Source organism: Lepisma saccharinum, chromosome 7 (genome assembly GCF_977018435.1).
Source record: "Lepisma saccharinum chromosome 7, izLepSacc3.1, whole genome shotgun sequence".
Lineage (NCBI taxonomy): Eukaryota > Metazoa > Arthropoda > Insecta > Zygentoma > Lepismatidae > Lepisma > Lepisma saccharinum.
This window is the reverse complement of record NC_139235.1, coordinates 8,042,368-8,154,968: the sequence shown is the minus strand read 5'-3', so window position 1 is coordinate 8,154,968 and position 112,601 is coordinate 8,042,368. Positions and strand designations below refer to the sequence as shown.

Genomic DNA, 112,601 nt, shown 5'->3' with positions numbered 1-112,601 from the left:
TTCTCCTTAAATTATAATCACAATTTATTTCACACACACAAGCCAAAACTCATCTTATCTAGTGTAAATTGAAAAATTTCGGAGGGCCCCCTGAGCCCCCCCCCCCCTGGATACGTGCCTGACCTGAGCCATTTCGTTACTAATAAAACGAAGACGTTCTTTGAATTGTTTGGGATCCATGACGTGATAGAATACTGCAGTGATTCTCTACGAAGCCATGTGAACGCTCTTAAGGTGGTCAATGATACCGCAGAAAGAGGAATTGCTCTGATAAAAAAGTTTAACGAATCTGTCAGGGACAAGAAAAACAATTCTTGTTGAGGGTAGTCGAGCATCACAGAAAAGTCGTCAACAAGCGAACAAAAGAAGGGATTGCATCGTTCAAAGTTGATTAATGTAACACATGTTTTGCCTATCATACTACCTATTAATCTTAGTGTCTAGTTTTAATATTATTTCAAGTTTGTGATTTCTAGTTTTCCCAATAAAAGTAATTAACATTGAAAAATCGTATTTTTTGCCTACTTTTACAAAACTGATCAAAGTGTGCAACCTCCAAATATTATCCAATCTTCTTGAAATTTGGTATATATATCTTTTACATCACTGAGACTCGGGGCGTAAGCAAAGTCTGCAAAAATTTGACATTTTAAACACCCTAGGTTACGGGTTCGCTATCCGATGAAAGCATATAGTGGTTGGGATCCCAATGCTGTAGACTTAGTCCCGATTAGCCTATCTGTGCCAAAGGCCTGCACGACACTCGGAAGAAACCCTTCTAGAAGTAGTCGCGTCTAATATAATATGCAACACGCATGGGCGTAGCCAGAAATTTTGGAAGAGGTCAGACAATTGACAAAACATGAATAGTAGTAAAAATAACAATTATTATTATTAATATGTGTATTATACCATAATAACTACGTATTATAAACAATTGAAAACAAACAAATATTGCCTCCCCGATGACGCAGCGCTGCCGACCTCGGTGGCGGAGTGGTCAGCGCAGGGATCCTGGGTTCGAATCCCGGCTCGGACATGGATTTTTGTGTTCGTCTGTCCTGAAAGAAATGAAATACTAAATTGAGTAAAAAGTGATATGAGTGAATGAAGTGTGATGGGGGAAGCTGCCGCTTATGTGCCTTCCTCTTCTTTGAAAATAAAAAAAAGTGGTTGCGTCGTCAATCAAGGTTCGATACTTGGTTAGTGCTTCAGATTTCACTTTAAATTGTAGGCCCATTCCCGATTAGCCTTACTGTGCATAAAGTGACTCAAAACACCAAATCAATCAATCGTCAACAAAACAAATATTATTCCAATTCTATTATTATTATTATTAATATTTCCTTGGGGAAACTTTTCTACTCGATCCACCAAATAGTGAATATCAAGCACAATTGTTTCTTTGTTATTATTTTTACACTTTACACAGTTCCTGTTCACACACTACGGACAGAGTAAATATAATTAGAATGGTGGAATTGTAGCGATATTTTATGACAAAAATTATTGTTTTCTGTGACTTACAAGCCGTAAGTTACAGAAACTATTATTATTATCGTTATTATTATTATTTTCAGTACCCTTCGGCATAGATTAGAGACAATAAGTTGCTGACCAAGGCAGTTTATTAAGATAAAAACACTTAACACGTAACGTTTCAACCCTGTATCAGGGTCTTCCTCAGACGAAGAACTAAACTAAAATGATGAAATAAACTACACACAGAAAGATTACATACACATAGCAGGATCACTAGCCACACAACAACAAATCAAGTTGACAGTCCTTATCTAGGAAGATTTCTCCAAAGGAATTAAACATATTACCTCCTGACAGTTGTTGACTAATGGGTCTACTACACTGACAGGTGATTGACAGGTCAAGATTAGCAAGAGTCTAGAACCACCTGCTTACCACTCCCCCCACCACCTCCTGCCTCTTTGGTTATGGATGAATACCACCTCCTCTGGTCTTCTTCTTTTCTCTTCTTTCTTCCTTGTTCATACTTCTTTTTTCTTCATTCCTTTTCTTCATCCTTTCAACTTTCTCTAACACACTCTTCCATTCCTTGTTTATCTTGAGTCCTCCATTCCAATTCATGATGTCTTCTCCTTTCTTTTCTATTTCTTTGGCCTCCTTCCATTTTCTCACTAGTTCTCTCTTTTCTTTTCCTATTCGCCTAGCCGAATCCCATTCAACTTCATGTCCTGTTTCTCTAGTGTGTTTGAATATGGCATTCCTGTTTCTCTTCAATCTCACATCATCCATGTATTGCTTTAACCTGTCTTTAAGTCTCTTCTTCCTTTCCCCTATATATACACTTTCACATCCTCTGCACTTCACCTCGTAGATAACCACTTCCTCTTCTTCCTCTCTCTTTTCTTCCTTCTTCTTGCTGGCTATACTTAAAATAGTGCGTCCTCCCTTCCTGTAAGTTCTTATACCCCCTTTCCTCAGCACTTTGCATATCTTCTCTGTGGCATCGCCCATACTTCTTATACCAAACCATCTCTCTTTTTCTTTTCCTTCCTTCTCTTCCAGTCCTCTCTCTTTTATCTCTTTCCTTCTTCTGTTGATGTTGTGTCTGTCTTTCTTTTCATAGCCATTCTCTTCTAGTTGTTCCCACAGGCTATTAATCTTGGTTTCTTCTTCCCCTTTCTCTGTGCATATCTTCTTTATTCGGTCTTCCATGTTCCTTATAAAATTACATTTAGTTCCATCACCCACATCACTTCTTTTGTGGCAGAGATTAAGTGGTCGATGTCTGATTGACATCTGTGCATTGTGAAAAAGTACAAAAAGATAAAAAGACTGTTCATTCATCAACAAAATGATAGGCTAGATCAGGGGTTCCCAAACTTTTTCGTTTCACGGCGCCCTTAGTGTGTCAAGATTTCCCGCGGCGCCCAAGTCAGAATGTAGGCCTACCTAACGCAACGTTCAGTTAGTGTGGTTAGGTTGCTTGCCTTAAGTTAAAAAATGAACACGTATTTCAAATTCAGAAACATTTTATGTGTAAAAAGTACTAAATAAGTACATATTTGAACAATCATATCATTTCAGTGAAAATATTGGAACATTTCGCGGAACCCTGTAAGCTAGCCAGGGCTCCCCAAGTCTGACACCTATTGAAAATGCACTTTTCTTCCCTGCTACATACCAGATCCAGGATCCCTGCATAACCCGCACTTTCTCTTCATCTGGCTCTGCACTGGCACCATGGGCGCCGAAAGGACGACTCAAACAGGAAGATTTAGCTGCGGGTGGCTAGAACTTTCTGGGTTTATTATTTTATGGTTCAGAAAAGATATCCCACAGAATTCTATTGCTTGTCCATTTTTCGGCGCGGGAATGAATGACATAGCGGTTCTTCTCACATGCACTCAACACTCCTGTTAATGACCTGCTCTGCAAAGGAGGGAAAGGCCACTTTCTGAAAATTCGGAGAAACGTCGAAGCGGTCGGTTCATCTGTTGATTTGGTTGACAATTTATGTCTGTCAGATAGTTTGAAGTAGGGTTTGTGGTCCGAGCGGTGGTTAACTTCTGTAAACGCGAGAAGATAGAATCACGAAGTGCTTGTGATCTCGTTTTCCTACATGGCGAGTGAAGTGTCGAATGATAAGCTGCCAGATTGTCTTCCTCTGGAAACAATGGATCAGGATCGACTGATCGACCAAATGTCCAACATATTGACGTTCTAAAAAAGATCTACCACACAAGATCCTGGGTTCGACTCCCAGGATGGTTGATCTCATGTATAATGAAGAATAAACCACGTTTCAATTAAGGAAGAAAACTAGGTATGTAGCAATTTGTTTTACAGCCGTCTGCATGCTCTATAAATATTATGTTTCAAAATTTGTATATCTTTCTGACTTTCTGTAATTTTTCTTTATTTAGCCTCCACCTGCAAATGCAGACGCTGTTGCTGCTTAGGTGGCAAGGTTGACTAGACATACAAATATAATTACTCCCTAGTCATACAGCGAATAATAGTTATATAATGTAAACATGAGTTATGGAGAAGCAAATTACTTATGAAGCATTTTCTGTTTCTATTTGTTGTGCTGTGGTTAACAAGGTGCACTACGATGCCAAGGGTCCTGGCTTCGAATCCCGGATTGGGCGTTTGTGTTCTTTATGATGGTCCTCTCATCAATTTCACATCACTCATTTTCATCTTATTCTTCACGATTATCCAAAAAGTGTCTGAAAAGCGAAGTAAAATAAACCAAATCAATCATTTATATATTTCTATATTTCGCCGGTTTTCTACCTTTTGGGTTAAATACAACGATGAGGATGAATGATGAGCCGAAGGAATGGCGATGGGACAGACATGATACAACCATACCTGTCCAAGGTCCGAACCTTGGACCTCTGGTTTCGTAGCGTGTTATACTCAGTGGGATTCTTAGGAAGAAAAACTGTAAAAGTAGGGTGAAAAGAAGTACAAGTAAAATTGTACGATGCATAAAAAGTCATGTTTAGTTCTTCTAAAACCATCCAATTATCGAGTTCGTGTCTTAAGTCCTCTGTATGCACAGTAAGGCTAATCGGGGATCCGAACCACTATGTGCCTCCACCGGGTATCGAACCCGGGACCCCTTGATTACAAGGCGGCGACGCTACCAATGCGTCATCGAGGAGGCCCAGAAAAACTTACAATTAGTCAGTAAAATTAATATTGAGGCACAAGGCCTGCAGAGAGTTCTTTCATTCGGTTGCGCGTGGTCATCACATCGAGTCCCATAGTTTCGAGAGCAGAATTTGCTTCCATATCGCCTTTAAGTATTTCCCAAATTGTCCTCACGATGTTGGAACAGCACAGAAATTTTGGAACTAATATATGCAGGCACATACCCAGGGAAGGGGCTCGGGGACTGCAGTCCTTTCCCGAAACCCTACAAATATCTGATTTTAATAATGTGTAGTAGTAATTAAATTTACTTCATTTACAGGATTAAACATCTTGTATATAGTTAGTTGCAATATACCAAGAAATTCATCTTCAGCGCATTTACCCCTCCCCCATCTTTTTTTGTCTTTAGATGGCGGCTGCCGATAAGGGATAAGTCCATTCCGAAATCAAATTCTGGCTACCGGCCTGACCACCAGGGATCGAACCTTGAACCTTACCATTGACTGATTAATTGAACTGGTGTTTTAAGTCCACTTTGTGCACAGTAAGGCAAATCGGGACTGGACCTACAGTTTAAAGTGAGATCCGAATCACCATGTACCTCCATCGGGAATCGAACCCGGGACCCCTTGTTGAACCTGCCGAACCAAAGACGAGAGTAATTATTTGAGCGTGTGGGAACTTTGTTTTATCCAGTGCCATCATATATTCAATTTTTCCACAAACAAATAAGATTAAATTTAAGAAATTAGACGTGTGCATAAAATTTCTTATCGTCATCATTTCCCAAGTGAACAATGGGAAATAGAATAATGCTTAACGCGGTCGCCTTGAACTAAGAGATACCGGGTTCGATTCCGGTATGAATTGTATACATGAGATGCCTAGCTTGAACTCATTACGCACACATTTCATATTTGCATTGTTGTCAATACATGTAAACCTGGTTCCAGCACTTTATATCTAAAACCACGGAAAAGGGTTTTATCTACTTCTTAATTTTCTTCGAGCAAATTTACAAATCTAAAGACTAATAACATTGTTCTTTGTGTATCAGTCATTAAGTTAATGAGTTCATTCTGCATTTAGTTTCCCGAACAATGGCTGTGGATTTCGCGACTCTATATCCGTAGACTGTTGGGGGCTACAAAAGAAAATGATGTTCCTTTCCAATTTATTGATTGATGAGTTGGTGTTTTAAGTCCACTTTATACACAGTAAGGTTAATCGGGACTGGTTCTACAGTGTAAAGTGGGATCCGAACCACTATGAGCATCCACCGGGTATCGAACCCCGAACCCCTTGATTACAAGGCGACGATGCTACCATGCGCCACCGAGGAGGCCCTTGCTTTTTTCCTTTCTAAGACTATATATACAGGTATAATGTATGTATACAGTATAGGCCTATATGGTGTATAAATAGTTTAGTAATTTATAATCGTTTGATACAAAAAACTTACGTTTGGGCCTTCCCCCCCCAAACTGATCAACCTAGCTACGTCCCTGTTGAAGGCATTAAGCTATGGCTACAAAACCATGAAATATCAGAAAGTCAAATTGAATGCCTTAAAAATGGACCGAATGTGAATTTAGACTGCAGAAAAACAACTATTGACGAGCAACAGGGACTGTTGATTTCACAGGAAAAGCAGGACTAGTGTGAGGTCTTCAAACGAATACTGTATGTCCTTAAGTATTTGGCAGAGCATAATCTTGCATTACGGGGCCTGGGGCATAAAATATTTGCGGGAAGTATAATTAATTTCTTTCTTTCAATATTTGTTCCTATTACGTGTATATTCATTTCGTTTTCATTCTGATGTACGTCGTTGCCTTATAATCAACAAATAATGGGTTTGATACCAGGTGGAGGCAAATGGCCAAGTGATTCGGATCCCACTTTAAACTGTAGGTCCAGACCCGATTTGCCTATCTGGGCATAAAGTGCAATTAAAACAACAAATCGATCAATGAATCAATCTCATGTACCCATAGTACATATTTAATTGCAAAACCGGGAATATTCAATATCAATTTGTTACTTTAACTGAAAAAGTAGCAATATTTAATCATATCCAATAACATAATGGTTTTCTTTACTTTTCATTGAATTTTGACACTGTAGTGAAATTACATTGTTTCCATAAAATAATATTTTCATATATTTCATTCTATAATATATGTTAGGTATTTTTAATACAAATATTTGGAACACTATCTTTATATATAGTAGCTACTTTGTTTATGATTTCAGTAATTTTGGATATGTTTAAGTATGTCTAAATAAGATACGAATGCAGGCTATATCAGATTAGTTACTCAATTAGAAGCACCAGCATCCTATACACTCGTAAAAAAACTCACACAAACTATTATTTTTATCTAGCGCGGTGTTCCCTTGAGCGCGTGGCCTCGGGTGAGCGCCCGAGTTGCCACCCCCTGGGACCGACTCTTGCTGTCATGATCCCCTTTCCGCATTTAGTGCGTTTTCTGGCAGATAAAATACATATGAACAAAGAGGGTAAATTTACAATACATTTCTGCGAACACACAGGATAACATATTTTTTTCTAGGGCTTGTATCGCTAAAACAAGGTCTCAATCAGCAGTCATTAAGAAAAGCTGGTTGTCAAATTTTAAATTTTATTAGTGCTAAACGGCGATACAGCGAACGCGCGCTCGTGCTTAGCAATAGGTTATAATTACACAATTCTAATAACCAGGTTGGCGCTAGAGCAGAATTTGACGAGAAACAGATGTTATCGATATTTTAACATTACATAACACAAAGGCCTCGCGTTCCCTAACGCAGCCCTGCCTCATCCACTCTACAATTGAAGAATGTGAACATGTATAAAGTACATTACATTTACATTAATTAATCATGAAATCAGTGAAATGAAGAACATGTTTAGTATCAATTTGAACGTTCATACACATACATATTACAATAAAAGTGATTATACCTTAGAAAAATTGTTGTCAAGAACTAACCTTTGGATATGTGTACGTACACATTATTTCTCTCATTTTGGAATATGTAGTTACAATAAATCAGTTAAACAATTATTTTGAAGCATGATAGATTACTCAACTTTGTAACCTTACAGGGAAAATTCTTCAATGGAGATCATGTTACAGTCAACAATACTGCATACGGAATGGAATGAAATCAAGTTCGCAGATTTCTGTATCAGAATTAATTTGAATCATTTAAGTTGACATTTTCTCGAATCAAAATAGTCAGCCTTCCGTGTGGAATTTTTCCAACAGATAGGAAATTTCCTGAACTTTGAACCTCATCAAATGTGACAGATGCCGGATGCACCTGTCCACAAAACGTGGACTTTTGTCCAGAAGCATTTTCAAAAATAAGTTCATATTTATAGTTTACGTCACCATCAACATGAGCAATTTGACACCAACATACAATCAGATATTGAGAAATCTGCACCTGCCGATAAAGAATAGTTGATGCACCACAAATACACTGATCCAGGAGTAACATATAATCTTTCAGAGTATGGTTTGGGAAATCAAACATGATATCACCATTATCAGGGTTCGAACGCCAATCAGACACTTTGCAAGGCACATTGTGCTTCTTCTGGAGGTGATCTTCAAACTCCATGCAAGCTGTCACCATTTCTGTGCATCCTGAAAGAGGGCATTCAAATGGTTTATACTGGCAGTGCTCCATGTGTTTCTCTCTTTCACGAAGTAATGTGCTTTCCCAACATCCATGGGTCCTGTATGAACATGGCAGAGAAATGGCTTCCACAACGGATTCCAATGTAAGGTTTCTGGTAGAAATTATCTCAGCTCTACAAACAGGACAACGTAAACAATCCCGTGTGCATGCATTGCAAATATGGTGGCCTGATTTGCACATGGAAATAGGCGGTGTTACCACTTCATAGCAGACAGGACATTCCAGTATCTTCCAAATCTTTTCCCTTTCTTTCATTGCCTCATCCATGCTCACGTAAGTTTGAATTGTCTCTGAAATAAAAAAAATAAAACTGAGTAGTCTATAATTAGATATTTTTCTGAATTTTAGAGTTTATAAAGGTAGTTAGTTATATTCGGGAGATTATGTGTTATTGTGAATAGAATCTCTCTCTCCTCTCTCTCTCTCTCTCTCTCTCTCTCTCTCTCTCTCTCTCTCTCTCTCTCTCTCTCTCTCTCTCTCTCTCTCTATCTTTATTTCCCTCTCTCTCTCTCTGTGTATGTGTGTCTGTATCTGTCTGTCACTCACTCACATACACACACACACACACACACACACACACACACACACACACACACACACACACAGACACACACACCCCCCCACACACACACATTCTCCCTACTCTTTGTGCCTTTCTTTCCCCTTTGGTAATCATTTCTTAGTCATATGTATAATAATCATGTATTAGAGGATATCAGGACTATAATGCATTAACGACGAGAGGAAGAATAAACAGGGAAGGAGATGGCGGAGAGGATCCACCTATCAAGAACAGTGATATCCAGCCGGCTCAGTGGTCGAGAGAGTTACGTGGTAGACTTTGTGAGTTTCCCTTCATAACCATCACTCATCTAATCATCACTCATCTTATTATTGCAATTAGCCAAAAGTGCAAGGTTATTAGAATTATATAAGATTGGGGCGTAAGCTTGTTTACTCAAAATGCATACGATCTGATGAATCGTGGGATCCAGTAAATTTAACCCCCGAAAGTACACGTAGAAGTGTTGCATTATCCACATATCAAGAAAGAGCACAAAGTGAAAACTTGAAATGGAACACAGAAATTCTTATATCTTGATGTGACAGTTCATTTGTGGTTCGTAATTAAATTCACTTTAAGGAGGTTGAAATTGCTTATTTTCAGATAGATATGCAAGCTATCTAATGTGCAATCCGAGGCCACGCTTCAGCATTATAGATGTTCTGAATTAATGTTTTGAGCAATAGTTTTACATAATTAGTATCACACATTAAACAAAATAACGTGCAAAGGCAAGTTTCGTAATTGAAATCAAATGTAAGTTGTATAATCAGTGTATTTTGATTCCCAGTTCAAACCTAAAAACAATAGAAAATACATGTATCATTCATAACACACATGCTTTGTTGCGGCAAATTAGCCCAGTGGCAGGGCCGGATTAAGGTGGGTGCTATTGACGCTTCAGCATTAGGCCCATTCCTGAAATAGGTCCAGATGAAAACAGACGAGAATTTTCCGAAAGCTGAACAGTTTTCTTTTGCTATATTAACCTGAAAATAAATCTTAGAATGGTATGCAGCATCAGGCCCAATTTTGTCTTAATCCGGCCCTGCCCAGTGGTATCGTTTTTGCTTTATAATTTCAAGGTTGTAAGTTCAAATCCAGTAGCGGAAACATTTTCTTTTCATATTTGTATTTTGCTGATTCTGATTATCTCCGTCACTTTAATTGTATGTCGTAACATGATATTGACATGAAACATAGTATGATTAACTTAATTCGAAAAAAATAAATATATGTATATTTTAGTGAAAACTGGTAGAAATAATTACGTGATAATTTATGAATAATTTGTAACATGATTAGTTATTGAATCGTGAAAAAATACATAATATTACATAATTGTGAAATTAATACCTTATTTCTAAAAAGGAATGGCCATAGAACTCAATTTTTCAACTGCGGAAAAATACATTACTGATGTTTTACTTATTTCTGTTATATCATAAAATAGCGCTTAATTGTTTTCTCTGAATATATAAGACTTTCAAAATTGTGATTTACCTGTACCCAGATTACATTATGAAATTTGATGTGACTTTTTCAGCATTCAAGCAGTATTCCATATCAACAATTCATAACCAGTTTTTACACATGGGAAAAGTTGTATTGTGCTTATAAATACACTAAGCTGTTTTGTTAATATGCAAATGGTCAAGTTATAATACTACTAGCTTCTGCTGTTGCTGACAGTCGTATGTTCAAAGATACAAACATTTCTTACAATTATTTTCCAAAGGTTTGATTGATTGATTTGATTTATTTTACTTCGCTTTTTGTGCCACTTTTGGCTAATTTGCGAAGATTTGCTAACCACTCTGCCACAGGGACAGGCTATTTTCCAAAGGATTCGTCGCTTTGTGACCAGAGGATTCGTGCGTGCAAACATAAAGATGTCAATATACGACATCTTTATGTCGTAAAACATACAAAATGTGTGTGGTTTATATTTCAATGCAGAAGACTACATGCGGAATCTACTAGGATACGCAGGATTTTTTGGAGGGGTTGGATTTATAAAGGTGTGATTTTAGGGAACATGGTTTCATTTTAAGAGTTATTCAAAGACGAGAATGGTTATCTGGTGTCATTTTAAGAGAAGTTTGCATTTATCACTTTCGTTTATTCGAATTAAGTAGGATATTTACTACTTTCACGTAACAATTTGGTTTTCTCAAAATTTTCACTCTGCGTACACCAATGGCGGAATCTAAAGGTTCTAGCGCTTAAGCTTATTTTAAAATATAATGCAGAGTCAATAAACACCTTCTTCAAATAAGACTTGTATACCTAACACTTTCTCTTCCGTTATGTCCGTAAACGTGTGTTTACAGGAAATGTGAACAGCATTGACTTCACGTAGCTACGAATTAGGGATATTAATTATTTGAATTATTAATCCTTAGATTTTCTTAGAGAAAGAGAGAGTGGCTCTCGTCGATCTCGTCTCAAAAAGTGTCGAAATGTTTGGACTCATTGTCCTCTCAAGTTTTAAAAGACGCAACTCTTCTCAAAATTCGAGACGGGACTGAGTTAAATAAGAGTTTACTCTTCTCCTCACAATCTCCAATTCTAACAAAATCTCCATAGGCCTAGGTTTTTCTTTCGGACACCTTTTGACAAAGTTCATAACTAAGTTATGGAAAAAAATGGGTGATAATTTAGAGAAGTACTTAAGACTAAGCCGGAGCATTTGCCGACGCCAACAAAGCCGTTTTCGAAGTTTCCTTTTCTTTTATAAAGCGCTATGATATCCGAAAATGTGAGAAATTATATTTGCTTGGAATTCCTTCCAGAGCATTCACGTGAGTCCTCGTGTGGTTTACTTTTGTTGTTGTCTAGATATTTGCAATAGTTTCGTGGCTATGTAAGCCTCTAGACACCAGGGAAATCAAACCACACAAAGATTCGCCTGAATGTTCTAGTAGGAATTCTAAGCTGATTTATTTTTTACCGAATTTTTTAGGTCTTCGAAAGTAAAGAAATTTCAAAGACTGCTTTGTTGTCGGGGGGCAAAGGCTCATCCAAACCTTAATGGCACATGTCGTTCATGTCAACATTTACAATTGGCGTTGCCTTTATTCCAAGTCAGAAATAATGTATTCTGTGTAGGATGGATCATAGAAATATCTGGAAAAAAATTATCAGTAATTGAAGTGTTTTCTTTGTGTTATGTATGATGAGTATATTCGCAAATTATTAACAAGATCATAGTGTATGAAATAAATTTTAGATAAACCTATTCACTTCCCAGTTGTACGTAATTTTGAATAACCTTTCTTCCCTTTTAAGTTCGTCTTTATATTCGATATTCGACCTACAGTTGAAATTAGGATATGAACCTCTGAATCGAATTCAGAACACCTTCATTCAAAGTAATAACATATCTAAGTCCCCGAAACTTTTCATTCTAATACAATACATCCATTTGGATTAATGTCTTAAAATCAACTACTGTATATTAGCTTCCGAGCAAGTCACGCCCAATAATAAATGTCAGGATAGTTTTAATACCTCTTGAATGCACAACTGCTTCAATGTAATAGATGAACAAATAATATTATACCTAAATAAAAAGATTCGTTTTGTACAAGCTCTAAATTATTTAATTAACTAATATCTCCATCTTCAAGAACTAAGAATACATTGCAATCTAATGTTACAAAATATAAATCTTCAAAGATTTGAGTAACAGATCAGACAGGGAATAACACAATCACCCGACCCAAAAGAGGAACATTTTTATTCTTCAAATTACTTTGAATGTCTGTCATTCACGCTATAATAATCCATTTGTCAGTATAAGTATAATACAGCAACATTAATTCCATTCTGAATCTGTAAAAATGTAGCAGGTCTGGTAAAAATATTACTACTTTAGGTTAGCATTAGGTATGTGCATAAACTCTTTTCTATTTCTCTGTTCCTCACAGTTGTTTCGAGTATTTGTGTTCGTTGTTCTTTATATATGCATATTGCAACACTGTTCTTTCACATCTTGTTGATAGGTTCACAGGCATGTAGAAATGCATGCTTCAATGTAAAAGCGTGATCCTACATTTCGTATCAAATAATTGTCTGGTGTTAGAAACAACAAAAGTGTGGATTTTTTATGAAGTAGAGTGCACGACAGATCAGTCATTGTGCATTTTTCTTCTGTCTGTGTTTGATTAATCCATACCTGCTGTGAAATAAGTTACGACATGTTCCCACAAATATCATGTTCCACATCACTACAAATATTCACAATTTCCAGTATCCAATACCAAGCAAAATAATCATGCGAAGGAAAATATGTCATATTTCAACTTTGATTACAATGTTCGTTACGAACAATGAACACAGAACGAACTTTTTCATTCATGAATCTTGGTTTAAGCAGAGCATTACACACTTCTCATATGTGAGATTTGAAAATTGGTTCCCACGATATCACGAGCAAGGAAAGAAAAACAATTGAAGCACTCCTTAGCTACCGACCGGGGTTGCAAAAGTGTCAGCATATAAACACAAATATAAACATCAATAGGCATGCGCACGGGGGGGTCAATTCCCCCCCCCTGATCATGGACGTCTGCAGATTCTTTTTCCCAGAGAGGGACAAGCAAGGTATTTTCCCATGGGGCATATTACTCCTATAATAGTGTTGCCCCCTCAAAAAACACCACTTGAATTTGAAATTATCGCATTAATGTAAATTAATATGACTGAAATTAAATTAAACGTGTGAAATATATACTTTTAGGTTGACATTTGATTTGTGAGGAGGAGGTGTGACCATTCTTGACCCCCCCCCCTTTCCAGACGTGTATGTCCCTACATTATTATACTTTCACATAGAAATTTAGTGTAGAGGAATCTTATCACCGTTATTAAACGATATTATACTTATTGCCCCTCCTCAACCTTGGATGGAAATCAATTGTAGGGGGACAAGGGGGGCAAACATTGAGGTAAAAGAAAGCAAGGCTAGTAGAATCTAAGAGTAGCAGGACAAAAATATACTCAAGATGGAATTCGTTTTCACGTCTTTCTTGCGATGTGTACCTCACGCCACCCAGATTCGAACCCCGCACCAAGAGGTGGTGCTTTACGCTTGCATTATTTGTTCCAGACGGTAAATAGCACCTGCAGGGGCACATAGGGGCAATTGCCCCCTTGATATCAAATTTTGTACAAATAAAAAGATATTCCGTAAAATTTTCTTGCTCGCTTCGCTCGCAATTTAGCTTTTCTTACAGTCTTCTCAAGTTCAGAGCCGGAGCTAGGGGCGGCGGGAGATGGTCCTGGGCGCCGAAATGAAAAAAAAATGTAAAAGAATGACATGGCGGCCCATGAATTTTTTTGTGCCATATTAAATCAATACATATTGTATTCAGTTTGCAAAAATTTGGGTCTAAAAATTTTCTTCTCCGCTTCGCTCGCAGTTTTTGTCATCTTCTTTAATGCATTGTAAATTACCACAGAGAGAGAGAGAGAGAGAGAGAGCAGTTATAACTACCAAGAACTTCAGGCTCTTGCTGCTAAACAGTCTTAAATGCATGAACACAATTGTTTGGTGGAAAAGGAGCGCAGCACATTTCAGAGACAATTTATTTATTCATTATGGTGCCTGTATGTTGCTACATTGGACCATATATATAATATATGTACAGTGAGAAAAAATGAGGTTTTTCTTTCCAGACTGAACTTTCATCGAGGCCTTGTCCCCCCCCCCCCCCTCCTAATCAGAGGGTCTGCACACGCCTATGCAAACATCTATATCCTGGTAGGCACTCAAATACGGGAAATTATGTAGCAAGATTGGAAGTCGGCAACTTGACGATCTACTAAATGAATAGAGGTTTTGGGGAAAGAAAGCACGCCAAGATATACCAGGTGGTTATAATTAGGGAACGGAACTTTATGTGCTAAAAAACTCAGAAATATTTATTTTTTATGTGTCATAAATGTTGAAAATATGTGATAAAAACAGGAAAATATGTGACAAAAATAAAAACATTTGTTAACAAAAACAAACTATAACATGCATTTTAAACACCTGAAATTAGTTTCTAAATGATTACCTCTTAGCGAGCTATTTTTTGGAAGAGTTACAGTGGATCACCATAGTTTTTTCCAAATTCTCCATTGTAAATCTGTGACGATTATCTCTAAAAAGCATCTTATATTGTGAGAAAGATCGCTCCACGTCACAAGAAACAATTCTTGCATATTTGAATCACGAAATGTCACTAACGCTTAAGTTTTCCAAAGCTTCGTCTTCCTCTACTTCACTTTCCAAAACACATGCAATTTGGCACAAAGTTTGAAAACCTTGGTTTTTCCCAAAAAATTCTGTACATTTAGACATTTAGATACAGTGAGTTCTTGCAGTTTCGTTTCTACTATACGGACTTTACCAATGGAAGCTGCCAAAGTGTTCGCGGACGATTCAAGCTTTCATATGGAATTAGAGAGAATGGACAGGTTTTGTTGAGATGTATGCCAATTCGACTTTTAAGGAGGGCTCCATCAACAGTTCTTGCAGAATTCTTCTTTGTCGAGATCATTTACAACAGATGCAATTTTTTCAAAGTTCTGGGCATAACATCTGCATTCAACCAAGTGCCCCATCGCGTAACTACAGGTGTAGGGGGAAGGGGAACCTCAGAACATTTTTGTTTAAAAATGTCTATTCTTCTAGGCGACTTCATAAAAACTTTCTTCCCATTTGAAACCAGTTTATCGACATTGGGATAAAGAGCTCTTATCTTTTCACATATTCTATGCAACGCATGAGCCACACATTTAACGTGCGCCATTTTGGGGTAGCTAACGGCAAGGCCTACTGCAGCTTTTTTCATGTAAGCTGCAGCATCTGTCACGAGGAGAAGAACATTGTCAAATTTTATGCCTTCCGGCCACGATAGCTGCATTGCTTCATTAAAAAGCCTTGCTATCGTTACGTGTAGCCAGCCCCAGCTACTTACAGCTATTTTCTCCCAATAGGATCGTAGGCGAGGTGCCAGAAGTCTGGCAGCGAGGGTGTTCAAAGACAAAACAAACCTAGCACTCTCGATATGAAAGAGGTGCAGAGTATAAACATTTTTCCTTCGAAGATTTCGAGGTAGATGAAGTGAATGAGCGATTTTATGTATTTAAAATGAAAATACGCAAAATATGTATTTACATACGGAAAACTGGAAAATATGTGTTTTTATGTAAAATAAAATTTGCTGTGTTGACATATAAGGCTATGATCAGAATTTTGGCAAAAATGAGGGTCTGTATCTTATCGCAGAAAAAACATTTATTTACCTAAAGTTCCTTTCCCTAGTTATAATTAAAGTGACCGTGCTCAGAGTGGTACAGCACGGGCTGTAATGAGAGTAGCAGTCTGAAACTTCGTAGATATGCTAATGAAGCAATGCGCTCGCGAATTATGCAAAAAATAATTAGTTCCAATTCTCGCCACCAGGGTAAAAAATGGCGCTGTAAGCAGTCAAAACTTGGTATAGTTACAGGAAAAACACTATAAATCGCAGAAAATAATGCTCTTTGTAATAAAATATCGCTACAATTTCACTATTCGAATTACATTAACATTACTAAAGGAAAAAGCAACAAGCGTCACCAACAACAACCAGGGAGCTCACACAATGGTTAGGCAATGTCACCGACTTTGACTTCAGAGTTACGGAAAATTCCACGTTTTGACTGCTTACAGCGCCATTTTTAACCCTGGTGGCGAGAATTGGAACTATTTTTTTGCATAATTCGCGAGCACATTGCTTCATTAGCATATCTACGAAGTTTGAGACTGCTACTCTCATTACAGCCCGTGCTGTACCATTCTGAACACCGTCACTTTAATTATAACCACCTGGTACTTATAGTATGTGCATATTTCTGTATATTAATCTAAAATAATATTTATGAGAAAATTAAAAATAAGGTAATAGAGCAATACATTTCCACCCGTTATTGTTTCGCCACCCCTCCAAAGGCGATGTCTTATGATTTGTGAAAAGTTTGAATATTCTATGGTAGTATCTTGCTCATGAAGTTTTCGAAGCAAATCGAGTCTTTAGGTGCCATTCTGGACAAGATAAATCAAAACTTTACCATCTGCCACCTTCCTTCAGGTTCATCTTAACATTGTTCGTCCACTAGTCTTTCTTGAAATGTCTTACGATTGAGTTTTCTAACAAAGATCCTGTAAGCGTTCTTACCCCTTTCTATGTGCTCCACGCAATTCATCAATTACTATGTTGATTTAATTATTCTAATAATGTGGGTGCATGCCTGGGCGCAGTTTTAAATTGTTCATTTTACAAAACGATCTGTACATTGAACCGCTCAAGAATACAAGAGTTATCGAGTTACAAGAATCTGCGGCACAATGGCGAAGCGTGACATTTTTACGTAGTCATCGCAAGACTTGCCAAACGTCAGGGTCAATCTTTCAACCCGGGAGGGGGAAGGGGAGGGGAGGGGAGGGGGCATTCCTACATTGATAATGATGATAACAGTGTTCGTACATGACGTGTGAAGTAGAGATGGCTAAATCTATTCTTAAAAAATAAAAAAAATAAAAATGGAAAAATTGTTAAACTTCTCTCTCCGAAATTCGAATTGCTTCCGAAATCCGGGTAGTAGAATTTTTGAATCGAGATTTTTAGATTTTCCGGAATCCTGATATTTTTGGCCATCCCTGGTGTGAAAGTAAGATATGTTAGGGAAAAGGTTCTGTTTGAGTAAGTATGTCTATCACCTCGAGAACAAAAATCTTGATCAATCTTGTCATTTGTAAGCATAGTAACCACAAACAGCAGGAAGTATTTCGCGTTTTGTAAACCAAGAACATTTTTTTCCCCAAAAATCGATATTTGAACCGCAGGATCCAAAAAAATTAAAAGAAGAAATAATATGAAGAAAATATAATGGATCCAGAACTGCTTTTTTCAGTTCTTTCTAGCTCTAACCGCGGGGAAATTTATGCTTTTGCTTACTTGTATTTTTTTCTATGCACCATTACTTTCATGTATTCTGTGAAAGTTGCGTTGCGATGCTCTTCAATATGCTTTTTTCTCTCTAAAAAAACAAGAGCGTTGCATGCTTTACAGTGCTGGACATTCTGAGAAGTTTCATCTTGATGTCACAGAAACCCTGCAGTGTTTGTAAACAAGGAGGCTGAAAAAAAAGGTCTCTTATGACCAGACCTTCAAAAGCGGGGGAAAAGCGGTCGAAGAACCTTGGATTCGCAGACCTGCTGCGATGGGCTGGCCCGCCTGACACCATTGCACTAAACGGAAACGCAGCTGGATGGTTGGGCACGGGGGGACGGGGGTGTAGAACTGGGCTCCCCTTTTGATGCGCTAAACTTAGCGAATCTCTTGCGTATTTCTAGCTGTTTAATGGTGTTACTTGACTAATTTCGCTCAAATATGCGAATATTCTGATTTATTTTTTCTTCTTCCCTAAAATATTTAAAAAGCAATATTTGTATTATTTTGCTTTGTCATCGCCGCATCTCTCGATGACCGGATGCCACGCCTCTGGCGGCAGAGATCTTTGACTTCACCATATCACCGCTCAATGCACTTGCAGACAACAATTAGTAATAATGTTTTTATTTTCTTCTCCTTGCAGTAATATTCTATTGTATTTTGCCAGTGTATAGTAAGCTGCTTACTGTAAGTAGTGCACGGATGCCTATCTCTCTGTTCAGTTCTCGGTTTTCAAAAAAGTTTCGACATTGTGAGATAGCAGCTTAGTTCAGTGTGTCAATGAAAAGGAATTGTAAGTTTCATCTTAGGCTTCAAAGTGAATTTCCATTTATTAAGAATTTTAAAGAAAATTATAATGAGACAGCCCATAATAATTATGGTGTAAATCACTGGTGAGGATTGAGTGCCAAACTGGGGGGAGGGGGTGGCAAGGACCGTTTACTTTCTCTTGGTAGACAAGGCTTAGAATTAAGGGGTAGAAGGACAATTTCCCCTGGGTCCTTCTCTCCGAAACAGCCGAGAGCACTGTTGTCAACTTAGCTCTCTTGGGGCCAGATCTGCCTCTTTCGTGCACTCGTTTGGCTGTGAACTGTGGCACCGCCCCCTGCCTCAGTATGATGCCATCACTAGCCCTGGCCCACATAGACCAACTTTTGCCATGCATATCCATTTTGCACGTGACGTGATATTATTATATTGACTGCGTTGTCCCACCCCCTCTTAGTTCCCCAGCTACTTTTATATAGCGTCTTGACTGAGGTGAAGATGACAATATTGTTATCCGGTCATATCTTATTTTCGATTCATACAACCATCGGAGGATTATTGAGATGGGTGATGCCGTCAGATCTAAACTGTGAAAACTAAGAATAGATTGTCATCACTTTAATGTTACCGGTAATAGCAGCGCCCCCACCCCCTTGACAACTAAAATTACCAGGGGAGGGTCTTTATCCAGCCTTCGTAAATCTAGCTCCTTGAAAGTTAACTTTAGCTCAATTTAAGGTGAAATTTAGCTCTTTTATGCGCATCGGGTTTGGCAACACTGGCAGGATGGCAAGGAGAAATGCATTATGTATATGGGAGAATTCTTTTATTCGTTTTATTGGGAATATCAAACTTATGATGACAGAAAAAAAGATATGATCGGGTAGAGGATTCATTGAAGATTATATTTGCGCTAGAAAGAGTAGAAACTCCCATTTGTTTAGCCATAACTTGAATTTGATGTTGTCTCTCCATAAGGAATACATGGGATTCTGTAAATACTTATTCATCATATTTTTCAAACACGGTATCTAGCTTAATAATCAACCGCTTCCACTGGCAACATGGGGAGAAATTCATACTCTCAAATTATGCGTGGATTTTCTTTAGTAGCAGTGCCCATTCCGACGATATTTAAATAAATGCCTGCCTGGTGCGAAAAAGTCACACCTCACCTTAAGAGGTCTTAGTGCAGGGCAAAAAATGGGGGCATCTGTTCCCACGCCCCCCATAGTGTACATACTGGTGTACATACATACTACATTATCGTGTCCAGCCACCCACCCCCCTTCCCAACAGGCTTCTGGTACACGGTGTCCCGGATTTTCACTTATGAAATATAGCAACCCTAGCCTTACCTAGCAAGTAGAAACGTAGCTGTGCACTCCAGCTCAACTCTATAACCTGACCACTTTATGAAGGGAGGAGACACTGTCGCAAGTCCACAGCCAGGAAGCTCCTTAGCAGAATCGTCTTCTTACTTTACTTCTTCCATGTTGAAGAGCAACCAACCTCAAAATTAATGTTGTAGAGTGATCAATATAGTAACACCACACTGAATAATGAATGCTTTCTTGGTTCTTGAGGTTGAGAATGTAAAGATAAAAATTATCACCTTTTATGATATTATCAACATATTGTATCAGTTAACCAAAGCTATTACTTATCTCTGCAAAGAAGTGTCCTTTAATTAATATGTGCAGCTTTGATATGCTCATGGTTGCCATTGTATACGAAACAAAAGAATTCAGCACATACTTGTCTAGGGAGCGGAAGTTGATGACCTAAAAACATAGGTATATGACCTATAGAATGTCCTAATTCTCGCATCTTTGCCTGGTGATGTAGTGTGGTGTGTTTCTGTGGCACTGTAAAGAAAAAGAAATCCTGCGAGATATATAGGCCCAGTGGCGGCACGTGCCTTTCCAGGCAGGCAGGGCACATTTTTCTTTTGGGTGGGGAGGGGCAGATAACTTCCAAATTTTTCTTTAAGATTTTTGAGAAGAGTTCCTTGACATAGAGTAAGTAATTGTTCGAACAATAGGTCACTATTTGGAATGAAATGTAACAATCAATAACTAACTAGGAAGATGATGCACCGCGTTAAGTTCAGTTACAACACTTTTCATTGTCCATGTACCCCAAAAAAAAGTTAGTTTATACTTACGAAGATAATCTGCATGTCAAGTTGTCTGGAACACAGACACAACCACACAAATAAATACACACGTACAGTAACTATAAACTCTTTCACTCGCGAAAAAAACTAATTATTTCATAAGCGATCAATACGCACACAGATGGAACGCAACGCAAACTCACACACTAACTCAAATCCAAATCCGTATACAGGAAAGGAAGGAGGATCTTTTTGAAAAACACCGAGGGACTAGTTTGGGCAATAAAAAGTGTTGTCAACTTTTCAGGTCACCGGAACAAGCGCGAAGAAAAGCATTCGAGGGATTTTTTTCTAGCTTATTGCTGCATCTTACTGAGGAAGGTGAAAGTACGAATGCTGGAAGAACGAATGAAGTGCCTGCCAAGAGTTGGAAACACTGAATGAATCAAACATGAATGGGCAGGGCACCTCGTCCACTGCCCAAAGATGGCTACGAATTTTGCACTTTTCCATTGTGAGGGAGAGGGGGTACCATCCCTTGCCTATGCTGTAAAACTTTGGATCAGTCAGTGACGTCAGGTCTCAGGGCAGAGCTGAGATCTGACTCTCTCCAACAGGACGCAGAAAATATTAACCTCGCACAGGATGCACACCCTGTACGTCTGGTTGCAGCAACGTAGGAGTGGAGGGAAAAATAGTTATATACCGATCGTCTCTTCAGATGAACTTTTTATGTTAAAATTGTGGTGGGGCAGTGCCCTAGTTGCCCTTTATCTAGCATCGCCACTGTATAGGCCTATGTTCACCTTGGTGAAAAGACTCAAGAATATTACCAAAATAAAAGAAGTGACAAAATATGACGAAACAATACACCGAATATTGCGAAAAATGACTGGAAAATGCCGAAAATCGGGGAAAATGACCTAAAACCTGAAAATTGGCAAAAAATGCACTTTAAAACTTTAAAATTGCCTTTTTTGGGTTCTAGACGAATTGTAATATTGTGTATATTTAATGGGTATCGTGTCCGAGATGTCATAAAAAAGACATTTCATCAACTTCCGCTCCCTACTTGTCACCTGTGCTTTGAACTTATTCGTTCATTTTTTAAAAATTGCAAGAAGTGCATGTAATGGTTTCCCTATTGTTACATAAGAGTTTACCAGTGGCGGGCATGGGAAGGATGGGGGGGGGGGGTAACACTTGAATTGATATATTGAATTTGAAATTTTGGGTGCGTCAGCACTTAGGCTTTTTGCACACGTCACATTATACGGCATCCAGCCCCTTACCTGAACTAAAATATAACTACTATAACATACCTGTTATGTCGAGGGACTAAAATATTCTGACTTCAGTTAAAAGTTGAGGCTGTAAAGAGGCACTCAGCACACACAAGGATGAAACACAGGACAACACACACACAGCCCTACAGAGGGATTATACTGACTGTAGGTCCAGACGCCAGAGCCTCGTTAGTATGTAAAATGCAGTCCAGAGTGTAGTGTACTACGTGAAAGGGCCACCCCCACGGGCGGCGCGAGGGGTGCTTGCACACCCCTTAATTTTCTTCCGCACCCGCTATCCAAAACCTATAGTCTGCCGAAAACATTGCCTCGTACAGTGTCATATTATGTCATGTCGTTGTCATATTGAGGGCCGAATGTTATGTACTGGTATGAGACTGCTGTTATTATTATCAGCAGGCTAGCATTGAGCCTACTCTCAAAGAGATTCTGCATTTATTTTCCTGTACTGTCGGCAGTGTATAAAGATCAGCGGCCCTTGTCTTTATTTCTTCAGAATTGTTGTTAAGAATTGTTTCTTCTTGCGTTTCAAGTAGTCTGTGTTTTTCGATGAATGTATGGCCGCGTCCGAATCGGCAGCAGATGTCACCTAGAGCACCGTTCCATCCGGGGACTCAGCCAACCTCCGTTGTCCGAATTCGCGGCAGACGTGGAGTCGGAGGGGAGAGCAGAGAGGCGCGACAGATGCACGCTTGAACTCGCTGTGACCCTGCGCTTGGCAGCCATATTCTAACTTTCACTTTGTACAGACAACATTTTCTGATTAGACGATGTAAAACTCAGTGATACTTTAACATTTTATCGATAATACTGAATGTAGAAAAATTATAAATGATGAAATAGCATGTTACATTTTTAATATGAGTAGTAAATAGGTGGAAATCATTGTGATGTTTGTTTGGCGTCAGCCTTCTGCTTCCGTGCGGTGCGCCTGCGCCCCAGAGCGCGGTGGGTGAAGTTAGGGCTGACACCTGGCGGAAAAAGTGACAACCATACTACAAGGGGACATGCAGATTCGGACGACTTGGACGTGACTTCGACGGCACGCGAGAACAACGGGAGAGAACGGTACGGAACGCTTGCCAATCCGGACACGGCCTATGTAGCTCAGTGGGTGCGTTCCGAAAGTCTTCACGAAATGAACGCATTCAACGAAAATAACTGGGCTCGTGAATCTGGTGAAACCAGTTATTTTACAGACTTATGGGACACACTAGGTGAAAGTGCAGGCGCAGCGTTTCGTTTAGAGAAAGTTTCCACATGGTGTCTAGCCGAAGAAATGTCCTTATGGTAAAAATAAACTCTACTGGGGACACTGTTACTCATTTTAGTCACATTCTAAGAACAGTTAAGGCATACTCATCTTGCACATGTTGCTTCATATCGCTCTCTGTTAAAATTATAATACATTTTCCGAACTAGAGCAGTTTGAATCCATCAAGCACGCGTAGCACACGTGTTGTCTCCAACTAGCAGACGATTCTCACCGAATAAACCAGCCTTCTGGCCGTGCGTTTGGTGAATCTCGTTCTTGCACGAAAAGCACGAAATTCAACTTTTGGGACTCCATAATGAACCTTACGAAACGCACGGAAGCATTTATCGGACAGCCAGTTACCATAAGTCGTTTAACGCGTTAAACTCTTGCGACTTCATGAAACGGGCCCTGGGTCAGTTATTGTATGTTTTCCTTTGCACTGTTGATACACAGTTTTATTGTTCGCCTACGTGTTCTTCCTGTTTTCTTCAAGTCGCATTGGAACAAAACTTTCAGTTGCTTTCGAGTATCATCAGGTCGTTCTCGGGAAATTATTTAACGCGAGTTGAATCGGTGACGATAGTGTCACGGTATCCAGTGACGTGTGAAAAACACAGTTCGATATTAATCATTTTTTGTTTATTGATTCATATTATGTTTAAATGTAAAGTGTGAGGTTTAGTTTATTTTGTGGAAAAATTGGTATCCGAGCCAGGCATCGGGAGTTGGGAGACGGGTTTTTCTGAGTGACAGCCGAACTGTCAATACGGCAAAGTACATGACATATTTGCACCAAAACGGGATGTCACGGAGAAAGGGAAGACTTATTTTCGTCGGGACCAACGGAGAATTCGCCGCGGGAGGACGAAACTATTTTTCACGGATGACCAGGATAATCAGCTGGAGCCCAAGCTAGCAAGAACCGAGGACGCGCCTTGTGACCGCATTTCGAGACACTGGACCAGAGGTAATTTCCATCTCTTCGGAAACCCAAGCCAAGCCACTCTAGCGTGTTTTCAACGGACAATTTTGAGTCCGGTATAAATCTACAGGACTTCGAGTTCAACACACAGTTTTATCCAGATCTTGTAGAGAGAGCATCTCCGCGCTACACTCTCGCGTGACTATTGTTTTGTCTCCGTGGACTTTGTTTTTCTTGCGTTCGTTCATTCGAACGAAAAGTTTAACTACGCCGACCCAATTGTTTTAGATAACTGCTTTCCGAGGGCTGGCGCATATTTAATTTAGAAAAGCACAGGAGCTGGCAGACTAATGACCTAAATTCATGTAAAGGTTCAAACAAAAAAAAAAAATGGTATGTTGATTTGATCCATGATTTGTATGTATATTCACATGTAAAATTCCTCAGAAGTAAGCATGAGAGAGAGTGATTGAGGAGGCGATGTAAACAGTTTGTTTATTCCAATATTTTTTTCTTGACACAATATATTCATATTTTTACCGTTCGTCAGTGTTATTATTTGATGTTTTTCAGGTATCTGGTATAATGCTATTAATGTGTTATTATTGTTCGAGTCTACATATCTAAGGTAAACCAAAAAAGTGTAACATTTCTAGGTATTTATCTCCGCCTCGCACTAGTACGACAATAAATGACCGTCTCAGTACCGAACTAAAAAACCTGGACCGTAAGTAAAAGTCACGAACGGTTTCCAGTACCCATACTGACGTCTGGCCCCGTGCCGGGGTATGAATGATACGTCATTTCGGGGACCGCGAGTGCACTTATTACATTAGTTTCCTTGTTAATTCGTTCTATTTGTTCTATGTAGACGTACCATTTCAGACATTTTCAAAGACTGTTACGAAGAGGCAAAAATTCGTGCAGAAATGTTATGGTTCATTGTTGGAGAGACAGTGCGGCCCAAGGAATTTTCAACTATGAAGTTGCAGTACACTTAGCGTTTTGTCCTGACACCACAGCATCTGGGCAGACGAAATGTAGGCTATGCATTATGTAAAACGATGCATATAAATAGAGTAGTAACAAAGAAACGGAACATTTTCAGAAAAGTGAAGCAGTCCAAAAACAGTGAGTTTATAATTATATGAAAGTGACTACATGATTTTGTATTTATTGTGTTATTTTCTTTTTAAAATTGCAGAACTTTAGGTTGCACAGTAGCTATTTCTTTCTTTTACCCAACCCACACAAATTGAACACTCAGCAGTTGTTGTCATCTATACAACGTATTTGACATTTGATTAATAAGTGAATTTTGTACCTCAATTGGTTGTAATCAAATGGATACTGGGTTCGATACCTGGTGGAGGCACATAGTGGTTCGGATCCCACTTTAAACTGTAGGTCCAGTCCCGATTAGCCTATATGTGCATAAAGTGGACTTAAAACAATGGATGTCAATCTGAAATTGCACATTTCAGTCACGGTCATTTACATTAATTATTATAAGAGCATTGCAGGAACATGGTAACTTCAAACTGAAGGATTTCTTTAGAGGGAGTGAGCAACACTATTAGATGGGTGCAAATATATCGACCCCTCTCCGTGGAAAAATGTCTTGCCTTGCTTGCATCTCCATGGAAAAAATCTTCCAGTCATTGGCCTCCCTTGACTGCTTATTTTCAAATTTACAAAAGTCGTCCTTCGGCTAAAATGAAGGAAACCGCTCGTATTCTTCACTTTCATTAGCATATTATGATAGATGCCTACTAAAAGTTGATTGATATATGATTTAGGGACTAAAACATACATGTACATTTCATGTTTTCTTTATTTTCAACATCGCACCCCCTAAATTTCATCCCACACCCCCTCAACTTCCCTAGATGATAAATCCTGGTGCCGCCGCTGGCCACCCCTTGCACCACAAGTGTGATATTTGGAGTTAAGCAAGTTTGAATATAAAGTATTAAATGAAAGTATTCAAAATCACTTAAAAACCACTATGAGAAGTGAGTGATTATCTATTTAAAGTTCAATATTTCCTTTACAAACTGTAGGCAGCAGCCGATCAACAGAGTATGAAAAGCAGTGTTCAAAGTTAGGGATGTCATCCTCCCCAAGTTAGATAATTTGCACAAAGAATTCCACCCATGGATGTTCGGAATGAGGAAACCCCCTGGAAAATGAATGTCAACCTCAAAGTTTGTACTTCACACAAAAAAAAATCATTTGTCACAGAAATTTTTGTTAATTATTATATGGATATTGCAGGATCATGATAACTTGAAATTGAAGGAGTGTTATTTCAGGGTCCAAAGCTATTATGGGAGAAAATATGTCTACTTTGCCTCTTCTTCCCTGGAAAAATAGTACCTTGCTTGCCCCCTCCCTGGAAAAAATCATAGGGATGCCCATGCCCGCACCTAATAGAAAGGGAACCAAAGGATAGGGTAATTTGAGTTTTGTTTTGAGCCCACTTTTATGCACAGACAGGCTAATTGGGACTGAACCTACAACTTTAAGTGGAATCCGAACCACTATGTGCCTCCACCGAGTATCGAACCTGGGACCCATTTATTACAAGATGGCAACGTTGCCACTACGCCATCAGGGAGGCACTCCAAAGAAGTGACTGATGGGGGGTACTTAATACTAACAAGTTCGAAAGTTAATATAGAAGTCTATGTGGTAATATTTATTCCATTAAATTGATAGTCTAAAGATTTTTCTTAAAACTGGGGAGGCTTCGGTGGGTTCAGCATCTTTTCTGACTAACCATTTACCCCGCTCTGAGATCTACCACTGCACCTACCTATTCCAAAGGCTCACCAGCACTCTTTGAATGAACATTTTTAGAATGAACGCTATTAAGAATTCAAGTGCCGAAATATGTGTCGTAGATGCATTTACGGATTCTTCGCTTCTGGCATTTTATTTGAAGAAAATATTTTATTTATTCGAGGAAAATTGTAGGTTTATAACATAATTTCACAAGGAAAATTTCTGTGCCTGAGCATCAATCAGAGATGAACATTGAAATATTTCATGTCAAACTTTAATTATTTTATGGTACAGTACCACTGCAAATAGTGGTGCTTCATATATATCCGTTGTACTTGTTTGGTTAGACTTGAGTCTTAAGTCCGCTGTATGCACAGAAAGCTAATCGGGACTGGACCTATAGTTAAAAGTGGGATACGAAGCACTATTTGCATCCACGAACATGGGACCTCTTGATTACAAGTCAGCTGTATTTGTCTAAGATGTCGCAAATAGTAGTGTAATATTTGAAAATGATGGAAATGGGAAATATAAGTAGATTGATTGAGTTGGTGTTTTAAGTCCACTTTATGCACAGTATGACTAATCGGGACTGGACCTACAGTTTAAAGTGGGATCCGAACCACTATGTGCCTCCACCGGGAATTGAACCTGGGACCCTTTGATTACAAGGCGACGACGCTACCACTGTGCCATTGGGAAGGCCCAGAAATATAAGTAGAAACCATTACAGACCTCACCCAGTCTTCCTTAACCTACTACAGTGTTGCATAATCTAAGTCAGGGGTTTCAAAACTTTTTCATTTCACGGCACCCTTATTGTTTCAAGATTGTTCCGCAGCATCCAAGTTGGAATGTATGCATATTTAAAACTTGCAATGCTCAGTGTGGTTAGGTTGCTTGCTTGAAGTTAAAAAATAAGCACATATTTCAAATTCATAAACATTTTATATGTAAAAAGTACTAAAACCAAGTGTAGACTAACAAGTAATTGTCATTTCAGTGAAAATATTGGAACATTTTGCTGTGCCCCTTTAAGCTGGCTACGGCACCCCAGGGTGCACACTTTGGGAACCACTGCTCTTAAAAGTCATTGTCACTGGAATTAAACAACCAGTATTCATGATTGATTTAGTTTATTTTATTTCGCTTTTTGTGCCACCTCTGGCTAATTTTGCGAAGATCGGGATGAGTGATGATATTATGAAATTGATGAATGATACACTCGCAAACACCTATGCCCAGGCCGGGATTCAAACCAGGGACTCCTGGCACCATAGCACGATGTGCTAACCACTCCGCCACGAAGGTTGGCATCTAGAGACATTTGAGAACAACCTGTATTGTTGCTAGTTGAAATACACTGCTGGACAAAATAAACCGGACACTTACATTTTTTGTGATAACACAATGGGTCGATAAAAGCTCGTGATTCGAAGTCTAACTAAATGTTGCAGAAACTGAATTAAGAACGAATGCATAAACAAAGTCCGAGCCTATGAATGGTGCATATGGTACTACATGATCTGCCAAACATTCTGTAATATACCTGCGAGCTGTCATTGCAATTCAGATGTCAAATATTAAGGTGTCCGGTTTTCTTTGTCCAGCAGTATATATTTTTTTTAAATATTGTCAGTGAACTCTGGTAGTGTGAATTGAAGAGCCAGTTCCGTAGGTTTTTTTATTAGAAACTCCTATGGCCTGCTTCTGGATGGAATGTCTTCTGTCTCTTAGCCGATAGTTTATAGTGGATGGTTACAGGAAATGTAGGGGACTGTGGGGAGGAGTCACATTTTGCGTTGAGGGTGTGAGTGTGAGGGATTATTGAGGGGACTTGGGGTGCTTGATGTTTATAGACATTGTGATGGAGACTGTTTGGGGCAGAGGGGGTGGTACTAATGGTTGTGATAACAAAGGCAAAGGTGCACTTATTGCCGGAATTTCGTAGTTGTCAACCTTTTGAATGGGTTTTCTACACGTTTTGAGTCTGTAATACAAGGATTATACTTACTGATTTGAAAAAATTAAGAATATGGCAATGGATATATATGACACAATGGGATTTGGCGATTGAAGGAGGACGTAGGGTTACAATGCATGGGCTTTATTTGGACATAAGAATAATGGAATTAAATGAAATATTTAATGCTGGTGCAGTGTGAAAGGGAAGAGAATTTTGTTTCCGAAGTGTTCTGCAAAGATGGTAAAACATGCATGTTGGTTTAGCTAGCGTGAGTTGTTGCAGAATATTTAATTTTCACTGCTGTATTTTCAGAGTTCTTACTTGTTTGTTACTGAATTACTTATTGATTTGTTACATTCAATGAGCGAGCAGCACTAAAACATAAGTTCATGCACTATTGACATATGTGCTTATTGTTAGAGTTGTTATCATTATTGTTATTATTTCGAACTTTTGATTTATTATTGTTGCTATATAATAGTTTGAAACGAGAAGAATTGTGTATTCCTGAGCGGGCAATTCTAGCTTCCTGACATTGATGCGCATCTTTGTTTATACTTTCTCTCTCTCTCTCTTCTTTTTCTGCCAAAACTGTGTCACACACACAGTACTTCGAGGCTGTCAGCAGAATTGGCTGACTCTGTGAAGTACTGACCTCCACTCGACTGATGCGCTTGCTTAATTCTATGCTTTTCCATACGCGGTTCCCGTGAACGCACAAATTCTGTGTTGTAAGCATATGCGCGATGAATGTTGTTTGCAAACTGATTTGTTTGAATAGCGCCGTCATTTCAGATCACGCAGAGGGAACTTTTCCAATGGGAACCAGCCATCCTTGGACCTCTGTAGGCACTGTGGGCTATGCAATCAGAGACCTTACGTTTGTACGACTTGCATTTTGTTGCAAGCATGTGAATCGTTTCTCTGTGTATCATGTTGTGGTGAGAAGCACGTCTCTAATGAATTTTAAGACCTCTTAGGTTTACCTCTCAGACCAATGTGACACTTGATGGTTCACCTCGAAGTGACAAGCTACGAAGATCCCTTCAATCTAAAGTATAAGCAAGCAATAACCGTGCATTTTGAGAAGCAAACTGAGGCGACACAATGCATGCCAGAGGTATTTGTGAGCGACACATGCAGCTTGTCATGTTGCTTTGGTTCGAAAGGTTACATAGATTACTGAGGGTTCGTTATCAAGCAACATGAAGATTTCATACCGAAGTGACAAGCAACACAGGCCCTTTATTATAAGGCAAACCCTTCACCACACATGCGAGAACAACAGACTGAGGCAACACAATGTATGGTATTGAGGAAACAGCCCAGTCCAAGCAACGCGGCCAGCTTGTCGTGTCAATTAAGTTTGTATGGAAGCTTTCAAACTGAAGCGACAGGCAGCATGTGTGTCTTGGAAACCAACTTTAAGAAATAAAACCATCCTAACCAAAGTGCCATAATAAGTTCCACATCTACTTGTCGCTTGTGTGTCACTCAGATTGGGTCATTTTAGCAATACCGTACATCTGTCGCCTAGCTCTGTTGTTTGTGCATGAGTGGTGATTGGTGAATGGTTTGCTTTAGATTGAATGCCTCTGTGTTACTTTCCGCTTCAGAGTGAAATCCCGTGTCACTTGTTGTTTTGGTCTGAAAGCTTCCTTACTGTTTGAAGTTAATTCGCGCAAGTAAAAATGACGTGCCTTATCACAGGTTGCACAACTGATGAAAACAAGTGCTCATTTCTTACTTCACATGTCAGTGAATCTTTAGTGGAAACAAAAGGAACTTGCCTTAACCGGAATGTCTGGAGGAGCCAGGCAAAACGTCACCAATGCTTATGTTTACATTTTTACCGCAGTCTATATGAGATATGGCACATAGATGGAAGATAATCATTTAACACAGAAGTCTAGTACTGAGTTGCAGACCTAAAAGTTTATTCCAGCTTGCAAAATAAACAAGTGACAAACAATAGAAAATTGCTAACCACTGTGAATAATGGTTTTTAACTATTACATTCTAGGTTCATTGGTGGCTTATTGTTAGCTTTAGTAGTCATCTTAATTCATCCAAAATGAATTAATATCACAGTGTGGAATAATCATCATTTACTCTACATCACGTGACAATTTATTGTTTTAGATATCCACGAAATTGATGACCCCTCTGTAACTTTGTAAAGTAAGGTTCCAAATTTCAGTGTGTTTCACATTCTAGATTCACTGAATATCTTTTCTAATAAAAGAAACAGGATCTACCAAATACAGATAGCGCTTGTTCAAACTCTGCTATCAGTGTCAATTTACTCTATTAAATATAAACGATTTATATAAATGATTTAAGAACATTTCTTTCTCTCTTATTTGAGCAATTAATGAACAGATACAGTGAAATCTCGATTTTACATTTTTCAGAGGACCTAGCTAAAAAAACTTAAAATCTAAAAATGGAGGAAAATTTGTAAGATTTTGCTGTGGTAAGACCATCAAGATTGAGTGTATAATGCGGGAAAATTTAAAATCTGGGAACATGAAATTGGGGTTCCACTGTATAACCAAATTACAAGAAAATATAAGCACATCACAAATTCAAAATGTTTTATCCTCTCATATTTTTATCAAACAATTCAAGTCTTAGGACTCCGAAACAAGAGTAATGCATAAATTAACATAACTTACTTGAGAACTAATGCACGGCCGTGAAATTAGGCAGGTGGCAGAAGTTCATACTGTTGCCACGTTGAAGCACAACTCTGTGTGTTCAGAGGTTTATAAGAATGAAATATCTCATTGTAGAGTTGGTCTTTGTAATCCATGTGATACAAACTACTAGTATTTGCTGGAAAGGTCAGGAATGACAACTCTAGCCCCAGAGAGAGGTTGGTCTGATGTTCAAACTAGGCAACAGTGCACGGGAACCGACGACTTTTGTCCTGATCTTGCTTTGCTTTTCTCATATGTGGCACCAGCGCAATTCTGCCTAGCTGTCTATTTTCATGGCTGTGCGCTTAGTAAATTACCTTTACTATGATTTTAAATATATTATGTATAAGAGTGCAAGTTAAATAGTGAGTACTTCAAAATAATGGAATGCAAAAGAAATGGGTCCTCTTTAACTAACAGAAGATACAATTATATGAATTTAGAAGAAGTGTACATCCATAAAATAATTAAGAAGTTAACTGATTAGAAACGAATATAATTGGAGACCCAAATCAATTACACCCAATTACAATCAATTACATATCATTTGTCAGTTGGGACCAAATGTAGGGAGCACTGTCTGGATTAAAAACCTGGGCTATTTTTAAAAAAATGTAGTCTTTGAATGGACAGGAATTTGTTGGAGGGGGGTGAGGGGCTCTTTCCTATTCATTTTTTTAGATTTTGAAAAGATTTGATTAAAATACATACCTCACAAAATGTGATATATTTATGTAAGCCTACAGCAAGTTTAAAATGTACAATAAACTTCTTACCTGGAATACTTCTTTTGAACAGGAACTCCATTCCTCTCTTTTTTTGGATAAATTTCACGGTCATGTATTCATAAAATGTTTCTTCTGACCACTTTTTCATTTTCAGAGAAGGCCAAATTGCTCAAACTAACTTGCCCTTGCACTAGTTTACTAATAATGTCACTCATTTTAATTCTCTACACAACACAGCACATATCATTCACAAAAATATAATTCACTGATGTATTACACAACATATCACCTACATTAAAAAAAAAAATCTGTTCACTAAGGAAACGGATTTTCTTAGAATGTTTCACCTCCCCCTATCCCCTTCATCATCATTCAGACTTATTTTCTGTAACAACCACCAGATGGTGCAAATTACTACTTTATTTATTGCTTGTATTATATCCATGCACTTCATTATTATTACAGTATTATTATTGTTATTGTAAGACAACACTCACAAAGACACTCATGCCCAGGCAAGGATTCAAACATGGGACCCCCTGACATCGTAGCATGTTGTGATAACCACTCAGCTACTGAGGTTGGTACAATGGTGCTGGGGTCCACACCGTGAATGTCACCGTTACTCTTCTGGAAAGATTCAAGTGGGAAGTTTAGGACCATCCACAGTATAGTCCTGGTCTCGCTCATGGCAACTTTCACTTGTTCCTTCCCTCACGAAACATCTCAGTGATGATGATGATGGCGAGGTCAAAGAAGGAATCACGAATTGGTTCAACAGGCAGGCAGCACACTTCTATGATCAGAAGCTGGTTCCCAGACATAATAAGTGTTTGCATAACTGCAGCAGCAATGTTGAAAAGTAAAGTGAATGCACAGGCAATTCATTTGTAGTGGTCTTGTAAAGTTCTGTAAATGCAATTTGACCCTTGTATCTTTACTTTCCGGACATGCCTCGTATTTACCATATCAGTTTTTCACTTTTTTAATCAAAATCACCAACTTCACTTTCAAGTTTTTGCTAATAGCTAGAAAATTTCCTCTGGATTTTATCTCCTCAAATGTAGTAGATGGAGGTTGTATCTGTCCGGTATATTTAAATTTTTGGCCAGCAGTGTCCTCAAAAATGAGTGTGTATTCATACTGCGTATTTTTCGTATGATTAACAACTTGACACCAACAAAAAAGCAACTGGGAGGAAAATTCTCTCTGCTGATAAAGTATTTCTAACCCACCTTCTAACAAACACATGGAATTTTTGAGAGTGTGATTTTGAAACTTCCAGCTTAAGGTATTGGAATGGGTAAAGTTATTCAGTTGACACAGCAGAAAAGGTATCTTGTGTATTTTCTTCAGATGATTATACAGTATTAGATGAGCGTTCACCATTTTCTGACACCCATCAATTGGACACTTGAAAGATCTAAAAGCACACTGTTCCATGTGCTGCTTTCTCTGAAGCAGCGAAGTGTTTTCTTCGCATCCATATATTCTAAATGGGCAGGGCATGGATAAGGTTTCTAGCAGCGACTCCAATGCTATGTTCCTGGTGGTGGTTAATTCCTCTCTGCAAACGGGGCAGTTCTGGCAACCTGGTCTGCAGGAATTGCAAACATGGTGGCCCGATTTGCACATGTAAATAGGTGGCGTCACCATCTCCAAGCAAACAGGGCAGTCCAGAATCTCCAACGTTTTCTCTCTGCTTTCTACATCCATGCTGAGTCACATTAGTGTTGCTGTCTCTGAAATAGTAATACTCTGTTGTTTTTCCCTTTGAGTTAAGATCTCTTACTAATAACATAAAATAACACTGGACAACAAATATCAACTTTTTCTCTGTTAACTGTAAAACAAATGGTGATACTTATAGTATTTTTTCAGCTCGTTTCAAATCTGTTTTTCTCTATCATGCATAATTTTTTTGCAATACACATTTTTTGTTGTAATCAAATAACTTTGTTTTATTGAAATTAATACCGGTATATGTTACATATTTTGTATACTGACCTCAAATGTACTTCTTAAGGATTTCCTGCTGTATTTAGCTTGAGAACATTTATCTATCTTGAGAGTGTAGCAGTAGTTGACTGACATTCGTGGTAACAGTTTTCCATGGTATATAGTTCCTGAAGGAAGCATTCTCCATGTTTGTCACTTACACTGCCATTGTTGGAGGAGATAATGTTAGAGCAAAATATGGATTTTTGAAAATGCTTTTTAATCAAAGAAAAATCACTTTGATTCATCAGTGTTTGAACTCATAATTCTATCCTTTTGCTACTATAATAGAGCTTAATGATAAAAACGGGCTACAAGGAAAGAAAAAAGCGTAAACACGTTACAAAAAAAAAATGGAGCCCGATAGAGAAATTCTGACTTCATATTGAGAATCAGCATACCAAAAAATATAAGAACCAGTGAAAATTATTCATTTAACAAAATCATTGTTGACCAGTGTAAGTTAACAAAATTATTCTAGATGTTGTTAATACTTCTTTCGTATCTTTTCATTACCAAATGATTACGGCTTTCTGGATGTGCTTTGTAATTAATAATTAGAAAGTACAATACAGTGCATAAATATTATCAAACAAAACTGTTCATCACGCACATATCTAGAAATATATTTCAGAAGGGATTTTTCAGACCACATGTCTTCAATGAGGAGATAAAAAGATGTTGTAAAACAGAACAACATAATTTCCACCAGATCACATGCCCTGCTACACTGCTCTCTTCTAGGATAACAACTGCACCCATAGTTAAACAGAACCAATCAATGCCACCTTCACACTGAGCAGGTATCACTGATATATAATCCTCTCTCAACAAGTAACCTTCCACCTTGTCTATAAACACTCCCATTCAAACTTTTATTCCAACTAACTCCTTATTTTAAAAATTCATTCCCCCTTTTCATCAATCTTGTCATAATGAAGTTGTATGCTTTTCCCTGGACAGTCACAAGCAGGAATTCCAGACTATATTGCATATTATATTTGTGTAAACGTGAAACTTCCCAGGTTCAGTAATATTATTTTGTTCAATTTTGGAATGTTGAAGCAAGCCCATGGGCAAACTTATGGGAACTAGATGTCTACTTTCATAATTGCCAAAAGTGGTTTTCCAAATGAGGGCAAGTTTGTAAATAATTTTGAAAAATATATGGCTACATTGATGACTAGAGAAAAGAGTTCATACTTTGGATCTTGAATCTGGTGGTCGAACTCAAGTCTCGGGCATACTATGCCATTGCTCTGTTACATCCACAAAGAGAAAACAGCTGATGTGAAAAATCAGGTAAAACTAGATAAGATCCGTTGGCACAGTAGGCCAGTGACCTTGGTTTGAGTTCTGATCAATCCTGCATATTTTTGCTTAAATTTCTAAATAGTACATCTGTATGTGCCAAATTATAAAGTAATAAAGCTTTATTTAGTAGGAAATAACACTACTTTTCTAATCGAACTAATGGATGAAAAAACTAGCCCATATGCACCCTTATGTTAATACATTACATGTCATTGAAAGTTAACATAGCTATTTGTATCAGCTCTGCATAAATCTAAACTCATACTCTCAGTAGCATACCAATATGCCCAAAAATATTATATATTCTGTAAAAGCAAAAATAACAACATACATAAACATTTTTCATTGGTGCTTTCTCAATATAAGACAGGAAGAATAACATAACTACATCTATATATTTAATCTCAAAATTTAGTCATTACATGATGACTAGAGCTGGGCCGATACTACTGCCAGTACTTTTACCAATCTCCACCAATACCGACACTTGAAAATTGTAACACTTCAAAGTATAGGGTGGTGTATATTGTATCTACCAATAATAAGTTGGCAACCCTGTCAGAAAGCAGGTGCGCATGCACAGAAGTTTCCCATGCTTAGGCAGCTGCAAGTCTCGCAATTAGTCTACCATGCAATGTTGGCCGGTTCAGACACGAATCGTGGCAGTAGAGGCGTTCATCAGAACGGTCCCATTCAGGAGACTCGGGAGACACTGCGACGAAGGCCCAATGAGGGTCGCCATCAACCAGTCAGTGCCAGAGCGTCACAACATAATACGACGAGTCACACAAGATAGAGCCAATGGCAGCGTGCAGATACAGAAGTCTTCAGGTCGAAGGAGGCGGATTCTCTGGTGCCCTGATGCTTCCCAGTGCAGTACCTACTGTGTCTCCTAAATGGGACCCTTTTGAATGAACGCCCCTAGTGCCACGATGTGTGTCTGAACCGGCCAACGTTCCATGCTAGACTAATTGCGAGACTTGCAGCTGCCTAAGCATGGGAAACTTCTGCACATGCGCACCTGCGGTTCTGACAGAGTTGCCAACTTCTATTGGTAGATACAATATGCACCACCCTGTAGTTCAATGTATTCATAAATTTTCCATTGGGACTATAACATATCAACCTAACAGAGTTCTTCTTTAAAATATTATAAGTAATAATTCCACATGAGATAACCATTTAACAAAATCCACTTCTCCCCTGCTGTTGCCAAAATAATGACAATCATTTTGCATAATTCAAAGGATATTGGGACTTCACATAGGCATCGCATGGCATTTCTCTGGAATCCCCATGACACTTGTACTTCAGATTAGTATTGGTCAGTATCGGTGAATAAATTCCAGTCAATACAGATTGTTTGAGTTTATTTTGCAAAGTCTACTGTAGCACAGAAAGGCTAATTGGGACTGGACCCACAGTTTAAAGTGGAATCCAAACCACTATGTGCCTCAACCAGGTATTGAACATGGGACTGTTTGATTATACGGTGAAGATGTTATCATGATGCCATCGAGAAGGCCCCAACCAATACCAATAGTAATTCATTGGTATTAGCTCAGTCCTAGTATATAGCAAACCACTGTGTACAAAGGAATATGTACACTTATATATTTAACTTACCTTGGAGAACAAATGTTTTATCCAATATTGAGGCTACTAGACACGCAAGGAAACATTCCGATGGAAATCGTCAGTCATGTTACCTTAAAGTAAATACATTTACGTGTAGCTTAGTTGATAAGAAAAATGATAACATGGTTAACAACTTTGGAAATGACGTAGTATTTCCTGCATTATTAGCACAATGAATCCAAACGATACAATTTTAGATAAGCAAGATACGTATTTCTTGTTGTGCCTACCATTTATCTTCTCAACTGATAACAAAATCAAGATAAGCTTCCAATGATTCAATTAAAGAAGAGCAAATAACAGCTTGTTGTTTTATCACTTAAGAGCTAAGTGATAAATTAATTCTACTGAAATCGAATCATGCACAATGGAATAAATATACATGCAAACCAATGAGGTGCAGTGGTCCAGTAGGGTATCTGTCACACAGGAGCCCTGCGTTCAATTCCCAGGGCAGTTATTTGCAGGTGGAAAGGTTTCACCTGTGTCCCTGCTTGAAGAACCTCTGGGGTTCACCCAGCCTCTAATAAATAGGTACTTGGGGGGGGGTAAAGGTTACCAAACCATGGTGCCGATCACATCACCTACAAAAATTGACGAAGATCATGAATGAATGGAGCCTTACCTCCACATTTCCCTTTGCACCTTCATGGTATGGTGCAATGAGCACAGTGAACATTCACTTTACGTACCTTATCTAAACTTGGAGTAAAACAAGGAAAAGTATTTAACCTTGTATTCTGTTTTTCCTACCAGATGCAACTGTTTAAAAGGCATGAAAGGAACTTCCTGATGTAGTGGCAATGCAGTCGCCTTGTAATAAGGGGCTCCTGGTTTTAATACCTGATGGGGGCACACTGCACAGTGGTTCAGTCCCTCCTTAAATTGTGTGCCCAATCCTGATCAGCACAAAGTGGACATAAAATTTGATAATTTTTTTGATCAGGGATAGACTGATATGAACATTTTACTCATACCAATAAAGTATATTGGGTCATCAGACTTAATGGAATTGGAAGAAAAACACTTGTATTGTGCATAAAACAGTTTGTTGAATAGATTTCAAGATGATCAACTCCTCATTGTCAAAATACACAATGTCACAGTTGTTTTTTGCTATGTCCAATTTTTAGTAATCTAATAATCTATTTTCTTCTTTCTTGTCTTTTAATCTCTGCTCTTTTTCTGCTTCTTTCTCTTTCTTCAAATCAGTCATAAAGGAGATCATCATTTCCCTCCAACTATCATCTGTTGGGGTTGGCGTAACTTGTTTTTCCACGCACTGTCTACATTTAACTTCTACCTCTGCTGCTACGTCAGATCCTGGGTTTTTATGCGCGCAACTTTCATGAACGTATCTGTTGCAGCTGGAGCATGGTAATAAGGTTTCCTCCTTCTTTTCTTCGTTAGTACAGCAAACGAGCCTCTCCTTTTGCTGCCTGGTCAAAGGTCTCTGGGAACCTATCATCTTTGCTTCTTCTGTTTCTGGAACAGGCTTCTTCTTCTGTTTCTGGAACAGGCTTCTTCTTCTTCTGCTGGGCCACGAAGATCCACAGGTGGTTGCTTCGATGGTCCTGGTCACGGTCGCCAAAAATCACTGACACGCACCTTCTGCCTTTAGGGCTTTTAGTTTAGTCTGGTTATAACCCTTTTATCGGACTTCTCAAAGGCTTCTAAGGGTTAGCAGGACCAAGCCCTTGCGAGGTCTGTGGTGTAGGATTTAATTTTAATTATCACCTATGCAGGTTGAAATGAAAGATCCTTAAGATCTTTTACTCGAAGATTTATTTAAACTTTCGATGTTATACAAACACTTTTCCAAACAGACAATTCACCCGGTATAACTTGTAGGCCTAAACCTATTAGATATACCGAAGTTTATAACCCTGGTCTTTTGATGATGCAGGAGAACACCTTATTCAGAGTTGGGTTTGTGAATATCCGCCAAAATGGAGTACAAGTACTCCAGCCAATCCGAAGATTGAAGCAAGATATTCCCCAACGTCCCCTGAACCATCAACCTTTCGGCAACCAGGAGAATGTCCCGTAGACTCACAAAAGTCTAGCTCTTTTATATCATATTGTTGTTTACAATTTACCATGGTTATTACATAGTTGTTTAATATTTCTATAGTTTCAACATTTAAGTTAAACAATTCATTACCCATTGTAACATTAACAATAACACATTTTTAAAGAAAAGATTCCAACATAGATTAATATAATACAGATTGAATAGTTTTTTGCTTGAAAAATCATGTGTTGACAGGGGCGACACATAGCATTCCCCCACAAGAAAATAAAATTAAATATAAGTGAACGTTATTTAATTTTGTTTTATAACTTTTTCTCCCTTTTTTGTATATTTTCATTTTTCTTTCACTTCTTCTTCATGATGTGAGGCGATGTTTCATTTGGGATCGTCTTCTTGCACTTCATTCTTCATTTGCATGTAGCTTCTGGAGAAAACAGGAAATGGTTACATCTTGTTCAACACACTCCTTCGTAAAACTTCTTGACGTCCATTAGCCAGGTCTTCCATCCATTTAGGTCTTCTAGATTCTTCTCTTTTGGAATGGGAGATGGATTTTGTAAAGGAAATACAGGTTGTTCTGCAATTATCTTGCAGATTGAAGTATTTACAAGTCCCTGTTTGTCAGAAAATAGAGGGCAGTGTAGTTTCTCCTCATCTTCTTGATTTGGCAACCCTGGAGCGAAAACCTTCTTTCTTATATCTTCCTCGGCAGCGGACCTATTGTCTGAATGCGATTCCCTTTCAGCCATCGATAGTTTAACACACGAAGTCTTACCATTAATTGCTTCAAAACTATCTTCTCGGTCATCTGGAATCAAACTTTCTTCAACGACTTGTCCCTTCACCGTTAAATATAATTTGTTGGCACCTGCATCCAAATTGACTCTATATCTCTTGAAGAAGGGATATCCAAATAACAAATCTGCCTCTAAATTCTTCACTACGTAGACTTGATCTTCAAAAGTGTGTCCTGCAATTTCAAATATAATGGTTCGGCATCCTACAATACGGGACCTCTCATGTCCAACAAAATCCTTTAACCTTATTCCTGGACATCTTTGCAGTTTCAAGCCTGGTAATCTCTCTCGGAGCTTTACCCAAACATTATAATGCATTACTGTGCATTCACTTCCTGTATCCAAAGTACATCTTATTTTTAATCCCAAAACTTCTATTTGAATTTCTGGCTTCTTGCTGCAATTCCCAGTTACTTCAAAAACATTAAACAATTTCTCTTCTTCAGAATTTGGACAAGAATTTAGATCTAGATACAAAACATCTAAATTCTCATTGGTAATAAATTTGTCTTCTTCGCTCTCACAAACATCAAGATTGTGTCGCGTTGTAGAAAGGAGAGCTTCATCTACAACGACCTCTGGTTTAAATTTGCTCGACTGGTAGAGGGAATTTCCCAAGAAGGTGCTTTAATGGCAGAAGGAATTTCCCATACAGGTGCTCTAGGGTTCAAAGCACAGTCTTCTGGACTTTCGTCAGTCTGTATTCCGCATTCTTTTTTACGAGACTGGTTCCCGTTTCTTTGATTCTGGTTCTTATTCCAGGATGTCCTTCTATCGGCATCCTTCCTTTGGAACCTTAGATTTCCATTAAACCTTTGGTTGATCGGTGTGGGCCTCTTATCTTCTTCTCCTCCATTCCTCCGGGATAGCTCTAGATTCCTGATTCGAGGTTGAGGATTTCTCCGTTCATCAGTTCGTTGGTGATTGGCTTTCCATCCTTCCATTTGTTCAGACGCTTCGAACTTTCCCAGGAAATTCGTGAGTTGGTCTATGTTGGCGGGATCTCGAGTTAGTACCAGTTGTCGCACTCGTGAAGGTAATTGGCCAATGATTAAGTTCAGCACTTCTGATTGGTTGATGGTTTCCGTCAGATTGCAGTATGCTGCATATACCTCCCAGCAATATTCTTCCAATGATAACCCTGCACCTTTGCTATAATGTTTATTCCTCAGGGTATTCATTTCCCTTTGTTTTGCTTCAGGTGATGCGTATTGCTTCCTAAATGCAGAGCGGAAATGTTCAAAAGTTGTCCATCTCTTTTCGTTTGCCATAAACCAAGCCTTGGCTTTACCCACCATCAGCGAAGGGAGGACCTTTAGTCGATACATCATGGGCATTTTCATTAAATCCATATAAGTATTTATCTCCTCCAGGTACCTTTCAGCAGACACTGAATTGATTTCTCCATTAAACTTGGTGAGGGAATTGACGTCAGACATTCGGAGAATCCGATTGGATGAATGGTTTAAGTAGGAATTATCTTCTACCATTTTTTCCGTAGCGTAGTCTCTAGTTCGTCTCATTCTGCCACTCCTTTTTCGTTTCTTTCTTTGGCATGGTTCAGAATGTTCGGGAGATTCGGAAGTGGAAGAATACGAGGAGCAAGAGGTTCTTACACATATCTTCTTTGGCAGAGTTTCCATCTCTTCATTCCTATTCTCCTTGCCTAGTTGTAAGGTTTCCAACTTTGAGGTTAACGTTTTTATAATTTCAACTTGTTGTGTTTGGGCCTCTTTTGTCACTCTTATTTCACCCTCCAAATTTACGGACATTTCCTTTTGACTTTCCTTCAGCTCAGTCATTTCTTGGTTCAAGCTTTCTTGTAGCTGTTTAAAACGGTCATCATCTATCTGCCGATCTTCTCTCCTTCTTTCCACTAGTTCTTCATATTTTTCGTCTCTCTCTTTTCTGATTTCAGCTATCGCTTCGGATATTTCTTTTCCTAGATTTATTTTAAAATCTTCAAACATTTTCTTACTCATTTCTCGTTCCCTTTCTCTTTCTGCTTTCTGTTCAGCATCTCTTTCACCCAAAGTTTCAATCAAACGTGCGAACTTTTGGTCACTCATTTCTCGTTCTCTTTCTCTTTCTGCTTTCTGTTCAGCATCTCTTTCACCCAAGGTTTCAACCAAACGTGCGAACTTTTGGTCACTCATTTCTCGTTCTGCTTTCTGTTCAGCATCTCTTTCACCCAAGGTTTCAACCAAACGTGCAAACTTTTGGTCATTTTCTTCCTTGTCCTTTAATCTTTGCTCTTTTTCTTCTTCCTTTTCTTTTAATCTTTGCTCTTTTTCTGCTTCCTTTTCTTTTAATCTTTGCTCTTTCTCTGCTTCCTTTTCTTTTAATCTTTGCTCTTTCTCTGCTTCCTTTTCTTTTAATCTTTGCTCTTTCTCTGCTTCTTTCTCCATCTGTCTTCGCATCCCCTGTTCAGCTTCACGTTCTTCTAGCTTCTCGATCAAACGTGCGAATTTCTGATCATCTTCTTTCTTGTCTTTTAATCTCTGCTCTTTTTCTGCTTCTTTCTCTTTCTTCAAATCAGTCATAAAGGAGATCATCATTTCCCTCCAACTATCATCTGTTGGGGTTGGCGTAACTTGTTTTTCCACGCACTGTCTACATTTAACTTCTACCTCTGCTGCTACGTCAGATCCTGGGTTTTTATGCGCGCAACTTTCATGAACGTATCTGTTGCAGCTGGAGCATGGTAATAAGGTTTCCTCCTTCTTTTCTTCGTTAGTACAGCAAACGAGCCTCTCCTTTTGCTGCCTGGTCAAAGGTCTCTGGGAACCTATCATCTTTGCTTCTTCTGTTTCTGGAACAGGCTTCTTCTTCTGTTTCTGGAACAGGCTTCTTCTTCTTCTGCTGGGCCACGAAGATCCACAGGTGGTTGCTTCGATGGTCCTGGTCACGGTCGCCAAAAATCACTGACACGCACCTTCTGCCTTTAGGGCTTTTAGTTTAGTCTGGTTATAACCCTTTTATCGGACTTCTCAAAGGCTTCTAAGGGTTAGCAGGACCAAGCCCTTGCGAGGTCTGTGGTGTAGGATTTAATTTTAATTATCACCTATGCAGGTTGAAATGAAAGATCCTTAAGATCTTTTACTCGAAGATTTATTTAAACTTTCGATGTTATACAAACACTTTTCCAAACAGACAATTCACCCGGTATAACTTGTAGGCCTAAACCTATTAGATATACCGAAGTTTATAACCCTGGTCTTTTGATGATGCAGGAGAACACCTTATTCAGAGTTGGGTTTGTGAATATCCGCCAAAATGGAGTACAAGTACTCCAGCCAATCTGAAGATTGAAGCAAGATATTCCCCAACGTCCCCTGAACCATCAACCTTTCGGCAACCAGGAGAATGTCCCGTAGACTCACAAAAGTCTAGCTCTTTTATATCATATTGTTGTTTACACTTTACCATGGTTATTACATAGTTGTTTAATATTTCTATAGTTTCAACATTTAAGTTAAACAATTCATTACCCATTGTAACATTAACAATAACACATTTTTAAAGAAAAGATTCCAACATAGATTAATATAATACAGATTGAATAGTTTTTTGCTTGAAAAATCATGTGTTGACAGGGGCGACACACATGTCATTTGATGCTGGGTGGGCACCGGGGCCGCTTACAATGGTAGAAAAGTTCCCGGATTTGAACCGGCCAGGGATCGAACTCTGGACCTTTAGCATGGTAGTCAGATGCGTAACTGAGTCACCACGGCCACTTTTGTTATAAGTACATTTCGATTTAGTGTGGCTACATTTTACTTTCTGAACCAAAATTAAGGTTCATTGTGGAGAATTTTAAAGCTTCCATGATTTCCCTTATGCCATTCCTGGAATGTTTAGGAATTCAGTGGTGATTTGTTTTGTGATTAAACCTGGTGCTGCGAAAGATGCGTTCAATGCGTTTTATGTCAAGCATAGTATAGAGTAGGCAAGGAACTGGGTATTCGTATTTAACGTAGATATCTCATTACAAAACTTTCACATGCGTTGTTTACCTTCTATATTCATTAAATACCATCCTCTTAGAAGTCTCAAAGCGCACAGGTTGAGTTTGATCGTTCTAAGCAAAGTTAGAAACTCTACATATTTTATGTGTGTGTGTGTAATTTAAATTCGTGTAGAATTAAATTTAAGTTAGTTGGAAAATAAATCTTTCTTGTATCCTACAAATGAGTTTTGGCTGCATTCGTGAATAGTTATGGTTTTAAAGGAAAACCTAGACAAATTTACAACATTTTGGAATAGTAAATGATTTTTAATTAATGCCAGTAAGAAGAAGACAATGTGCAAGTTCAATGTTGACGAATCAAATAAAAAGAATGTATACAGTCAATGTTACAAATTCTTACAGTTTGACATTATGTGGCTAGTTCTTCCTCTATATTTGCATATAATGAATTTTCATTGTAACTCCACAGTACAATATTTATTTTTGCACTGTGTTACGGGTAGTTTGTTATTTTAGTGCAAGGGGGAGATATTTCGGTTCTATTATTGTTCATCTCATTGCATATCACGTGGATTGCAATCATTAAACTCCAAGGTAAATAATAGAAAAATCCTGAAATCAATTACAATAATGAAGCACCAAGTAAGATTTTTAGTGTAAGAATTAAAATGTTGTTCCTTGTCTTCAACTTTACGAAAACCAGAATATGACCCAATATCATATATGTTTAGTAAATGTATAAGAAATTAGAATATTTTTCTAGATATTTCCTTTGAACAATCCAAGACTAGACTCCATAATTTTAATTATTCCTTTTTTAAATTTATTACATTCCAATGAAAAAGTCTATTTGCGTTCCAAGTATCGAGCTCAAACATCGATATGCGTATTAATCGATAGTTCCTCACTGTTCGAATATGTTGTCTTCCCCTGCCAGATGGCTCTGCTTGTACTGGGTATGAATAGTCTGTGGTTTATAAGGCCTTAGAAAAGTGTTCGCACAAGTCAATGGACAATATGCTCAGTGTCCCAGCCTGTAATAGATAATCCTTGCTACAAGTGTTTCTTCATTTAATGTGTTTTGCTAGGCTGGTGGTGGATTTTACCATCCACCACTGGCTATCAAAACACATCAAATTAAGCATGTTTCTACCAGACACATAGCACACTAGAGTACTGCATGGAACCAGTATCACTCGATCGTACTCGTTCGAGCATTTATAATGGAATATCATTTTAATGTGGCAATAATCGTAGACACATACAGGGTGGGCACAAAGTTGCTTTCCCCAAAATAATGATTTCTTAATTTATTGGGGAAAGCAACTTTGTGCCCACCCTGTATATGTAAAATATTCTTTCTGAAAGTTTCAGCCCACAATCATCCACTTTATTTTCATATATCATTGCAAAACTAAACTACATTTTAACATGAACATAATTACATGTTTACTTAAGTTTCAATTTCGCTGCGTCTTTAACTTCACAATCCATATTTGAGAACCCAATACCACAGACAAATTATGGTTAGACATGTACTACTGGGCTTTGAGTGTATACCGTTTGTTTTGCCTCCGAATGCTGCACTCTAATTGACACGAAAATCAAGGAAAAGCACACCAACATGCATTTCCCACATGAACTAAATATTGAAGGTGGACAATCCACCACATCTGGCTTCCGCTACCTGAGCAAGTAAAACCAAGCTGTGGCAGGTGACACAGCAGACAATCCAGCAACAGCAGCCATGAGCGTAACAGTGCAAACCACCACAAGTTCCGATGTGGAAGGTGACAGCGGTCACAGAAATTAATTGAATTCAATTAACCGGTACGCAGATACATAAGCGTATAAATTTCCATAACACGAGTTAAGAACGTTTATTCCTACGTGTTGATTAAGAGTACAGTAGGAAGAAAATCTGGTTTAAAGTTTGATTCGTCTCACTGAAAGGTGACCCACTAGAAAATGAACCTAGAAACACTTGATTAAGGTGCTTTTGAAGGGGACTCCAGCAAAAACTGACATTCTGAATCAGAGAAATGAAAACATACACACCGTAATAAAAAATATAATGTATATTTACATTTAAAATACACGTCTAAGTACAGTATATATATAATATGCTGGTATTCATATTCATATAATTGGAAGTCTCTCTATATACACAACAACAATTTCTATCATCATCCATTAACAACAAGTTTTCTTGTAAAACCAAGACACTGTGTAGTAATTAGCACCTTCTATTGTACGATACGTCCATTATTCAAAACAAAGGGGGATGGAAGAGAATGGCAGAATGGGGCTTGTGGTTTCGACTTCCAGAGCAGTTGCCATACAGTCGCTTGCCGAGTCAAATTCACCCAAGGATTCGAGCACCTTGCCTAAATTGTACCTGCAGAAATAATTCAAAGTGAACATACACACTTATGACAGTGTAAAAGAGCTACAAATAATAATAATAATCTGTAAAGACTGTCTAACACAAAACATCAAATATAAAACAGGCGCACACCTTAGCAAGTCAAAAAATTACTCCAAAATATCACCAAGCTCATTTGGCTTCTACAGGGATATAAAACCAGGAACACCCACATGTGGAGAAGACTGCATTAAAAAGTATAAACAAGTTATCCATATAATAATAATAATAATAATAATAATAATAATAATAATAATAACAACCATGGTGCAACAGCCCATGAGGGCCAGGGTCTACTTACTGACTGCTAGCCTCGCTCCCACCGGCCAACCAGTTACAGAATGGAAATGTGGTCGGTGATGAACCACCAGTCCTTGTTGTAGGATTCCGTGTATGGGTTACACTACTCACATGTAGCTCCCCAATTTCCTCACGATGGTGGGTGGCCACTGGTCCCATGCACAGGCCGAAATCTCAGGAGTAAAGTTGTTACGCTTGCCCCAGGAGACTCAAACTTGTGCCCTTCCCATAATCAGAGCCCAAAGCATGATGCCTTAGACCATAAGACCACGGTGCAGGACAACAATCAGGTATTGATTCAAGGGTAAAAGGTTGGACAACTACATAGTAAAAATGAATATTAAAAATGAATCCCACAGAAATGAGGCTCATTGAAGGAGGCAAGAGATCTTGGTGAAATATTAGATTTATAATCTTACTTTATGATGTTCATGTTGGTGTGAGCTACGCTTTATTAAAACACCAAGTTACAATAAAGTAGATGTCTGTGTGTTACTGATTCTCCCTGCCTTCTAAATAGAACAAAGAGTAAATTTTCAGTTATATTGTCACTAAGGAGGAACAAGTATAGGGACCCAAGTTTCCAATAATGTTGGTCCAACATGAAAATTTTGTTGATAATATAGGACCAATGTAAAATTTGCCAGATTTTTTTGCAATGATGTGATGAATGAGCATTGTGTGCAAGAGTGGTCTCGAAGATTCAAGGATGGTGATGAATCCTTCAAAAGTACACCATGGGCTGGAAGACCAACAGCTGTAGATTGATTGACTTGCTATATTTTACTTTGCTTTTTGTGCCACTTTTCGCTAATTTGCGAAGGTGGGGATGGGTGATATGATGAAATTGATGAATGGACACTCACAAACATCCATGCCTAGGCCAGGATTTGAACCCGGGACCCCTGGTGTCATAGCACGGTGTGCTAACCACTCGGCCACATGGGCTGTAGACAATAACACACTGCAGCTGGCTGCTGAGGTGAACAGTGGTTGAACAGCCCTGATTATGACTCCGAGATGGAGTCGAAAGTTTAGACAGACTTTTAAAGTGTCTTATTTCATGCTGTTATTTGTTTTGTATGGTTTTTAAGCTATCTAATGTTTGACAAAAGCCATTTTAACTAAAGCTTTCTTTACTAAAAGATGAATTCTCATGACTACACTGCATAATAAGAACTTGTAACACCTGAAAACCAATCTCAATCATCAAAAATCTTACCAAGTTTGATGTGAATCCGGATCTATCCTTGCTGCATCACGCAATGTTTTTTCAGCAAGACGTTCGCTACCCAGATAATGGTATATACGCCCCTGGAATGAAAATATAATGCCATATTTTTATTTATAAAAATGCAACTTGATGCAATATGAAACTAATTGTGCATAAAATAATAATTCTGATAAGCAAAACAAGTCTGAAAGGATGATGTCCATTCAACACTGCATGCCAGGCATGATGTCTCCAATAAATTAATTCTGTATTACCTTACGGTAGTTCTCAAAGAGAGAAAAAAAACTACAAAAAATTAATTTGTTAGTTAGAATGAATTCTTCGAGCATTAAAAAGTATAAACAAAAGAACGAACAAAATGAAATTCCAGAATAATTCCTGGAATTCATCCATGATAATCCCAAAACGAGATAAGAAAGAATATCATGATAGAAGAAAATAAAGTACATTACTTACCAAATGTTGAAGACTTTTAACATGAGTAGGATTAATGGCAATTGCATTCTGGAAGCAGATCTTTGCTTCAGCAAACTCATGTTTGTACTCATGAATTAAACCTCTCTGAAAATATATGAAACACACATGTTTTTAAAGTATACAGCGATATTATTCTCATTCTAAACAAACTGCAAAGTAGGAATGCATTCATATTCAGAGTTCCCATTCTATCTGATCAAACACTTTCCTTTACTTTTCCAGAATTTCTGGGTAGGGGGAAGTTAAAAATATTTAGGATCTGTAGAATTAATGAAAATTTTATCCATAAATTAATATTTTTTTATTCGTCAATACTAGAATTGCACCAATAATGATGCCAATGTAATACTATCAGCCAATGCCAGTGGTATCAGCATCAGAAAATATCGGTTGTTATTTATTTACTGATATCGGCTGATACTTTTCTGCCATTTTGTCTTTCACTGTGTCTATGGAGTCTACTTATCCCAGAAATTATGAAAAATTATTTTTATTCTGTACCAGTTTTGTCTGGGAAAACTGGATTTTGTGATCATATAACATGCACTTTAAGATTTTGATGTAATTCTTGTATGTTTTAAAGCAAAAAACTTGATAAATTGATGCGGTGAAATCTTTGCAAACTAATATTAATCAATATTTAGAACAATTTTTAATTATTACAATTTTCATGCATTGGTATCACTATTGGTGGGAATCAATATATACTATATCAACAGGGTGACCAAAATATTTTGACCCAAAAAATGAGACATCCCAAGGATGTCAGTTTACCCTCTCCTGAAAACTCTTTTAGGTCTAATTATACATCATAAACAATAAGTGAAATATGATCTCCCTTTGTCAAGAGGTATTAATTATTATAATCTCGCTGTGACTTCCATAATGTTTTTGGTCCCTTCTGATTAATCTTTGCTGGTAGTCCTATGCTGAAGTTGAGCAATGCCTGTAGTATTTATCAGAAGAACCAATCCTCTTCAGAACAGTTTTTTCTTCTTCACCAACCATTCATAAAGCTCACCGAAAAACTTACTCCACATATCTGACACACAATGCACGATTTGTCTTTTGAGTGTGTGTGTCAAGATGCAGGAATTTATGTTCTTGTTACAGGTTTAAAAATTCCATCACTTTCTTTAGCATGAACTGTCTCTCAAATTTAGACTTGGTTTTCAAGCTAACTCCTAGTCTTTTATAAAACGGGACAAATTGTATTTTTTAATAATATCGTTGGGACAACCGGGACATGCCTCTGAAACGGAATTGGTCACCCTATATATCAATCATCAGAGTTTTGCTACAAAACAATCCATAATTTCATATTATATAGTTATTAAATTTCAAAATTAATTTCTTCCTACAATGTTGTTACATAATAATAAATATTATTTATTTTGCATAATTTTTCAGGATATTTGTGTGGACTCTGCAAAGCACCCAGACTAGCGAAAGTATCAGTGATTAAATTTGAACTAATACAGTGGAACCTCGATTTTATGCTTCTTGATTTTACATTTTTCTGCATTATGCATTCAATCTTGATGCTTCCAACATAGCAATCTGCCATACAATTTTCCTCGATTTTTCATTTTCCTGCATTTTAAGTTTCTTCAGGTTGGTTCCCTGACAAATGTAAAATCGAGGTTCCACTGTGACACATTGAGAAAAATTTTATACATTAACACATCTATCATATGCTTTGAATATAAGCTGCCCTAATTTGTTCCCATGTTCAAGAAACTGTACAAATGCGGCTTTGACAGTTTCTGATTAGAACCTGTGGGCATAGTGACAATTGGTAAAAGAAATTCCAACTTGTTTACATTAATATTTACCCTTGCGTTTGATAACACATAAAAAACAATGCTGCTACTCACCATGTACATGATGTGATGGGAGAGAGGGAATATGGAAGCGGCCTCCTGGATGCAGGCGACGGCAGATGCTGTCTGCTCCAGGGAAAGGTAGATTTCTGCCAGCAGAATCCAGATCTGCAGCTGGAGCAGCCACGCCCTCTGAGGTCCTGGCCGAGGCTGGAAGGAGCTCAGGGAGGAGGCCACTTCGGACAGAGCCTGCTCGACACGGGATACCACCAGGGAGTGAGCGTGAAGCGAGCCTAGAAATGTAATTCATAATTAATTGGAAGGTAAGTGTAGCTGTAAGTAAACATTGTGTATTTCAATGCATCAGGTGCCAACTTCACGTAGATCTAATTTGAAATTGAACAAATTAAAAATCCAAGCATGCACATATTTTTGGTTAAAAAAAAAGTCAAATTTCGGTACAAAAACAGGCAATTTCGAGTTCAAAAGTGATAAAATAAAATTTCGGTGTTATAGCGGTGAAAATTTTGATCAAAATCGGTATGTAAAAATGAGATTTTGGTTTGAAAAGTGGGAATATGATTCTTAAAAACTGCACTTATTACACAAACTTTTCTGCAGGGAAAGAGGGATGGGGGGGGGGGGGGCAAATAAATGTAGAAGATGAGAGATAAAAGTGTTCTCTGAAACATAGTGCTTGAAGAAGTACAGGTAGTTAAGCGCACTAGGCAAAGGATATGTTCAAGTAAGATTGCATGCTAATGTAGAACCATTCTTAATAATATTCAGAGAATTGTTACATTAAAATGCATATAAAATAAATGAGAATGATTCTTACTTGAATCTTTGTCTGACATTTCTGATGAATACAACTGAAACACGCTTCTGCTGTCACTTTTCTTCTCCGATTGCTCTTGAATTTCTATGTTTGTTTGATCTTCATACAACTTCTTCCATAAGAGAAGCATATGCTTGGCTGTAAATAATGCTACCTACAATAAAATATTTTAAAAATCAGTAACTTCATAGATATACATACGAACAGAGAGTAAAAATTTGTGAAACAGAATCCTCATTTAGTGTTGTGGTACTACACAACATACCATTTTTTGCAGTGAGGATGAAGCCAGAGGACATAGGTTCAAATCCTCGGTAATGAAGTTTCATCAATTCAATATTCATTCTCACCTCCTGGTGGTAGAACAGAAAATGAAAAATAACAAAAAATACAAACACTAACAAGGTTAAAAGGTAGCACTAAAATTATTTAAAGTACCTTATGCAGAAGTAAGTCAGAAGCCTGGCTTCTACTAGCCTGGAAATGATGAAGGAAGATGAAATGTGTGAAAAATCCTTATTCACTGCAATAGAACAACCATTTTCAATATTCTCTATTTTTCCAGGTTTTAAATATTTTTTTAGAAAATTCCATTTTCCAGGTTTTCAACGGTTCCCAGGTTAGCGAATTGATTGATTTGGTGTTTCTGAAGTCCACTTTATGCACAGTAAGGCTAATAGAGACTGGACCTACAGTTTAAACTGGGATCCGAACCACTATGTGCCTCCACCGGGCATCGAACCCGGGGCCCTTTGATTACAAGGCAACGGCACTACCACTATGCCCTCCAGGTTAGTGGAAAACCTTCTATCAGTAAAGAGTGCTAAATCGTTTGTAAAAATACAACATGAAGTATATAGCTGCAAGCCACGATTCCTTACCTCACCACCACTGCAATTCTGTTCCAGATGTGCTTTCACGTAATAGAGATTCAGGTTGTCCGGGTACTCGTCGAGTGCCGCTTCCACCAGGTGCAGGGCCTCTTGATCTTGCTTCTGCGCAGACAACAGGAGAACCAACAGATGCAAGGAAGGAACGTGCTCGGGTCGTAAATTCAGAGCCACTTTCACGTGACTCATGGCCTCGCCTATTTGCCTCCCATACGCGTGCTGCAGTGCTAAGTAGTACTCAGACAGATGGTCATTTGGGTCACACTGCTGGGCTCTGCAAGAGAGAAATCAAAATATGAGAACTGCAGTTATTAAAAAATTAAGGATCAGTCAATAAAGATAGTCAGCATAGAACAGATTTATATGTAAATACATATATTCCGTATGAATCTGAAATCAGTTATACTTTATTACTCTTATAGTCTATGGTTATTACAAGCATAAAAACACAGTTTTTTGTTGTGACGTTTCAGGAGAACACACACTCCCTTCATCAGACATTTATTTTTAGTTTGACTAAGATACAGTTATAACAATGGTTAAAAAATATTAAATAAAAAAGAGAATCCATTATACAATGGATGTTGTCAATGTTACATTGTTGTAATATAGTAACATAACTGTGAAAAAAACAAGCATTCTGTTTAATTTTATTTCAGATAAAAAATTTTGATCACATTATTTTTATAAAAAATATTATGAATCCCAAATATCATCAGGCAATTCAAAATCATCATTGCTTTCACAGAGTTTCTGTTACATTAAATTTCAAAGATGGTGGCTTACTCCACTTATGAAAAGAAAACTCCATAGTGGGTATATGTTATCATTTTCATTATTTAATTTATTCCAGTGTTCTTCTGCAATGAACGAAGCTTCCCAGACATTCATATCTATGTTTCCCATTACTCTTTTTAAAAACCTTCTCTTTTTAACCAAATGCTTCTCTTCGATGATGTGAGCTGACAAACCTGTTCTTGGGTTTAGATTTATAATGTGTAAATAGTGTTCATGCCATCTTACTGCCATTTTCCTTGCTGTTTGTATTATCTTTGTGCATCATGGCATGTAGACTTGAAAAATGAAGTTTTTATTTTCCATATTTTTACATAATTAGGTTTTGGCTCATATTTTATATATTTTAGTTATTTTTACATATTATTTCCATATTTCAGAACATTTCTCAACATATACTCTAAATTCGCCCAATAATTACGTCCCCGTGTGACCAAAAGAGTTGGGTGAATTTCTTGCGAATAATTGAGAAATTTTAAATACACTCCCATCACTTCTTGCAATATTGAAAGCAGTTTTAGTCAATATAAATCAATTTTAAGAGACAACAGAAGAAAATTCACGTTCGAACACTTACAATAAAATTTTGTTATTCATTGTTTTGGAAACAGAAAATGAAAAAAAAAACACCATTTTGTTTTGTTTTACAATTAATGCCAAAGTAAGCATACAGCATTTTATGTAGCTCATGTAGTGACTTATATTATTATACAAGTAATTTCTTTTTATAATTTTAAGTCCATATTTAACTCCATATTTTAGTGAAAATAACTAAATATGTATTTACACATTTAGCACATCTTTACTACATATAAATCGGTTCTCTGGATGTCAGTTTCTATTTATCAAAATTGCTATTAATTTTAGCAATCCAACATGGTCGAGTTCTATAATTCAAAGTGAACGTGACCAAGAGACTGGCTGGAATAACATAAATCTCTGACACTTCGGAATAACATAGGGGAAATCGGAAGAGGTAAAGAAAAAAACTAGAACCAATATCAATGTATTGGTATCAGCCACTCCAGTGGTAGTACTATCACAAAGTATTGGTTGGTTTTTTATGTACCTATACCAGCTTATACTTTTGTGGCATTGTGATCGTTCGCGACATCTGCAAAAATGTCGTGGGACAATTTCACAGAGTATAATTATTCTGGAAGTTACACAAAATTTGACGTTCCCATTTATTTTGATTACATAACAGGTATTTTTTTAATATTCTGATGTAATTTTTTAATATTTTAAAGCAATTGGAATGGTATACTTACTTAAAATTTATCAATATTTTGGAAAACTTATAATTGTTACAAATTTCGAGAATCAGTATCAGTGGGAATCCGTACGAGTAACGATATGCGTATGAGTTCGTACTGGTATCGGCTCACTCCTAGAAACCACAATTTAACAAAAAACTACAGTATGTGCTTCCATCTGGGGCAAAACAAGAAAAATGCCCACACCAGTGAAACTGAATGAGACAAGAGTAATGTCTACTAGTGCCACAAAATCACAAACAGGAGAAAAAAGAACCACAGTGCCTGCAGAGTATATACCTGAAGAAGCTGCCAGAAAGGTGATGATATGATATCTATCGCTCTTTATATTTTCCATGGAACAATGAGTAAGTTGTGTGGAATATATTATCTTCCACATACCCAAGAAACCAATATAGCTATTTACTCTGGATATAAAATTAATACCTTCTACCACAAATCTGCATATCATGTAACACTATCTATCTATATATGTAAAAATGGATGTACGTGGGCCAGTCAAAAAATTAGTTGCACACCCCCGTCAAAAATTTTGGTACAGGGATATTTTCTTGCAACAGGTTGGCAACACTGCAGACATATTTCTGTGGTGCATGACGTACCAGCATTGACGTGGCAGTTGGAGGTTGCTTGCTAACCAGTCGTGAACATGCAGCTGCAGGTGGCATCCAAATTGTAAGTGCGTGCAGTGATTCAGTTTTTGTGGGCAAGAGGGTGTAACTGCACACAAACCTTATTGTGAAACCTTAAAAAGATTGCAAAAAGCACTTATAGATCGATGGCAAGGTAAACTTTCGAAAGGCATTGTGCTCCTGCATGACAATGCGAGACCGAATGCGGCAAGACTAACGTCGGATCTTCTGCGCAAGTTTCGGTGGGAAGTGTGGGATCACCCCCTTATAGCCCAGAACTTGCAAATTGTGATTTTCATGTTTTCGGACCCATGAAAGAAGGACTTGCAAAGCGATAATATCACTTGGATGACGAGGTGCAAGCTGCAACAAGTCAATGGTTATCTGACATTGGACGTGACTTCTTCGTAACAGGCACATTGATTGATTGATTGATTTAGTTTATTTTACTTCGCGTTTTGTGCCTCTTGGCTAATTTGCGAAGATGGGGATGAGTGATGAAATGATGAAATTGATGAATGGACATTCACAAACAACCAAGCCCGACCAGGATTCGAACCCGGGACCCTTGGCGTCGCAGCGCGATGTGCTAACCACTCGGCCACAGGGTCGGGCTCGTAACAGGCATAGACAAACTTGTGACACTCCTCGACAAATGTTTAAATAAAGGAGGTGATTACGTCGAAAAGTAACTTCTGTATGAAACTTTTATGTGCAAATAAAAGTTTTGTGAAAGTTTGCTCCTGGTTTGTTTTCTCATGCTGTGCAACTAACTTTTTGACTGACCCACGTATGTGAGTATATGGGTGCGTTTGTTTGTTCCGGCATAATTCTCGAACGCCTGGAGCGATTTCGACCAAACTTGCTACATGTGAGATTTGCAATCTGGAAAGAAATACTGTGGGGGTAAAACACCCCTGGCACCCCTAGGGGTGGGGGTAGGAGGGGGTGCCATGTAAAAATAATCTAAAACGACTGATATTAGCATGGACTAAATAGTTTTCGGGGTCGCTAAGATGAATAGTGACACTCCCAATGACTTTCATCTCCAAGACACCCCTGGCACCCCTAGGGGTGGGGGTGGGAAGGGGTGACATGTAAAACGACCGATATTAGGGTGGAATCCACAGTTTTCAGGGCCGCTGAGATGAATAATGACACTCCCAATGCCGTTCGCCTCCAAGTTCATATACACTATATTTAGAACTCATTATATTCCTGTGTAATTGAAGATTGGGATAAATAAATGCCCGGGCAATGCCAGGCAATCAGCAACTAGTTAATAAAATGAGTGAAATAAGTGTCCCTGTACAAACTGGTGATTACACAATGCAGTGATGAATATTGAAAACTTATGCCACGAAAGTGCAAAATTGGTAGTGGGATTGCATTAAATAATATTTAGTCTCCTCCGAAACTTAAGTGTGTGTGGCTTATTTGAGGGCATCGCTATTACAGTAACTAAAGCAGACTGTAGCAAGAATATGTCAGGTTAGTATCCATACAATAGTAAAAAGAAAATAGAAGTTTTATTTGTTAAGGGCTTAAAGAAGTTCCACTGTTGTTTCCAAAATAAGTGTTTATTAAACCCTGAGATATTGTCTCAGTGTTTTAAAATTGTATCCATAGAGGGTGGGAGGGAGGGAGAGAGAGAGAGAGAAAATATAACAGTTCTACTACAGAAGCAACATCATTTAGATGTAAATAAAAGTTCACAAAACGACCATTATTGTAACACAAAAATTGCAGGAGTGTCGGTAAGCAATTTTGATATTTAATTAGCAATAAACACTTCACAATGCTGTAATTTATTAGTTACATAACAATAGTGAATAAAATAAAGATCTATTAAGATATGAATTTCACCCAGCTTCAAGAAAAAGAAGACTTATGAAATTCTTACTTTTGGAATGACTCTAAAGCCGAGGTAATCAGTATCTGTTTCTCCTGCTTCAAGTTCACGGTGGTGGTAGCTTGCAAGTTGTGGCCAATTCCCACATACAGGTGGCAGCGTGACTGCAGAGCCTGAGGACTTGAAACTTCACGAGATAAAGCCTTGGTGCTCCACTCAAGGCCTTCTGTAACCTGGAACAAGATGGAGATAAATTGTTACATGAAAACTAAGTTTTTATAATTGGGAAAAGAGAGACGCGGTAGTATATAAATATGGAGAAACTAGTACTCACTTTATCCGCGAAACTGTTTTTTCTTCTTCGTTCTATTAATTTCAGTGGCTGCTGCCACCATCTTCGTTGGAACTTGCTGTACTGCTGCTTGGTGTGAGTCTTTTGTTTGTAGTTCTCCGGCTGCCATTAGGTGCGCTGCTGTTAACTGTGCATCTGGGTCCATATTGTCTGCTATTTCCGGGCGATAACTGCGAGCACGAGCTAAACATCGATAGCGGACAAGCGCACCACACTTGGATTCCCCTACTACAACAGTTATCGCCCGGAAATAGCAGACGACATGGACCCAGACGCACAGTTAACAACAGCGCACCTAACGGCAGCTGGAGAACTACAAACAAAAGATGCATGCCAAGCAACAGTACAGCAAGTTCCAACAAGGACAGTAACAGCAGCCACTGAAATTAATAGAATGAAGAAGAAAAAACAGTTTCGCGGATAAAGTGAGTACTAGTTTCTCCGTATTTAAAACTAAGTTGATCAAAATGTCTTGCAAACAAATCACAATCTGCGATCATTAATTGTAATAAAATAAATATATGAATACTCCCATGCGTTTTATTTATCAGGGTGGCCACTCTAAGACCATGATAACATTCATGTATAATCCCCAGTTTTTAAGGTGAACGTTCAAAAAAATTCACAGGTACAAGCTTATGTTCTCTCTATTTCAACCTTGCATATTACTGTCTCTCACCACCCACACACACACACACACAAATACTGGGTGATCCATTTGAGATGTCAGACGGTTTACTGACTTCAGCTGTGCGGCGGCAGTAGCATGCATGTAATACTCGAAAATTTTACATATCGTACGACATACTGTGTGTGCTGTTGTGCCGTGATCAGCATCTTTGTTACCATGCACATTAGCACCACCACGTGGCTGAAGTCTGTAAACCTCCACTCATTCGAAATTTACATCCTTTCTGCTTATATTACAACAAGCTGCTCAGAGATACGTACATTAATCTCTTGTGTATAAAGGTTTACTTTTCTGACATCTCAAACGGATTACCCAGTACATTAACAATATAAAGGGTCTGTGTGATTCCAATGTACTCAAAAATTCTAATTCAATTCAATTAAATGGTATCTATATGTAAAATATTTTATTTATGGTCCATAGTTTACATTTGCCATTCCACATACTCAGACACAAACACAAGACAAGATACATCTACAAACACAAGTCACAAATGTTACGGGATATATTAACCTATCCACACACTTGCTTTTTCCTTCCTCAATTAAAATAAAAGCTAAACTATGAAAAACTTGCATCATGGCATTTATAAACATGTACAATTTAATGGGACTTGGATTAATAAAATTTGCAATTTTACACGTCTACAGAAAACATTCATGCAGAATTCCCGATAATTCTATATAGTATAAGCCTATAATTCACACGTAATTCCGCAAATTCAAGAATTCTCAATGTGTAGCCAGCTTATTTATGTTTCTGGTACATAATTTTATATATGTATATATATATCATTTATTTATATTATTACAACAAATAAAATGATGGAACAAGGAGTCAGTTTTGCTGGAATGATTTTAATTCGAAAAATAGTTTGTATGCCAGAGTCACGGTACTTTGAATGTGGTGGCATCAATTCCACTTGCACCTGTTTCTTTCTCTTCCATTCCAAGTTCAACAAGATCCATTCCCTTGAGAAACACTTCTTGCTAGATCAATTACCATGTAACAAATGAATGTAGCAATCTGTTACATTCCACCTGAGCAATCCACCCACAATACCAAAAGATGACACACAATAGGAACTGATGAATTGTAATAATGCGTGGATGCTCTAAATTTGGTGTACAATGTACTTTTGATGTAAAGACTATAAAGATATTCCTAAAATAAATTTCTGATGTGTTTCTTGAAAAACTACCCAATTTTCTTACAGTACTTCTTCACTAACCCCTTATCTGTGAAGAATGAGTAAAATTTCCAGGTATTCTGGAGAATCTGTAAGATACACATCTTTTTGTTTCCGAAATGCTGAAATGAAAAGCCACACCTTCACCATCATTTTGCAATGCTGAACCATAGGGGCTTCACTGCATGAAAGTTTGTTTGGAAACATAAATCCAGGACACTAGCTCTGTTGCCGTCATGCTTAGACAGTCCATTAAGCCGGGGATGAAAAAATGGAATACAATAAAAATATAACATCATACGAATTTGAACCACAGTTGTTACGAATATAATGTAAAGTATATACAAACCAGGTTCAGTTGTTCATAACAAATGCGAGCTGCCATAAGGCAGGGAACGACTTTGGTTGGCAGGAGTCTAGCAACTTCCTTCAGCACTTTCAATGCGTGGCTGTGCTGACCCAGACCCATAAGACACATGGCATGCTGCATCCATACGTGAGGCTCCTCGAAAGAGAACTTCATGGCTCTTTCAAACGACTGCAAAAAAAGATCTCATTAATAACAGATGCACAAATAGGGTGATTGTTCTAGCATGAAGATAAAATTCACAATTTCCCGCTGATATTGATGATTAAAAAATTGCAACAATTAAAAGTTGTTCATAATATTAACATGTAAGTGTTCCACATTAATTTAACATAGTTTTACTTTAAAATGTCCACGATCTGCATCAGAATATTAATTGCTTGATTGATTGAGTTGGTGTTTTAAGTCCACTTTATGCACAGTAAGGCTAATCGGGACTGGACCTACACTTTAAAGTGGGATCCGAACCACTATGTGCGTCCACCAGGAATCGAACCCTTGATTACAAGGCGACGATGCTACCACTGCATCAGAATATTAAAATAGCTGTCATTTAATGAAAAAAATCCATTTTTTCAGTCAATATCAATGCATAATAAATGAAAACTTCAAATTCTGCATCATTTCCACAATAATTAGATCCCATGAAAGTGTCACGCAGCATTACTGCAGACCATGCAAAATAGTCAGACTTTGGAAAAGTATTGGTAAGTATCTGTGAATAAATTTCTAATGGAGCTATTGTGGTATAGTCAATACAGTGCCTGGATTCCACATCGGAGACCTGGGTTTAACTCCCAGGGTGGATGATCTGAGAATGGAATTTTTCTGGCTTTGTACCTGCATAAAGTGGCTCTGGGGTTCACCCAGTCTCATATAAATGGGTACCTGGAGAGGAGGGAGATATGGAGCTGATCATATCTCCTCCAAAATGGCCGACATTGAGAATGCAAGGGGCTCTACCCCAACATCCCCTACATGGGATGGTGCAATATGCATGAAGAGATTTACCTTGCCTTAATACTTCCTAACATCACTGATGTATCCATTTTGGCTGTGCCATAATCCTAGTGCTTTGGAACAATGTGTCTGATCTGAGTACTATCAACAAGATAGTTGGTTTCTTATGTCAATACAGTGCCTAGGTCCTAATATGTGTGTTAACATAACGTCCATTTATGTCCTAATCTTTATGACTAACAGAATTACACATCTCAAGAGTGGAACTTCATAAATACTATATTTTAAACGATAACAAGGTGGATTTACATCTTAACACTCAAAACATACATAAGAGACATACACAAGGTGCATAATAATTGCTATGTACAGACTATACAATTGGCCATAGCTGCCAGTTCATCATGCACAATAATGCATGTTATGGTATATAAGAATCTTCTCCCCTTCCAGAGAAAACAGAAACGTATGAGGGATAAAATACTCTTGGCCTTTTTACTCTTTGAGATTTCCTTCTTCCCATCGAACTACGTCCTAGACCAAAACTATTCCCTTGCTTGTTAGAAGAACTGGTTCCTGGACCAAGATCACTTCCTTACTTCGAAGGTGAACTTCATCATGCACAATAATGCATATTATGGTATATAACATGGTTCCTGCTTCATATTAGTGCACCATGACCAGGAAATTCTAACCTCAAAACAGGTGTGCATGTGTCGCATCAACCTCCTTCCCCCTCATGTTATCCAGAATCCCTATGACATTTCCTGTTCTTGAAAGTGTAGTTGCTGCAGAAAGGAAGTACTTTTGACGTTCTAGAGAACATCCAACAACACGTCATGGTGAATGTCTATAACTAGGGACATTGAATTTTCGCGATGCGCGAAATCGCAAAATGTGGAAAAAAAGATGAAATTTTGAACATTCTGCACGTAACTACACCCCCAATGATGAAATATGCATAAGTTTTATTCGCGAAGTAATGCAAAATGTATCCTTTCCCATGAAATGAACGCTTTTTCGCGAAATTACTGCAGACCATGCAAAATAGTCAGACTTTGGAAAAGTATTGGTAAGTATCTGTGAATAAATTTCTAATGGAGCTATTGTGGTATAGTCAATACAGTGCCTGGATTCCACATCGGAGACCTGGGTTTAACTCCCAGGGTGGATGATCTGAGAATGGAATTTTTCTGGCTTTGTACCTGCATAAAGTGGCTCTGGGGTTCACCCAGTCTCATATAAATGGGTACCTGGAGAGGAGGGAGATATGGAGCTGATCATATCTCCTCCAAAATGGCCGACATTGAGAATGCAAGGGGCTCTACCCCAACATCCCCTACATGGGATGGTGCAATATGCATGAAGAGATTTACCTTGCCTTAATACTTCCTAACATCACTGATGTATCCATTTTGGCTGTGCCATAATCCTAGTGCTTTGGAACAATGTGTCTGATCTGAGTACTATCAACAAGATAGTTGGTTTCTTATGTCAATACAGTGCCTAGGTCCTAATATGTGTGTTAACATAACGTCCATTTATGTCCTAATCTTTATGACTAACAGAATTACACATCTCAAGAGTGGAACTTCATAAATACTATATTTTAAACGATAACAAGGTGGATTTACATCTTAACACTCAAAACATACATAAGAGACATACACAAGGTGCATAATAATTGCTATGTACAGACTATACAATTGGCCATAGCTGCCAGTTCATCATGCACAATAATGCATGTTATGGTATATAAGAATCTTCTCCCCTTCCAGAGAAAACAGAAACGTATGAGGGATAAAATACTCTTGGCCTTTTTACTCTTTGAGATTTCCTTCTTCCCATCGAACTACGTCCTAGACCAAAACTATTCCCTTGCTTGTTAGAAGAACTGGTTCCTGGACCAAGATCACTTCCTTACTTCGAAGGTGAACTTCATCATGCACAATAATGCATATTATGGTATATAACATGGTTCCTGCTTCATATTAGTGCACCATGACCAGGAAATTCTAACCTCAAAACAGGTGTGCATGTGTCGCATCAACCTCCTTCCCCCTCATGTTATCCAGAATCCCTATGACATTTCCTGTTCTTGAAAGTGTAGTTGCTGCAGAAAGGAAGTACTTTTGACGTTCTAGAGAACATCCAACAACACGTCATGGTGAATGTCTATAACTAGGGACATTGAATTTTCGCGATGCGCGAAATCGCAAAATGTGGAAAAAAAGATGAAATTTTGAACATTCTGCACGTAACTACACCCCCAATGATGAAATATGCATAAGTTTTATTCGCGAAGTAATGCAAAATGTATCCTTTCCCATGAAATGAACGCTTTTTCGCGAAATTACTGCAGACCATGCAAAATAGTCAGACTTTGGAAAAGTATTGGTAAGTATCTGTGAATAAATTTCTAATGGAGCTATTGTGGTATAGTCAATACAGTGCCTGGATTCCACATCGGAGACCTGGGTTTAACTCCCAGGGTGGATGATCTGAGAATGGAATTTTTCTGGCTTTGTACCTGCATAAAGTGGCTCTGGGGTTCACCCAGTCTCATATAAATGGGTACCTGGAGAGGAGGGAGATATGGAGCTGATCATATCTCCTCCAAAATGGCCGACATTGAGAATGCAAGGGGCTCTACCCCAACATCCCCTACATGGGATGGTGCAATATGCATGAAGAGATTTACCTTGCCTTAATACTTCCTAACATCACTGATGTATCCATTTTGGCTGTGCCATAATCCTAGTGCTTTGGAACAATGTGTCTGATCTGAGTACTATCAACAAGATAGTTGGTTTCTTATGTCAATACAGTGCCTAGGTCCTAATATGTGTGTTAACATAACGTCCATTTATGTCCTAATCTTTATGACTAACAGAATTACACATCTCAAGAGTGGAACTTCATAAATACTATATTTTAAACGATAACAAGGTGGATTTACATCTTAACACTCAAAACATACATAAGAGACATACACAAGGTGCATAATAATTGCTATGTACAGACTATACAATTGGCCATAGCTGCCAGTTCATCATGCACAATAATGCATGTTATGGTATATAAGAATCTTCTCCCCTTCCAGAGAAAACAGAAACGTATGAGGGATAAAATACTCTTGGCCTTTTTACTCTTTGAGATTTCCTTCTTCCCATCGAACTACGTCCTAGACCAAAACTATTCCCTTGCTTGTTAGAAGAACTGGTTCCTGGACCAAGATCACTTCCTTACTTCGAAGGTGAACTTCATCATGCACAATAATGCATATTATGGTATATAACATGGTTCCTGCTTCATATTAGTGCACCATGACCAGGAAATTCTAACCTCAAAACAGGTGTGCATGTGTCGCATCAACCTCCTTCCCCCTCATGTTATCCAGAATCCCTATGACATTTCCTGTTCTTGAAAGTGTAGTTGCTGCAGAAAGGAAGTACTTTTGACGTTCTAGAGAACATCCAACAACACGTCATGGTGAATGTCTATAACTAGGGACATTGAATTTTCGCGATGCGCGAAATCGCAAAATGTGGAAAAAAAGATGAAATTTTGAACATTCTGCACGTAACTACACCCCCAATGATGAAATATGCATAAGTTTTATTCGCGAAGTAATGCAAAATGTATCCTTTCCCATGAAATGAACGCTTTTTCGCGAAATTACTGCAGACCATGCAAAATAGTCAGACTTTGGAAAAGTATTGGTAAGTATCTGTGAATAAATTTCTAATGGAGCTATTGTGGTATAGTCAATACAGTGCCTGGATTCCACATCGGAGACCTGGGTTTAACTCCCAGGGTGGATGATCTGAGAATGGAATTTTTCTGGCTTTGTACCTGCATAAACTGGCTCTGGGGTTCACCCAGTCTCATATAAATGGGTACCTGGAGAGGAGGGAGATATGGAGCTGATCATATCTCCTCCAAAATGGCCGACATTGAGAATGCAAGGGGCTCTACCCCAACATCCCCTACATGGGATGGTGCAATATGCATGAAGAGATTTACCTTGCCTTAATACTTCCTAACATCACTGATGTATCCATTTTGGCTGTGCCATAATCCTAGTGCTTTGGAACAATGTGTCTGATCTGAGTACTATCAACAAGATAGTTGGTTTCTTATGTCAATACAGTGCCTAGGTCCTAATATGTGTGTTAACATAACGTCCATTTATGTCCTAATCTTTATGACTAACAGAATTACACATCTCAAGAGTGGAACTTCATAAATACTATATTTTAAACGATAACAAGGTGGATTTACATCTTAACACTCAAAACATACATAAGAGACATACACAAGGTGCATAATAATTGCTATGTACAGACTATACAATTGGCCATAGCTGCCAGTTCATCATGCACAATAATGCATGTTATGGTATATAAGAATCTTCTCCCCTTCCAGAGAAAACAGAAACGTATGAGGGATAAAATACTCTTGGCCTTTTTACTCTTTGAGATTTCCTTCTTCCCATCGAACTACGTCCTAGACCAAAACTATTCCCTTGCTTGTTAGAAGAACTGGTTCCTGGACCAAGATCACTTCCTTACTTCGAAGGTGAACTTCATCATGCACAATAATGCATATTATGGTATATAACATGGTTCCTGCTTCATATTAGTGCACCATGACCAGGAAATTCTAACCTCAAAACAGGTGTGCATGTGTCGCATCAACCTCCTTCCCCCTCATGTTATCCAGAATCCCTATGACATTTCCTGTTCTTGAAAGTGTAGTTGCTGCAGAAAGGAAGTACTTTTGACGTTCTAGAGAACATCCAACAACACGTCATGGTGAATGTCTATAACTAGGGACAATGAATTTTCGCGATGCGCGAAATCGCAAAATGTGGAAAAAAAGATGAAATTTTGAACATTCTGCACGTAACTACACCCCCAATGATGAAATATGCATAAGTTTTATTCGCGAAGTAATGCAAAATGTATCCTTTCCCATGAAATGAACGCTTTTTCGCGAAATTACTGCAGACCATGCAAAATAGTCAGACTTTGGAAAAGTATTGGTAAGTATCTGTGAATAAATTTCTAATGGAGCTATTGTGGTATAGTCAATACAGTGCCTGGATTCCACATCGGAGACCTGGGTTTAACTCCCAGGGTGGATGATCTGAGAATGGAATTTTTCTGGCTTTGTACCTGCATAAACTGGCTCTGGGGTTCACCCAGTCTCATATAAATGGGTACCTGGAGAGGAGGGAGATATGGAGCTGATCATATCTCCTCCAAAATGGCCGACATTGAGAATGCAAGGGGCTCTACCCCAACATCCCCTACATGGGATGGTGCAATATGCATGAAGAGATTTACCTTGCCTTAATACTTCCTAACATCACTGATGTATCCATTTTGGCTGTGCCATAATCCTAGTGCTTTGGAACAATGTGTCTGATCTGAGTACTATCAACAAGATAGTTGGTTTCTTATGTCAATACAGTGCCTAGGTCCTAATATGTGTGTTAACATAACGTCCATTTATGTCCTAATCTTTATGACTAACAGAATTACACATCTCAAGAGTGGAACTTCATAAATACTATATTTTAAACGATAACAAGGTGGATTTACATCTTAACACTCAAAACATACATAAGAGACATACACAAGGTGCATAATAATTGCTATGTACAGACTATACAATTGGCCATAGCTGCCAGTTCATCATGCACAATAATGCATGTTATGGTATATAAGAATCTTCTCCCCTTCCAGAGAAAACAGAAACGTATGAGGGATAAAATACTCTTGGCCTTTTTACTCTTTGAGATTTCCTTCTTCCCATCGAACTACGTCCTAGACCAAAACTATTCCCTTGCTTGTTAGAAGAACTGGTTCCTGGACCAAGATCACTTCCTTACTTCGAAGGTGAACTTCATCATGCACAATAATGCATATTATGGTATATAACATGGTTCCTGCTTCATATTAGTGCACCATGACCAGGAAATTCTAACCTCAAAACAGGTGTGCATGTGTCGCATCAACCTCCTTCCCCCTCATGTTATCCAGAATCCCTATGACATTTCCTGTTCTTGAAAGTGTAGTTGCTGCAGAAAGGAAGTACTTTTGACGTTCTAGAGAACATCCAACAACACGTCATGGTGAATGTCTATAACTAGGGACATTGAATTTTCGCGATGCGCGAAATCGCAAAATGTGGAAAAAAAGATGAAATTTTGAACATTCTGCACGTAACTACACCCCCAATGATGAAATATGCATAAGTTTTATTCGCGAAGTAATGCAAAATGTATCCTTTCCCATGAAATGAACGCTTTTTCGCGAAATTACTGCAGACCATGCAAAATAGTCAGACTTTGGAAAAGTATTGGTAAGTATCTGTGAATAAATTTCTAATGGAGCTATTGTGGTATAGTCAATACAGTGCCTGGATTCCACATCGGAGACCTGGGTTTAACTCCCAGGGTGGATGATCTGAGAATGGAATTTTTCTGGCTTTGTACCTGCATAAACTGGCTCTGGGGTTCACCCAGTCTCATATAAATGGGTACCTGGAGAGGAGGGAGATATGGAGCTGATCATATCTCCTCCAAAATGGCCGACATTGAGAATGCAAGGGGCTCTACCCCAACATCCCCTACATGGGATGGTGCAATATGCATGAAGAGATTTACCTTGCCTTAATACTTCCTAACATCACTGATGTATCCATTTTGGCTGTGCCATAATCCTAGTGCTTTGGAACAATGTGTCTGATCTGAGTACTATCAACAAGATAGTTGGTTTCTTATGTCAATACAGTGCCTAGGTCCTAATATGTGTGTTAACATAACGTCCATTTATGTCCTAATCTTTATGACTAACAGAATTACACATCTCAAGAGTGGAACTTCATAAATACTATATTTTAAACGATAACAAGGTGGATTTACATCTTAACACTCAAAACATACATAAGAGACATACACAAGGTGCATAATAATTGCTATGTACAGACTATACAATTGGCCATAGCTGCCAGTTCATCATGCACAATAATGCATGTTATGGTATATAAGAATCTTCTCCCCTTCCAGAGAAAACAGAAACGTATGAGGGATAAAATACTCTTGGCCTTTTTACTCTTTGAGATTTCCTTCTTCCCATCGAACTACGTCCTAGACCAAAACTATTCCCTTGCTTGTTAGAAGAACTGGTTCCTGGACCAAGATCACTTCCTTACTTCGAAGGTGAACTTCATCATGCACAATAATGCATATTATGGTATATAACATGGTTCCTGCTTCATATTAGTGCACCATGACCAGGAAATTCTAACCTCAAAACAGGTGTGCATGTGTCGCATCAACCTCCTTCCCCCTCATGTTATCCAGAATCCCTATGACATTTCCTGTTCTTGAAAGTGTAGTTGCTGCAGAAAGGAAGTACTTTTGACGTTCTAGAGAACATCCAACAACACGTCATGGTGAATGTCTATAACTAGGGACATTGAATTTTCGCGATGCGCGAAATCGCAAAATGTGGAAAAAAAGATGAAATTTTGAACATTCTGCACGTAACTACACCCCCAATGATGAAATATGCATAAGTTTTATTCGCGAAGTAATGCAAAATGTATCCTTTCCCATGAAATGAACGCTTTTTCGCGAAATTACTGCAGACCATGCAAAATAGTCAGACTTTGGAAAAGTATTGGTAAGTATCTGTGAATAAATTTCTAATGGAGCTATTGTGGTATAGTCAATACAGTGCCTGGATTCCACATCGGAGACCTGGGTTTAACTCCCAGGGTGGATGATCTGAGAATGGAATTTTTCTGGCTTTGTACCTGCATAAAGTGGCTCTGGGGTTCACCCAGTCTCATATAAATGGGTACCTGGAGAGGAGGGAGATATGGAGCTGATCATATCTCCTCCAAAATGGCCGACATTGAGAATGCAAGGGGCTCTACCCCAACATCCCCTACATGGGATGGTGCAATATGCATGAAGAGATTTACCTTGCCTTAATACTTCCTAACATCACTGATGTATCCATTTTGGCTGTGCCATAATCCTAGTGCTTTGGAACAATGTGTCTGATCTGAGTACTATCAACAAGATAGTTGGTTTCTTATGTCAATACAGTGCCTAGGTCCTAATATGTGTGTTAACATAACGTCCATTTATGTCCTAATCTTTATGACTAACAGAATTACACATCTCAAGAGTGGAACTTCATAAATACTATATTTTAAACGATAACAAGGTGGATTTACATCTTAACACTCAAAACATACATAAGAGACATACACAAGGTGCATAATAATTGCTATGTACAGACTATACAATTGGCCATAGCTGCCAGTTCATCATGCACAATAATGCATGTTATGGTATATAAGAATCTTCTCCCCTTCCAGAGAAAACAGAAACGTATGAGGGATAAAATACTCTTGGCCTTTTTACTCTTTGAGATTTCCTTCTTCCCATCGAACTACGTCCTAGACCAAAACTATTCCCTTGCTTGTTAGAAGAACTGGTTCCTGGACCAAGATCACTTCCTTACTTCGAAGGTGAACTTCATCATGCACAATAATGCATATTATGGTATATAACATGGTTCCTGCTTCATATTAGTGCACCATGACCAGGAAATTCTAACCTCAAAACAGGTGTGCATGTGTCGCATCAACCTCCTTCCCCCTCATGTTATCCAGAATCCCTATGACATTTCCTGTTCTTGAAAGTGTAGTTGCTGCAGAAAGGAAGTACTTTTGACGTTCTAGAGAACATCCAACAACACGTCATGGTGAATGTCTATAACTAGGGACATTGAATTTTCGCGATGCGCGAAATCGCAAAATGTGGAAAAAAAGATGAAATTTTGAACATTCTGCACGTAACTACACCCCCAATGATGAAATATGCATAAGTTTTATTCGCGAAGTAATGCAAAATGTATCCTTTCCCATGAAATGAACGCTTTTTCGCGAAATTACTGCAGACCATGCAAAATAGTCAGACTTTGGAAAAGTATTGGTAAGTATCTGTGAATAAATTTCTAATGGAGCTATTGTGGTATAGTCAATACAGTGCCTGGATTCCACATCGGAGACCTGGGTTTAACTCCCAGGGTGGATGATCTGAGAATGGAATTTTTCTGGCTTTGTACCTGCATAAAGTGGCTCTGGGGTTCACCCAGTCTCATATAAATGGGTACCTGGAGAGGAGGGAGATATGGAGCTGATCATATCTCCTCCAAAATGGCCGACATTGAGAATGCAAGGGGCTCTACCCCAACATCCCCTACATGGGATGGTGCAATATGCATGAAGAGATTTACCTTGCCTTAATACTTCCTAACATCACTGATGTATCCATTTTGGCTGTGCCATAATCCTAGTGCTTTGGAACAATGTGTCTGATCTGAGTACTATCAACAAGATAGTTGGTTTCTTATGTCAATACAGTGCCTAGGTCCTAATATGTGTGTTAACGTAACGTCCATTTATGTCCTAATCTTTATGACTAACAGAATTACACATCTCAAGAGTGGAACTTCATAAATACTATATTTTAAACGATAACAAGGTGGATTTACATCTTAACACTCAAAACATACATAAGAGACATACACAAGGTGCATAATAATTGCTATGTACAGACTATACAATTGGCCATAGCTGCCAGTTCATCATGCACAATAATGCATGTTATGGTATATAAGAATCTTCTCCCCTTCCAGAGAAAACAGAAACGTATGAGGGATAAAATACTCTTGGCCTTTTTACTCTTTGAGATTTCCTTCTTCCCATTGAACTACGTCCTAGACCAAAACTATTCCCTTGCTTGTTAGAAGAACTGGTTCCTGGACCAAGATCACTTCCTTACTTCGAAGGTGAACTTCATCATGCACAATAATGCATATTATGGTATATAACATGGTTCCTGCTTCATATTAGTGCACCATGACCAGGAAATTCTAACCTCAAAACAGGTGTGCATGTGTCGCATCAACCTCCTTCCCCCTCATGTTATCCAGAATCCCTATGACATTTCCTGTTCTTGAAAGTGTAGTTGCTGCAGAAAGGAAGTACTTTTGACGTTCTAGAGAACATCCAACAACACGTCATGGTGAATGTCTATAACTAGGGACATTGAATTTTCGCGATGCGCGAAATCGCGAAATGTGGAAAAAAAGATGAAATTTTGAACATTCTGCACGTAACTACACCCCCAATGATGAAATATGCATAAGTTTTATTCGCGAAGTAATGCAAAATGTATCCTTTCCCATGAAATGAACGCTTTTTCGCGAAATAACCGTGAAATATCATCAAATTAAGTAGAAAACATGCAAAAAACGGCATTCGAGGTTGTGCGTGCAAACTGTCGATTTGTAACGAAACATTTGCCTAAAGTTTCCTATCACTTGTAGCTGAAGAACATTTTATCTTCCATCACATCAGGAGATGCTGCAAATTGGGATTTCCCATGCACATAATCTCATTTCGAAAACTTCGCTCCCTGTCAAGCTGCATTCCATTCTTCACCCGAATGTCTACTCAACTTCCAGTTTCATTGAATTTGCTAGCTGTAGCAGCGATAAGATTAGTCTGTTCCCGCACATCAAGGAAAACAATGGTGTCATTTGTGTTCAGTCATGAATGGATTTTGTTTGTCATCATGTGATTTTCAGCATGTGTTTGTGTATGTGCAGTAGTGATTATTTTATTTGTTGGACAGCAAGGATATCCTTTAAATACATACAATGATAAATCACTTGAGATATGCAATTTAGAAATGAAGTGATTTTGTGTTGATGTTTTCTTTTTGGTTGGACAGCTAAGTACTTGTGTATGTGTACAGTATATAAAAAAAGAAGTAGTTTATCAATTTATAGCTCTTTGGTATGTTGTTTCCTCTCATGATGAAAAAGTGTGTGCCAATTTTTTTTTTTCCACCGCTGGTATATACTGCTGATCTAACATTTTATTTACCGCTCTCCTCAGTTTTTATTTACCATAAATTTGTCACCCCATCTATAACATATCACACAAAGCTTTGTAAGGAGGTTTTGCCTGGCCCTTCCAATCACTATTTTCATGCAGCTGCAGTACTATAAGTAATAAACAGTACAGTACAGATATTTTAGTCCTTGATAACAACTGTCTCATAACTTGTTGTCCGAGTATGTACATAATGTAGAATCTCAGAGAAAAATGCAGGCTTGACCAGGACTCAAACCTGGGTCTGTGGCATGCCATGACATTTCTCTACCAACTGAGCTACCAAGCCAGCTTCGCTTCGCCTGATTTTCGCTGCCGCTGTTTTACCTGTGCAAGCTCAGTAACTCAGTTCGTAAGCAACGGCATGGCATTCCAGAGACCCGGGATCGAGTCCTGGTCGAGCCTGCATATTTCTCTGAAATTCTCTTGTGCCAAATCTTAATGTATGTAGAAAATTGCAAGAAATTCCTTAGCCAAAACTAACACTCTGTAAGACTCTTTCAAAAACATTTCATATGTGCATACCTCTTGCAGCACCTTCAGTTGGCCCCATCTAACCAAGGCTATTGTCAACAGATCATAAATGGCTGTAGCATTGTCATATGCATGGATTCTTGCCTCTTTAAATTCTGGAGACTGACTCAGCACAGCATCTCGCACAGCCATTGCTTCACTGGAAAGGAACACACACGCAATTATTGGCAAATAAAAACCAAAATTAACAAGTCATGGTATTAGCTATGGTACATTCTCAACATTCAAATTCCAAATACTCAAAGCAATTTATGCTTGAGTTAAATATAAAGTAGTAGTGGGAAAGTACCTATTACCAGCTCAGGAAAGTATGAACCCCCCTCAAGCAGAATTGTCTACACTTAAACCTAGCTCAACATGCCCATATGAGCTTTTTGCTCAAGTGTAGTACTCCCTCTAATCCAAGATTTTTGTAAAAAAGCCCTCATGGATTCCATGAGAAAGTATGACCCCCCTCACTTACAAAAGGTACTTCTGTGAGATTGTTGTCCATAAACTTGTCAAAAATATGCCCCTCTTGATATTTTTTTTGGCCACACTTAAAACTAGGCCACACACACACACATACATATTTACTTCCGGTTTTTTTGTGGGGGTTCTGTATTTGTCTGGGTCACAAATCTTTTGGTGCTTGGCCCAACTGGGGCTGGATATATTCTTATTACACTGATTGCAATATTTTTGACTTGGCATTTTTGTTGTTGTTTATTATATACAATTTCCTGGGATTCAATTCAAAACTCTATACTGGATAAAAATATCAGTTGGGTTCAGCACTGTGTTTTGTATACCTAGTGTGTATACCTAGTGCATGTGTATGTATGTTTGGCTATGGAATTTTTGTTGTTGTTTATTATATACAATTTCCTGGGATTCAATTCAAAATTCTATACTGGATAAAAATATCAGTTGGGTTCAGCACTGTGTTTTGTATACCTAGTGCATGTATGTATGTATGTATGTATGTATGTATGTATGTATGTATGTGTGTGTGTGTGTGTGTGTGTGTGTGTGTGTGTGTGTGTGTGTGTGTGTGTGTGTGTGTGTGTGTGTGTGTGTGTGTGTGTGTGTGTGTGTGTGTGTGTGTGTGTGTGTGTGTGTGTGTGTGTGTGTGTGTGTGTGTGTGTGTGTGTGTGTGTGTGTGTGTGTGTGTGTGTGTGTGTGTGTGTGTGTGTGTGTGTGTGTGTGTGTGTGTGTGTGTGTGTGTGTGTGTGTGTGTGTGTGTGTGTGTGTGTGTGTGTGTGTGTGTGTGTGTGTGTGTGTGTGTGTGTGTGTGTGTGTGTGTGTGTGTGTGTGTGTGTGTGTGTGTGTGTGTGTGTGTGTGTGTGTGTGTGTGTGTGTGTGTGTGTGTGTGTGTGTGTGTGTGTGTGTGTGTGTGTGTGTGTGTGTGTGTGTGTGTGTGTGTGTGTGTGTGTGTGTGTGTGTGTGTGTGTGTGTGTGTGTGTGTGTGTATTAATATTTTTGGCTTTGGTATTTATATAAAATTTCTTGGGGTTCAAATCAAAACTCTATGCTGGATAATAATTTGTTGCAAAACATGATGCAATATAAATAAACCAGAAATATGCCACAACTTGGCCACAAGTGGACCGGAAGTAGGCAAACCGGAAGTGGACCGGAAGTAGGCAAACCGGAAGTGGACCGGAAGTGGACCGGAAGTAGACCGGAAGTAAATATGTGTGTGTGGGTGGGTGTGGGTGGGTGTGGGTGGGTGATATACAAGTTAAGCCTGGTGCCCAATTGAACTTAAACCGGAAGTAAATATGTATGTGTGTGTGTGTGGCCTAGTTTTAAGTGTGGCCAAAAAAAATATCAAGAGGGGCATATTTTTGACAAGTTTATGGACAACAATCTCACAGAAGTACCTTTTGTAAGTATGGGCAAATCAATCTGAGGGGGGTCATACTTTCTCATGGAATCCATGAGGGCTTTTTTACAAAAATCTTGGATTAGAGGGAGTACTACACTTGAGCAAAAAGCTCATATGGGCATGTTGAGCTAGGTTTAAGTGTAGACAATTCTGCTTGAGGGGGGTTCATACTTTCCTGAGCTGGTAATAGGTACTTTCCCACTACTGAGATTGACTATCTTATTTCTTCTTGAAGTCATGTTGACCTTTCCAGATATTTCCAGGATTGTATTAGCACATAAGGAGTAATAGCTAGACTGGTCTTTCCACAATTCCTGCAGGAGCTTCATCAACTGACCTTCTGAACAACAAACACTCACAACCCTCACTGTATGCTTGATGAAGCATTTGGAAAATTTTGGTAGTTTTTACAGTTTGATCTTTCATTTTACACACATGTAACTTGTAACTAATGCAGTCCGAATGATGTAGCTTAGTATTAAAATATTCTGTATTTTTTTTAAATGTATCTCACATGACTAATATAGTATACCTTCCACTATGCAAATCTCCAAGCAATTTAAACGTACCTAATCAAGAGTAGGAGAATTATTTCCTCATTCTCATTTTTTGGAATAAAGAGATTCAATCCAGTGTATTTACGAGGTTTCCAGGGGCTCTCGGTTCCTCCTCAGGCTGGGCCATATCTTGATAAACATCTTCTGTTTGAATATCAAGAACAAAACTATCCGTGTCCATGTATATCAGTTTTACTCTATCACCATAAAAAGGTTTGAACACATCATAATACAATGTTAACATATGTAATTTGGACAATTCCAATATTGCAGCCCCTACATAAATAGGTTTATCAAACTTAATCTTTGTTTTTTTCATGTTGAAAAGTGCCATATTTTCATCATAAATTCTTCTGTAATTGAAATTAGGCTTTGCAACCAATTTTTTGCTCAGACTGGGGTCAGTAATTATTTTAACATCGGTATGTTTTCTGACATTTTCAATTGTTTTGCCATATACAGAATTAACCATCAATTTAAACAAGCTCTTATCAAATTGGCTCTTTGCAGATGTTCGAAGCTCTGTATTTGTATTAATGTATGGTTTCAACCATTCTGAGTGCCTGAACCTCAAAACTTTTCCAACTTTGGTCACTTGGACACCATGTTTCATCAGGAACTGGAGGTTCTTGTAATATATGACATAGCCCTGTTTTGACTCCAGTGTCATCATGAGCTTCTTCTGTTTAGAGCCAGGTGAGCACTGAACCTCAGGAATTGGGGGCAAATCAGAAAATTTGTTGTGTAAATGATCTGGAATTGCCAGATCAACCTCTAAGATTAGGCCATGTTCACGGTCATCAAACTTCTGAAAATCCTCAATATTGAAATCTTCAACCCATTCAAGCCCTGCATATGGCAGTTTTTGCATCATGGCATGACCATAGAGGCTGTTGGCATCTACATACTGTATATAATTTGATGGCAATGCTGGATTATAATCAGGCATATATTTGTTATTAGCTCTAGCATATCTCTGAGAACATTGCACCATGCCTCCTCTTATACCTTGCTCCATAAACAAGTACATATCTTGATCTGGGATCAGATCCAATTGCTTTTTGGTGTTTAAAAACATTGCAGCCCATGCTAGGCCCGGGGCACTGTAAAAATACACTGGGTCCAGTCCATAATTTTGCATTGAAGATTTTCTGAATGTCTGCATTATATCTGCTAAGAGGGTCACATCAAGTTTCAAATATGCCATGTGATAATCACCAAATGTCCGGCATTTTAAATTGTTCCACATCAATTGGGCATGGTGATAATCCTCATCAGTGATTCCAGATCCTCTGATTTTGCTGTAAAACTGTTCTTGTGGTGGCAGAGAACACTGTGATCTTCATGTCTTGTATGGCCAAAAATATCATTAGGCATTTTGTTTAGTAGTTATTTATTATAGAGTATCTGATTCTTAATTCTATAAAAAAAGGTATAAGCTTATCATAAGATCCAGGGACCTCAATATATAAGCAGTCACCAGCAGAAACAGTATATACAGCGCCAGAAACCATGTTTGAGTGCTTAATTCTGTAAATATTTCTCCCTACTGAAATTTTAACATCACCCTCAGGGGTTGTAATAAATTGCAATTGCCCACCCACAGGTAATTGGTAATGATTTAAATTATTGTTAAATATGTACAATATTTTGCCTGTTTCATCATCAACATCTGTAAATATGCTGTTCAGATGAATAATTAACAAGCCACTCAGTTTAGATATGATATCAGAAGAGGGTTGTGGTGTTGGCAGCTCCATAATAGCCTGTTTTTTGAACCCAAATAAGTTCATAGGCATGTTTATTTATTTCAAATCATGCTCTGTGCTTGTGCATTGATTCCCATTTTTCAAATCACAATGACCCCATGGTAAAGTATGTATGCCACATGATAAAATGCATCTCTTATCATCATGTGGGTCCAGAGCCACTTTTCTTACAACATTTGAAGTCAATAAGTGATCTTCACTCTGAATTCTGGATTCTGATGTTCTGATTAAATTCTGGGATTTGAGGCAATTTTCATAATCTTCAAATTGGAGCTCTTTTTCAACAGTCACTCTGCCAATACCCTTGGCTTTTTTGACAACAGCACTACATGTTTTAAAACTATACATCTTGGCACTTAACCCAGCAAATTTCACAATAACATCACCAAGCGTCTCATCTTTTAACTTGCCGGGCACCTTTTTGTTGTGGGGTTGAATATTCAAATAGCCTGGCAATTCACTGGTATCAAAATATTTAAACAATTCAGGCTGGGCCATATCTTGATAAACATCTTCTGTTTGAATATCAAGAACAAAACTATCCGTGTCCATGTATATCAGTTTTACTCTATCACCATAAAAAGGTTTGAACACATCATAATACAATGTTAACATATGTAATTTGGACAATTCCAATATTGCAGCCCCTACATAAATAGGTTTATCAAACTTAATCTTTGTTTTTTTCATGTTGAAAAGTGCCATATTTTCATCATAAATTCTTCTGTAATTGAAATTAGGCTTTGCAACCAATTTTTTGCTCAGACTGGGGTCAGTAATTATTTTAACATCGGTATGTTTTCTGACATTTTCAATTGTTTTGCCATATACAGAATTAACCATCAATTTAAACAAGCTCTTATCAAATTGGCTCTTTGCAGATGTTCGAAGCTCTGTATTTGTATTAATGTATGGTTTCAACCATTCTGAGTGCCTGAACCTCAAAACTTTTCCAACTTTGGTCACTTGGACACCATGTTTCATCAGGAACTGGAGGTTCTTGTAATATATGACATAGCCCTGTTTTGACTCCAGTGTCATCATGAGCTTCTTCTGTTTAGAGCCAGGTGAGCACTGAACCTCAGGAATTGGGGGCAAATCAGAAAATTTGTTGTGTAAATGATCTGGAATTGCCAGATCAACCTCTAAGATTAGGCCATGTTCACGGTCATCAAACTTCTGAAAATCCTCAATATTGAAATCTTCAACCCATTCAAGCCCTGCATATGGCAGTTTTTGCATCATGGCATGACCATAGAGGCTGTTGGCATCTACATACTGTATATAATTTGATGGCAATGCTGGATTATAATCAGGCATATATTTGTTATTAGCTCTAGCATATCTCTGAGAACATTGCACCATGCCTCCTCTTATACCTTGCTCCATAAACAAGTACATATCTTGATCTGGGATCAGATCCAATTGCTTTTTGGTGTTTAAAAACATTGCAGCCCATGCTAGGCCCGGGGCACTGTAAAAATACACTGGGTCCAGTCCATAATTTTGCATTGAAGATTTTCTGAATGTCTGCATTATATCTAAGAGGGTCACATCAAGTTTCAAATATGCCATGTGATAATCACCAAATGTCCGGCATTTTAAATTGTTCCACATCAATTGGGCATGGTGATAATCCTCATCAGTGATTCCAGATCCTCTGATTTTGCTGTAAAACTGTTCTTGTGGTGGCAGAGAACACTCATCAAATTTAGAAAAATCTGTAACATAATCATATGGATATACACCCTTCCGCCTAATTAATTTCAGGTCCTGATTTGGAAACAATGCACGTGTGTTTTTGAATTGATCATCAGATAATTGAGTGGCCAGTGTAGCCAGGCTAGCCGATAAAATTCTGTAAGAATCAAGAAATCTCATGTGAATAGGAACACCATTAACTTTAATTATTTTGCTAATAGCAATATATTTCTCATCATTTTCAGCTAAAATATTTAAATTCTGCTTCTCAAACCCCTCGTACCTGATTAGATGATGGAAATCATAATTGGATGCTCCATGGCAAAATATGGGGACAAATTTTGGTGTCTTGATTTTAATATTACAGCTATTACACAGGGCCATTAAGAATTTACCATCTGTATGAGAATGGTGTTTCACCTTGATATTTGTATCTGAAAATTCAGAATCACATACCGGGCATTTTTCTGCATTGTTGAAATCTTCAATCTGTTTCTCTGTTAAAGGCAACATGGGCTTTGATTTTAATAAGATGTTAGATGCTATGTCACGGCACTCATTTTCTATTCTATGTGCAAATATTTTGATGGCATCTGGCCCCATGTATGAATATTCTTTAGTAACAACACCATCCTGTACAACCACATAACAAAAGCTGGAAGGTTCATGTAGCTGGTATGGTGTAATTGAAGATTCTTCAGGATCTGGATTGCAGGATGCAAGAGATTTGAGATTTGATTCAGAATCCCAGACAATATATGCTGGGTGTTCCAACAGGGCTTCAAACTTTTTGAATTTGCAATTCTCACTTGGCATTGGCATCACCATATGAACAGGTTTATGATTTTTACAGTATTTCAGATGCTCAATTAACTTGTTTTTTGCAATTTCTGCATTCTTTTTACAAACACCATTTATTATTTTTTTACCATCAAATACACATAAACATCTTCTGCACAACTTGAATATTGTATTGGATTTGTCTAGTTGTGTTCTCACTAAAGCTTCAAGATTATGTATCAGAGTGTAATGATTTGTGCCATCTTCTTCAATTAAGAGCAAATCAATTGGAATAGCAAAGTCATCATCAATTGTACTGATTCTGAGAGGTTCTATCAAGCAATTGCCACGGCCAGTGGAACAAATAAATACATTAATAGATAATTGTTTGCCATTGATATCCCTGGCCTTTTTTTCAAATTTATCAATATTCTGAAGAGACATTGGATATTCCAAACCCTCCATTGCATCGTCAAAATCATGTTCATGTTGTTTGTAATAACTTATTCTCTGAGAATTTCTTGAAACTGGATACAAAGCAGCTAAAATACACCACAAAAAGCATTTCTCATCATTATTTTCAATATTAACCACGGCTTGTTTGTTTTTAATATTGGCAGGTAATGGCAGATATGTAGATCCTTGTAATGGGCTGAATTCAGAAATATTAACATATAACTTGTGTGGAGAGCCGCATAGGCTCCATCCAGACTCTTTTGCTGCAAATTCAGAGTGTTTAATATTTAATTGTTCTATCAAACTGCTTATTATTGTGTCTGAATTTGCATTTGAATATACCGGTACAGTTTCTGTTATGTGGGGCTGTGTAAATTTTGTGCCATTTGGTTTCTTATATTGAGTATACAATTTGAGGGAGAGCTTATAAGAGCCATTTTGTGCATTTAGAATTGCCTGTACATCAGGATTTATATTGTTCAAAAAATTCTCAATACCACATCTTGGCTCTGATACAAACCGATAATCCCTAAGTTGGGCATTAAAACTGCTATGGATAGGTGCAAAGCATGGCTGCTTTGCTGCTCTGGCATTAAGAGGTACTTCATGCTTTCTTTTCAGACCAGATGTGGATGGTTGTGGGGGCAATATTGATGACTGTGCAGAACAAGTATCTTTATGTGTATATGTGAAGTATTGCATGCTGTATTTTCTATGGCATTTGGGGCATATTTTTGTGGGGGTTCTGTATTTGTCTGGGTCACAAATCTTTTGGTGCTTGGCCCAATTGGGGCTGGATATATTCTTATTACACTGATTGCAATATTTTTGACTTGGCATTTTTGTTGTTGTTTATTATATACAATTTCCTGGGATTCAATTCAAAATTCTATACTGGATAAAAATATCAGTTGGGTTCAGCACTGTGTTTTGTATACCTAGTGTGTATACCTAGTGCATGTGTATGTATGTTTGGCTATGGAATTTTTGTTGTTGTTTATTATATACAATTTCCTGGGATTCAATTCAAAATTCTATACTGGATAAAAATATCAGTTGGGTTCAGCACTGTGTTTTGTATACCTAGTGTGTATACCTAGTGCATGTATATGTATGTATGTATGTATGTATGTATGTGTGTGTGTGTGTGTGTGTGAGTGTGAGTGTGTGTGTGTGTGTGTGTGTGTGTGTGTGTGTGTGTATATTAATATTTTTGGCTTTGGTATTTATATAAAATTTCTTGGGGTTCAAATCAAAACTCTATGCTGGATAATAATTTGTTGCAAAACATGATGCAATATAAATAAACCAAAAATATGCCACAACTTGGCCACAAGTGGACCGGAAGTAGGCAAACCGGAAGTGGACCGGAAGTAGGCAAACCGGAAGTGGACCGGAAGTAGGCAAACCGGAAGTGGACCGGAAGTAAACCGGAAGTGGACCGGAAGTAAACCGGAAGTGGACCGGAAGTGGACCGGAAGTAGACCGGAAGTGGACCGGAAGTAAATATGTGTGTGTGGGTGGGTGTGGGTGGGTGATATACAAGTTAAGCCTGGTGCCCAATTGAACTTAAACCGGAAGTAAATATGTATGTGTGTGTGTGTGGCCTAGTTTTAAGTGTGGCCAAAAAAAATATCAAGAGGGGCATATTTTTGACAAGTTTATGGACAACAATCTCACAGAAGTACCTTTTGTAAGTATGGGCAAATCAATCTGAGGGGGGTCATACTTTCTCATGGAATCCATGAGGGCTTTTTTACAAAAATCTTGGATTAGAGGGAGTACTACACTTGAGCAAAAAGCTCATATGGGCATGTTGAGCTAGGTTTAAGTGTAGACAATTCTGCTTGAGGGGGGTTCATACTTTCCTGAGCTGGTAATAGGTACTTTCCCACTACTGAGATTGACTATCTTATTTCTTCTTGAAGTCATGTTGACCTTTCCAGATATTTCCAGGATTGTATTAGCACATAAGGAGTAATAGCTAGACTGGTCTTTCCACAATTCCTGCAGGAGCTTCATCAACTGACCTTCTGAACAACAAACACTCACAACCCTCACTGTATGCTTGATGAAGCATTTGGAAAATTTTGGTAGTTTTTACAGTTTGATCTTTCATTTTACACACATGTAACTTGTAACTAATGCAGTCCGAATGATGTAGCTTAGTATTAAAATATTCTGTATTTTTTTTAAATGTATCTCACATGACTAATATAGTATACCTTCCACTATGCAAATCTCCAAGCAATTTAAACGTACCTAATCAAGAGTAGGAGAATTATTTCCTCATTCTCATTTTTTGGAATAAAGAGATTCAATCCAGTGTATTTACGAGGTTTCCAGGGGCTCTCGGTTCCTCCTCAGGCTGGGCCATATCTTGATAAACATCTTCTGTTTGAATATCAAGAACAAAACTATCCGTGTCCATGTATATCAGTTTTACTCTATCACCATAAAAAGGTTTGAACACATCATAATACAATGTTAACATATGTAATTTGGACAATTCCAATATTGCAGCCCCTACATAAATAGGTTTATCAAACTTAATCTTTGTTTTTTTCATGTTGAAAAGTGCCATATTTTCATCATAAATTCTTCTGTAATTGAAATTAGGCTTTGCAACCAATTTTTTGCTCAGACTGGGGTCAGTAATTATTTTAACATCGGTATGTTTTCTGACATTTTCAATTGTTTTGCCATATACAGAATTAACCATCAATTTAAACAAGCTCTTATCAAATTGGCTCTTTGCAGATGTTCGAAGCTCTGTATTTGTATTAATGTATGGTTTCAACCATTCTGAGTGCCTGAACCTCAAAACTTTTCCAACTTTGGTCACTTGGACACCATGTTTCATCAGGAACTGGAGGTTCTTGTAATATATGACATAGCCCTGTTTTGACTCCAGTGTCATCATGAGCTTCTTCTGTTTAGAGCCAGGTGAGCACTGAACCTCAGGAATTGGGGGCAAATCAGAAAATTTGTTGTGTAAATGATCTGGAATTGCCAGATCAACCTCTAAGATTAGGCCATGTTCACGGTCATCAAACTTCTGAAAATCCTCAATATTGAAATCTTCAACCCATTCAAGCCCTGCATATGGCAGTTTTTGCATCATGGCATGACCATAGAGGCTGTTGGCATCTACATACTGTATATAATTTGATGGCAATGCTGGATTATAATCAGGCATATATTTGTTATTAGCTCTAGCATATCTCTGAGAACATTGCACCATGCCTCCTCTTATACCTTGCTCCATAAACAAGTACATATCTTGATCTGGGATCAGATCCAATTGCTTTTTGGTGTTTAAAAACATTGCAGCCCATGCTAGGCCCGGGGCACTGTAAAAATACACTGGGTCCAGTCCATAATTTTGCATTGAAGATTTTCTGAATGTCTGCATTATATCTGCTAAGAGGGTCACATCAAGTTTCAAATATGCCATGTGATAATCACCAAATGTCCGGCATTTTAAATTGTTCCACATCAATTGGGCATGGTGATAATCCTCATCAGTGATTCCAGATCCTCTGATTTTGCTGTAAAACTGTTCTTGTGGTGGCAGAGAACACTGTGATCTTCATGTCTTGTATGGCCAAAAATATCATTAGGCATTTTGTTTAGTAGTTATTTATTATAGAGTATCTGATTCTTAATTCTATAAAAAAAGGTATAAGCTTATCATAAGATCCAGGGACCTCAATATATAAGCAGTCACCAGCAGAAACAGTATATACAGCGCCAGAAACCATGTTTGAGTGCTTAATTCTGTAAATATTTCTCCCTACTGAAATTTTAACATCACCCTCAGGGGTTGTAATAAATTGCAATTGCCCACCCACAGGTAATTGGTAATGATTTAAATTATTGTTAAATATGTACAATATTTTGCCTGTTTCATCATCAACATCTGTAAATATGCTGTTCAGATGAATAATTAACAAGCCACTCAGTTTAGATATGATATCAGAAGAGGGTTGTGGTGTTGGCAGCTCCATAATAGCCTGTTTTTTGAACCCAAATAAGTTCATAGGCATGTTTATTTATTTCAAATCATGCTCTGTGCTTGTGCATTGATTCCCATTTTTCAAATCACAATGACCCCATGGTAAAGTATGTATGCCACATGATAAAATGCATCTCTTATCATCATGTGGGTCCAGAGCCACTTTTCTTACAACATTTGAAGTCAATAAGTGATCTTCACTCTGAATTCTGGATTCTGATGTTCTGATTAAATTCTGGGATTTGAGGCAATTTTCATAATCTTCAAATTGGAGCTCTTTTTCAACAGTCACTCTGCCAATACCCTTGGCTTTTTTGACAACAGCACTACATGTTTTAAAACTATACATCTTGGCACTTAACCCAGCAAATTTCACAATAACATCACCAAGCGTCTCATCTTTTAACTTGCCGGGCACCTTTTTGTTGTGGGGTTGAATATTCAAATAGCCTGGCAATTCACTGGTATCAAAATATTTAAACAATTCAGGCTGGGCCATATCTTGATAAACATCTTCTGTTTGAATATCAAGAACAAAACTATCCGTGTCCATGTATATCAGTTTTACTCTATCACCATAAAAAGGTTTGAACACATCATAATACAATGTTAACATATGTAATTTGGACAATTCCAATATTGCAGCCCCTACATAAATAGGTTTATCAAACTTAATCTTTGTTTTTTTCATGTTGAAAAGTGCCATATTTTCATCATAAATTCTTCTGTAATTGAAATTAGGCTTTGCAACCAATTTTTTGCTCAGACTGGGGTCAGTAATTATTTTAACATCGGTATGTTTTCTGACATTTTCAATTGTTTTGCCATATACAGAATTAACCATCAATTTAAACAAGCTCTTATCAAATTGGCTCTTTGCAGATGTTCGAAGCTCTGTATTTGTATTAATGTATGGTTTCAACCATTCTGAGTGCCTGAACCTCAAAACTTTTCCAACTTTGGTCACTTGGACACCATGTTTCATCAGGAACTGGAGGTTCTTGTAATATATGACATAGCCCTGTTTTGACTCCAGTGTCATCATGAGCTTCTTCTGTTTAGAGCCAGGTGAGCACTGAACCTCAGGAATTGGGGGCAAATCAGAAAATTTGTTGTGTAAATGATCTGGAATTGCCAGATCAACCTCTAAGATTAGGCCATGTTCACGGTCATCAAACTTCTGAAAATCCTCAATATTGAAATCTTCAACCCATTCAAGCCCTGCATATGGCAGTTTTTGCATCATGGCATGACCATAGAGGCTGTTGGCATCTACATACTGTATATAATTTGATGGCAATGCTGGATTATAATCAGGCATATATTTGTTATTAGCTCTAGCATATCTCTGAGAACATTGCACCATGCCTCCTCTTATACCTTGCTCCATAAACAAGTACATATCTTGATCTGGGATCAGATCCAATTGCTTTTTGGTGTTTAAAAACATTGCAGCCCATGCTAGGCCCGGGGCACTGTAAAAATACACTGGGTCCAGTCCATAATTTTGCATTGAAGATTTTCTGAATGTCTGCATTATATCTAAGAGGGTCACATCAAGTTTCAAATATGCCATGTGATAATCACCAAATGTCCGGCATTTTAAATTGTTCCACATCAATTGGGCATGGTGATAATCCTCATCAGTGATTCCAGATCCTCTGATTTTGCTGTAAAACTGTTCTTGTGGTGGCAGAGAACACTCATCAAATTTAGAAAAATCTGTAACATAATCATATGGATATACACCCTTCCGCCTAATTAATTTCAGGTCCTGATTTGGAAACAATGCACGTGTGTTTTTGAATTGATCATCAGATAATTGAGTGGCCAGTGTAGCCAGGCTAGCCGATAAAATTCTGTAAGAATCAAGAAATCTCATGTGAATAGGAACACCATTAACTTTAATTATTTTGCTAATAGCAATATATTTCTCATCATTTTCAGCTAAAATATTTAAATTCTGCTTCTCAAACCCCTCGTACCTGATTAGATGATGGAAATCATAATTGGATGCTCCATGGCAAAATATGGGGACAAATTTTGGTGTCTTGATTTTAATATTACAGCTATTACACAGGGCCATTAAGAATTTACCATCTGTATGAGAATGGTGTTTCACCTTGATATTTGTATCTGAAAATTCAGAATCACATACCGGGCATTTTTCTGCATTGTTGAAATCTTCAATCTGTTTCTCTGTTAAAGGCAACATGGGCTTTGATTTTAATAAGATGTTAGATGCTATGTCACGGCACTCATTTTCTATTCTATGTGCAAATATTTTGATGGCATCTGGCCCCATGTATGAATATTCTTTAGTAACAACACCATCCTGTACAACCACATAACAAAAGCTGGAAGGTTCATGTAGCTGGTATGGTGTAATTGAAGATTCTTCAGGATCTGGATTGCAGGATGCAAGAGATTTGAGATTTGATTCAGAATCCCAGACAATATATGCTGGGTGTTCCAACAGGGCTTCAAACTTTTTGAATTTGCAATTCTCACTTGGCATTGGCATCACCATATGAACAGGTTTATGATTTTTACAGTATTTCAGATGCTCAATTAACTTGTTTTTTGCAATTTCTGCATTCTTTTTACAAACACCATTTATTATTTTTTTACCATCAAATACACATAAACATCTTCTGCACAACTTGAATATTGTATTGGATTTGTCTAGTTGTGTTCTCACTAAAGCTTCAAGATTATGTATCAGAGTGTAATGATTTGTGCCATCTTCTTCAATTAAGAGCAAATCAATTGGAATAGCAAAGTCATCATCAATTGTACTGATTCTGAGAGGTTCTATCAAGCAATTGCCACGGCCAGTGGAACAAATAAATACATTAATAGATAATTGTTTGCCATTGATATCCCTGGCCTTTTTTTCAAATTTATCAATATTCTGAAGAGACATTGGATATTCCAAACCCTCCATTGCATCGTCAAAATCATGTTCATGTTGTTTGTAATAACTTATTCTCTGAGAATTTCTTGAAACTGGATACAAAGCAGCTAAAATACACCACAAAAAGCATTTCTCATCATTATTTTCAATATTAACCACGGCTTGTTTGTTTTTAATATTGGCAGGTAATGGCAGATATGTAGATCCTTGTAATGGGCTGAATTCAGAAATATTAACATATAACTTGTGTGGAGAGCCGCATAGGCTCCATCCAGACTCTTTTGCTGCAAATTCAGAGTGTTTAATATTTAATTGTTCTATCAAACTGCTTATTATTGTGTCTGAATTTGCATTTGAATATACCGGTACAGTTTCTGTTATGTGGGGCTGTGTAAATTTTGTGCCATTTGGTTTCTTATATTGAGTATACAATTTGAGGGAGAGCTTATAAGAGCCATTTTGTGCATTTAGAATTGCCTGTACATCAGGATTTATATTGTTCAAAAAATTCTCAATACCACATCTTGGCTCTGATACAAACCGATAATCCCTAAGTTGGGCATTAAAACTGCTATGGATAGGTGCAAAGCATGGCTGCTTTGCTGCTCTGGCATTAAGAGGTACTTCATGCTTTCTTTTCAGACCAGATGTGGATGGTTGTGGGGGCAATATTGATGACTGTGCAGAACAAGTATCTTTATGTGTATATGTGAAGTATTGCATGCTGTATTTTCTATGGCATTTGGGGCATATTTTTGTGGGGGTTCTGTATTTGTCTGGGTCACAAATCTTTTGGTGCTTGGCCCAATTGGGGCTGGATATATTCTTATTACACTGATTGCAATATTTTTGACTTGGCATTTTTGTTGTTGTTTATTATATACAATTTCCTGGGATTCAATTCAAAATTCTATACTGGATAAAAATATCAGTTGGGTTCAGCACTGTGTTTTGTATACCTAGTGTGTATACCTAGTGCATGTGTATGTATGTTTGGCTATGGAATTTTTGTTGTTGTTTATTATATACAATTTCCTGGGATTCAATTCAAAATTCTATACTGGATAAAAATATCAGTTGGGTTCAGCACTGTGTTTTGTATACCTAGTGTGTATACCTAGTGCATGTATATGTATGTATGTATGTATGTATGTATGTGTGTGTGTGTGTGTGTGTGAGTGTGAGTGTGTGTGTGTGTGTGTGTGTGTGTGTGTGTGTGTGTATATTAATATTTTTGGCTTTGGTATTTATATAAAATTTCTTGGGGTTCAAATCAAAACTCTATGCTGGATAATAATTTGTTGCAAAACATGATGCAATATAAATAAACCAAAAATATGCCACAACTTGGCCACAAGTGGACCGGAAGTAGGCAAACCGGAAGTGGACCGGAAGTAGGCAAACCGGAAGTGGACCGGAAGTAGGCAAACCGGAAGTGGACCGGAAGTGGACCGGAAGTAAACCGGAAGTGGACCGGAAGTAAACCGGAAGTGGACCGGAAGTGGACCGGAAGTAGACCGGAAGTGGACCGGAAGTAAATATGTGTGTGTGGGTGGGTGTGGGTGGGTGATATACAAGTTAAGCCTGGTGCCCAATTGAACTTAAACCGGAAGTAAATATGTATGTGTGTGTGTGTGGCCTAGTTTTAAGTGTGGCCAAAAAAAATATCAAGAGGGGCATATTTTTGACAAGTTTATGGACAACAATCTCACAGAAGTACCTTTTGTAAGTATGGGCAAATCAATCTGAGGGGGGTCATACTTTCTCATGGAATCCATGAGGGCTTTTTTACAAAAATCTTGGATTAGAGGGAGTACTACACTTGAGCAAAAAGCTCATATGGGCATGTTGAGCTAGGTTTAAGTGTAGACAATTCTGCTTGAGGGGGGTTCATACTTTCCTGAGCTGGTAATAGGTACTTTCCCACTACTGAGATTGACTATCTTATTTCTTCTTGAAGTCATGTTGACCTTTCCAGATATTTCCAGGATTGTATTAGCACATAAGGAGTAATAGCTAGACTGGTCTTTCCACAATTCCTGCAGGAGCTTCATCAACTGACCTTCTGAACAACAAACACTCACAACCCTCACTGTATGCTTGATGAAGCATTTGGAAAATTTTGGTAGTTTTTACAGTTTGATCTTTCATTTTACACACATGTAACTTGTAACTAATGCAGTCCGAATGATGTAGCTTAGTATTAAAATATTCTGTATTTTTTTTAAATGTATCTCACATGACTAATATAGTATACCTTCCACTATGCAAATCTCCAAGTAATTTAAACGTACCTAATCAAGAGTAGGAGAATTATTTCCTCATTCTCATTTTTTGGAATAAAGAGATTCAATCCAGTGTATTTACGAGGTTTCCAGGGGCTCTCGGTTCCTCCTCTCTCTTTACGGTAGGGTAATTTCTTTGGTCCTTCAAAGAAGATTGAAAAAAAATAAGTGATTAAGGTTAAAGTGCAAACAATCATTAATGTTGATGCATAGGATAAAAAAAATTATTGAAAAATTTCACTTCCCACGAGAGCCTTTTCTAAGAAACACCAACTGCAACTGTCTATTTCTCTTGTATGTATGTATTGCTGGCATTCCAGAATCATTTCTCTTGTAGTGGTATGGTTCTAGAAGCACATAAGCACAATATTTGATGTAATGTTTTGGAAGAACATGTGCTCTGATGAAGGGAGTGTGTGTTCTCCCAAAAACATTACATCAAAATTATGATGTGTGCTTCTAAGAAAGATACCACTACAAGAGAAATAAGTCTGCAACTGTATAGGGTAAATATAGTTAGTTGTCCTCGTACAAGATTCTTTGTATATCCTGCATTTTTTAAAAACTTGCACCGGAAAACCTCCTGTTCTTAGAGACTTTCATGAGCAAAGGGGACTCAGTGTTTAAAAGTGAAGGTTCTAGTTTCCAACAGGGCTGAAAAGATACTAATTCTGATTTATTGGTATATTACCCAATACCTGTGATATTAGTAACGAAAAGTAACAGTTCAAATTTAATCACCCACACAGAGTCTGGGGATCTTGCAGGCTCCACAATAATGCTGATGACATTTTCACGTAGTCCAAATATCATGGATATTATGCAAAATGCATTGTGGGAAGAAATGGATTTTTTGTATAAGTAATTATCTTACGAGGGGGTATCAAAACGTTCGTGCAATCTCCTGGAAGGAAACAAACTCGAAACCCTCTCGGATATGTGTATTGTACAATGGTCCTTCTAGGTTAAGCACACAAATTTTTGTCTGTTTTGGATGTTTATTGCTATCCTTTTTTAACAGGTGAATAAAGGAAGGTGTCATGATTGACAAAATTGAGGCACGGAGCATCATCAAATTCCTGCATCTCCAGGGAAAAGCAGCGAAGCAAATTCACGATGAGATGAAAGCAGTGTACGAGGAGGAAAGCCCATCCTATGAGATGGTTTTCAAGTAGAAACGACAGTTCAAACCGGTCACATTGTAATTTCCGATGGCCCTAGGACAGGGAGTCTGTCCTTCACAAATAATGCCACATTGATGGAGAAAGTGGAGATGATGATAATGAAAGACAGAAGGTTCACCATTGAAAGTGTGATGTGTGTAATCGGTGTTAGTTATGGGTCCATCTGGAATATCATCCATCACCAGTTGAACCTTTATAAAGTGTCGGCACGGTGGGTGCCACGATTGCTCTCCCTTTCCAGAAGAGGACTAGAGAGGAAGCAGCACTAGAGATGTTAGGCCGTTGTGAGCTGGATGAAGAGGAGTTTTTCAGCAGACTGGTTAAAATGGACGAAAGCTGGATCTACCTTAATGACCCAGAAACCAAGGAGATGAGTAAGCAGTGGAAACACAGCTCCTCACCGCCCCCCAAAAAAGCAAGAGTGCAAAGGTCAGCCGCTAAGGTGATGCTGTCCGTTTTCTGGGACTGTGAGGGAGTCATCCTGATGGACTACCTGCCACAGGCTCGCACAATCACAAGTGACTATTATTGTGATCACCTAGCTCGGTTACATCAAAAATTGAAGATAAAAAGGTGAGGAAAGCTCACAAAAGGAGTGCTGCTATTGGCAGACAACGCACCAGCCCATGCATCCATTTCGAAAACAGTTCAATTAGGATACAAAATTTTGTCCCACCCTCCATATTCCCCAGACCTGGTACCGAGTGACTTCTTCCTCTTTCCGGAAATGAAGCGTCCACTCAAAGGACGCCACTTTGACACGAGGGATGATGTCATTTCTGAGGTGGAACAGTGGATTCAGGCCCAAAATGCAGTGTTCTATAAAAATGGCTTAGGTAAGGTGAAAGACCGCTGGCAGAAATGTGTCACCAAGCATGGAGACTATGTGGAGAAGGACTAATACCAGCATGATTTCGTACTTGTCCAAAGTTGTTTCCTTCCAGGTGATTGCACAAACTTTTTGATATCCCCTCGTATGTAAATACAAATATTTTAAAGGAAAGTTCTGATAGATTCATTTGATAGTTCCCATTAAAAACTATATTTTAAAAATTCTGAAATACTTTAAATTGTTTAAATTTCCAAGTGTTGGCATTGGTAACACTGATTGTATTTTACGTCACCTTTCTGCCACTTTTGGCTAATTGTGACAATGAAGATGAGTGATAATATGATGAAATTGATGAAGGGACACTAAGGAAGAACAACAATGCCCAGGCCAGAATCCCTGTCATCATCGAATAACAATTCCGCAATGGAGGTGGGCATGGAACCAGTAAGAGTAAAGGCATTGGAACTGGTATGGGTTCAGCTTTAGTTTCCTTCAGTTGAAACTAAAATAAGAGTTAAATTAAAGTATTACATGTGAATTACCTGCATCGGAGGCAACCTCTGGACTTGTGTACACAGTCCCACTAACTCCCCTTAGAAGCACTTCAGCCAGCTGTCGAGTAAGAGTAAGGCGAAGACTCTGCGTAGCGCTTGACTCAACTGCACTCAGCATCGTTCTACAATTTTAAAAAATAACCAAATTACAGTATACAGAGCAGAAAAAAAAAATACAGTTGTAAAATTTTTTGTACTAAATTGGCTATCCAAACTCAGAGTTTGGGTTTTGGCTAAAGTTATGATTAAATTAATCTCATCGTGGTGTTTCTAGCACAAGTTGATATGTCACGTGACCACCTTTCTATTTAAGAAAATGAAGTTGAATCCAAGCTGGCTGCCATGTTGGAAACATATACTAAAAAGGTTCTTCGACCCCTCTTCTCTCTCTCTCTAAGAGAGAAAGGGGGATAGGAAGAGAGAGGGGAGGGGGAGGCAGAAGAGAGAGAGAGAGAGAGAGAGAGAGAGAGAGAGAGAGAGAGAGAGAGAGAGAAGGAGAAGAGAGAAAAAAGGAAGGGGGTCTCTCTCCTTCTCTTCTCTTTTCTTCTTTCTTTCTTCTTCCTTTCTCTTTCTCTCCCCTTTCACCGGGGGTTTCCAGGAGGGAAAAAAAGAGAAAGGGAGGGAGGGAGGGAGGGAGGGAGGGAGAGAGAGAAGAGAAAGACAGAAGTGCATAAGAGAGACAGAAGAAGAAAAGCGAGAGAGAGAGAGAGAGAGAGAGAGAGAGAGACACACACGAAGAAAGAAAGAAAGGAAAACAGAAAGATCTCTCTCTCTCTCCCTCCCCCCTTTTCTAACGAGCACCAGGATGTTCGATTGAAGTTTTCCCAACCATTCTAACTTTAAATGTTTCCATATTTACGGAGCACCCTGTATATACTTTATACGAGTGGTTCCCAAAGTGTGCTGCGGTGCCCTGTTTGCCTTACAGGGCCACCGCGAAATGTTAAAATATTTTCACTGAAATGAAAATGTTTCTGAATTTGAAATGTGTGTTTATTTTTTAACTTAAGGCAAGCAACCTAACGTAACCAAACTAACCGAGCTGAGCATTGCAAGTGTTAGTTAAGAAACATTCTGACTTGGGAATCGCGGAAAAATCATGAAACACTGAGGGGTGCCGTAAAACGAAAAAGTTTGGGAACCACTGCCTTATACCAATATGAACCGAAATGGTAGGATGTAAATTACCTATATCTATTAACAGCATTTTGTACTTTTCCTCCTTGAATGTGTAGAATGGGGGCCCTCTGCAGGGCTGTCTCAAGGACTGGTCCAATTTGCCTTTCTGGGCTTGGGGGTTGTGGAGAGTTGGAACCTGAAATAATCAGTGACGGTAAAATGTACATCTAGTTCGTACATGACAAAAGAACATAAGTATCATTTTCATTAATATAGGCATGTACCTACAGATAATTAATGAAGAAATGAATAAAAATTAGTAGGTGAACAAGTAATGAGTATATACTCCATTTCTGTATGAATAAAATCCACGTACACATAGCTTCGAACTTGAAGACTTCTCCAAATACACTGATATCTTTAAGACTACATACAAAGCAGCCATCCAGGCTTGGGTAAGCAAACACATTAAGTACACGCTTGGTTCCTGAGAAATCTTTTTCCTCCAGATCGAAGCAAGTTCTTGCTCCACAAGCAGGTTCTTAGCTCTTTAAATTCATGTGCTCCAAAAATTTGGGAAAAATTATAATCCTCAAATATGGGGCAACTGACATTTCAGAAAAGATTGTTATGGAATGTGGGTCATATTACTTGTCTTTTTTTCATTCTCTGAGAGTGAGTGAGTGAGTGAGTGAGTGAGTGAGAGAGAGAGAGTGTGAGTGTGAGTGTGTGTGTGTGTGAGAGAGAGAGAGAGAGAGAGAGAGAGAGAGAGAGAGAGAGAGAGAGAGAGAGAGAGAGAGAGAGAGAGAGAGAAAGCACATCTCTTTTTCTCTCTCTAACTTTCTCTTTATATCTTTATCTTTTCTTCCTTTGGGCCCTTCCACCTCGCTTTCTATACCCCCATATATTTGAGAGAGACAGAGAAAAGAAAAGGAAAACTCTTTTCCTTCTCCCCTTTTTGACCTTTCTTCATCAGAGAGAGAGTAGAGAGAGAAAGAAAATAAAGTGGAGGATCTCTCTCTCTCTCTTTCGACAGGGGTGTAAGAAGAAAGAAGAAGATGAAAAGAGAAACTTTCTTTCTTCTTCCAGGGGGCACAAAGGAAAGGAAGAGGGAGTTCCCTCCTTCCCTCACTCTCTCAGTAGAGAGAGAGAGGGAGAAAAGCCAATCCTCCCTTTCTTCTGAAAGAGAAAGAGTGAAAGACGAGAGAGAGGGGTTGTTGTTACTTTTCTCTCCCCTTTCTTCTTTCTTTCTAGAAAGAGAGAAAGTGGAGAGAAGAGAGAAAGTAAGATGTGAGAGAGAGAGAGAGAAAGGAGGGAGGTTGGTGAGGGTCATCTCTCTCTATTACTTCTCTGGACTCTAGAAAGTTATTTCCTTTCTACTTTTCTTTGAGAGAAGAAGGGGAGAGGGATTGGTGGACAATGCGGGAGGAGAGAGGGAGAAGAGGGAAAAGAGCCCCTCCCCTCCTCTGGAAAGGAAGAGAGATGGGAGAAGAGGAGAAGAGAAGGAGAACTTCCTCTTTTTCCTTCATGTGCTCTCTGCTTCTGTCTTTATTTCTCTCTCTTTCCTACAGCAAAAGAGGAGGTAAGTGCAGAGAGAGAGGAGGGGGGAAGAGAGAAAAGAAAGAAATTTCTTCCTTATCTCCCTCTTCTCCATTTTCATTCTTCTTCTTATTCTCTCCATCTCTCTCTCTTTCTTTCTCTCGCTCTTACTTTCTCTCTAATTTTTCCTATCTCTTTCTGGAGGGAAGGAAGGAGAAATGAGAGAAATAGAGAGGAAGAAAGAAGAGAAGGAAACTATCTCTCTCTCTCTATTGGTGCCAGGGGTGTCCTGGGAAAGGGCCTACACATCCCCTTTCCTTTTGGAGAGTGAGAGAGGGAAGAATTCACTTCTTCTTCTTCTTCCTTCATCAACCCTTTCCGGAGAACAGGATGAGGAAGAAGAAGAGAGGAGGAAAGGAAGAGAAGGAGAGAATGAGGGTCCATCCCCCTTATCAGAGAGAGAAGAGGGGAAAAGAGAAAAAGGAAATGAAAGCAGAGATTCTATTCTCCCCTCCTCCCTCTCTCTCTCCAGTATCTCTTACTCCTTCTTCTTCCCACCAAGAAGAAGGCAAGAAAGAGATCAGCTTCATCTTCTTTCTTCTTCGAGAGAGAAAGAGATTTCCCTTCTTGTTTCCTGCATTATTATACTTCGCTTCTTTCTCTCTTTCCTTCATCTCTCTCTGAGAAAGCAAGAAAAAGAAAGAAAGGGAAGAAAGATACTTTTCTTCCTTCTCTCCTCTCCCTCTTCTTTCTCCTCTCATATCTCTCGCTCCCTTTCTCTGATCTTCTTTTGTCTCCTTTTTATGAAGAGAAACAGTCTCATATCTCTCGCTCCCTTTCTCTGATCTTTTTTGTCTCCTTTTTATGAAGAGAAACAAAGTCTCATATCTCTCGCTCCCGTTCTCTCCTTTTCATGAAGAGAAACAAAGTCTCATATCTCTCGCTCCCTTTCTCTGATCTTCTTTTGTCTCCTTTTCATGAAGAGAAACAGTCTCATATCTCTCGTTCCCTTTCTCTGATCTTCTTTTGTCTCCTTTTCATGAAGAGAAACAAAGTCTCATATCTCTTGCTCCCTTTCTCTGATCTTCTCTTGTCTCCTTTTTATGAAGAGAAACAAAGTCTCATATCTCTCGCTCCCTTTCTCTGATCTTCTTTTGTCTCCTTTTTATGAAGAGAAACAAAGTCTCATATCTCTTGCTCCCTTTCTCTGATCTTCTCTTGTCTCCTTTTTATGAAGAGAAACAAAGTCTCATATCTCTCGCTCCCTTTCTCTGATCTTCTTTTGTCTCCTTTTCATGAAGAGAAACAGTCTCATATCTCTCGTTCCTTTCTCTGATCTTCTTTTGTCTCCTTTTCATGAAGAGAAACAAAGTCTCATATCTCTTGCTCCCTTTCTCTGATCTTCTCTTGTCTCCTTTTTATGAAGAGAAACAAAGTCTCATATCTCTCGCTCCCTTTCTCTGATCTTCTTTTGTCTCCTTTTCATGAAGAGAAACAAAGTCTCATATCTCTTGCTCCCTTTCTCTGATCTTCTCTTGTCTCCTTTTTATGAAGAGAAACAAAGTCTCATATCTCTCGCTCCCTTTCTCTGATCTTCTTTTGTCTCCTTTTTATGAAGAGAAACAAAGTCTCATATCTCTCGCTCCCTTTCTCTGATCTTCTTTTGTCTCCTTTTTATGAAGAGAAACAAAGAAAGATCTGAAAGAAGAGAGATGGGAGGGAGGTGACTTCTTATTTTCCTATCCTCTTTTCTCCTTACATTTCTTTCTCTTTCTAGAAAGAAAGAAAAAGTAAATCAGGAACTCTCTCTTAAAATCCAGGGTGTCTGGCAACCCTGCCCAATATATTAGCCTCGTGTGTTATTTTGAATGCACACAATTGTTCACCATAATCAATAAAAATAAATAGAAGTAATCAGAAGGTAAGTACCAAAACGCTATTAAAAAAATTACTAACTTATTTGCTAAAATAATTAATATCTTCAAATGCAGGAACGAATAAAAAATCACTCTGGGAACTATCTGAACATGATCTGATCATGACCAAGCTGCATCTGGAGCTTTTTGATGAATGAAGCAGTCAGCAGGCATGTACAAAACCACAACTGCGGTATTGCATCAAAAATATTTGCAAACAGTTCTTTCATTCTGAAAATGCCTCTTACATCAAAAATCCTACTTGAGCCATCAGTTTAAAAAAAAAAGAACAATTTCCTGTAAGGCTGAGTCGATATTACTGAGAACTGACACTGATGGCAATACTTTCAATGATTCCCATTCATATGGATAGACATTGTATCACCAAGTAGATCAGAATATTTTGACACAAGATGATGTTTATCACTTGTGCTGGAAATATGTTATTATTAGGGAATGGATTTTTAGGGGCTAAAAAAGAGGGATTTAGGACTTTATAAACTCAATTTTAAGACTTTTATGTGATTATAATAAATTAATAGGCATAATTATTAATTAATAATAATTTTATAAAATAACTGGCTTGAGATGCAATTTGTATATAAGAGTTACTATTTTTAGTAGGGATGGGCCGATATGAAATTTTGGCCGATACCGATAAAGTACTGATATATAATTTACCGATACCGATAACTGATATTCTACCGATCCGATATAAAACTAGAAATGGTTTTGAAGAACTCCTTAATAAATGTGTTTCAAGGTGACTGCAGTGAAAAAGAAATTGCATATTTAGACATTTACGTTTTTAGAAAATATGACGTGAGATTATCCATAAAAATTAAAACAAAATGGCAGAATATTGCACTAAATTATCAGATATTTATCAATATATCAGATTGGTAAAATAATCGGTAATTTTACCGATAAACCGATATGCCTATATTGGCCGATACCGATAGAGTACCGATTAATCGATCCCATCCCTAATTTTTAGTGCAATGAATACTATTATTTGATTATAAAAAAATATGTACAATTTGTCCAATGTAAAAACTTTATCATATTTTGAAGCACTGCATCACCACACCACATGCTTTTCAATGATCTCCGTGGTGAAGTTCTTCCAGTCATCCGTGAATGGGTGCTTGTACAGTCACGAACACTTCTAGACTGTAACAATCCCATTAACTTTCAGTGTGATAGTTACAACCCAGAAGTGTCCATCGAGAACCTTCTCTCTACGCCGGAGGAAGTTGTTGGTGCAAACTTCATAAATGCAATTGCTGCTGATTCCCAAGGCGGATTTGGTTCTCCCCGAGGCATAGTGGGACGTCGTCACCTTGCAAGGAAGAGGACGCAGGTTCAATATTCATTGGAGGAACATAGTGGTTCGGATCCCACATTAAACTGTAGGTCAAACTGGATCGCAGTGGTCTTCTCTCCTTGATGATCAACCTCTATAGTAGGGCAGTTGTAGTTTCCGGTGCAAACCCTCCCCTTTCACCTATCTGTTGTGTCAATGGGGAGAAATAGGTGACGTGATTGGTCACTTGCAGGGTTGCCTTTCCTACTCGTTACCGCAGACACCCAAAACAGCCAATCAGATGGAGGTATTCTTCGAATCTTTCTTTACACTGTTGGAAGACCAGGAATGATGCCGGATCTGTTTTAACAACTGAATAGTTTTGTAGCTAGGATTCCATCCCAAAACAGCCTGCATTTTTGTTTGGTATGCTGGGAAGTACAGAGTTTAACAATGGAGAATGCCTCACCCAGTCAGTTCACTTCACATTTTTCCAATTTCGTGATGCACGCTGGAAGATGGCGGAAATTTGCGCAGGCGTTCACAGCCCTTGCTGTTGCATTGCTCCTTTGGTCGCTCGAATTTGTTCAAGATCTCATAGTTCAAGGGTCTCCAACCTTTGTGGTTGAAATTAAGCGTCGTTCTTAATAAAGTTATTTTTCAAGTTAAGCGAATGGTTTAAAAGGTGTTTTTCAAGTTAAGCGAATGGTTTAAAAGGTGTTTTTCAAGTCAAAATAGTGCTTTTAGGCATTTATAGGAATTTATAGTTCATTTAGGCATTTTTAGGTCCTATAGAATCTCACCAGTAGAGGAGTATTGTGTACATGAAACTCAAAGATCTCTAAATAGCATATGTCTAGGATGTAGCAAAAAAAAAGTATGGACCTAGAGATTCATTTCCTAGTTATTATAACCATTTAATTTCTACACAGCACATTGATTGAATTTATAACAAGTTTCACAAACTTCGAATTTTCATCACCAGACCCAACAGAGTTGAAAGAAGAAATCTGCAATGTGAACTACACAGTTTGTTCAATGAGTTTTACAATGTTATCTGTTATACAGGATATTTATAAATTTTAATATATAGGTATTCCATTGGAACTATACCACATTAATCTCATAGTTTTCCTAATTTCACGTAAGAGATGATCAGAACATTAAAACTAGGACTGAGCCAATCTCAATGTATTGGTGTAGTCTGATACTAGTGGTATTGTTATCAGAAAATATCAACTGGAATTTATTTACTGACACCAGTCGATGCATTTCTGGCATTTTGATCTTTCACGGGGTGTGCAAAGCAGCGGCACACACTTTTGCAGTGTAATTATCCTGGAAACTATGAAAACTTTGAACTTCCCTTTTCATTTTGCACCAATTTTGCATGAAAACTGGATTTTGCGATTACATAACATGTACTTTAATATTCTGATGTAATTCTTGAATATTTTAAAGCAAAATTCTTGGTAAATTGATGCATATAATTGGAGTAGAATATTTCAAAATGCACTAATATTGATCAATATTTTGAAAAACTCTTAATTATTACAATATTCAAGTATCAGTATTGGTGGGAATTAATATGGTTATCAGTACAGCTCCAATTAAAACTTTTAATTGAAATCACAAAAAACATTTTTGCATAATATTAATAACAAAATAAGCATTTTGCATAATTTCCAGAATATTTAGACTTTATGAAAATGTTGTACGCCATTTTACTGGTTCCACATGTTACGTAAACTCCAGAAGAGAGTTGGTCGGTATCCATGTTTCAATTTCAACCAATACTGTCAACTTATATCATCACTATCGGTTCCATACTAATTTCTAATGATTGTTATGGTTAAGATTTAACAGAACATGCAGAGAAATTAGCTAAAAAGGAAGTGATGGTGAATGTATAATTACCTCTGTCAACTTTATAATCACCTGGCAAAGTCTGTGACTGCTGCATCTTGTCCTTCTCCTGCAGGTAGAGCAGGGTGAGATCCCCTGCCAGCTCAAAACACTGCACCACCTGAGTTTCCCATTCCACCTGCCTGTATTTTGATGATGACGATGGGGGTACTTTCTCTAAGCATAAACCTTGAATAAAAATACACGTGAATGATAATTATGGCAAAATTGAGGACATGAAAAATCTTTAATTCAAAGAAATATTAAGATGCTTCATTCATAATCGATTGATTGATTTGCTTTAATTAACTTTGCCTTTTGTGCCACTTTTGGCTAATTTGGGAACATGGGGATGAGTGATGATATAATGAAATTGATGAATGGACACTCACAAACATCCATGCAAGGCCAGGATTTGAACCCGGAACCCCTGGCATCGTAACATGATGTGCTAACCACTCTGCCACGGGCGCCGGTGCTTCATTCCTAAATAAAATGACAAATATTATTAAGGCTTAAGGTGGTAAAAATTAAAAATGTTGGAATGTTCATCTCCTGGATTACATAAAGGTACAGTGGCGTAACAATTAGGACAGTGCATGGCATGAGAAATGAAACTCCTGAATATGAGCTCTCACGAAACCTCAAAACACCTGGAAATAATATTGCTTTCATTAGGCCCCTCTAGTAGAAAGCATTTTCCTTAGCACTTATGCCATGACCTCAATGCTACCATGTAAATGTAATGTGAAAAGATGCCATGGCAGATTTCATGGCATTTCTCAAAGATAGAATGAGTCCTATTTCCGTAGCATTTTTCATAGCATAATCAATCAGAAGAGAGCTCTAGGTCACAAATGCAGATGTAATGGTGGTCGAGTGAGATGTAAACAATGTATCACTTCACATTTTTAAAAGCCGATAACTATTCAACCAAGAGGAATAACGTTTCCTATAAGCTGTCCAGTACAAATCAATGGCATTGCTTAAATATATACTTTATAGCATATACAGTATGCATAAAGGAAGAACATTTAGTTGTTACAATCGTCTAATGAAGTGCACTAACCATAGATGGTGTAACTGTGCACCTTTCATGCTGTAAACATTATACATCACACCCGCAAAAGTTAACCGGAATGTTACATGCAGTGGTGGTGATTGGGTTCCAAAACCAGGGGGACAAAGTGCCAAAACTGGGGGGAGGGGCAAAGACAGTGGTTACATGAAATGTTTTTGTGTAAAGTACTATCTGCTGTACGATTTTTGGAAGCATTTACGTAGCATAAAAGTTAAAGGAAATGATTCTGTTTAAAGGGGGCCTTACTGCATACCCAGTAAACTGGCTTCCTCATACATCGTAAAGGGTTTTCCAATAAAAATGATATGATTTTGAAATGAACTGGCAACTATGCTTCAAATGTTTATTACTGTCACTAGTTGTCATTTGTGTTTAGTATACTGTGACAATTCATCATGGCTAAATAAATGATTCAAGAACATTTGGTTATTATCCAAAAAAAATATGAAAATATGCCTTCTTTTGAAACTTGAAACTGATCATAAATTTGGCCAAAAAATTATCTTCTAGATGAAGCTCATTTCTGGTTAATTGGATATGTTAAGAAACAAAATTGTCATTTTTGGTGTGAAAACAATCCACAAGAGATTCACGAGAAGCCCTTGCATCAGCAAAAGGTCACTCTATGGTGTGTTTTATGGCATGGTGGCAGCATCAGACCATTTTTTCTTCCAAAACACGGTAGGGGATGCAGTTACAGTGACTGGTACAGATGTTTTGTGGCCAAATTTAGATGAAATTAATTTGGAGGACATGTGGTTAAAACAAGATGGTGCCACATGTCACACTGCTAATGCTACTATCGACATATTGCAAGAACAGTTTGGTGAAAGGATAATTTCAGGAAATGCAACTGTTTATTGGCCTCCAAGAAGTTGTGATTTAACTCCTTTAGATTGCTTTTTGTGGGGTTATTTGAAATCTATAGTCCATGCAAACAGACCACAAACCCTTGATGCATTAAGATTGAACATCGAACACTGCATTTGTGACATTAGTCCAAGTTATTGCACAAAACCATCAAAAATTGGGTTCATCGAATTCACTCATGTGCACGAAGTCGAGGTGGACACTTAAATAATGTGTTATTCAAAACATAATGTAATAAACAATGCTTCAAAATAATATAAAAAGTTTGGTTGTATCTGAAATAGTTTTAAATTTATTTCATTATAAAATCATATCATTGTTATTGGAAGACCCTATATTATCAAAGGAACACACACTGCAACCTGGCACATTGCAATATGGAGTGCCAAACTGCGAGCCAACCATAAACTTTACAGCAACGTGATACCACTTCTACTCAAAATGACATCAACCAAGTCAATAGTGAAACTGAGCCTCTCGAATAAAAAAGGTTTTACGAAAGAATAATGGAAAGTGGGCCCTTTCCACCAGGTATACTAGCAAAGTTTCCACACAAAACAAAAATGACATGTTTAAAACACACTCCAGGGCTGTGATTAGCATTAAGCGGTTACATTCTCAATACTAATTGATACCCACTGATAGTGATATATCACTATGAGTACAGACACAACCCCAGCACTTAACTATAGCTACCTTTGATAGCGTATGACTCTGCCACAATCCGTAGACTCCTGCTTGGCAATTGTTTTTCTGTGAGCGAGTGTAATTCTGCCTTATTGTAGCTATTTAAAGACTCCTCATACATTCCCATTGCATAATGAAGCTTTCCCAGCAGCAGGTAAGCATCGAGAGCGACACCAACCTAAAAAGAAGAAACACAATACAGTATTAAATATAATCCCCATGTAGCATGGGATCATGGAAGAATAGTCAGGAAATTCACCAAAGAAACAATACAAAGAACAACACCAAGGGAGGAGTTTTTCTTTGTTTTGACAACTGTGGAAGATTTTCTTCCCCACTCTAATTTCGTAACTACACCATCGACTCCCATCAAAGCTGTTTTCTGGCTTTTGAGACATAATCCTGCTACTACTTCCTTTCAAGTAGCTCCCAAATTGTCCTCATGATGCTCCGCCAATGCTGAAATTGGGGGGGCTCCCACTGGGAATCAAACCCAGGACCACTTACACCAAAGGTGGGAGTACTAACCGTTTGACAATGCGTGAGCCCATTGAAACTATATAAAGAAATGAAAATCGGACATTCATAAAATGTACTAATTTTCTCCCTTGTATGCTTTATACATACAAAAACATATTATGTTAATTGATTATCATCATAGGTGATGATGTGCCACTATGGTTCACCTCACACGAGGAAGTGACTGACAACTAAAGTGCTACACACTAATTATTTCAAAATTATGAGCTCTGTTCAATCTCATTCTGAAAATATGAACCTTTTTTGTGTCAAAAATACTCTTCTAGTACGATTTGAAAAAAACAGCCTGATAAAATCTAGCGTGACTTGTAGTGTTTTAATTATTTGCGTAACTAAAAACTCAATCAAGTCTCTTTTGACAAGTTTTCTCAAAATGTTGAATGTTACAAGTATTTAAAGCAATAATTTAGTTTTCTGAAAAAAATCACTTTTTAACTTTTTTCTGAAAAACGCTCTCATGGTGAAAAATAGGCTGGATCTAACCAGATCAACCCCAATTTCTGTTAATTTTTTTTTGGTAATATCAACACCCCTTATAGTCCAGGGGTATATGTCAATATTTCTATAGTCTGTGGGTTTTTGAACGAAGGGAATATATGACTACCGGTAATATGTTGCTAGTGTGGTACACAATAACATACTAGCAGGTGTTTTGCCCGCAATTGTGGCAGAAGGCCTGTGTGACGTCATAAAACCAAGATGGCTACCACATCAGGCACCAACTACGAAATTCTATCATAACTCCTTTAATAGTGGCTTTGGATTTTTTTTATACATACATGTTTTATTCAGAATTGAAAAAGGAACACAATTGATTCTTACAGGTTTTTTTTTTATATATATATATATATATCTCTCGCACTGTTATGGAGATACGTGGGCGTACCCAAAAGAAACTGAACTAATTTTTTTGTGAACTTATTCACAATTTAAGTACAAACCTTCAATCCCCTTCAAAGTACTCTCCACTTGCATTAAGACACTTGTCCAATCTTTGATTCCATTTTTCAAAACATTTTTTAAAGTCACCTTTTGTGATGCGTGACAGCGCCTCCATCATTTTTTTCTTCACCTCAGCAACATCAGCAAAACTCTATCCTTTCATGTCTCATTTCATTCTAGGAAACAAAAAAAAAAAGTCGCACGGGGCAAGGTCGGTGAGTATGAGGGGAGAGGAACAGGGATCATACCATTTTTGGTTAAGAATTGTCGTAGAGACAGGGCTGTGTGAGCCGGGGCATTGTCATGATGGAAAAAAAGGTCACCCGACTGCCACAAATCGGGCCGCTTCCGCCACACACTGTTGCGCAATCGTTTCAAAACTTCCAAGTAGAAAGCCTGGTTAAGTGGTAGAGCAGCCACAGGCTGAACTTCGCCCATGAATAAAGAATTTCTAATTTCTAACTGTCTGACCCTGCGGAACAAACTCTGAATGGACGACTCCTCTCACATCAAAAAAACAAAGCAGCATTGTTTTAATGTTTGATTTCACCTGACGAGCTTTCTTGGGGCGCGGCAAACTTGAAGTCTTCCACTGGCTTGATTGTTGCTTCGATTTGGGATCGTAAGCATAGCACCACGTTTCGTCACCTGTGGTAATTTTTGAAAAAAAAAGTTTGCATCATTTTGGGACTCTTCTTTCAAAGCACGGCATGCTTCCACGCGATCCTTGTTTTTGTTCAACAGTCTTGGCACGAATTTGGCAGCCACCCTTTTCATTCCCAAATCGTCTGTCAAAATTCGCTGCACTGAACTCCAAGTCACTCCCGACAGCTCCACAATTTGTTCAATGGTCCGTCGTCGATCTTCGTTGATGATTTCACGAATTTTTTCAACATTGTCATGTGTTCGGGCCATGGAAGGACGACCAGAACGAGGTTTGTCATCAATTGACATTTCACCATTTTTGAAACGGGAAAACCACTCAAACACTTGAGTTTTCCAAAAAGCATCGTCCTTGTAAACCGTTTTTAACATTTCAAGAATTTCTGTTCCACTCTTTCCGAGCAAAAAGCAGAATTTCACCGCCGCACCCTGTTCCCGAAAATCAGCCATTGCAAAAATGATGATCACACAAACAGCTGTCACTCTAAACTCCGCCGAAACGTGTCCTGACCTGCTTCAGCGACGGCACTCTGCTTACGGTCTCAGGAAGGTTCGCTCTATGTGCTCCTAGTGGCAAAATGCGGTACTACAAAAGCTCTGCCCACCACAAAATTAATTCGGTTTCTTCTGGGTACGCCCACGTATATCTAGTGAAACTATTTCGTGCCCTTTTCTGCAAGGATTCTATGCATATTATACACTTTACTCTTTAACCACCTTGTAAATACATTGTTGCAAGGTTGTGTAGCTGTTAGAGGCAACTTCACCCTATACAGACCTCTTTTTTTCGTCAAGGAAATATCTTCTATTTTCTTATTTTTTCCATTTGTCTTTGCACTAAAAAACAATTGTTAATTGCATGCATTCTACTCGATTGTATAACATATAACGTTCTGATTAATTTTCACTATGTTTTATGCAGTTCTTTCACTTTATTAATAAAACCTTTTCTCATATATTTGCTATGCTTAACTTTTGGACACTACTGTAGTTTTAAAAATTATAATAATATTTTACACTTGTTATTTATTAACAGAAAATGCCTCTGGAAAAATCTGATAAACAAACTCTAAATCAGGTTATGGACAGTGTTTCATGTGCAGAACCTCCAAGGTGGCCATCTTGGATTTCGGACATCATGTATGGTTTCTGACACATTGCAATACATGATTGCATGCCTCGAAATGAAAGCATCCTCCATACACATGTCTTCCCTTCGTGTAAAAACCCAACAAACTTACAAATGGTAAAAATTACTCCTAAAGGAGTTAAGGAGATAGGGTTGGTTTTGTTTGTTAGTGTCTACAGAGGCAGCCATCTTGGATGTATGATGTCACACAGGCAATACGTCACAATAGTAGACATCAACAAAATATCAGATGCAGTAATTTCCCCCTTTATATGCCAGAATGTCAAGCAAAGTGTAAAATATGCTTAGAATAATAATAATAATAATTATATTTAATTAAATTAAAATATTAATTAAATATAAGTTAATTAATATTGTATTGTTGTTATTACGTGAATAGGTAAAAGATAGTAAAAGAATAGAGATATAACAGCATCTAGCTTGCATGTAGTTAAGATCGCCAAGATTTGCATAAAAACAACTGCTCTGGCAAGGAATTTAATGTCGAATAGAAAAATAATTGAATATTTATTGAATAACAAACAAAAGTTAGATCCAATTAACGAAAAGTAAAGTTTCTGATTAATATTTTATGGATATTATCATTAGTTATGTGCATAAATCTTTGGAACCTTTCAAAGCCGTATGAGCCAAATTCCTTGCCTTCCAATAAGTTCAGCGGAAGTAACCATCGATTATATAACAAATGCTAAACAATTATATTTTGATTATTTACTTTTACTTCTTGGTAAGTCTTTCGGGGAAGTGTCCGGACCCCCTCCTAAATACATCCTTGATACTTAAATTGAATGTGAAGGCATGGGAAATATTCTATTTTAGAACAGCACACACGAATGTCCTGTTATTTAATGCAAAATTTGCATAACTATTTTTTACTTTCTTTTTCTTAGAATTTATGTTTTTTAAAACAGATTTTAAAACCAGATAAAAATTCTGAAACATATATAGCTCTGGAATTTGTTCTGGGCTTATTTGAATTTAACGGAATGGAAAATTAGGAGTTCAAAATGTGAAAATTGTGAACAAAGATACATCTACTTATTTTAATGCAGGTTGAGATTAAAGGGGGTGAGGAGGATCTTGAGCCACCCCAACCAGCAATAATCATCTCCCACCCAGCGGATATAGAAACCACATTATTGAATATATCATACTTATAGAGTTCCACTTCAGTTCATTCTAATTTTAAATTCCCATAGCTACGCATAAAAATATTTTTAAACAATTTATGGCAGATGTGTACCACATCCAATGTCTTTTAGAAGCCAAGGATTTGGTATTTACTCAGACATCTGTAAGGCGTTGTATTAAAAAAAATATTAAAAAACTGAGTTGAGATGGTTCCCGATCAACTCGTAAAAAGTCTAACTTTGAAATATTTGTGAAACATTTGACAAAGCATTTATTTGTTATATAATTAGCTGTACCTAATGACACTCTTCAAGCACTGAAAGTACTATCATTACATATACAAAACCGAAATCCTTCAGATGTCAGAGGAAGCAAGGAAAGGCATATGCTCAAAAGGTTTTTAATTTTTAGTTTCAATCTTTGGAGGACAATATGAAGAACCGCCCAAGGTTTATTTTAGTTTAGAGTAGTATTAAATGCAGATACATGCGTGTGTTTTAGGATGACATGTCAATTTCTCGTTTATGTGAAAAGGTAAACTTTAATGTAAGCAAAAACATGTGCACGTCACAGTTAAAGGTTTTCGCATCTACAAAGAAAATCCAAAACACATTCCCACATTGCCGGCCTCCGTGGTGGAGGGGTTAGCATAGCGCACTTTGAAGCCAGAGGTCCCAGGTTGAGCATGTGAGTGTTCATCAATTTCATCATATCATCACCCATCCTCATCTTTGCGATTAGCCAAAAGTGGCAGAAATGCGAAGTAAAATAAACCAAATAAATCAAACATTCCCATCTCACTCAAAGACCTTGCGAATCCAATCCAAAATCTACCAATAGAACATGCAGTGAGTTTAATTTATCTTGTGCATTCATCTGACTAACGTAATTTTCTTACAGTTTAACTTTAGGGTATAACTTAAAATGGCGTTGTGTTTGTGTTGCATTCGATACCAAAATTAGATTTTAAGTAATTAATGTCCAATTATAAGTATACCTAATACATAGGTAAAAATAATTCCCTCCCCCCTCCTCTGATAATATCGCAAATTGAACCCTGTTTAAATGTCTAGGAAAAATTTCATTTCACCTAGGAATGATATCGCGATGCGACGAGTCTAGAATTGTCACAGCCTCATCTCGTCTCCTGTGCGGCGAGGTCCTTCTCGTTCATGTTTGTGTTTATTTTTGTTTCGGTTTCCACTCGGAAGTCATTCAAACTTATTATAGATTCACTTCATGCTCAGATAGGCTAATCGGGACTCAATTTTCAAAATCTCTTAATATATAGTTGGTTTAAGTATAGTTTTCCGAACACCCTCTTACAAAGTTATGATAAATATGGGTGAGGTACAGCAGTACATTGTACCCCCAAGTTGGTCTGTAGTGTCTCATCTCGTTCGTGTAAGTATTTTGTTTTGGAAAATTACATTTTAAATATTCAAAAGAAAATGGGATCAGTCATATACTCTTGTGATGAAGATTTGTATCTTATCTTCGAATTGACGCCACCACTTCTTTAGAAAAGTGTACCCCCCCTCCTCTTTATGCAAAGAAGCATTCGCCTGCAGCGTGATTGTCTGAGAGCAAATCTGATTCCATCGTTCCACACACATTTTAAACAATTTTCATCTCCTTATAGAGGTTTCCAAGAACTAACTAGTAGCAACCACAACCACAATGTAGTAGAATAAGTTTATGGTGTGAATTTCTGTGGTAACGAAGATAATGTTTAGGCCTATAAGTTATAAACAATATACAGTAGACTCGCAATTATCAGAGTTAATTGGGACCAAGATTACCTCGGATACAGAAAAACTCTGATAATACGGAGATAATGTGCTAATAGGTCGTAAATGACGAAACAACACTTAAAACTGTATAGCAATTATTCATTACTAGTATAACATAAATGAGAAGATTACTTTTTCTGATTAGAATAGGCCTACACACACTTAAACACCACCGTAACAATCCGATACACCGATCATGTAACGAACATGTGCTGCGCGGATGGTGACTTGACTCCATAAACAAACAGGAGGTTGCGTTATGAAGCCAACCACTCCCTCGGTTAACCCGGAGCCACGGTTAATCAGGACTCTGTCACTCGCGAGTCTACTGTACACTCTTTTTATTGGGTGAACTTAAAATAGGTTATTTCAACTTGCATCTGCTGTCAAATTAGCAAGGGGTGTACAACTCGATTTACAGATTTAGGGGGGGTACAGTACCCCCTTCAAAAATTTAAGGGGGTACAATGTACCCCTGTAACCCCCCCGTTCCAGCGCCACTGTTCCCTTCATTCAAAAACCCACGGGATTACAAATGCCCCTGGACTATTATGACAAGAACTGCAAAATACAGACAGTAAAACTAAACATATAGAAGAAATGTGATTAACACATTACCTTGACTCCCTGCTCACTTGCAGCATAATTAAGGATTTTTTTAGCTTCTATTAAGCCATTTCTAGCCTTGCTGATGTTAGCCTCTATAGGTGGAATATCTTCCAAAAAGGCTTCCAACTTTCCCTCCCCAATCAGAAAATTGGCAAGACATTCTGAAATAAACAAATTCATTTAAAGATGCAAACTTAACCGCCTGTATTATACCTGTCTGGAAAAGAAACAAAAACAAATTGCATGAATCATACTAAAGCTGAAACTATTAGTTATTATTAAACTTGCATAACATGAACCATAATTTACAGGAAATAAGTAGTTAAAACATGAGAATACTTTATAGCTTCTGGAGTTTGTTTGTTTAAAGTTCACTTCATTCACAGATTGGTTAATCAGGACTGCACCTACAGTTTAAAGTGAGATCCGAACCACTGTGTCCCTTCACCAGGAATCGAATCTGGGATCACTTGATTATAAGGTGAGGATGTTACCACTATGCCATCAGGGAGGCCCATCAAAGCTTGTTGAATATTTTATAAACAGATATATATGAATTCAGCTCAAGAGACCAACATAAGTTCCGGTACTTGTTTACTATCCTTCGGACACATTTATTTATTTTTACAGAAGAAACTACTTACCGTAATAAGTTCCTGTAGCATTGTCGAACATCGGGAAGGTGTTTTGTGTTATGTGGGAATGTTTCATAGCTGAAATTGATGTTGTTTGTTGAAAATTAATTCTCCGTCGGAGAATAGATAGCCCCACGAACCATTGGCACGTGGATAGGTTAGTTCTGATAGGTTAGGAAACATAGTTAAAATTTGGTGTCGTGTTAGTATCAGGATCTAGAAATTGGAAATAATTGCGAACCATTGGCACGTAGTTAGGTTAGTTCGTCTCAGGCAAGCGAAAAGGCCTATCAGAAAGATGTACTGGTAATGTGAAAAATTGCAATTAATTTCATCAAAACAACGTTGATACACCTTCAGGAATGTTCCGCGAAGCAGATACGTAAGTACGAATGTCAAAAATTGACGTAACGAAAAAATTAGAGGTGTTCGAAGGATAGTAAATTTTTACCATAAATATATGTATTTCTGCATATAAAGGAAAACGTGCAATAAAAATTTGATAAAATCATTCTTCAATCTGTACAATTCCAGAGTGGTGAGATGTTCAAATTAGGGATGGCCAAACGGATCCGGATCCGAATAATCCGAATCCATTCGGATCCAAAAGTAACGGATCTGGATCCGGATCCGAAAATTTCGGATCCGGATCCGGGTCTGAAAGTTTCGGATCTGGATCCGAGAGTTCCGGATCCGAGAGTTTCGTATCTCAATCCCATTATAATATTACCATACCTTAAAAGGTATTATGATCTTCGATTACAAAGAAATTTTTCATTAATTAGTCCTACAAGAATTTCTTTCAAGTGTTGTTCCTAAAATACTTTGCTACGCATCGGCTAACACACTCGTGCACAAAAATAATCTTACCTGTTTAACATAAAATGTCAGAGGTGATTTTGTAAATGCCATTGAAACGAATATGTATTCATTCAAATGTATTGGAAATGAAAACACACATAAATGTGAGACATTCCATTCCAGTATGAAACCTTTAACACATATAACAAGATAGAAATGTTATACAAAAATTATACAATTGTTCTACAGTTACAGTTTTACAAATTAAAATAAAACATTATAATATATGCACTGTTATATAATTACAAAGTGTAAGACTAACAAGGGAGGTTATCTAAGTGTCCCCATCAGCTTTCCATGAAACTTCGCAGGTGTATAGTGGGGCCCAAAGGAAGAAATACGTGTCTTTTTGTTTCAGCTAAAAAACGGTTTTAGGGGGCAAAACCCCCTCAAATGTCAAGATGAGGACAAATTGAAGTGAGGATCTGACCCCTGTGTCCCCCTCCGATTTCCATGATACTTGGCAGGTGTGTGTATAAACGGGCCCAAATGAAGAAATACGTGTTTTTTTTTTGTTTCGGCTAAAAAACTGTTTTAGCGGGCAGCCTCCCCCCTCAAATGTCAATATGAGGACAAATTTAAGTGTGCATTTGACCTATGTGTCCCCCTCCGATTTCCATGAAACTTGGCAAGTGTATAGTGGGGCCCAATGGAAGAAATACGTGTTTTTTTTTTTGTTTCAGCTAAAAACTGTTTTAGGGGGCAAAACCCACTCAATTGTCAAGATGAGGACAAATTGAAGTGGGGATCTGACCCCTGTGTCCCCCTCCGAATTTCATGCAACTTCGCAGGTGTATAGAAGGGCCCAAAGGAAGAAATACGTGTTTTTTTGTTTCGGCTAAAAAAAATTTAGGGGGCAAAACCCACCTCAAATGTCAAGATGAGGACAAATTGACGTGGGGATCATCTGACCCCTGTGTCCCCCTCCGATTCCCATGAAATTTGACAGGTGTATAGAGAGGCCCTATGCCCCCTGTTTCTTCCTATGCCATATTTACGTTTCTTCCTATGCCATATTTACGTGGTTTCGGGGTCAGATCCCCACTTCAAGTTCTCCTCATCTTGCCATTTGAGGGGAGGGGGCTCTATACACCTGCCAAGTTTCATGGAAATCGGAGGGGGAGACTTAGACCTCCCTTGTAAGTGTATTAATTAATTACAAATCGCCAACGCGCGCACACACACTATATATATATGTGTATGTATGTATATTATATATATATATATATATATATATATATATATATAGCAGGTAAGAATATGTTTGTTATAAGCACATTCTTACTTTCCAAAGAAGCGCATGTGGGATGGCAAAACGGATCCGGATCCGAAAGTTTTGGATCCGGATCCGGATCTGAAAGTACCGGATCCGGATCCGAAAAAATTTAGGATCCGGAACCAACCGGATCCGCTAGGATCCGGATCTGGCCATCCCTAGTTCAAATCTGAAAGAAAAAAAAGAAAAGGAAAGTACTCCCCTGTACTTAGCACCATGCCATGAAGGTGTATAGGGGGTAACACCCCACACTTTTTTGATCCGGTCGTGAGTGGGGGTGATGTGATCAGCATCACATGCCTTTGGATAGAGACTGTTGCTGGTACAGTGGGATCCATGAGTATTACCACACAAACTGTCCATGACTATTTTCATTAATTTTATTCTCACATCCTACATCACTATTTTCATTAATTTTTCTCTCACATCATATGTGCTTTTAAGTGATGGATCTTTATGTGTGCTGGTACAGAAGTTGTCAACAACTTGTTTTGAGTTTTCTTTTAATTCTTGAAGCTCTTATTGTGTCAAATAAAGTGCACAAACATGGCGATGGACAATTTGCATGGTAGTACTCATGGATCCCACTGTACCATGTCATGTCATGTGAATGAGTATTGCTTAACTAAATTGGTAGTGATTGCTGCTACAGCCTTTTCAAGTATTCCCATTGGCTGGTAGCTTTTTGGTGTAGAAAATAATCTCTGGTGGTTAGGTTAGTTGGGTTTGGTTCTTTTAGAAGACAACAAAAATGGTTGTAACTAAATGCTCTTGTTGTTAGGTTAGACAGTTAAGGTTGTTATGAAGGTTACTATGAGGCAGCTTGCATGTTATTTAACTTGAGGGCAGTGATTGAAATAATGCAAGGACTGCATAAAATGTCAAAATTTAACGTAAGTAGTGAAAATAACGTGATCTTTAGGAATATATCTGAACACCCACTTCAGTAGGTGCTACAGGAAGTTTTGATATTACCTAAACACTAAACCTTTTTTGGCAAACAAACATTTTTCGAAAATTGAAGGAGGGGCTCACGTATACTGGAACTGGGTTAGACATTAGACTCCTAGATTTACTGAGAAACTCTCCATAACATCTCAAGTTTCTTTTGTTGCGTTGAACAGTTTATTTACATATCAACATCTTTCCAGTGATATTTCTCTACTTACGTGACACAAGTACATGATGTACAATTATAATCCTAACCTGCGGGATAATATGGATTATTGGTAAACTACAACAACGGAGGTAATTACATGCGTTTACAACTGAATTAGCCTCTTTCCACACATGACGTTGCAGGTTACTACATTAAACCATTTACTTACCGTAATTTGGTGACCTTGTCTTAAGCTGCTCAGCCAATTCTATCTCTTTCCTCCAATTGCTCTCTTCTCTGGTTCTTTCTATTTCTGTTTCAATACGAACATTGCCTTTTCCTTTCCCTGTCATGGTTATTGGGAAATAAGTTAACACACGATCCTACAGATCACAACATCCTCTCAAAATCTTCCCTTCTTGCTCCATTAGCTACATCAGCTGACGTAAGGAAACAAACTGTGAAGCAGAAGCACAGGATATATGATCTATATATGAGCACAGTATATGGATGTGCCGACCCAGCCTTTGCATGCATCTTCTCTTCACTTCAAGGCACAGATTGCTTCAAGGTTTTCGGTGTTCCCTTTACAGCGTAAACATAGAAAAGTTAGGGAATAGAAGTGGAAGCTACATTTAAACCTCGCTGCGTTTTGAAATTGCATTTCCATCGGTGGCCAGTAGATGGCGCGGCCGTCTTC

General features: G+C 38.0%; 1 protein-coding gene across 1 annotated transcript; it reads right to left on the bottom strand.

Annotated features, from left to right (window-relative positions):
- Positions 1 to 46,287: 46,287 nt before the first annotated feature.
- On the bottom strand, positions 46,288 to 112,357 carry Ttc7 (tetratricopeptide repeat domain 7). Its single transcript, XM_083124949.1, has 16 exons — positions 112,131 to 112,357; positions 108,040 to 108,191; positions 101,212 to 101,380; positions 98,598 to 98,753; positions 91,968 to 92,094; positions 90,768 to 90,901; positions 88,219 to 88,351; positions 71,848 to 71,995; positions 59,353 to 59,541; positions 56,823 to 57,004; positions 52,207 to 52,489; positions 51,326 to 51,479; positions 50,542 to 50,780; positions 48,644 to 48,748; positions 48,176 to 48,267; positions 46,288 to 46,626 (listed from the first exon to the last, which is right to left on the bottom strand). Exons 1-16 carry the CDS (start codon positions 112,252 to 112,254, stop codon positions 46,494 to 46,496), a joined length of 2,520 nt encoding a protein of 839 aa, XP_082981075.1. The 5' UTR covers positions 112,255 to 112,357; the 3' UTR covers positions 46,288 to 46,493.
- Positions 112,358 to 112,601: the final 244 nt, after the last annotated feature.

Bases quoted from the DNA above. Each gene is read 5' to 3' on its own strand.
- Ttc7 (XM_083124949.1), bottom strand. From the start codon at position 112,254: ATGACAGGGAAAGGAAAAGGCAATGTTCGTATTGAAACAGAAATAGAA. The intron at 50,781-51,325 runs GTAAGAATCATT...TTACATTTCTAG, and splicing joins AATGTCAGACAAAGATTCAA to GCTCGCTTCACGCTCACTCC. The intron at 46,627-48,175 runs GTAAGATTTTTG...TTATTTCTGCAG, and splicing joins CCGGATTCACATCAAACTTG to GTACAATTTAGGCAAGGTGC.